The following is a 144,179-nucleotide window of genomic DNA, read 5'->3' as shown; positions in this document are numbered from 1 at the left end:
ACACCTTTTAGCAATTTAGGAGTCCATTTTGACCAATGATAGAGCATTAATTTTGTCGTAGAAAGCATGTTTTTGCCTATTGACCCATTCATTAAGGTCTCCCATAAAAGCTTTTTTATTAAATAGTGTTTAGCGCAAGCTTGTTCCAGTTTTAACCATACTGGTGAATTTAAACGGAAAAGTACTGCCAAAGCATAGGACAACATAGATGCCTGATGATATTTAATAATGTTAGGAATACCCAATCCGCCTTGTAGATATGGAAGCTCTGTAAGCCTAGCTGCCACCCTTGGTGTTTTTTTTTCCATATGTATGAGTTAAACATAAGTTGAAAATTTTTTTATACATTTTTTGGCACAGCCATAGGAATAGTTCGAAAAAGATACAATATATGGGGTAAGGCCATCATTTTAATTGTATGTACATGCCCTAACCAAGATGTCCCCAAAGTCCCCCAATTTTCTAACTGATCTTTTAATTTATGTAATACAGGAATATGATTATGCTTAATTAAAAGAGAGCTCGTTTTAGTAAGTTTTATCCCCAGGTATGTTAGAAAATCTTTGCGCCAATCGAACGAGTAAGTACCTGCTAATTAATTTATCTCCGTTTTAGGTACACCCAACGGTAACGCCTGGGTTTTTTTAACATTATTTTTATAATAGGAGATCATACTAAATCTTTCCAACAGTTTAACTAAATACGGTAATGATTCTTTAGGTTTTGATACAAATAAAAGTGCATCATCAGCAAAAAGAGCTAATTTTTGTTCCCCAACCGGGGTATTTAACCCACATATACCAGCATGTTGTTTTATGTGTCTAATCAAGGGCTCTAAGGTTATTATAAAAATTATTGGGGAAAGTGGGCACCCCTGGCGTGTTCCATTTGAGATCTCAAATTTAGAGGATATAAAGCCAGTATTCATAACCTTCGCTGATGGTTTTGAGTATAATGCCATAATATTGTTCACAAAGGATTGTGGAAAATTGTATTTCTGGAGGACATGCTCCATATAACCCCAATTCAAACGATCAAACGCTTTTTCAGCGTCCAAAGCAAGCAAAATCCCCTGATAATTATTAATACTTGCCCATTCTATAAGATTAATATAATGTCTTGTATTGTCCTCTACTTGTCTACCTGAAACAAAACCAGCTTGCTCCTCTGAAATAAGCCCCAATAGGATCGGTTTTATTCTAGATGCCAATACTTTAGCATATATTTTTATATCTACATTTAAGAGTGAAATGGGCCTGAGGTTAGCGCATTCTGTTGGTGGTTTACCAGGCTTAGGAAGGGTTACTATAAATGCCTCTAACATTTACGGCGGTATCGCATTTGGTGTTTTAAAGCTATTAAAAAGCTTTGTAAGAAATGGTGTCAAGATCGGTTCCATTTTGATATAATAATAGTTAGAAAAACCATCTGGCCCTGGTGCTTTATGTTTGGGAAGAGCCAATATAGCTTTGCTTATTTCATCTTCTATAAATGGCTCCACCAACATCTGTTGTTGACTCACTGAAATTTTAGGAAGATCTATTTCCTCCAAAAATTTCAGAGCCAGAAGGCTGTAATATATTTGAGTCTTCCGTTAAATTATACAGTTTCCTATAATAACCTGCTAATTCAGCTACAATATCTTTTGGGTTAAATAATTTACAATTATTCGTCGAGATCATATAGGGGATTTTTGTTTGAAGATACTTTGTTTTTAGCATATTAGCTAACATTTTTCCTGCTTTATTGCCATGAATATAAAATTTCAATTTTAATGCTCTCATATATTTTTCTGTTTCTGCTAATGCCAATACATCGAGTTCCTTTCTTACTTTAGCTATTTGACTACCATACAATCTATTTGGTTTAATTTTATTTTCCTCTTCCAATTTGGATAGTACCTGAAGTAATCTTAAACGTTCAGCATCCATTTTCTTTTTACTACTAGCCCCTGATTTTATAAAAAAAGCCCCTCATTACAGCCTTTTGTGCCAACCATAACGAGGAGGCTGCTATATCATCCTTGTCATTTTCCTGAAAATATTTAATGAGAGCCTCCTTAGCTTCTAAAAAAATGTTTTCATCGTCCAACACTGCCTCGTTCATTCTCCACTACCCCATTCCCCGTCCCGGGTATTTAGCTTGAAATGTAACTATAACCGGTGAATGGTCTGGCCAAGTTCTAAGGCCGATGTGCACTTCTAATATATTATTCAAAGTAGGTTTATCTACTATGCACATATCTAACCTTGAATATGTCATATGTGCAGAAGAATAAAACGTATAATCTTTACCCGATGGATACAGACATCGCCAGGTGTCATATAGGTCGTAATTATTGATCAATTTCCTTAATTTCTCACTATTACTAACGGCCATGGGATGAGGGCTTTTTTCTTCTGTTCTAGAGATATCCAGTGTTGGATCTAGGGTTGTGTTATAATCGCCACATATTATCAAATGGCCCACACGCAACTCCAAAAAATTTTTTAATGCTGCCTTTATACATTTTATCTGGAAAGTATTTGGGGCATATAAAGAAACCAATGTAATTTCAATCCCGTTCAAGGAGCCTACTAATATTAATAACCGTCCCGCCTCATCTGTATATTGTATATTCACTTGAAAACCCCAATCTGCATGAACTAAAATTGCTACTCCTTTAGTTTTATTGGCTGAATATGCATGAAATTCCTGTGGGTATTGTCTTATTTTTAATCTAAAGGCCTCTTGAGATCTGAAGTGTGTTTCCTGTAAACATATTACAGCTGCCTTAGATTTCCTCAATTCCTGATGCACCAACCGTCTCTTATGTGGACTATTTAATCCATTAACATTCATGGTAAATATTCTAAATCTTGTATCCATAGTTACTTTTTATGTGTTTTTATTTTTCAATTACATCTTTATAACCCTTAAAAATTTCGCCATATTTGGGCCTAAGTCACTATTAATTACCTGTGTATTCCTAATATTTATGCTGTGCTTCCGTTTGAGAGAAAGAAAACTAAAATAACCAGCAATACTCTCTAACTTCAAATAATAAAAAAAATGAAAAATAAAACACAATAAATAAAAAAATAAAAAGAATCACAACCAAGAAAGAAAAACCACCAAAAAAAAACATCAAATACATATACACCCTTATTGAAAAGGATAAATTAATGGCCTGTTCAGGAATACCCATATTTCCTGTAACGGCCAGGGGGCGTGAGTAAAACGACCCACTCAATGCGAGGCCAAGCTAATAGCAAATGGCAAAACCAAAAACAAGCTATCATACTCATTCCCCTCTCCCCCCCCCCCCCTTCCCTCTCTCACTTTTTTAATTATAATTAATCTATTACTAAATATACCTAATTTTTATTTTTTCCATTTTGTTTTACCCAAGCTATTGTTTTAGATTTGTATTTGTAACTGTTACCCAAGGGTTACCCAAGGTTTACTATAAATCTACATTTGTAACTGTTACATTTATTTACATCAATCTTAATAACGGAGAGAAAGAAGAAAAAAAAAAAAGACGGGAAGGAGAGAGAAAAAAACAAAAAACAAAAACATGAATAGTTATTGTGCTATCCCTCTTACCCTGGGCATCCGACTACTACATTTACGCTAAGCACAACCCTAATTCGTGTACTATAATATATTGCAGACTATTATTTCTTATTATTCTTTTCAAGCGCTAGTATTTTGTTGAAACCCTTAAAGACCCACCACCACCACTTAAAGGGAGCAAAAGGCCACTAATTTTATACACATTAAACTGGTGTTGGCATACTACTTAATTTGCTATAGTCAACTTTAATTAAAGCAACATGAGAACATAGATATCTATTAAAAAATAATAATAATAATAATAATAATAATAATTTTTTAAAGCCCTGAACCTCACTTTACAGTTTCTGCAACATCTAAGCTTTTATAACCAGGTGTGCCAGCAACCGTCCATTCTGCTTGTATTTTCTTTTCTGCTTTATTTGAATTTCCATTCTGTGTTGTTAACATTCCCCATTCTTTTAATTTATTCCTCGCTTCTTCTGGTTCTTTTATTGCATGTAATGCACCGTTCCGCCAAATCAACAGTTTAGTCGGGTAGCCCCAACGGTATGATATTTTTTGGTCTCGCAGTACTTTTGTGAACTCCGAAATCAGCAAAAATCAGTACATCTTTGTAAGGAGCAGGGAGGCTAGGCTCCTTTCTTGCTGACTGCAGCAGCAACTCTTTAGATTTTGGATAATGGAATTTCGCCATTACATCCCGTGGTTTATCTACTGAAAGGAACTGAGGTCTTGGTAGGCGATGCACTCGATCCAGCTCCCATGCAGATTCCTCACAGTTTTTTACAATTTTCCCACATAGGCCTTTAATATATTCTGACAGTTCCTCCACACTGACTGACTCCGCTATTCCTCATAAACGTACATTGCTGCGACGTGACTGATCTTCAATCACAGCCATTTTATATTTTAACTGCTTATGTTCATCCTCCATGTTTTGTATTTTGTCAATCAGTGCATTATGAGAGGTACATAAATTTTCTGTTTTAACATGCAATTGCCCTGTGCGCTCACCCAATTCCACCACTTCTTTATGTAAGTCTGAAATAATTTTTTTAAAATCTTCTTGTAATGTAATTCTTAAGTTTTGTAGCATCTTATGTAGCTTCCTTTCAGAGACCGGTTGTTCCAATAGCTCTTCTTCCACTATAATTGCTTCTATAGTTTCCTCCTCATGTGAGCAGGCGGTTGCACCATCTTGGTCCTGCTTATTACGGTCTCTCTTGCTTAGTCTGACAGTATCTGTTAATTTCATTTGTTTAGCTGGTGCCATTTATACCTCCTGGTATGCAGCTTTTAGATTTTAGATTTTTTCCAACTTTACCAGCTTAACTTGCCTTCCAGATCTCACTGGGTTAATTACTTTTAACAGCCTCAGTACAGCCTGAACACTTGTAACAGTTGTAACAGTTACTTTTCAATGACTGCTTTTATGCACTGTTAAATGCTGTTATACACTTTGTGACAACTTGTAACAATTAGTACTTGTAACAACACAGTTTGTAACATTCCTGTTATGCCTTCTGATACACTGCCGTTTTTTGCTGAATACACTGAGTGCACAGGACTTTATCAAAAGCTTAATGAATATCAGAGGTTTATTATGCCTCACCTGCTGCTGACACCATCCAGCACTGCTCGCAATTTCACTGTTCCAATTGAAAGCTGCTGCCTCACTGCTCCTGTTCGTTTTTTTTAAAAGCTTTTCTCAGAGCTTTTCTTAGAGCTTAAAGGGAAACTCCAGTGCCAGGAAAACAATCCGTTTTCCTGGCACTGGAGGGTCCCTCTCCCTCCCACCCCCCAATCCCCAGTTGCTGAAGGGGTGAAAACCCCTTCAGTCACTTACCAGGGGCAGCGACAGGTCCCACGTCGCTGCTTCCTCCTCCCCCCTGCTTCCTCCTCCCCCGCCGCTCCTCCTTCTGGTTACGTCGGCCGGTGGGCGAGACTGATCTCGCCCGCCGGCGAGACCTAATGCGCATGCGCGGCAATGCCGCGCATGCGCATTAGCGCACCCCATAGGAAAGCATTGAAAACAGGGCTCGAGTCCTGCAGGAACGCATGGGAACGGCGTTCCTGCACTTTTTCCAAAGCAGGAACGCCGTTCCCGCTAGTGATCCTGCAGGACTGGCCCAGGGGGTGCAATGTCGCTGTGCTGCCTCATTTCTCCCAGTCCCCAGCATAGTGCCGCCCACAATGCACTGTCTGCTGCTGCTGCTGCTGCTGCTGCTGCTGCTGCTGCTGCTGCTGCTGGTGGTGGTGGTGGTATGATGGCTGTCAAGATGCAGGAGATGTGCCTGCTCACACTACTCTCCCCTGCTGTAGTTTACTGAGGAGTGAAGCCTGCAGTGGGCGGGGCATTTAACTTCACTTCCTGTCAGGCCCTGCTAGAGGATTACCGAGCAGGGAGGAGTAAGAAGATCTCTTTTCAGCTACTTACACCACCAACAGTAAGTAGCCATGTTTTATTTATTTTTTTCATTAAATAATTATATATCCAGCACAGAGCTCCACAGAGCTAAATCTTATAGTTCATGTGGAGCTCTGTGTTTTATTGGTCCAACAGTGCCACCTCACTTGTATTCCTCTTATGCTTCCTCTCCCCTAAACACTAACAGCCATCCCTCTCTCACCCCTATTACTAGCAGCCATCCCCTTCTCCCCATCACTAGCAGCCATCCCTCACTCACCCCTATCACTAGCAGCCATCCCCTTCTCCCCATCACTAGCAGCCATCCCTCACTCACCCCTATCACTAGCATCCATCCTCCTCTGCCCTATCATTAGCAGCCAATCCCTTTCTCCCCTATTACTAGCAGCCATCTCCTTCTCCCCATCACTAGCAGCCATCCCTCACTCACCCCTATCACTAGCAGCCATCCCCTTCTCCCCATCACTAGCAGCCATCCCTCACTCACCCCTATCACTAGCATCCATCCTCCTCTGCCCTATCATTAGCAGCCAATCCCTTTCTCCCCTATTACTAGCAGCCATCCCCTTCTCCCCATCACTAGCAGCCATCCCTCACTCACCCCTATCACTAGCAGCCATCCCCTTCTCCCCATCACTAGCAGCCATCCCTCACTCACCCCTATCACTAGCAGCCATCCTCCTCTGCCCTATCATTAGCAGCCAATCCCTTTCTCCCCTATCACTAGCAGCCATCCCTCACTCACCCCTATCACTAGCAGCCATCCTCCTCTGCCCTATCATTAGCAGCCAATCCCTTTCTCCCCTATCACTAGCAGTCATCCCTCACTCACCCCTATCACCAGCAGCCACCCCCTTCTCCTCCCATCACTAGCAGCCACCCCTCTCTCACCCCTATCACTAGCAGCAATCCTCCTCTCTCTGTTACCAACAGCTAGCATCCTCTCTCCCTCCCATCACTTGCAGCCATTCCTTATCTCCCTGCCATCACTAGCAGCCATCCCTTATCCCCCTATCACTAGCAGCAATCCCTCTCCTCCTCTCATCACAAGCAGTATATGTCTGTTTATGTATGTCTCTGTATGCCTTTCGTCTGTTTGTCTCTGTATGACTGTGTGTTCCTTTTATGACTATGTGTCTGTATGGTTGTGCCTTTGTGCATGTATGTATTTGTACCTGTATATCTATGTCTGTATGGTTTGGGAGGAAAAAGCCAGGCAAAGGGGCTTGTGGTGGGAGAAAGAGACACAGAAAGTGGTGGTGCAAAGAAAGAGACACACAAATGGGCTGGGGGAAGAAAGAGACTCAAAAGGGCTGTGAGGAGAAAAGAGACACACAAAAGGGGCTGATGAGGAAGTAAGAGAAACACAAAGGTTGTGGTAGGAAGAAAGAGATATACAAAGGGCCTGGAGAGGGAACACAGAGTGTGCTGGGCCCCCGTGTGCAGCGGTTGGCCCTCTCCACCATACCACTGGACCACCAGGTGATCTCCCCCCTCCCTGGCAAGGTAAGAAGCAGGGAAGGGGGAATAAAAAAATATGAACACATAAATTAAAAAAAATGCTTCCCCCCTATCATCCAGCACACACGCACACACACACACACACACACACACACATCATCCAGCACGCACACACACACATCATCCAGCACATACACACACACACATCATTCAGCACACACACACACATCATCCCGCACACACGCATCTTCCAGCACACGCACACTGCATTCATTACACACAATCTGCACTTACTACAAACACACTACATTCATTATACACACTCTGCACTCACTTCAAACACACTACATTCATTATACACACTCTGCACTCACTACAAACACACTACATTCACTACACACTCTGCACTCACTACACACACTGCATTAATTATACACACTCTACACTCATTACAAACACACTACATTCACTACACACACTGCATTCATTATACACACTTTGCACTAACTACAAACACACTGCATTCACTATACACACTCTGCACTCACTACAAACACACTACATTTATTATACACACTGCACTCACTACAAACACACTACATTCATTATACACACTCTGCACTCACTACAAACACACTACATTCATTATACACACTCTGCACTCACTACACACACTGCATTCATTCTACAAACTCTGCACTCACTACATTAATTACACACACTCTGCACTCATTACAAACACACTACATTCACTATACACACTCTGCACTCACTACAAACACACTACATTCACTACACACACTGCATTCATTATACACACTTTGCACTAACTACAAACACACTACATTGACTATACACGCTCTGCACTCACTACAAACACACTACATTTATTATACACACTGCACTCACTACAAACACACTACATTCAATATACACACTCTGCACTCACTACAAACACACTACATTCATTATACACACTGCACTCACTACAAACACACTACATTTATTATACACACTGCACTCACTACAAACACACTACATTCATTATACACACTCTGCACTCACTACAAACACACTACATACATTATTCATACTCTGCATTCACTACAAACACACTACATGCATTATACACACCCTGCACTGCACTATATGCATAGGAGTATAAATTATTTAATTTTTTGGGGGGGGATTGGGGGGTGCGGGAATCTTGGGTGAGTTCCCACACTTTTTTCCCCAGGACTTGACCCCTGATTGAAAATGAATTTCAATGCTTCCCTATGGGGAATAGAGCGACGCTGGAGGTCCTCACACAGCGTGAGGACGTCCAGCGACGCTCTAGCACAGAAAACCTGTGCTATGAAGCAGGAAGTGTCCTCTAGTGGCTGTCTAATAGACAGCCACTAGGGGAGGACTTAACCCTGCAAGGTAATTATTGCAGTTTTAAAAAAACTGCAATAATTACACTTGCAGGGTTAAGGGTAGTGGGAGTTGGCACCCAGACCACTCCAATGAGCTGAAGTGGTCTGGGTGCCTGGAGTGTCCCTTTAAAGCATATAGGCATATAACTTCTGACATATAACTTGCAAAAAAAGTTTTTTGATTTTCACAGCTACCGCTCGTCTTCCTCTCAGCCTGTTACACACAGGTGCACAGCACAGCTCAGCTTCACAGCCCGACTGCCGCTCAGCGTGCTTCCTGTCTGCTGCTCACTTTTCTCTGTTCTCAATTATGCAAGTGTTTTTTTACATAGTTTCACAAGCTCCAACTCAAGCCTCTCTTTGATGATTAATACCACTATTATATCTCCATATCTCCACACTGCTCCACGTCTGTACCGTTTTCTGTGCAAAGTTCCTGCTTCTTTTCAACCTCAGCCTCGCTGAGTTGGAGCTGGATTGCAAGCTCCTACTCCATGCGACCGCACCCGACCTCACACAGATGGACGGAAGTCAGACACGCCCCCCCCCACATATGTATTTTTATGTGAATGTGATGTATGGTTTTAAAGTTACAGAGTATGTGTGGAAACTGTATTTTTACTGTATGTAATAAATTATGTTAACTGCTTATCTGAGGGGAGGGGATGTGTGGGTTGTACTGTTACTTGATTGGTTATTTTATGCCTCCCCCTGGGTGTGTCCTGTATGTGCACAACCGTAATAAAAACCAGGCTGGGTGTGCCAGGACCTCAGATTCTGCTTGACCCTCAAACCGATGTGTCATCTTGTTTTTGGGGGAATTGGATTGTATGCTGACTGCCAGGAGTGTAAGCGGATTGTATGCTTTTCCTGTTCGGCTGATTCCAGGGTTCGTGTGTTTCCAGTTCGGGAGTTTCCAGAATTCGTACAGTTTGCAGTTCGGGAGATTGGTGATTGCTGTAGCTGCTGGTCTATGGAAAAGGGGGATATCGCCTAAACTGGGTTTTATCCTCTTGTAAGTGAAACGGTCCGTTACAATTGGTGGCAAGCGGCGGGATCGTTCCTACAGCCAGAAGGACAGCTACAGACAACACCAATTCCTTGGAGTTACAAATTGAGGGCAACGTTAGCACTCGTGCAGCGCCCTTGGCAGCAGAGGTATCCAGCGACTTGGAGCAGACAAGTATGGAAGGCTCTGACGCTGAAGATTATGGGCTGGCCGAGGTGAGGCAGCGAGTGGCCCAGTATGGGGGTTGTGTATCCATGGAGATATTCCAGGGGATCTGGAACCAGGTCATGGCTAAGCGAAACTCAAGGATGGAAGGAGAGTATGCTCAGTGGAAAGAGTGTTACAGCAGCAGAATAGAGGCTGCATCCGAGGAGGTTAGCCGTCTTCCCCTGAGGCGGCAGTGTGTAACCCAGGGAGCTAAAGGTGCCGTCCTTCCTCCCCAGCATCAGAGTAAGTCCCAGGGAGCTAAAGGTGCCGTCCTTCCTCTCCAGCGGCAGATTGTATCACAGGGAGCTAAAGGTTCCGTCCTTCCTCCCCAGCGGCAGATTGTATCACAGGGAGCTGAAGGTGTTGTCCTTCCTCCCCAGCGGCAGATTGTATCTCAGGGAGCTGAAGGTGCCGTCCTTCCTCCCCAGCGGCAGTGTGTATCCCAGGGAGCTAAGGTGCAATCCTTCCTCCCCAGCGGCAGTGTGTATCCCAGGGAGCTGAAGGTGTCGTCCTTCCTCCCCAGCGGCAGTGTGTACCCCAGGGAGCTGAAGGTGCAATCCTTCCTCCCCAGTGGCAGTGTGCATCCCAGGGAGCTGAAGGTGCCGTCCTTCCTCCCCAGCGGCAGTGTGTACCCCAGGGAGCTGAAGGTACAATCCTTCCTCCCCAGCGGCAGTGTGTATCCCAGGGAGCTGAAGGTGCCGTCCTTCCTCCCCAGCAGCAGTGTGTATCCCAGGGAGCTGAAGGTGTCGTCCTTCCTCCCCAGCGGCAGTGTGTACCCCAGGGAGCTGAAGGTGCAATCCTTCCTCCCCAGCGGCAGTGTGTATCCCAGGGAGCTGAAGGTGCCGTCCTTCCTCCCCAGCGGCAGTGTGTACCCCAGGGAGCTGATGGTGTCGTCCGTCCTCCCCAGCGGCAGTGTGTAACCCAGGGAGCCGAAGGTGTCATCCTTCCTCCCCAGCGGCAGTGTGTACTCCAGGGAGCTGAGGGTGCAATCCTTCCTTCCCAGCAGCAGTATGTACCCCAGGGAGCTGAGGGTGCAATCCTTCCTCCCCAGCGACAGTGTGTACCCCAGGGAGCTGAAGGTGTCGTCCTTCCTCCCCAGCGGCAGTGTATCCTGCAGGGAGCAGAGACTGTCAGTCTCACACCCCAGCAGCAGGACAAAATAATGAAAGTGGAGACAGCTGGTCCCCCTCTCCACCAGCAGAGAGAGTGTCAGGGAGAGGAGCCTGTTAACCCCTCTCCCCAGCGGCAGTTGACAGTCCAGAGAGAGGAGCTTGTTACACCCTCTCTCCAGCGGCAGCCTAACCCACCAAGGGGAGATGTTGAGCCCCGCAACTGTGCAGATGGGACCGTAGTCTCTGCACTTACAGCCCAAGGGGTAGGGACGGTCGGTCCTGTCCCCCAGCCTCAGAGCTGTGTACCCAGAGGGGAGACGGTCGGTCTCCCCCTCCCACAACCAGGCTCCAATCAGGCTACTTCAGTGGTAGCGCTGGCACCAGGGCAGAGTACCGCTGGTCTCTGCCCACTCAGCAACCCACCAAGGCAGTCTACCAGCTCCCCGCACAGCCGTGGTGAGGAACCTGAACCTGGACAAGCTGCTACTTTATCCAGGTGGAGTAAACATTTATTGTGGGTGGGAGGTACTGCTGTTTGTGCTTCATGGGTGGGTTGCTGGACTAACCAGGGCACTGACCGGCAGGAGGTCAGATACCCTGTTAGTCTGGAGGGTAAAGGGGAGAAGTGTGGCGAAACCAACCTCGCCACGTGTCCTTGGAGGGGGCTGCTTGCCCGCCTCTTGCCTTTGCACTATGGCCCTGGAAGATTGTGCCCTTTTACAAAGCGTATTCGGCCCTGGCAGAGTGCATGTCACTCATTCTGGCCCTTTGGACACAGTGGGGCCATTCGGTACTTGCCCTGTGTGAGCAGTGATACCCCCGGATAGCTACGCCATGGAGCCTATTCATGTAATGAAAGACTTTGGCTCCATGGCAATTAAACTGTATTTGTGTGGTCTGCGTGCCATTCACCTAATAATGTGCACGCAGACCTGAGCTATCTGGGGATATGTTACATGTCTGTGTTTGATGTATAAAAAGTAACTTTATATATTTTAAAACATAATCCTGTATTTAGGTCCCCACATGTGTAATGGAGTTTTGTCTTTGACCTGGGAGATACCGTATATACTCGAGTATAAGCCGAGTTTTTCAGCACATTTTTTTGTGCTGGAAAAACCCCAACTCAGCTTATACTCGAGTCAATAGTCTGTATTATGGCAATTTACATTGCCATAATACAGACTGGGGCTGCAGAGATCTTACTTACCTCTCCTGCAGCTCCTGTCAGCTCCCTCCTCCTCCGCGCCGTCCGTTCAGCACCTCGGTCAGCTCCCAGTGTAAGTCTTGCGAGAACCGCGGCTCTCGCGAGACTTACACTGGGAGCTGACAGAAGAGCTGAACGGACGGCGCGGAGGAGAAGGGAGCTGACAGGAGCTGCAGGAGAGGTAAGTTACAGCTCCCTGCCAGCCCCTCTCCCCCCACTGAACTACCAATGCCACTGGACCACCAGGGAGTAAGAGCCCCCCTGCCTGGCCAGCTAGCAAGCAGGGAGGGGGGACGAAAAAAATAATAATAATAATACAAATATATATATATATATATATATATATAAAAAAATAAAATTAATAAAATAATTAATAATATAACAATCAAAATGCCCACCCCACCAACACATACACACTGCATCACACACACACTGCATCACACACACACTGCATCACACACACACTGCATCACACACACACACACTTCATTCATATACACACACTTCATTCATATACACACACTGCACTCATATACACACACTGCACTCATACACACTGACTGCACTCATACACACACACTGCACTCATACACACACACTGCACTCATACACACACACACTGCACTCATACACACACACACTGCACTCATACACACTGCACTCATACACACACACACTGCACTCATACACACTGCACTCATACACACTGCACTCATACACACTGCACTCATACACACTGCACTAATTATATACACACACTGTAAATAAATATTCAATTAATATATACACACACACTGCGCTCATACACACACACACTGCGCTCATACACACACACACTGCACTCACACACACACACTGCACACACACACATACACTGCACTCACACTGCACTCATACGCACACTGCACTCATACGCACACTGCATTCATACGCGCACACTGCATTCATTATATACACACACTGTAAATAAATATTCAATTAATATATTTTTTTTAGGATCTGATTTTATTTAGAAATTTACCAGTAGCTGCTGCATTTCCCACCCTAGTCTTATACTCGAGTCAATAAGTTTTCCCAGTTTTTTGGGGTAAAATTAGGGGCCTCGGCTTTTATTCGGGTCGGCTTATACTCGAGTATATACGGTAATTGGATTACTTCTCCAATTATCTCCAGGGCAGAAGGGAGGAAGCCAGGATGCATTGTGGGGATGTTTTACTTTTCCTGTTTGAGCCAGATTAAAATACTGCCAGCCAGGGGGAACAAAAGATACTTTTACTAACTTTTGAACCCCTGGTCTGATTCATGCCATTTTTTAATATGTTGTTCCCCTGAATGGATTGATTGTGGATATGTATTTTTATGTGAATGTGATGTATAGTTTTAAAGTTACAGAGTATGTGTGGAAACTGTATTTTTACTGTATGTAATAAATTATGTTAACTGCTTATCTGAGGGGAGGGGATGTGTGGGTTGTACTGTTACTTGATTGGTTATTTTATGCCTCCCCCTGGGTGTGTCCTGTATGTGCACAACCGTAATAAAAACCAGGCTGGATGTGCCAGGACCTCAGATTCTGCTTGACCCTCAAACCGATGTGTCGTCTCGTTTTTGAGGGAATTGGATTGTATGCTGACTGCCAGGAGTGTAAGCGGATTGTATGCTTTTCCTGTTCGGCTGATTCCAGGGTTCGTGTGTTTCCAGTTCGGGAGTTTCCAGAATTCGTACAGTTTGCAGTTCGGGAGATTGGTGATTGCTGTAGCTGCTGGTCTATGGAAAAGGGGGATATCGCCTAAACTGGGTTTTATCCTCTTGTAAGTGAAACGGTCCGTTACAGAGTCACTTGCACACTCTCCTTAACACACACACAGTCACTTGCACACTCTCCTTAACACAGACACAGAGTCACTTGCACACTCTCCTTAACACACACACAGAGTCACTTGCACACTCTCCTTAACACACACACAGAGTCACTTGCACACTCTCCTTAACACACACACACACAGAGTCACTTGCACACACTAACACACAATGTCACTTACACACTCATTAACACACATACTGTCACTCAAACACAAGTCACACTTTATTTACACACACAAACAAATCAATTTACACACTCCCCTATTTACAAACATGCACACAATAAGAAATCCACCTTAACCATGCCATACCTAAGTACTGTGAAGAGAAGAGGTCCAGGCTGCAGGATCCAGGATGTTGCTCTTTCTCCTGGGGGAGCAGGAGAGCCATGCACTGTGAGCACAGCCTGCTTCCTGCTCCCTTCACCGTTCTTCCGGTGTTCACAGGCTCCCCATGCCTCCAGGAAGCAGAGTGCTCTGCTCGGGGGATGGGGTTACAGCAAACCCCACTGCCCGAGAATGTAATCGGCTGCAGAGGGAGCCCAGCAGGTGAGTGGCTGCACTAGGGGGTGGCTAAGGAGCCGCTCACCCAGCACAGCATTCCCAGACAGCCACAGCAGGGCAGCCCACCGGGAAACCTCTCGGTTTGCGCCCCCTAGAGGCCGGTGCCCCAGGCGAATGCCTTATTCGCCTTAATGGTAGCGCCGTCCCTGACTGCCGTATCTGGGATGTGGAATAGTACCTGGGGAGCTGGGGGGGTGCCGTTGATGTGGAGCAAGACGCAGCAGCAGAAGAGGACTCAGCCGAGGAGGTTATGGAAGAGGATGAAGTAGGAGGAGTAGAGGAGGTGGCAGCAGGCCTGCCTGCAAGTCGTGGCGGTGTCACCAACTCCTCTGCAGAGCCACGCATTCCATGCTTGGCAGCCATCAGCAGGTTTACCCAATGCGCAGTGTAGGTGATATACCTGCCCTGACCATGCTTTGCAGACCAGGTATCAGTGGTCCCTTGCCCCAACACTGTGTGCCAGACATGCCATTACTTCCTTTTGCACAATCGAGTACAGGTTGGGGTTTGCCTTTTGTGAAAAGAAATTTCGGCCGGGTACCTTCCACTGCGGTGTCCCAATAGCTACAAATGTTTTGAACGCCTCAGACTCCACCAGCTTGTATGGTAAAAGCTGGCGGGCTAATAGTACAGACAAGCCAGCTGTCAGACGCCGGGCAAGGGGGTGACTTTCTGACATTGGCTTCTTATGCTCAGACATGTCCTTGACAGACACCTGACTGTGGGCAGATGAGCAGGCCTGACACACAGACGCTTGGAGACAACTAACTGCTATTCAATCTATAACAGTGAAAAAAGTTTTTTGGTTTTTAAATGCAAGCTATTGTGACACCAGATATGAGTGGCAAAGTACACTGGCAGAGGTCTGCACATATGAGTGGCACTGTGAACTGGCAAAGGTTGGCAGAGTACACGTTGTAGGCCTGACACACAGATGCTTGGAGACAACTAACTGCTATTCAATCTATAACAGTGAAAAAGTTTTTTGGTTTTAAATGCACGCTATTGTGACACCAGATATGAGTGGCAAAGTACACTGGCAGAGGTCTGCAGAGCACACGCTGAAGGCCTGACACACCCGCTTTAAGGACACTGACTACTATTAGCTTACACTGAAAAACTTTTTTTCTTTGTAAAAGCACGCTATAGAGACACCAGATATGAGTGGCAACTGGCAAAGTACACTGGCAGAGGTCTGCAGAGTACACACTGTAGGCCTGACACACCCGCTTGAAGAAAACTAACTGCTATTCAATCTATAACAGTGAAAAAAGTTTTTGGGTTTTAAATGCACGCTATTGTGACACCAGATATGAGTGGCAATGTGCAATGGCAGAGGTCTGCAGAGTACACGCTGTAGGCCTGACACACCGCTTGAAGACAACTAACTGCTATTCAATCTAGAACAGTGAAAAAAGTTTTTGGGTTTTAAATGCACGCTATTGTGACACCAGATATGAGTGGCAATGTGCAACATTTTTTTCTTTTTAAATGTCAAGCTTAAGCTATTGTGACACCAGATATGAGTGGTGGCACTGGGCAAATGGGCACAGTATCCCCTGAGCCTGACACAGAAGCTGGCAGGCAGGCAACTGCAATTACATAACACTGAAAAAAAAAAAAGCAGACTGATGTTCTAGCCCTGATGAGTCCTTCAGGACTGTAGTGGACACTGAATACCCTAGCCTAGCTATCAATTTCCCTATCTAATGAACAGCAGCTACACTTTCCCTCCTCTCACTAAGCATGCAGCTTCAGAATGAATCTAAAATGGATGCTGGGAGGGAGTGGGAGGGTGTGGAAGGGAGGGTCTGCTGCTAATTTGCTGGAATGTGTCTGGTGACCGTGAGGCACAGGGTCAAAGTTTGCTCAATGATGACGAATAGGGGCGGATCGAACCGCCCATGTGTTCGCCCGCAGCGGCGAACGCGAACACGCTATGTTCGCCGGGAACTATTCACTGGCGAATAGTTCGATACATCACTATGAACAAACGAACACCGACATTCGGTGTTTGTTCATTTGTTGGAAATTTGTATACATTCATTCATCTTTCTGACGAATGAAAGAATAAACGAAATTCCCGTCCAAATGCCTAATTGTTTAACTGGGCATGCATGGGAATTTCATAGCGATATCTAGTGTGGGCAGATGACGTGTCCCACAGGGCCTTCATCTGCCCACACAAAGATGGCGGCGCCCAGGACCTAGGTCCGGGCGCAAAATAAAGTAAAGAAAAAAGGTAATATGGAGTGATTAGGGGCATTTGGGAGTGATTAGATGTAGTGGAGTCAGGAGGGGGGTTAAGAAAAAAACAGATGTGACCATGACAGTGCCGCTTTAAAGAGACACTATAGTCACCAGAACAACGACAACAGCTTATTTCATTTGTTCAGGTAAGTAGAATGATTTCCTTCAGGCTTTTTGCTGTAAGCCCTGTTTTTTCAGAGAAAATGCAGTGTTTATATCACAGCCTTTTGATAACTGCAGTGGCCACTCCACAATGGCTGCTAAATGTGCTTCCTTGAGTGAGCAGCACTGCCATTCATTTTCTACACCCTCTGCTTGCAGACACTAAACTTTATTCATAGAGATGCATTGATTCAAATCATCTCTATGAGGAGATGATGATTGGCCATGGCTGTGTTTGATTTGTGCTGGTTCTGCCCCTGATCTGCCTTCTTGACAGTCTCAGCCAATCCTATGGGGATGCATTGTGATTGGCTCAGACCACCACTTCTGATGATGTCAGCAGACAGAGGCAGCAGCTACAGACTTGTATTCAAGTAAGATTTTACTATATTTAGGGAGGAAATGGGACTCAGGAAGGGCTAGATGGAAGTTTTGACACTATAGGGTCAGGAATACATGTTTGTCTTTCTGACCCTATAATGTCCCTTTAAAATATAAAAGCCAGCTAAAAAGGTTAGGAACCAGTTTTTTAAAAACTAATTTTAAGTTTAATTTTCAACAAGAAAAATGAGTGCTTCCTCTTTAGCTTCCTGAGTGCTTCCTCTTTAGCTCCCTCGCGCGCCGCGTATGGATGCCGGCGCTGGAAGATTACGTCATTACCTCAGGGGAGAGTGCTCCCTCGCGCGCCTGCAGGACTGGCCGTGGGGTGACACGAGGGCCAGCCTCGGGGGGCCCGGAGGTGGCTGGCTCCTGGGCCCCCCAGGAGAAGAGGCTGGCCCAATGGGTACATACCGGGTCGCAGGGGCGGCCGGGCCCCCTGGTGGGCCGGGCCCGGTCGCACCCGCGACCCTGGTATGTACGCCACTGGTCGGAGAAGTTCCCGATATCGTGGGTAGTTGGGTCTTTATCTGCTCTGGTTTTCTTGTGTTTGCATCCCATGGCTAATCCTGTGTCGGGTGTGGGTTGTTGAGCCCGGGTGGTCGTCAGATTTCGCCTGATATAACGCTTTGTTTGCGGTTCGTATCGGGGAGCTCTTGGTGAGTGCGACCGCTCTGCTCTGCTGCTAGCTCCGCCCCCAATAAGTATTTTTACATGCAAACTTAAATTGGTGTGCTTTGGGTTATTCTGTCAATTCTCTACCTACCTTACTGTTACTTCCCTGCTTAATTTTCTTCTGAAGTATTCTTTTTATACATAAGGTACAATATATTACAGTGCTATTCTCTACGGTGTAGAGTCAATAGTTGCATTATGCGTATTCAGTTTATTTTCTCATACTACCTTTTGGGTTTTTTAAGGAACCGTATGTTAATTTGCCTTTATCTTTGCCAAATGCTTCCTATATCACAAATTATACTGCTGTTATCTATGATGTATAACATCAGGTGTTGCTGCCCTGGCCAACCCTGACAGTCTCACACACACTCAATGGTTTCTCTGGAACCTCCAAGGGTTGCAGGAGTCCACATGGAAGCGTATGGGGTTGTTTGGTTTTAGTACAAACTTCACATGCAGCGATGAACTCCTCAACATCCCTCCGTAAAGTAGACCACCAGAAGTCCTTAGAGATCAAGGCGTAAGTTTTGCGAATACCAGGATGTCCCGCCATCTTGCTATTATGTAAACACTGTAAAAGTTCCAGTTGAAAAGCAGGAGGAACGAAATGACGACCCGCAGGGGTCTGTTTAGGTGTGAGATGTTGCAACTTAATGATCTCGGCCAGTAATGGAGAATGAATCCTGAGATTCGTATTAGCAATGATATTGCACTTCGGAACTATAGAAGAAAGAACTGGTTCAGGTACAGTAGAAGGTTCATATTGGCGAGATAATGCATCGGCTTTAGAGTTTTTAGAACCAGGTCTGTAAGTCAGTACATAATTGAAGTGAGTCAGGAATAAGGACCAACGAACTTGTCTAGAGGATAAGCGCTTAGCCTCCCCAATATATGACAAGTTTTTGTGGTCTGTCAAAATCGTAATAGGGTGTAGGGTCCCCTCCAACAAATGTCTCCACTCCTTTAAGGCTTTAATGACTGCTAACAGTTCCCTGTCTCCGATGTCATATCTGCTCTCAGCCCCAGAAAGTTTCCTGGAAAAAAAACCACACGGGTGTAATGGTTTATCTACCGCTAATCTTTGTGACAGAACCGCACCTACTCCTGTCTCAGAGGCATCGACCTCGAGTAGAAACGGCAAAGTCGTATCAGGATGGACTAATATTGGAGCAGAAGCAAAAAGTTCTTTGAGCCTCTTGAAAGCAGCGAGAGCTTCAGGAGACCACGTCTTAGTTTCTGCCCCCTGTTTGGTCATATTGGTAATGGGCGCAATAATAGACGAGTAACCCTTAATGAAGCGCCTATAATAATTGGAGAAACCAATAAACCTCTGAATAGCCTTGAGTCCCTTAGGTAATGGCCAATCTAAAATAGACTGGAGTTTGTCAGGGTCCATCTTAAAACCTTCCCCAGAAATCACGTAACCAAGAAAATCTATCTGAGACTGATCAAAGCTGCATTTTTCCAATTTACAGTATAGACCATGTTGCAGAAGTTTCTGTAATACCGCTCTGACCTGTCTATGGCGAGTTTCAATCTCCCTAGAGTGTATCAGTATGTCGTCTAGGTAGACAATGACACAATCATGTTGAAACTCCCTAAGTACCTCATTAATCAGATCCTGAAATACTGCAGGAGCATTGCAAAGTCCAAACGGCATAACTGTGTATTCATAGTGACCGTACCGAGTATTGAACGCCGTCATCCACTCGTGTCCCTGCTGGACTCTCACCAAATTATATGCCCCTCTGAGATCTAACTTGGTGAAGATTTTGGAGCCCTTAAGACGATCAAATAACTCGGTAATAAGTGGAATAGGATAGGCATTTCTGACAGTTATTTTATTCAAGCCTCTGTAATCGATACAAGGTCTCAGCGTGCCATCCTTTTTCTTAACGAAAAAGAACCCAGCTCCGGCCGGGGAAGAAGACCTCCTAATGAATCCCTTTTCTAAATTCTCCCGAATATACTCCTCTAGAACCAAGTTTTCCTGAACAGACAAAGGATATACATGGCCCCTCGGAGGCATAGTCCCAGGTAGAAGCTTAATTTTACAATCAAATGGCCTGTGTGGCGGCAAAGAATCGGCATTCTTCTTGTCAAATACTGCCTTTAAGTCTAGGTAAAGGTCTGGTATCTGTCTTTCTGTGGACTGAATAGGAGTCTCAGGTATGTTAACATTAGCTAATGGAGAAACCTTGCATAAACACCTATCCTGGCAACCCTGGCCCCACGAGAGTATCTCCCCTAACTCCCAATCGATAATAGGGTTATGTTTCTTCAACCATGGGTACCCCAGAACTATGGGAACGGAAGGGGATGAAATGAGCAAAAGAGATAAATTCTCCACGTGTAGGATACCAACATTTAAACTAATGGGTATGGTTTCACGAAAGATAACAGGGTCTAGTAGTGGTCTACCATCTATGGCCTCAACGGCCAAGGGTGTCTCCCTTAGCTGGGATGGGAAATTGTTCTTAATAGCAAAGGCTTGGTCGATAAAATTCTCAGCAGCACCGGAATCTATCAATGCCATAGCCCTTACTACTTCCTTCTCCCAAGTTAAGGAAACTGGTAGCAGAAGCCTGTGATCTTTATAATTAGGAGTAGAGGACAAAATAGAAACACCCAAGGCTTGTCCTCTAGAGAGACTTAGGTGCGAGCGTTTCCCGGACGGTTAGGACAGTTCGAGAGTAAATGACCCTTGGCTCCACAATACATACACAAACCCTCTCTTCTCCTGTACTGTCTTTCCTCCTCAGAGAGGCGGGTATACCCTATCTGCATAGGTTCAGGAAGCAAAGATACCGTGGAGTCAGGACTTGGAAAAGCGGGGGCTAACCTAAAAGAAGGTCTCCGGTTCCTCTCTCGAGTGTTCTGTCTCTCTCTTAAACGTTCATCTATACGAGAGATGAACGAAATTAAATCTTCTAAATTCTCAGGGAGTTCTCTGGTAGCAACCTCATCAAGGATTACTTCAGATAGGCCATTCAAAAATACATCCATATACGCCTGCTCATTCCACTTGACTTCTGACGCCAGAGACCTGAACTCTAGTGCATAATCCACCAGTGTTCGGTTCTCCTGTCTCAGGCGCAACAGTAATCTGGCTGCATTAACCTTTCTACCTGGAGGATCAAATGTTCTTCTAAAAGCAGCTACAAATGCGTTATAGTTATACACTAATGGGTTATTGGCATGAGATAATAGAGCCTGTAGCGCAAGCGCCATCTGATCCATTCTGTGATCCATGGCTTCAAACCTAGGATCAGGAGAAGCCAGCTGACTGTTTGTACTTGCAGGATCCATTGGCCCTGTCGTAATGTCAGGATCGGGACAGGGATCCAACACGCAGAGTACAAACAGTAGCCAGATACGTATACCGGACCTTAGAATGGCCGGACTAACGTAAGTAGTACTGTATAGAATGGTCAAAGACAAGCCGAGGTCGAGGGTAACAGAAGACAGGTAAGCGAGAGACAAGCCGAATCAAGGGTAACAGAGATAAGCAGAGTAAGGTAAACAAGCCGGGTCAAAACCAAAAGGGATAATAGAATACACAAGCACTGAGTGACTAGAGCAAGCTAGAACCACGACAGGGCAATGAGCTAATGAAGGAAGCTCTGTTAAATACCCTGTTCAGAGCAGTAACCACACCTCCGAGACGTCCTGATTGGTCCTGCAGCAATTGACTGACAGGTCGATCCGGGGGAGTGTCCTGATGATGACTTCCTGCCTAGATGGTGTAAAAGGCAGTCACTCCCTCGCGGCCGGCCTTGCAAGACCGGATAGACCGCGGGGAAGGGAGTCATCAGACCGTCTGGAAGGTGGAACAGCTAAGTCTCTACCTCTTTTGGAGGTAGAGACCACAGGTACCCTGACAGTCTGTCAGTGTGTCTGTGTGTGTATGTATGTGTGTGTGTGTGTGTTTGTTTGTGTATGTCTGTCTGTCAGTGTTTGTGTATGTCTCTCTGTCAGTGTGTGTGTATGTCTCTCTGTCAGTGTGTGTGTATGTCTGTCTGTCAGTGTGTGTGTATGTCTGTCAGTGTGTGTGTGTATATGTATGTCTATCGTGTATGTGTGTATCTGTATGTCTGTCAGTGTGTCTGTATGTCAGTGTGTGTTTATCTGTATGTCTGTCAGTGTGTGTGTGTATCTGTGTGTCTATCTGAATGTGTATCAATTTGTGTATATGTGTACCTGCATGTGTGTCAGTGTGTGTATCTTCGTGTATGTGTATCACAGTGTGTGTGTGTGTGTGTGGCTGTGTATATGTGCATACATCTCAGCATTCAAACACCAACACTACACACAAATAAACACCTGCATGCAAATGTCAACACTACATACAAACACACCCCTGCATTCAAATGTTAACACTACATACAAACACACCCCTACATTTACACAAACATACTCCATACAAACACACGCTTACAGTCAAACACACAAATACTGCTCCGTGCTAAATACAATCCTGCAAGCATGGGGAATTGTTGAAGTTGCACGACAAATGGGGATCTATCTTTAAGCCATCCTGTGTACATACACAGACATACATACACAGACCGTCATACAGAGACATACAGTCTGTATGACTGTCTGTGTATGTATTCAAAAGGAATAAACGCAGGCAACACTCCAATAGTAATAATGGTATATTTATAGATAGGTGAACCACCCAAAGAAAGTGTGGCGTTTCGGCTCAGCAGAGCCTTATTGCATGATTAACGCTCTGCTGAGCTGAAACGTCACACTTTTTATGAGTGGTTCACCTATCCGTAAATATACCATCCCTACTATTGGAGTGTTGCCTGCGTTTATTCCTTTTGAAGACTTTACTGGTGGATCCAGCGATGTCCGCCTGTCACGGAGCATCCACCACTGTGGATGGCCGGGCATTCACACTGTATCAGTGTGCAGGGTTATTTGTTTATCTGTGTATGTATGTCTCTGTATGCCATGCCTGTATGTCTCTTTACGACTGTCTGGGTATGTATGTCTGTACGCCTATCTCTATGTTTCTTTATGTCTGCGTCTGTATTTCTGTGTGTGCCTGTGTCTGTGTCTGTATGAGTGTATGTCTGTGTTTGTACGACAATGTACCTGTATGTGTAGATTGTATGACTGTTTGTTTGATTGTGTGCCTTTTATGACTTTGAGTCTGTATATATTTGTGACTGTGTGCCTGAATAATTATGTCTGTGTGCTTGTATGGTTGTGTGTCTGTATGTTTGTGTATTTGTGCATGTATGTATTTTTGCCTTTATCTATGTCTATGTCTATATGGGAGAAAAAGAGAGACAGATAGGGGCTGGGGGGAAGAAAGAGACAGAAAAGGGCTGGCGGGGAAGTAAGAAATACATAAGAGAGGTTGTAGGAGACACACTAAAGGGGGGTGTAAGGCACAAAGGGGCCAAATGGTTAAGACATTCAAGAGAGTGGATATGCAACACTAATGGGGGCAAGAAATTCAAAAGGGGGGCAACGAGACACAGAGGTGAAGATGCATTGGGTTTTTTTTTTTGGGGGGGGGGGGGGGGATGCATCTTTGCCTGTGTAGTCAAAAATCCTAGCACCGGCCATGTCTGTATGTTTGTGTCTTTGCGCATTCATGTATTTTTGCCTATATATCTGTCTGTTTGGCTTAGGAGAAAAAAGCCACAAACTGTCTGAATCACACTCTATTCATGATTATTAATCAACAAAGCTTTTAAGTTTTCAGCTGCAGAATATGTTGCTGCTACATAAATGCTAACATTAATAATACCAGATGAGACATAAGAGATTTCACGTGAGGCCAGATGTGACATTGACCAAATCAACATAAAACATGGACTAAGTTGTTGCCAATTAGTAAGCAAAAAAGGAAATAACTGATGAGAAGATATGAAAGTGTGAAAAGAGAGATCGAGACGTTGAAGCGGCACTCTCTAATGGAGATGTTAAAGCGGCACCCGCCGTATTTTCACTGAAATTCCAGCCAAGTCAAGATATATACAGAGACAAATTATGGACTACTTTGTCTCTGTATTTCTCCTCCGCGTTACTCTCTTACATGGCTGCGCTTGCGCGGGACTGGTTCAGGTAAATAAATCTCACCTTTACTGCCCCCCGGCCACTGGAACCCCAGTGGCAATGGCACTGTCAAAATACTTTGTGAATGCAGTGACAGTGCTGCTTTAAGGAGCAAAGTGGGGTAATGTTTCATATAAGATGTATAGGAGAAAACAGTCTGGATTGGAGGGAGAGATAATTTACTAGTCACTCCAAGTGATATGCAAGCGATAAGTGGAGAACAAATTGTAATAAAGAGATAAATACTTTCCACTGGATAAGAATTTCAATAATTTAACTTTTTTTAATAGGGGGTACAATCATATATACCTTTATACCTATAACGCAAGTAGCCATATACTAATTATAAAACTCTTTTTGAATTATTTAAAATATTTGTTATTTGTTATTAAATATACGTTTCACAAAAAGTGCACCCAATTATTTAAAATAAGTACACGTTACAAAGACTTGTGAAAGAGCCATTATTCCAGGGATTGTGCAATGAAAGGTCACAATTCCAAAGCACACACTGATATCCACAAAACAGCTGATATCTGTAGTAACCGTTGTAGAAATAATATTGACAATGAACCCAATATTAAAGGTGCAGTGTCCTTGAAACAGTACTGCTATTATACACTACACAGATTTAAAATTTCATTACAGTTGTAATCAGGAGTGCAAATTCGACATAACATTTTCTAGTCTGAACAGCACAATAAACAGTGTTTATAAGTGAAAATGCACAATTATTTATTGGAAATACATTTATCTATATAGCGTCAACATATTCGGCAGGGCTGTACAATAGGTAAACAAGACAAACATGACTGACAAACTGGAACAGTAGGTGCAGTGGGCCCTGCCAAAACAAACTTACAAACGAAAGATGCTGGTTCTGTAATCGGATAACAATATACTGATATTATCTTGGGCATGGTGTCAATTATATTAAAATAAAACAGAATCTTACCACACAAAGAATCTTGTATATATCCACTTTTTTCTTTTTACCCGGTTCGTGGAAATCCAGTGTCATTGAGGATGATGAGTCCATTGTCTCTGTGCACAAAATTCAGTGCTACTTTGAGTTTGTTAGTTCTTAGCATGCAGCAAGGCGAGGAGGTTCAACTCACTTTTGTTTACTCTAGCACTAAAGATCCCTTCCTTTATACCAGGAGAGATTACGTATTGTAGAGAGTGACACCAGGAAGATTCAGATGTCACAAACAACAGGTCAAAGACTAAACTACTATATCTGTTCTATAACTATTCTAACAGCGATTTAACGGATTGGCATTTCTAATGAATCATAGGAAAGTACTTCCATAAGTAATAAAATATTTGCTTAAGTAATAAAGGCAGTGGACAAATAAAAAAGGTTAACCGAAATGTTTCAATTTACTGGACACAGAAAAAGTTTGTATGTGTTCTTTTGAAAACTGATTGGCATGAACAAACTGTTTGCTTTAATAACTCTTAGAATGCCTGCAGGATGAAAACATGAATTGCTCACTTTTCTGACTCTACACTGATGCTATACGCTATTCAGTTGCACATTTAACTATTCTAATATATTAGAAAGGTCAGAATGACAAACTATATATATATATATATATATATATATATATATATATATTTGTGTACGGGATTATGGAAGGGGCGCACATTAAAGTGTGTGTAGTTTTTAATATATAAGAGTCGGTTGAGGTGTGCCGAAACCGACGCGAGGTTAGGCCTGCAAAAAGAGGGCCCACCCAGATATAATGATATATAAAGAGGGTGTGGTGGGAGGGAATTTCCGAAATCGTCGAAGACAGGTGAGTAAGGGGTTTGCTGGGTTTAAATAGGCTTAAATCCCTCCCACAACTTCAGGCATACGCCTTCTATTTGTGTACGGGATTATGGAAGGGGCGCACATTAAAGTGTGTGTAGTTTTTAATATATAAGAGTCGGTTGAGGTGTGCCGAAACCGACGCGAGGTTAGGCCTGCAAAAAGAGGGCCAAAAAGTATGTAACATTTATTAATCATAACAACATCATATAGACATATTATAGAAAGCGAGCCTGATTTCTTCTCTGGATTTGGAATGTACCGGTTGTATGCCGAGGACTTCCAGCGTCCCATCTTCTCTACAAGATGAGTTGGAACTTGACAACTTGAGGCTGCTATGGCGGCCCTAATACGGAATGAATGCCCCGAGGAGGAATTGTGGATTGAGGCCAAGACTAATAAACAAGGAGCGAATGTATAGCATGAACTGTTTGAGAGATGTGGCCAAAATTGTACAAGCAACCATTATAATCGGAACGCACTTATTATCTTGAACCACATACAATACTTACACATATCGCAAGCCGTAGAGTACGTTTGCTCGGTATTAGTAGACAAATCTTACCTGCGTAGACTCTAGCTCTAGGCATGATTGATACCTTTTTTGACCTGCAGAGGAAACTGGACTGCGTGTTCTTTTATCCCAACCATTAAGTATAAGCAAGGTCCGACTTCAGGACTTCGGAAATGGCTAAGGCGGAGGATACTGCAGGGGACTTGAGACGACAGGGTTAGCGTTTATCAAAGATAATACCTGGAGCTAGTTCTTGTAGCATGCTGTGAGGAGGAAGGAAACGTAATATGTTTAAATTATGCAAGACTCAGATGCCCATTGAATTTCTCGTGTAGTAGAGCTGCTAGCTAACGGGTACCAAAAAGCGAAGATAGGACTATCCCGGAAGAGTTGAGGCCGTGCCATGAGCCCTGTGTTTGAGAGAGGCCCTACCTACGATTTGGGCCATGCGGACTTGTACTAACTACGCGCAGCGGGGTGTTAACCTCTCGTGGACAAGCGTTAACCTGACCGTACACGTGTGAATACCTGCATTAAACCACAGCGAAAAAGGACTGTCTGTAACAAGCACCTGATGAAACTAACTGTGGTGATGTGAACCGAAGAATAGAATGCCAAGCCGTGACTCACCGTAGGGAAATGTTTGCACAAGAGAGGAACCTGAAAAGGAGCGTTGATTGTAGTGTAAATTCGAAGACGATATGAGTTTGTATAGCAGTTACTTGGTAGGCATGAGATCGTAAAAGTTTGCATTATAGGATGCTTAAGGTGTTACAACTTAAATCGAAACATCCAGCATGACCGAAAGCAACTCCTGATGGACTTCTTAAACTGAAATAAAGTGAAACGTGAACAACGTTGAATGCGTGATGAATGAATTGAATGCGCATGGAGGACCCTATGAATGTCCAGCGTGCAGACAAGTCCCTAATTAGTAGATTAAGGATTTGAAAGGTAATCGTTTGGTCGAAATGGAGGCAGAGTGATGCATCGATGTTTGATATGAAACAAGTGGGAATTCTGTTTACCCGGTCTAATCAGATTGCTAAAGCTTATCCTGCATTGCTTGTATAAGTGACGTTGACGTGAAAATTAAGTGATGGTATGAGTCGATAAACGATAATTTAGAACTCAATGTACTAAATGCCCCCGATATGTTGCGAAGTAACAAATAGTATAACTGTAATACATGAGTCTGGAAGCAGTCACTGTATGTACGTCAGCGTCTGGAGGACCCGACGATGGTCCAATACAAGGCCAAACCTGTACAACATGTAACGTGAAAGGCAACGTGAGACCCAAAATACGCATTTAACTGAATATGTAAGAAAAGCCTGAAACAAGTTGTTGGAGGAACCGCTGGTCTTGGTGTCAACTAGCTTGGCCTGGGCACGTAGTGTATGTGGTACTTAAGGATCACCAGCGAGTGACAGGTCGGGGTAATATACATATTGGTATCCTCGTACTGCTATAACTAGGTATCTAGCGGACCCTTAGCCCGTAAGAGATAACATATTGAAAGCACAGGATTAGCCTAGTATGAAAGTTCTGACATACTGTTTGTATTACTGTAATAGTAAGTAACTCACAATCGAAACTAAAGCGGGAAATAAAGCGCTAGGATACCAGATTTGGTTATAGGATCTAAACCATAGTGATTATGTATGATGGGTCTGCAGTGTGCCGTCCCCCCCCCAGCTTACTAGGAGTGCGAGCGTGAGTGCGTGTGAGTGTGTGCTGGCTGACTAGCTAGTGCCGCAAAGCGGCGAAACGATTACTCTAGGTTGGTGACAGGTGAGGCCCTTCTATTTGCCAAGCGGCCTGAGAGGCTCTAACTATGCGTTGGCGCGAGGGGGTAGTGTGGCCACTGAACGTTGTGGCGGGGTGTCGGCCTCTCGGTGAAAGTTAAACATAAGATAGAATGGGAGTGACAGATGAGGCCCTCTCTATGCCACAATGCGAGGCGACTAGCTATGATTTGGCCCGAGGGGCGTAGTACCTCCAAGTATGAGGATGGGTGTTGGCCTTGCGGGACCACTAACCTATGGCAAAGAAGCCAGGGGGAATAATAACTAGTGGACACCTAGGAACCTAACAGCCAGCAGTTGCTAACTAAGATGGAAGGTTAGTTAGTGAGAGAGGACATGCCATTGAACGAAACGTGGGTGGTAACGAGTTAGGATCGTACGGCATGACCGAAACTGGGGTCCAGACAGTCGGGACGTAGAACTAGAATGCGTGTACGATCGTATGTATAGCCCTCGAGGCTCGAGGTGCCCAAATCGTGGCCTTGATTTGAAATGTAATACGAATAAACATATTATTTATTTATTTATTTTTTGTTTGTTTTATATATGCTGATCTTGTTCATAGCACTGTTAAAAAAACGTACTTGCCTTTGCCGAGGCTCGCACACCAGAACTGCAGTGGGAACTTAGATGCACTTGTCCAGTAACATATGTGCTCGTCTGCGTAGGAGTACGCCGGGTTTTTCATTTAACGCATATTGCTGCACTGACTGAAGAGGAATTAGGGCAGGTTCAGACAATGCTTTGTTCGTAGTGTAAATACATTGTTTCAAAAGACCCTCACAATGATGAGCAGGTTAAAGAAAGTCAGTGCGGCGTCCTCTCATATCTACGTATGATCAGCACTCCTAATCAGATGCCTGTATGGCTTCCCGTAATGCCACCAGCATGTTAACCAAGCCCTCTGTGGGGATCGTGTTGATGTATGAAGGATCTATCTCTGCCGAGGGAAGCATACGCTCCGTGTACCGAAACCCTCTATAAGTATTTTATTAACATGAAGGTGCAACTGAGTACAGACAATGGGCAGACAATGGGAGAGGGGGTGTGGGGAGAAGAGGGGGATCACCTTCCTACTCAGACAGAAGCTTTACACTAATCCTTAATCTCCTCTGAGAACGGGGGCAGGATGATACATTTGCACGCAGTGATAGCCTTCACCTATGGCAGTCAGGAATATAGATACATTCTTATGCAGAGATAGCTTTCTGCCCTAGGTAAAAGTTATCTTCCAGTAACCAACCCTCCCCCCCCCCTTTATATTTGTTTATTTTACATATGCATAACCTGGCTGTACGTGCTTGGACCAAGCCCCTGGAGTCCAACAAGGGGACTCTGCTATGGACATTCACGGTGGGCCCTATCCCACAGTCCTCCCCTTATTCGCGGGGGCAATCCCCCCCCCCCCTTTCTCTTCTTTGTATCTTATCCCACTAACTGTCCCGACCCGTTGCGGGAGATATACACACCACATTCCCGACATAGTCTAAGCTGTAGAATCACAACACCAGCAGGAGAACAGGGTAGAACACGCAGCCGCGATAATGTTTCCACTTCTATCACACAGTACAATACTTTACTTGGCCAGCTTGCCTCGCTCAGCTCCAGGTTATTACTGTTTAGATCAAATAAGCCCAATTATGCATATAATCAGTGTACAGGTAGTGAAAGACCGCGCGGTCCAAATAACGTGGGAAAAACTGTGCCAAAAGTGGCTACCATAACTTATACAATGCCTAAGTATTACTATTGTGTAGCAAATTAACCATAATTAGACTTTGACCTATAGTAAAAGATTGTGATGGAACTTACAATACCGGAACCGTGTGACACACATGGCTATCAACGTATTTGTGTACGGGAATGGTTATACGCGTGCGAGAAGAGTTTCCCCTCTGTGACACATGACCGATTAACGATATTGGCGAACAGTGAATTGAGACGAACTGAATGCTGTACAGAGTAATCTATACCGTCGAATGAATATGCGTACGGAACGTAAGTATATAACGAAGATACTGGAATGGACTTACAGTTCGTATGGAACCGACGAATGGCTTCCGTGCGTGTGAAATACTCACGAAACTGGTGGGTTGTGTACGAGTGTCGCGGCAGATAGACGTCAGAGGTCAGTGAAGCGGAAATGAAGGCGGGAATTTCCGAAATCGTCGAAGACAGGTGAGTAAGGGGTTTGCTGGGTTTAAATAGGCTTAAATCCCTCCCACAACTTCAGGCATACGCCTTCTATATACCTATACCTCTATATACCCATTTATATATACATACATACAGTACATATGCACATGCATCTCAAACATGGTTCAAGCCACTGTTTCATAATTTAAAGATGTAGTTTATATGTAACAAGTATTATTAAGCTGTCAATATGTATGTCAGCAAAGGACATAAACGAGTACGCATTACGTCACACCTCACAAGGTAAAATAGTAAAGGATAGTTGTGGCAGAGCCTGCATATTTCCTAGACTACTGGTGCAGGACTCTGTTATACTCTTTCAATAAACGACTATAATCACTCCCTTGGCTCTTCTCCACCTGTCTCCCATGTATGCCCTTCAAGCGCATTCCCATCCTGACCAGGAACAGTTCCCTTAGGGACAGGAGTAACCACTATGCCTCCAGCGGGACCTAATCCTGATTTCAAGGTACTTCAGCGTGGCCACACCAGCAGCATCCACCCGGTTAGATTTATACACTGTTTCCGCACTTTAAAGGAACACTATAGTCCCCTAAATGACTTTAACTAAATAAAGCAGTTTTAGTGTATAGATCATTCCCCTGCAATTTCACTGCTCAATTCACTGTCATTTAGGAGTTAAATCACTTTGTTTCTGTTTATGCAGCCCTAGCCACACCTCCCCTGGCTTTGATTGACAGAGCCTGCATGAAAAAAAAAACTGGTTTCACTTTCAAACAGATGTAATTTACCTTAAATAATTGTATCTCAATCTCTAAATTGAACTTTAATCACATACAGGAGGCTCTTGCAGGGTCTAGCAAGCTATTAACATAGCAGGGGATAAGAAAATCTTAATTAAACAGAACTTGAAATAAAGAAAGCCTAAATAGGGCTCTCTTTACAGGAAGTGTTTATGGAAGGCTGTGCAAGTCACATGCAGGGAGGTGTGACTAGGGTTCATAAACAAAGGGATTTAACTCCTAAATGGCAGAGGATTGAGCAGTGAGGCTGCAGGGGCATGTTCTATACACCAAAACTGCTTCATTAAGCTAAAGTTGTTCGGGTGACTATAGTGTCCCTTTAAACAAGCACTTATGAAAATGCTCCTTGGAGGGGAGGTGAAGAGGAAAATTCCCAATAATTGCTACCTAAGAGCCAGGGGGAGTCCCCCTTTCTCTAGCCCACAGGAACCCCCGTTTAAAGACCGGCTTGGAACTCTACACCAGATTGAGAGGTGTTCAACGCCTGGTCAAAACTTCATGCAGGGAGTGTTCGGATTCCCTGTCACACTCGCCCTTGCTCAATCAGCTTTATGCCGTTATGCCGTCTCCTGTTAACTTTGGACAATTTTAACTCTGCCTGTGCTGCGCACAACAATGCATCTTGGAAGAGGTGCAGTGTGGTTTATGTGGAAGGCTGCACCCAGGGGTGTAACTAGGAATTCCCAGGTACAAAATTTAACTAAAGGCTTCCCTAATGCTTTCACTGGTACACATACACTGACATACACTCACTGGCAGTCACGCAGTCATTGGCACACACACTTTCAATTACAGATACATACTCTCACTGATACATATACACTGACAGTGAGTCACACTCTTTAACCAACACCTTTTCACTTTCCCTGGAGTCTAGTGTGGGGCTACTTAAATCTTTTTGTTCTTCCTCACTACTCCCTCGCACACTGTTTAGTGATGCTGGGGTCAGTTTGACGTCATATTCAGGCTCCCTGCTTTACCCCAGAGGGTGAGAGAGGGAGCAGTGAGTAAGGATAGCAGGAGAATCAGTGCTCCCTCGCTGCCCATGCTTAGCCCTCCTTTGGACACACTGTATTTCGGCAGAGTAGGCACTTGATGTTCATGTAAGCAGTTGTCTACTCTGCCTTGTTTTCCTGGCACTATAGGGTTATTAGGTTCCCCCACTCCCTCGGAACCCCCCTTCCGCTGGGCTGTAGGGGTTAAAACCTTACCTTAATCCAACGTCGGGCTCCCTTGGCGCTGGTGACCTCTCCTCCTCCTGCCGACGTCGGTTGAATGCGCATGTGTGGCCAGTTTCCTATGGACGTCCAGTGTGAGTTCAATGCGATTTTCGCATCGCGGATCGGGAAAGCGGCCTCTAGTGGCTGTCAGGGAGACAGCCACTAGAGGCTGGATTAACCCTGAATGTAAACATAGCAGTTTCTTTGAAACTACACACACTGTACCCCTGCACTAACACACTGCACTAACACACACACACACATACTACACGCACTGCACCCCCTGCACTAACACACACACACACACACACACAATGCACCCCCTGCACTACCACACACTACACACACTGCAAGCCTGCACTAACACACTACACACACACTGCACCCCCTGCACTAACACACTACACTGCACCACCTGCACTAACACACACACACTGCACCCCCTGCACTAACACACACACATTGCACCCTTTGCACTAACACACTACACACACACTGCACCCCCTGCACTAACACACTACACTGCACCCCCTGCACTAACACACAAACATACTAAACACTACACACACACTGCACTACATCCCCTAGGCCCATCCCCCTAGTATGCCACAAACAGACCCCTTTACACATACAATACAACACAAATAGTTATTTGGTGGGGGGCGCGTGTTAATGGTGGTGATATTACACGTCCCCTTTCTGGCCCCGCCCCTCCTAGTGGGCTGCTCTGCCTTGAATTGCCCCGGCTGAATTGTTGTCCCAGTCCGGCCCTGCATACTGCTCAGTAATAATGTGAAGTATTACTTTAAGCCATTTACAATATGGCTTGCTACCTCAGATGATTGAACATAGATTTTATATAAATATATATATACACACACACTACGTGGCACAATGACTTATAGGGCAGGCATACATTTTTTTTCAAGGGTTGATTTGTATTCCCAATCTGGCCCTGCTTGGACTTTCGACCTTGCACTTATCGCCTCTTTCAGTTTGGTTCCTCAGAAAACAGCTTTTGGTGCTCTATCACCTGTCGTATGATGATTACGCATTATCTCTAATCATATTACACTGTAAATCTAATCACGCACCTTCTTTTAAGGAATCAATGTCCCCCTTGGGAGAGATCTCTCAAGGAGCATACTGCATCCTCTAAAAAAAAGTGCTTCTAGATACATGAACACATTTATTACATACCGAACAAGGCAACACCATCCAACTGCATAGGGGGCCAAATTTTTCTTCCTTAAAATTTTAATGAAAAAAAAAAACAAGAAATAAAAAAACTAAAAATAAACAAGAAATATGAAAGGTTCTTTTTAAAGTAACAGTCAACTAATGTTTGTTTTTACTGACGTGGTGACAATTTTATTTTCCATATATTTTAGACAGGAATGCCATATATGTGACAGGATTCTCATGCACAACTTTGGTGTTGCTGATTGTAAAGCTTGTGCACTGAGTCAATGATCTATGGAGAGACTGGAGATAGTTTTTTTTTTTTTACTGTAAAATACTTCTTTGGAAAAACTGTCAAAAGACAGTGCTATATGTTTTGTTTTAGAGAAAAAAGGTAAATAACTAACCAACAACTAGAGAGGTCAGTCAGCTTGACTCTCATATCAGAGTACAATAAATCTGGCTTCATTCGTTTTTGTAGCTCATAGGACAAACAATTCCTAGTGGGGAAAAAATATCCATGCTCACCACTGTCCTTTCATCAGTTGCACTCTGGAGATTACAAATTAGTTTCCAGAAAAACTGAGAACAGTCAAAAGCTCAGAGATACCTCAATAGCTTGCCCAGGTCTCAAACTTTTTTTTGCTATTACAGAGAGAACGATTACTATTTGCAGATCAAATTAATTTTCAACCTGGCTGGTGCTACCACACTCCGATGTGGCTATACAAATATTTCTCTTAGGTGGAGTGGTCCTCTACAGGTGTTGGTCCCTGAATGGGGACGAGTTACACATTTGGTGGAAGTGCCCCACGGTCAGATCTTTCTGGTTAATAAGTCAAGCCACAGAAACATGCCCATCCCCTCTCTCCTTGCTCCACTACATTAACCATTCCATTAACCATTCCATAGCCCAAAATAAAGTTTCCAGCTTTGAAGACTCATTGCGTGCACAGCAAAGATTGATGTTTTTTATTGCTTTAGATTTTTTTTTTTTTTTAATTTGCCATGTTTTTTACGATCTTTTTACTGTTGTGAGTTGCTCTATGGTATTATGTTTTCTTGATTTGCCTTTTTGGGGCTGGAGATAAGGTTTACAAGAGAGAAGACTTCTGCAAGTCTTTTTTTTTTTTTTATAATTTGTATTTTATTGAAGTTTCAAGGGTAAGACAGAATTTGCATTATTGCATGGGTAACATAAACATTAGTAAAACACATCTGTGCCATTATATGTAAGATATTAGTGGTTGATTTGAGAGTCTCTGAACATCGCTATCATGGGGTCTTCAGGTAGGTTATACCGTAACGTAGCTGTAGCTGTAACTGCTGCCGCTGCTGTAACTCAGCACCAGGATGCAGCCCCCTCTGATGGTTTTGCCAGTTTCTGAGCCTGTCTCTCTACTGCCTGCTTTCTATTGTGTGGCGGGCGTCTCTGTCCTTGTCCTTGTTGCGGGCTTGCTTCAAGGAGTTTGTACAGCTCTTCGGGGTCATCTGCCGAGGTCATTGTATAGGTCGTGTCGCCGGCTGTCACCTCTAGGGCTCCTTCCATTCCCCATCGGTATTTTATCGAGCGGTCTCTTAGGTTTCTCACCACAGGTGCCAATTTGCGTCGTTCTGCCAGCACTGTGAACGGGATGTCGCTATAGATTGCCACTGGGTTCCCTTCATGGGTTACGTTCCCCTGCGTTCTAGAAGCCGTCATTATCGCGTTCTTGACTGTGATATCACGTGTCACCGCTAGGACGTCCCTGGAGGTTCCCTCTGGTGCCGCCGGGGATTTCCTGACTCTGAATACCGAGGAGATCATTGGTGGATTGGACTCCCCCTTGATTCCCAGTGAGTCTATGAGGGTCTGTGTGTATCGTAATAGGTGCTCTGTGCCTATGTTTTCTGGTATCCCCCTTAGGCGTATATTTCGGCGCCTGTGGCGCGTTTCTAGTGCTGTCACTGTGCGGTGTAACTGCTGCACCTGTGATGCTAAGCCCTCCATCTGTACCTTGGTCTCCTGCATCTGGCTGCTTCTGGCTACCTCTTTTGCCTCTATAGCCCGGATTTTGTTTTGGACCTCTCCCACCTCTTTCTGGACTTTCTGTAAGTCCTCCCTCCATACCTTTCTGAGGTCTAGCAGAAGCCTCTTGATGTCTCCCTTTGTTGCAGGGGCTGAGTCTTCGTCCGACTCTGGTGTGTCGGATTCTCCGCCTGACTGTGGCGTGGAGATTATATCCTCCTCGTTGGAGTCCTCCGACGTCCCCTGTTCTTTGTCTGCTTCCGACGCCATTTTGTATTGCAGCCGCTGCACAGGCCTTTCAAAGGAGATCCTTATATCTTGAGATCGGGGTGCCTCCGGACGCTGAGCTTTCTTATTTTTTCGCCCCATTATGTCTGCTGTTGGGGGGTGAAGTGTGGATGCTGGGAAGTCTTATGTTTCGGCCAAATGGTTTCGTTATTCTTTCTGTAGCACGGAGCCCCGCTAGGAGACGTCCGTTCAGTCTCGTAGTTGGCCACGCCCCCCAAGTCTTTTTTTTTTTAAAGTTAATAGCTTTCATGTCTCCCCCAACTATTATTAGGTTAAGAGGGCGTAGGTAGGGTTTATTTATTTTAAGAGGGTTGGCTAGGAGATTGGGGACCATCTAAGGGCTGGGAACATTATATTATTAGAGACCCCATCCGCTGCTAAAAGGTGATATCTGGGGACATAAAGTCTTCCCAGTTTTATTGTAAGAGGATACTAATTCTCTTTGGCTGACTAAAGGTGGGGGAAGATGGGCACATTAGGATGTGTGTTTGCAATAGGTGAGGGCAGGTGCGGGTGGATCATTTACTTTAAAGACACTAGGGAAACATATATTCAGCCTTAGTAAATATAAAAAAAAATGTAATTCGGTCATTTTCACAGCATTTTGTCCATCTTGGCATTATTTGGCGTTTACCGAAAAACTAAATATGTCCTGGCGTTTGGCATCTCATTTTTAAATAACCCCAATTTGCAGTTTAATAAACAAATCCCCCATGTAAGATTCAGGAGCTATTTCAGAATTATACCACACAGTCATAAAATAACACAGAACAATGTACAATTATTGTTATTACTTGTACACTTATTATTGTAGAATTACTTTAACAACAGCAATAATTTCTACGATGGGAAGACAATAGGTAAAATAGGTTAACAAAAAAAAAAAATGATAGGGGGCGCTCAAGGATTCCACTGAGGTCATTAATATTAAGCTTCTCATTTCACATCATATTCAGCCTGCAGTTGGCTGAGCATTCTAGAATTGGAGTCCAAAACGAATACAGTAAGGAGCTCGGAATGGATTCACACTGCAATGGGTAAACTCATTCAACTCGTAACACTCCTTAGCCTGCGGCCAGTCCCAACTGCGCATGTGCGATGACATTTGTGGATCCCATTATGGCGGAAATCGCTTGTTTCCAAGGGGAGTAAAATAAGTGCTGCACCAGGCCACCCGGAGGCTAAAGACCGAAACCCACACTCATGTTGTCTCTTTCTTGATACAATAAACATTTACTAATGTCAAGATTAATTTATTACATGTACCACGGCGCATAGTGCGAGTCCCTGGCATTGCACCACGCTCGGTGGTGTTACACAGCCAGCAATATGGAGACCCAGCTACAAAATATCTTCGAGGAGGTGGTGGTGAGTCCCATGATTTAATTGTCTGATACACAATAAAACAGATATATTAACCACCCAAATAACACAGTTTATGTGTGTACATTCTATTCATTCCAATGTCTGTGTGCTGAATATTCAAATCAACAGACCAACATGTTTCATTGGGACTAGTTAAATAACAGGGTTTATTCACTAAACAGGGAATTCAACCATTGGTTTCCAAAATGTAGGTCAACATAACTATTTCATACCTCTGGCTAAAAGAGACAGCTATAGTCACATCTCATTTTAGTCTGTATTATACTTTGGTGTTTTGTGTTTTTTATTCACCACAGGTAACGATTTTATTCACCACTGGATCATTTTTTTTTTAATTTATATTATTTACTTATGAAATATTTTTACCAGGAAAGATGCATTGAGATTTCTCTCGTTTTCAAGTATGTCCTTGTGCTAATCTAGTGATAGTTATTCCTCAGAGCGTATATGTAAAGGTTGGTGATTATATGATTTTGTGGCTACAAAAGATAGGAGTGAGTTTCTTTTTCTTTTTTCTTTTTTCTTTTTTTTTTTACTAACTAAGCTTTGTTTTGAACAAAAATGCAATTGTTAAACTGACTGAACCACTACAGCTTAATGTAGTTGTTCTGGTTTTCAGGGAAAATACCGTGTTTAAATTACTGCCTGGTAACACCTCTAGTGGCAATCACTGAAACTGCCATTAGAGGTGCTTCTTATTCCAATGCTGCACACTGTGCAGTACCTATGTTCAGCGTCTCCACACTCTTCGTGGAGGCGCTGAGTGTTCCCCATAGAGATGCATTGATTTAATGTATCTCTAAAGTAGATGCCGATTGGCGCAGAGCAGAGTTTTACCGTGCATGCGCAATAGCCTCCAAATATTTTGCTATGGAAAATCATTGGCTTGGCTGAGATCATCAAGATTGATACTCGCCCATGACGCCAGGGCCAACCACGGTGAGACTTCCACGGTATGGAAAAATTGGCGAGTAAAAACACTTTTCCCATGCGATCAGATTGAGGTCGGTCACCTAAACAAACACACACTCACTCACAGGCTGACAGGCGCACACTCACAAATTGTTTTTCTTTTAAGTCCACCCAGCCTCCCTTCCATTCGGGAGAGCTGGAGTGTATCCTTTCCAAGGGGTCCAGTGTAGCTGCTGACATCTTCAAGCTCCTCTTGCTCTGCTCCCTCACGCGCTGTTTAGATGCTGGGGCCATGGTTTATGTCATATTCTGGCTCCCGGTATCACAGCAGGGCACACAAAGGGCAGAGCAAGAACAGGAAGGTTTCAACTCCCTTGTTGCCCACCTAAATTCTCCCTAGGCTGGCTGTTGCAGGGGGAGTGGGCTGACACATATCCAGGATTTATTGAGCCTGACATAGTATACAATATACAAAAGAGATTACAAAATAATTTTTTTCTCATTTTTAGGTATAAAACACTGTATTTAACCAGAGTATCCAAATATCAAAACTGATTAAATGACTTCTTCTAAAACTTTGAAAGAGCAAAGTGGTGTTGACTACACTCTGAATTGTACTTAATTAAATTTCAAATTGCAAAATTAGTAAAGCTGTGACTATATTAAAATTAGAGAGATTTTTGTCCTGACCCAGCATTGTCAGGCAGTCAGTGTTGTGCTAAATGAATAAAGTTGATGTTGATGGGGAAGTCTTAATTCCTCATTATCTATCTGGAGGAAGATTCCAGTGTATGTCAATCCTGTCCTAAATGTTTTGACATTTAACTAGGGTCAGCACTTCGACAATCCAGAATACAGAACCACTGGACCAAGCACTTTATAGTGGCAGCAGTTTGTTTACCTTTTAGACAATGTAACAATTTAATGCGTCTATATAGTTAGCAAACGTCTGTCAAAGTTATCAGCCTTCTTTTTGTGTCGTTCCTCCCCTCTTCATATTGCATTGTTACTGTGGGTTTCTACACTAAAGCTCCCATTTTATGTTTTGGAATATGGTTTAGCTAAATTCCCAGGAATCAGAAAAGTTCAACCATGTCTATTCTACTGTTGAATTACTCAATGCATATTTTTTGCTACACTGTATCTTAAATAATTTTCACATTTATGTACAGATGCATAGATAGTGCTTCCACCTTGCCTCCTTTGCAGTTACAAACTTAAATCTGTCCAGCAGTTATAGCAAGATATCATCATCATCATTAAGGGAAAGCACATGAGGTGTTTTAGTAAATATAAATAACACACAATTTTAAGAGTGTTTGCATAATTGTTATATTGGTTTACATTTCTTTAGCTCTTATTTATTTGTGCTTTATTTTACAGAAAACAGAAGTGATAGAGGAAGCTTTTGCTGGGTGAGATTCTTCTTTTTTTTTGAATTCTTTATTTTTGATGTGCACGTGTAGATTCAAAAATTGCACAATATACAGAATATAACAGAGAATAAAAAAAGTTTGTCGAGTCTAAACAATTGTACATGAAATACTGCACATTTTTTTTTGTAGACATGCATATTGCATATAGGATGAAACATAGCTATAAAACATGTAATGATATTATGAGCATTTAGATGAGGTTCATGGGTGTTGTCTAAAAGATCACCTGAGTGTGTATAGTCAGTTTTAGCAAACTAAGAGACTCGAGGTTGATTCAAGTCCAGGCAACACCAATTGGTAAAGTAAATTGTAACTAAAGATTATACTCCCTCAGCAGATTGGTGTAGCAATGCTATCGGCACAGAGGCAAAAGGGAAAGCCTTAGCCCATACGGTCTTCATATAGGGAAGGAGGTATATAGGCTATCTACTGTGCGGTCTTATGCTGAGTGGATTATGAGTTTTAGGTTAACAGCGGGTGAATGCTACGAGATGATTAAGGTGGTCCCCTTAGCACACGGGCAATTGTAAAACGGGTGAATCAGGGTAGGTAGGCTTGAGTGCTCTAGGGGGAGGATAATAGCCCCCCACGGGGTTCTAATATTTTTACCTGTTGGGTACAGCAATGGGGGGGGGGGGGGTTAGAGCCTGGGTGGGCCTGGAGGACCTTATGGGAGAAGCCCGGTCGTTGTCTGGGTGGGCTGCTCTGTTCTAAGAGCGCGTCCCTCAGCTAGTTACTCCCTTCGGGTTGTCTAAGGATGTAGCTTTGAAAATGATAGAGAAGGGGAGGGGAAACAAGGCATATAATTTGAGAACAAAAACAAGGCACTCAAATGAAGATGCGTTAGCTTTCCCTTACAGTGAGTCCAGGCGGAGTTTCGTGCTCCACATCAGTGTGGTACAGTGGAGTCCAACAAACAAAAAACAGTTGAATGCAAAAACAGTAAAACTTATAGATCTTAGTCACATATTTCAGTGGCGGGTTTTGTGGCCTCCAATGAGGTGGAGAGTCCTGCAACGAGTCTGGTGTTGTCAGGTCGCGTTGTCTGCTGATGCGGCTTGTCTGGCTGACCTGGGTACGAACTCCTTGGCAGTGGTGGGATTCAGTCCGATGGAGGTTGTCGTGGATTCCGCTTGCGGGGCCTTCAAGCCCAGGTGGCCCAGGTAGACGTCCAGATCTTGTGGGCTTTTCACCCGGTAGGCAGTCCCGTTGGCGGTGAATGGTAGCATCCGTGGTGTGCCCCAGCGGTACAGGATGTTGTTTGATCTCAGTATATGTAGACTAGGTTGGAGCATTTTCCGCCAGCTTAGAGTGGTTCTTGTGAGGTCAGGGAATAGTTGTAGTTGTGAGTCTTCAAATGTTAAGGGGGTTTTTCCCCGAGTCGCTGCCAAGAGGGCTGACTTGTCGTGGTGGGTCTGGAATTTGACGATAACATCGGCCATGGGAGATTCTTATTTTATATTTTCTTGTAAATATGCATGACACATTAGTTTTTCTCAGCTGTGTATGCAACAGTGCATATAATTTATTTTTATTTTTCAGTATGTTTATGGACACACCGGAGGATGAAAGAACAAAGCTAATAAGTTGCCTGGGGGCTTTCAGACAGTATTGGAGTGTCCTTCCTCAGGTAAAAGTCAAGTGCTTGATGTTCACACTATATTCCTCTTCCAACCACTCAAAAATATTGCAATATGTAGGTTAGGTTACAGGTAGTTATGATTAGTGATTATTTATTTATTTATTTATTTATTTTTCTCCTTTTTTTAATTTTTTGTGTACTAATTAGTTCAGGATTCTGGGAGTTATAGTCTATGTAACATAAGCGCAGACCTAATTAAAACAATATATTCAAACTTTATTTGTGATCCAAAAAATATAAAAACACACAGAAAGAATACAAAAAGCTAATTTAGGACCGGATCAAATAGGCCTGTTTTATTTGCATGTATATACATTTCTAAGCATCACAAGTCTAAATAATATTGAATGAAAGAGTGTTGCAAAAAAATAATCTAATCAATCCAGAATAGTAAAGGATTGCATATCAGTCACACATGGTAATAAATGAACCAAGAGGAGAGAGACAATAACAAAGAAAAATACCCCCCCCCCCAAGTTTTGGCCACAATCTTTTATCAAGAGTGATATCTGACCCTGAAAGAACAAGGTTATCATTTATTTAACTTTGTGTGCCCTCCAGAAGGAGTAATTTAGTCATACTTCATCTGCCACTTCTCTTCAGCACATAGCTGACAATTGAAATACAATTCCCAGAAATCCTTTTTGTTCCCGTATATTATTTTTTATTGGCATTTATATAGTGCCAACTTATTCTACAACGCTATTTAACAACAGAGACAAACTATTACACTTTTTGTCTGGAGCGATAGGTTCTCGAGGAGCCTGCTCAAACGAGCTTACAATCTCGATTAGGTCAGGTATAAAAACTCAGTAGGAAAGGTAGCGTTCACGATGCCATCCAGGGGATACGGTTGGAAAACGGCAGAATTGGAGAATGTAGATGTGTGGATCCACTAATTAAGTTGAGAAAGTAAGAGATACTTGAGAACTGAGTTACCCTTATATGCCATAGGCTATTCTGAAGACATGGGTTTTAAAGGACATCTTAAAGAATTAAGGACTGGGAGAGCAGAAAGCAGGCTGATCTATAGGAATGGAGTCACCCAAGGGAAGTCCTGTAATTACTATAGAAAGTATTGTGTAAGCAGCAGTCACAGCCTGGCATTTTGGAAAGCTGTTTTTATTTATTTATTTTTATTTATAAATATTTGTTTTTGCATATATATGTATAATGAATTAAAGGGATTATTGTTTAATCAAACACTGAAAATCACCTATAATTTATTGATGTAATGTGATCATTTTTTTTTTCTTTGTTTATTACTAATGAGTAACGCGAGCACTGATGAGTGGTCCTTATCTAAAACCTTTTTTTTTTTTTGTACTCAGGAGTCCCATGAACAATGTGTCCAGTGGGTTGTAAGGTTTATTCATGGGCAACACAGTCCAAAACGAATTTCATTTCTCTATGACTGTTTAGCAATGGCTGTTGAAACTGGACTTCTTCCACCAAGGTATGTTCCTAGTGCTTTTATATGTTCTAATCTGGATGAATTATGTATATGTTAATTTATAGGGTTTGAAGTAGAAGTAAAGCAAGAAATATATTGATGCTTGAAAGCAAAATTTGTCATCATTTGCTTTGTAATTTTAACTGAGTCTATAGATAGTGACATTGCAGCTTGGGGTGCAGCTATGGTAAATTATATTTGCTTAATGCTGTCCCTTGTGGACACTATCTTCTTACTTCTGATCCTGGAGATATATCCACCTGCTTGAGACTCTGATGTCTGATTTTCTGTTATAAAAGTACATTTGTTTGAGTGATACATGGTGCAACAGTTAAAGTCCTTTAACCTTTCCTGGCAATTTTTACCTTGCAATCCATGAACCAGTTTTGTGGCCCTTCTCTGAACTCTCTCCAAAGTATCAATATCCTTCTTGAGATATGGTCTCCAGTACTGCGTACAATACTGCAGTGTTCTGTACAATGGCATGACCACTTCCCTCTTTCTACTGCTAATACCTCTCCCTATACATCTAAGCATTCTGCTAGCATTTCCTGCTGCTCTATTACATTGTCTGCCTACCTATAAGTCATCTGAAATAATTACTCCTAAATCCCTTTCCTCAGATGTTGAGGTTAGTAGGATATCAAATATCCTATACTCTGCCCTTGGGTTTTTACGTCCAAGGTGCATTATCTTGCACTTATCCACATTAAATGTCAGTTGTCACAGCTCTGACCATTTTTCTAGTTTACGTAAATCATTTGCCATTTGGCTTATCCCTCCTGGAACATCAACTCTGTTGCAAATCATAGTATCATCAGAAAAAAGACACATCTTACTACCAATATCACTTAGAAAAATATTGAGAATTCGTCAGAATCCCTGAGTTACCCCACTGGTAACAAGACCTTCCATTGAATATAATCCATTGAGTACAATCCTCTATTGCCTGTCACTCAACCACTGCCTAACCTAAGAATGGTTTGCAACTTACCTGGGTCACACCAGGTGTCCACCACCACCTCCTATGGTGCTCAAAGCATCTGCAGGGAACTATTATTTGCACCATTGAGCCAAGTCCTGCAGTAGGGTGAGAGAGTTAGCTGAGAACTGTCAGTAAATCTGGCCCTGCATGGCTAGGCTTAGCTCATTGGCAGAGCTAGTGGCTGTAATGAGCACATGGCAGGACCCAGGTAAGTTGTCAAAATTGGTGCTCATAGTGTTTCATTAATAGAGTATGACACTACTATTCCAAAATATTGTTGGTATCCAAATCTTGTTATTCATCAGGAACTATTTTCCTATTTTTCTCTCTTTATTTTGTAGAATGGTCTGTGAGTCTCTAGTTAACTCAGACACCCTGGAATGGGAAAGAACACAGCTATGGGTATTAACATTCAAACTTGTCCGGAAGATTATTGGTGGCGTTGATTACAAGGTAACTATATTTGAAGGTTATGTTTATTATAATACACCAACACGCACACACACATCTATACTTTTTGTAATTAAGTATATTCCTAGAGTTTGATAAAATATGCTGCCTGGGAGTGTGTTCCAAAATGTTTAACAGAGTAAATTTTAAATTTTGTTTTGACTTCACTAACTGAGCTATCTGCAGCTGGTTTATATGTCCAAGTAAGCTGATGTATTAGCTTACATTCATCAAATGTATACAGATTTTATAGATAACATTGCTTGAAATCCATGAAAAAAACCTTGCCAAGTCTGCATACATGGTACATTAAAGTGACTGCTTCACTGATGGATCTTCCTCATTGAGCATTGTGTAGTAAATGTCTGTATCCTGATTATCTGCTTGAAATTATTTTGTCACCTCTGAGGACCAGTAACATTTCATGCTCTTCAGACAATCTAAAAATATGTAGACGTAAGGTCCCTATAGGGTGTCCTCCAAACTGTGAGGGCCTAACCCTAGTAACAGCAGAAAAACGGGAACCAAAATGTTCGGAGTGACACAATAATTAGAGCCAAGTAAATAACTGGAAAGTGTTCAAGACAACGAAAAAGAAAACTGAAATGGTGAAAGAAAAACACAAAAGCAAACGATCCGCAGCCCAAAATCCCTATTTCCCACACCCCCGCTGTCAAATTAAATCACCATCACCATAGTAGCCCAAAAGAATAAATAAATAAAGTGTAAGGACGCGCGTTTCGGCGCTTTGGAATGCGCCTTCGTCTGGGGCTAATCATAGTTAGTTTGACAGTGGGGGTGTGGGAAATAGGGATTTTGGGCTGCGGATCGTTTGTTTAGCTAGGGTTGAGCTCTTAGTTTACAGTTTTCATGCCATTGTACAGAACACTGGTGAGACCTCACTTGGAGTACTGTACGCAGTACTGGAGACCGTATCTCCAGAAGGGTATTGATACTTTAGAGAGAGTTCAAAGAAGGGCTACTAAACTGGTTCATGGATTGCAGGATAAAACTTACCAGAAAAGGTTAAAGGATCTTAACATGTATAGCTTGGAGGAAAGAAGAGACAGGGGGGATATGATAGAAACATTTAAATACATAAAGGGAATCAACACAGTAAAGGAGGAGACTATATTTAGAAGAAGAAAAACTACCACAACAAGAGGACATGGTCTTAAATTAGAGGGACAAAGGTTTAAAAATAATATCAGGAAGTATTACTTTACTGAGAGGGTAGTGGATGCATGGAATAGCCTTCCAGCTGAAGTGGTAGAGGTTAACACAGTAAAGGAGTTTAAGCATGCGTGGGGTAGGCATAAGGCTATCCTAACTATAAGATAAGGCCAGGGACTAATGAAAGTATTTAGAAAATTGGGCAGACTAGATGGGCCGAATGGTTCTTATCTGCCGTCACATTCTATGTTTCTAAGCTAGAAACCAGATGACACCTTTATCTGTTCGTTTAGGAATGTCCTAATATCCCTTCAAACTCACTGGATCACTAGCATTGTAACCTTTGAGGCGATAGGGGTTTTATTTATTGAGCCTTACTTTGAGGACTTCAGGTTGAGCACTTTTTAAGAGTACTTGGGTGGGACGGTCTATGGCGCATAGCGTATGAGTCAGTTTTACTGCTTTAGGACTTCTACAGGTTTAGAATACATCAACCTCTACCACCGTAATTTTAGTACTTCTTGCCGTCTCACCTTGTCCTCATAGGCTCATTATCCCCCTCCACTCAGAACGTGGCACATGTGTCTCCTATTAGACTTTAGAGGCCAGTGTCTCTAGGCAGCCCGTTTACCCAGCAATATCTCCTCTTACAGAGAATCCTTAACAGACTTTTCGGTAGGGGTTTGTACACACCCACTCACCCATACTTGTCTCTTTAAGGATATTCTTGTCCCTACTTTACCATTTTTTTTCTCCTACTTCTTTAACAACTTAGACATAGCATGTATGATTTTTTTTTTTTTTAAAGGTCACTTCAACCATAATCTAGCATTGGCATACGTTCTTCTGAGTATAGTTTAGTAGACATACCACATATGGTTCTCCAAGCTATGCAATATAGGTGATTTCTACCCCATATCTAGCATTGGCATACATGTGTATGTTCTTCTCAGTATTTTTATTAGAATTCCTTTTGTCATTTTCTTTCTTTCACAATTTCAGGAGGGAGCACACATGCAAGGGAGGATAGGAAGATATATACATGCTTCCCTTTGCAAGCATGCTTCCAGATTCCGTTTTCAATGACCACTTCTAAAAGCAGAAGAGGCCAAATGTATCAGCATAAGATAAAGATTTATTTTTAATATAACAGATTGTTTTCATTAACCTATCTGTAGCACAATAACCTATTGTTGTACCATATATCTTTAGCAAACAAGAAAGCATAAAAAAATCTTAACCTTTGTATGAGCGATTACATACTTGACAACAATCCTTGATACTGCTTAAAGTCCATATTCACAGCTAATTAGTTTGTTATAATGTTGTAATAACTATTGCAAATAAAGAATATTTAGGCTGTCCAGTATTAAAGGGCAATTTGTGATTATCATTAATTACAAAGTAAACGGCTTAAAGATCACTCAACTGGTTATAAGTAATGTGCATATTCATTTTGTTATATGTTTGAAGTATGCACCAATATAGGTTATGCTCCGATATAGTATTTCTTATTTTGTTTTCTTTCTTTGTTCCTCAGGGTGTGCGAGATCTATTAAAAGTGATACTGGAAAAAATTCAAACTGTTCCAAACACTGTCAGCTCTGCAGTTGTACAGCAACTACTAGCAGCAAGAGAGGTAACAGTTGTATGACTAGTTAGAAACTGTATAGTGAAATTACTTTTACACAATGAAATATAAAAATAAATCTAATGCACTGGGCTGTAGTCTAAAACAAATCAAACTCACTAAAAATATACTTTTATTTTAGTACAAACAAATGTTATTGTTGATGAAGGACCGATCAAATTACAGTATTGAAAAAAAAAAAAAAAAAACTATTCACCAATACCTATCATATATTCTAGCTACTGGAGTTGCAAGGGTTCCTCACTGCACAAACTTCTGTTGGTACATGCTAATTATTGGTCTGGCAGTGTATTCAGGGTTTTAATGTCTGTAACCTCTGCACATAAGGTCAGATTGTGAGGGGGAAAAAACAAGAGCGTTCCATGTTGTGTAAGAAAAGAGGTTGGTTCCCCTTTAACCTTGACCATCAAGGTTTAGTCCATTTACTGTTTTTGTGCATATGTTTGATTCCACTTCACTGTTCTCAGGTTCTGAATCCACTTCCACTGAACTGTAATCTGTTCACAAGTATAATGTGGCATGTTTCTTTATTTAGGTTGTAGCCTATATCTTGGAAAGGAATGCCTGCCTTCTCCCTGCCTACTTTGCAGTGACTGAAATCCGCAAGCTCTACCCTGAAGGGAAACTCCCACATTGGGTAAGTGTTTGGCTTCATGGAACAGGCATATTTTTAAAATCAAAATAATACATTTTGAAACCTTTTTATAAAGCTCTGCTTCACTAAAAAAAACTAAGCACTCTTGATGCATCCATGTTAAGGATTCGCAGAATGGACTGGTCACCAGAAGATAATTTCACTGGCACACTGGCTTCTAATGTACTGTTAGTGGCAACAGTGACCCAAGCAGAACAGATACTTGTTAGTGTATTGTTAGGGAGAGAACATTCGGAAAGGTATTTCTAATATATTCCACAATCTGCTCAAATTCTAACGTATGGGGAAAGCATATACCAAGCAATAGGAAGGGACTTGGGGGAGAAATTGGAAGGAGGGGCCTGATAGAAAATATGTGAGGCAGCTCGAACAGTTTCCATCTGGTTAGGGCTCCAAGAACAAATGTTTAAAATACTTATAAGGTGGCACACCACTCAACTAAAGATTTTAAGATGGGTAAAACCCAAAATAACTCTTGTTGGAGAAATTGCAGTTCGAAGGGGACATATAAATATATATGGTGGGATTGCCCCTAGCCTAGGTCATTCCCTATTGGGAAAGGGTTAAGGATTTACTGTCTCAAATTTTTCACAGGCCTTTTGTTTTTGATCCATGGGTTTTCCTTCTATCCAAAACTATTTATAACTCTCAAGCTCTCAAAGACTGTGGACTTTGGCGGCTGGCTGGTAACATTCCAATGTTTCTATTATGGCTAGGGTTAGGAGTAAAATGACTGATAATTATTTATTTAATGAACAAGCTTACTGCAATAGTCCATAATTCTATGAAGACCTTCACAAGGGTGTGGGTGCCATGAGAGGAATAGTTATGGTTTTGTGATGGGTACCTTGGTTTGTTTAGATTTTGGGTTTTGTTTGCTTTTTAGTTGTCTTTTACTTGCTTTATTTTGATTTTTTTTTCTATTTTTGTGCTGTGGGTATGCTAGATGGATGATGGCTATGAACTGTACTAGTTCGTTTACCTTGGCATTGCTCTGTAGCAGTTTTTTGGGGCATATGTTGCTAATCCAAAATGTTTTGGATCTCTGGTCACTTGTCTTTTGTAGTGGATCATCTATTTTATGTGGGCATGCATTACAATTCTCTTTGTAGTTGTGTAATAACGATTGATACACATTAGTCATGCCAAATAAAAGGTTCTATACATGGGCATCCGCAGGAATCTTTCCAGGGGGGGCGGCCATAATTATAATGACATCCATGTTTGGCCCCTTTTTGACAGTGTCATGAAGGGGAGGGGCATAGTCATTATCACATAAAGCCAGGGTAAATAGTGTTTTCACAACTATGGTGTCAGGAATACATTCCTGACACTATAGTGTTCCTTTAAGCAAATTAAAGGAACATTCTGGTCACCATAACAACTTCATCTAACTGAAAATATGATGCCAGGAGGCCCCTGGGTGCTCTCTTTCCTTTAAGGGGTTAAACTGCTCTCAAATGGTTTAACCCTCCAGATCTCCAGGTTGCTCAGTGGTATTCGGCTTCTGAAACGGAGTGTCAGGAAGTGCAGATTGACGTCAGGCATGGGTGCCACTGATTGGCTAGAGTCAGCTGACGCTCTAAGCCAATCGCTAGTTCCCAGTTCATAAAAATGTTTTACTTTTTGTGAATGGGAAGCTACTGATTGGCTTAGAGTGCCAGCTGACTGCTCTAGACAATCAGCAACACCCCTACCCAACGACACTCTTTGCTTCCTGACACTCAGTAAATAAGACACATTAACAATGAGATTTATTTTTACCTGGGAAGATGAGAAGGTCCAAAGTTTCCCTGCCAGGGCCAGGTTCCAGTGGAGAGATCACTTTACTTGTCCTTCTTACTCAAATCTCCTTTTCTTCTTCATTTGACACAGTCTTCTTATTCTTCTGACACTGTCTTCTCTACTCCTTGGCTTCTTTTGCTCCTTTACCTTTCTGCTTCTTTTGCTCCTTTACCTTTCTGCTTCTTTTGCGCCCTCCTGCTTCTTTCCCTTCCAGCTCCTTGCTGCCCCTTTCTGCTCCTTGCTGCCCCTTTCTGCTCCTTGCTGACCTTCCTGCTCATTTCTGTTCCTGCTCCTTCTCCTACTTTACGTTCCTTTCTGCTCCTTTTCCTACTTTACCTTTGTGCTCCTTCTGATTCTTTTTGCTCCTTTACCTTTGTGCTCCTTTTGTCCCTTCCTGTCCCTTGCAGACCCTTCCTTCTTCTTGCAGACCCTTGTTGCCCTTTCCTGCTTCCTGCTCCTTGCAGGCCCTTCCTGCTCCTTGCAGGCCCTTCCTGTTCTTTTCTGCTCCTTCTATCCCTTTCTGCTCCTTCTATCCCTTTCTGCTCCTTCTATCCCTTTCTGCGTATTTCTGTTCCTTCTCCTACTTTACCTTCCTGCTTCTTGCCGACCCTTCCTGAATGCTGCCCCCCATCCCTCACTTACCTAATCTGTAGGTTGCCCCCCCATCCCACACTTACCTGATCTGTAGGCTGTCTCCCATCCCACACTTACCTGATCTGTAGGCTGTCTCCCATTCCTCACTTACCTGATCTGTAGGCTGTCTCTGCAGTCTGGGAGTTGCTGGCTGCACTCTGTGCTGCTCCCCTGCGGATTCAGTAAGGAGAGAGAAGCAGGGATAAGATGTAGCTTCCTATTCTTGCCTTTCTCCACACACAGCACCCAGCGCCGGTATTGCAGTGTATTATCAATCTCGAAATACCGGTTCAAACTGAAAAATCCAGGACGGGGCAAGTGTCTCCCCTTGCCCCCCTGCGGACGCCCATGGTTCTATGAGTGAAAATGACTCCAAAAAGTTCTGAACTTAAAATGAAAAATTCTATTATATGTACATGTACTAAAAAGAGATTTAAAAATCCCAGTGGACCACAAGATCTCAAAGATTAAAACATTGGATTTAATTTTCTTTTTTTCACTTTTTTCAGTTGTTGGGAAATCTGGTATCAGACTTTGTGGACAGTTTTCGGCCTACAGCACGAATCAATTCAATTTGCGGTAAGAAGTTGATCTTTGAATTATTAATTAAAAAGTATAAAATCACTAAAGCAGACACAGGAAAAAGAGTTCTCATATGTTTTGCATAGAGTGATACTTTGTGAAGACTTTATGCAGGGAATGAGAGGACAGGGATGTGTTTTTGTTTTTCTTTTCACAAAGCAACTGTGTCCCACCCCAAAATTATCATACGGTATTATGCGATTTCCTTGCATATAGTTCTAGTTAACGAGGTATGAGACTCTGAGATGCCTTCATTGTTCATATTTTCAAACTAGTTATTTTACTACTACCACTCAATACCACATAAAGAGAAACTAAATTAAAAACTGTCCTAATTAGAAAAATGATGTGTAAGGCAAGATGCTTCCAATGCTAATGGAGTAGGAAAGGGACATTGGATTTAAGTGGTCACTGTAGATGCTTTAACATTTTCATCTCATAAGTGCGATTCCTCCTGCCAGTGTTAAAAGAAAAAGGACATTTCTAGTGTCGAGAAGGATTTTTTTGTTGGTTGCAAAATTGGAAAACTGTATTTTTTGCCATCTTTTGGATCGCAGAATCGGATATGAGAGAGGCTGAACTTAATTAACTTTTTTTTTTTTCTTCAGCCTTTGTATCTATGTAACTATGTAAAAAATTTTGATCAGTTTAACCCTGATCCCCCCCTCCCTCTGGGGAGTCTCATTTAGCATCATTAAAAATGGATTTACACTGAACAGATGGTTGGCAACAACACTATCTAATCATTTTAATCAGTGAAGCAGTTACAGTACCTACAGTATCTCTTTATATTACAGGGGGTTGGAAGATGCTTTGGATGTCCTTCACCAATAGACAAACCCCTCATATTAATTATTCAGGCAGGTCAACTGCCAAGATATAAACTAAACATTGACTTCATATTTACAGAACATTTGAAGACCTACATAAAATTAACCAGTTGCAATCCTACAGTTGGACATGTGAAGCTGGGCCTGGCTCCTTTAAGCATATATAGTGGTATTAGATCTGAATTGCACTGTTCTGGCAATGGGTTCAAGAGTTCTTACTGAAATGTTTGACGATACCCCTATTTAATCCGAACTTATGTTTATCCATTGTACTAATGCCCATCCTTATTAATCCCAAAAAAAATCTATTTTGAGATGCATGCTAAATGATGTCAAATCCCTGATGCCTGCCTCTTCACCAGAGCTTTGAAAAAAATAATGGAAATCTACAATACTATGAAGATTGCTGAGCTCATGGTTTGAATATATATCAAGTGTACTTCAGTATAATGAAGAATCTTTTTCTGCTTAACTTAATCAGTTACTTTCTGCAGTACGTCTCAACTTCTCATATTAGGCCTATTCTCCACATCTCTCCCACTGTCCTGATTCCATCTCCTCTCCCCCAGTCATTTGTCAGATAAGATGCTTGTCCTTCACAGTTTTTAGTTTTTTTTTTAATTTTTCATTTATATAACCTTAATCATGTAGAACTGTAACCATTTTTTATTTTTTTTATTTCATTTTGTGCAGGGCGTTGCAGTCTTCTACCTGTGGTGAACAATTCAGGCGCTATCTGTAACTCCTGGAAACTGGATCCACTGACACTGCGTTTCCCTTTAAAAGGACTTTTGCCCTATGATAAGGTATAACTTCTTTAGCCATGATGATTTTATAGCTTTAAACACATCTGCTATTTCTATACCCAGGCATGAGAATGCTACAGAATACAAAAGCAACTTCCCTGTGTTTTGTTAACTTGCGTTATATGAATCTCAAATATGTTCGCATGTTTATGCATATATGTGTATTTTTAATCATGCATACTCTTATCAGCAGTGTTACACCATCCCTACAAATGCAAAGACACTTCCACAGGGAAGACAATTTTGCAGATGTACTGTTTAGTGCAACCGTTGTTTGTCTTACATCAGTCCTATAATTGCTGGTGGTGCTGCTAGTCTGTACTAATTCTTTCCATTTCAGTGCATTAAGTCACAGTCTGGTCAATCTTAGTCCTGTGCATATCCTACCAAGACACTTTCCAGCCCAACTTAGTCTTCATCCTGTTCTGGAGTCAGTCTCTTTATATTCTAGCCTATCAATAAGCAATAAAATCCCAGCAAATTACAACAGAAAGGGGATCAACCGGCCATCAAAAGTGGCTGTCTGTTAGGCATTGCTCAGATTCCCGTAGAATAAAGCATGAACGTGTGGCTGTATGTGTAAATATTTTCATTAATGAATTAATAATTGAATATGTCCAGAGCCACTTATAGTTTTGTCTGACATACAATAGTAGGGTGGATACCGCATAGAAAGGTAAAAAAAATTGTCTAGTATTCTAGTCCTTGATTTGTGGCTGTAAGAAATGTATCTACACTGAACAAAATTATAAACGCAACACTTTTATTTTTGCCCCCATTTTTCATGAGCTGAACTCAAAGATCAAAGACTTTTTCTATGTACACAAAAGGCCTATTTCTCTCAAATGTTGTTCACAAACCTTATAAATCTGTGTTAGTGAGCACTTCTCCTTTGCCGAGATAATCCATCCACCTCACAGGTGTGGCATATCAAGATACTGATTAGATAGCATGATTATTGCAAAGGTGTGCCTTAGGCTGGCCACAATAAAATGTGCAGTTTTATCACACATGATTCAGAGAAATTGGCAGTACATCCAACCGGTCTCACAACCGTAGATCATGTGTAACCACACCAGCTCAGGACCTCCACATCCAGCATCTTCAGCTCCAAGATCGTCTGAGACCAGCCACCCGGACAGCTGCTGCAACAATCGGTTTGCATAACCAAAGAATTTCTGCCCAAACTGTCAGAAACTGTCTCCGGGCAAATTCTCACATTCTCACATTCTATGGCGTCTGGCACTTTGGAGAGGTGTTTTTTCTTTACTATACAGGGCAGATGGCAGTCAGCGTGTATGGCGTCGTGGGTGAGCGGTTTGCTGATGTCAACATTGTGGATCGAGTGGCCCATGGTGGCGGTGAGGTTATGGTATGGGAAGGCGTATGTTGTGGACAACGAATACAGTAAAACTGCACATTTTAACCCCTTAAGACCGGAGGGCGTACTATTACGTCCTTTTAAAAGCGGCTCTAAACGCCGCAGGGCGTAATAGTACGCCCTCCGGTTTTTAGTAACTTACCCGGTCGCCGGCGGTCCCACGCCGGCGATCGCGGTTGGGGGGACTCCCAGGGAGCCCCCCCGCGGCACATCTTCCTCCTCCGGTCCCTCCCGGTCATGTGAGAGTGAGGTCCTTGCGAGGACCTCACAATCACATGGCCGGTATAGCTGGCTTCTGTATTGCCAGCAGGGGGACCAACTGTAATGACAGTTGGTCCCCCTGCTGGCTGAAAATCAAATAAAAATAATGTTAAAAGTGTAAAAAAAATTTTTTATACTTATATATATATATATATATATATATATATATATATATATATATATATGTATATATTATATATATATGATCTAAGTATATATATATATACACATATACATACACACACATACACCGTCTAGGTGTATTTTAATATTAATATATAATTATATATATATTAATATCAAATTACACGTAGACTGATACTGATTAAATATATATATAATTATTGTTATATATATATTTATAAATAATATAAAAAAAAAAAATATGTAAATACGTAAAAAAATAAAATAAAAAAAATAATTAAAAATAAAATATTAAATATATAGATGTTTTATTTTGTTCTAACTGTATTGTGATATTAATATATATATTTATATCAAAATACACGTAGAACGAAATAATATATATATCTATATACATAAATATATACGTATATATCACTATATATATACCTATATATATATATAAATAAAAATATTGAAAAAAATATATATATACGTATATATACACATATGTGTATATATATACATATATTAATTCTACACATATATTTATGTAATAATTTTACATAATTGGGTATCCTAATTAATTACAATTAACGGGACCTGCCTGACCACCCATGCCGAAAGTATAGGGAATTTAATTTGCTAGCACTATATTTAACCCTATAACTTTCCAAGACACCATAAAACCTGTACATGGGGGGTACTGTTTTACTCGGGAGACTTCGCTGAACACAAATATTAGTGTTTCAAAACAGTAAAATGTATTACAACCATGATATCGCCAGTAAAAGTGAAGTTTTTTGCATTTTTCACGCACAAACAGCACTTACACGGACGATATTATTGCTGCAATACTTTTTACTGTTTTGAAACACAAATATTTGTGTTCAGCGAAGTCTCCTGAGTACAACAGTACCCCTCATGTACAGGTTTTATGGTGTTTTCAAAAATTACAGCGTCAAATATAAGGCTTGTGTTTAATTTTTTTCACATAAAAATTCGCCAGATTGCTTACGTTGCCTTATGACCCTATGGTAGCCCAAGAATGAAAATTACCCCTATGATGGCATACCATTTGCAATAGTAGACAACCAAAGGTATTGCAAATGGGGTATGTCCAGTCTTTTTTAGTAGCCACTTAGTCACAAACACTGGCCAAAATTGGCGTTTTTTGCATTTTTCACACACAAACAAATACGAATGCTAACTTTGGCCAGTGTTTGTGACCAAATGGCTACTAAAAAAGACTGGACATCGCTTATTTGCAATACCTTGGGTCGTCTACTATTGCAAATGGCATGCCATTATGGGTGTAAATTTATTTCCTGGGCTACTATACAGTCTCAAAGGCAACGTAACCAATCTGGTGAATTTCAATTTCAAATGTAACACGCTATATTTGACCCTGTAACTTCCCAAAACACCATAAAACCTGTACATAGGGGGTACTGTTTTACACGTGAGACTTTGCTGAATACAAATATGTGTATTTTATTGCAGTAAAAGCAAAAAGTATTATGACATTGACAGTTAAAATGTCATGTAGAACGAAAAAAAAAAAAATCTTATTTTCTCCCATTTTTTTCATATTAAATTATGTTTCATAGCTAAATATTTGATATTAAATGAAAGCCCTGTTTCCCCTGAATAAAATGATATATAATAAGGGGGGGTGCATTTAATATGAAAGAGGTGAATTACGGTTGGACAGACATATAGCGCAAATGCCAGGTTTTGTTTATGTTTTGTTTCGTTCACAACTTGTACATTTGGCTGCGGTGTTAAGGGGTTAAAGTGGCCTTTTATTGTGGCCAGCCTAAGGCACACCTGTACAATAATCATGCTGTCTAGTCAGCATCTTGATATGCCACACCTGTGAGGTGGATGGATTCTCTCGGCAAAGGAGCAGTGCTCACTAACACAGATTTAGACAGATTTGTGAACAATATTTGAGAGAAATAGGCCTTTTGTGTACATAGAAAAAATATTCGATCTTTGAGTTCAGCTCATGAAAAATGGGGGCAAAAATAAGTGTTGCGTTTATAATTTTGTTAAGTGTATATTTAAATTTAACTACATACAAGTTGTAGTGCCACCCTATGTGTTTTTCTTTTTGTGACTATGACAGGCTTGCTATCTGAAGTCTATATCTAAAAGATTAGGGGATAATGTGGCTTCGACACCGACTAAGATGGCTGCTTAGAGTCTGAGCTCCGCTACACCTCACCCCTATGAAGCGATCTCCCATACGCAATAGAACACAAATGGGCCGTAGCCGCCGCACAGATAACCCACAGACCCCCAAGAACCCGCACTCAAACCCACAGCAGGGGCCGATGGATGGTTTTCTGCAGCCGCCTCGTGAACCACCGGGTGAGACTGAGAACCCGGGCCCAAGCCCGACCACGCGGTTACCTACCTCGATGGCAAGTGGCGACTCCCCAGCCTTGGACCGGATCAGCACCGAACTGAGGACCATGGCAGCTGCCATGGCTGCCATGGCTACTAAGGCTGATCTCCTCACCCTCACCACCACGATCCAAGACGCCATGAGAGCTGAGATGGCTGGGCTGCGGTCGGAAGTGGGAGAGCAGGCAGGCCGTATACAGGCCTTGGAACACTCTACTACCTCACAGGCTGCACAGCACGCGGCTACCGACCTTGCTGTCTCCAGACAGGGAGACTTAATCCTCCACATGCGACGGCACTTGGAGGATTTGGATAATAGGGGCCGGAGGCACAATATCAGGATCCGGGGGATCCCGGAGACTGAAGGGAGGGAGAATCCCCAAGACCTACTCACGGAGCTCTTCACGAGCATACTGGGCGCAGAAGCTCCTCAAACGTTTGCTTTTGAACGTGCACATAGAGCATTACGACCACGGGCAGCGGATGATGGCCCAAGAGATATGATCTGTTGCCTCCAATCCTTCCCTGTTAAGGACATGATCATGAAAAAGGCTAGGACACAGCCCACATGGCTCTTCCACGGTACTCCTATATCCCTATATAATGATCTTTCTCCACTCACTCTGGAAGCAAGGAGGGCGCTCCGGCCGGTGACAACAATGCTCCGCGCAAACAACATCACCTACAAGTGGGGATTCCCTTTTGCATTGATGGCACACCACCACAATACCTGGATATCGGCTAGATGGCCTGAGGACGTTCCACGGTTCCTACAAGAGCTTAATCTACCACCTACTCCGGTCATGAATTGGATCCTAGGCCCTCAAGGGCAGGAACCTAGGCAGAGGGGTGCTCCCCGCAGACGCGGAGGCGGATCTCCTATGGGTCGTCCATACCAGCGTCGTCGACAGGGCTCCGGGGACCAAGCTGAGTAAGTACTGTCCTCCCCTACCTGGGTCACCCCTTGCGCCTACTAAGCTGGGTCCGCACCACCCCCCCCCCCCCCCCGTGTGACATTGGAGCCTCCTGGGCCAAAGGTATCATCACAGGGCTGATGTGGTTACACTCTATTTGTTTGGGGGGTGTGGGTACTGGGGGTTCCGGGGCACCGTCCCTATGCAGTAATCCTTATGCCTGTATTGTACCCCTTGCCCCCTGCCAGGACAGTGTCAACGTGGGGGCAACCGGATCCTGGAATCGCAGGACTGCACTTCTGGACGCTGGGGGTTTTGGGAGGGGGTCTTGAGGCGGCATGCATTGGACTATAATTGCAGGCATGGTTGATGTGGGGACTTATGCCTACGATGTGTTTTACTCTGTGACTGGGTCTCACCACTCCCCCATATGCTCTTGTTTGCCCCCCCCCCCCCCCCACCTCTTTTTCCTCTCCCCCGCCTAGACAAAAGGTATCAAACGTCAGGAATAAAAAATACAAGCCACATACAATACGTATAAAAATAAATAAATAAAAAGAGGAATAAAGAGAAAAGAAAGAGAAAGGGAAGGAAAATAATAATAAATAAACGACCCCTCTATAAAAATTCACACTGTAAGCAAGACTTAGGATATATTATTCAGAGCGATATAGGATACGCCAGAATATGCATGTCTCCCCCCCCCCCCCCCCCCCTTCCCCCCCCCTCCTATAAATAAATAAAGCAAAAAAAAAAAAAAAATACTATGCAAAAAAGGAGAAAAAAAAAATCTATATAAAAAATAAAAAATAAAAATCAATAAATATTCCCTGGAATTTCCCCCCCCCTCCTCCCCCAGCTACCGCATTATCAGCTTACCATCTATTGCGCACTGTACTTTCTATTTTTACATTTTGTAACTAGGGCTGGAGTGCCCCCTACACGGGCGTGCTTGCACATGGGTCTCACTACTTTCCACCCACCCTTTTATATCGTTATGGTTTCTTATTATGCTCACAGTACCATGTCTCTAGCGGTACTCACAGCGTTGTATATCCAGCGACACTTTGAATACTGTCACCAATGGTACTCACGGTATTGTATCTTCAATGACACTCACAGTGCTCTGTCTCCAATAGCTTTCACAAGGTTGAGTCTCCAGTAACATACTCAGTACAGTGTCACCAGTAATACTCGCAGTATTGTATCTCCAGCAATGCTCACAGTAACATGTCTCCGGTAATGCCCACAGTACTGTGTCTCCAGTAATACTCACGGTATTGTGTCTTCAGTAATACAGCAGTGTATAGCCAGTAAAGCTCACGGTACTGTATCACTATATCCTTTGTACTGTTCACAGTATTGTGTCTCCAGTAATGCTCACAGTAATGTACCCTCACTAATACTCACAGTATTGAGTCTCCAGTAATGCTCACAGGATTGTATCTCCAATAATGCTCATAGTAATGTGTCTCCAATATTGCTCAAAACATTGTACCTTATGTAACACTCACAGTTTTGTGTCTCCAGTAATGTTCACAGTAATGTATCTCCAGTAATACTCACAGTATTGTGTCTCCAGTAATGCTCACAGTCCTATGTCTCAAGTAACACTCACGGTAATGTGTCTTCAGTAACACAGCAGCGTATAGCCAGTAATGCACACGGTACTGTGTCACTGTATTGTCTGTAGCACTCACGGTATTATGTCTCTAGTAATGCTCACAGTAATGTGTCTCCAGTAATACTCACAGTATTGTGTCTCCTGTAATGCTCACAGTATCATGTCTCCAATAATGCTCACAGTATTGTGTCTCCAGTAATGCTCATAGTAATGTATATCCAGCAATTCTCATAGTATTGTGCCTTCTGTAACACTCACACAACTGTGTCACTGTATTGTCTGTAGCACTCACGGTAATGTGTCTCCGGTAATACTCACAGTAATGTGTCTCCGGTAATACTCACAGTATTGTGTCTCCAGTGATGTTCACAGTAATGTGTCTCCAGTAATAATCACAGTATTGTGCCTCCAGTAATACACACTGTAATGTAATGTGTCTACAGTACTAATCCCAGCATTGTGTCTCCAGTAAAGTTCACAGTACTGTGTCTCTAGTCATACTCACAGTATAGTATCTTTAGTAACACTCATAGTAATGGGGCTCCAGTAATGATCACGGTATTATGTCACAATATTGAATCTCCTCCCCCCCCCCCCCCCCCCCCCCCTTGGACACCAGGTCCCCTGACGACGACTATGCATACGACACGGGGCAGGCTAGACCTCTGTGGCTATTTGGGGCCTCACCTGGTAGGGATGCAGGACAAAAGTTGTGGCGCTTTGTTATTAACACCGCTTAAATTACATAGTTACTGGCTTTTGAATTATTGAATTATTGTATTATTATCATCCATGGGCTACGGTTATGCCCTTATGGCTGTTCTATTATTCACGCATACGAAAATTTTTTTACAGATCGCGCTAATTTGTACTTCACGTAACACATTATCAGGGGTTGGGGTGTGGGGACCATCCCAATCCCATACATACTCTAACACTCTTGTCTGGTGCCGAACCGCACATCCCAACACGCACTCGTGCTTACCCTACACGGCGGAACCTGGGGCCTCCTGATACCTGGCCTAGCTGCCGGTACGGACTCCCTGTGCCTCCGACCGTAGCACGAGTCACCCCCCATAAGGGGGTGGATCTTCTGAGACGCCTTCTGTCTCAGCTGTAACACCCGTTACCACGGGCATTTACTTCTCTTCTCTAATCTTCACTCCTCGTTCTTGAGTCTCTCCCTCCTCTGACCTACCCCCTCCTGCCCTGCACCCGGGGTGGTCTGTCCCTCTGGGCCTCTCCTTGACCCGCGCTAGGGCGGTTGTAACCCCCCCCTGGATTTGCCCACCTAAGGTGACGGGAGGGTATACTTCATTATAATGGATCCCGGAAAGGGGTGTGCGGAGCCTGCTGCTTATCGCCCTGCTCCCTTGTCTGTCCGCACTATTAACTGCAGAGGCCTGAACATACCTGAGCGACGGACCCATCTACTTCGAGAATTAAAAAAGAATCATATCTCGGTGGCGTTGCTACAGGAAACGCACTTCCGAACTGGGGCAGCTCCCAGATTACATAACAAACATTTCCCGATCAATTATTTCTGCGATCATCCAACATCGCGGAAAGCAGGGGTGGCCATCCTAATAGCAGCGCACCTGGATTTCCAGAAGCTGGACAGTCAGCTTGATTCACAGGGACGCTATCTTTTTCTGAAGGGGACGATCTCGGGCATGATGTACACGTTTGCCACGGCCTACGTACCTAATGCCCGACAAGCTCAGTTCCTCAGAGGAATGCTGAATAAACTAAACAACTTCTCGGAAGGTGCACTCATCCTGGGGGGGGATCTCAACGCATCCCTGGACCCCATCATGGACACCTCCACGGGACATAGCAGTATCTCCCATCTACACTTGCGTTCTATGAAACGGTCGCTGGGAGATATGGGTCTGGTGGACTGCTGGAGGGCCCTTCACCCCTCCACCAAAGACTACACCTATTATTCGGCGTTGCATGATCGGTACTCCCGCATCGATTATGTTTTTATTCGCCAACTGGGTCTACAGAGGCTCATCTCCGCTACCATAGATCCAGCCACGTGGTCAGATCACAACGCGGTCACAGTGGACCTTGAATCTCCTCTCTATCGGCCCTCGTCGTGGTCGTGGAGGCTGAATGAAGCCCTTCTACTCGATCCTGGGACACGGACCCAAGTTGCCCAAGCTTTGGAACAGTATTTCCAAGAAAACGACGTGCCGGAAACCTCTCCAGTGTCGATTTGGGAGGCACATAAAAGCGTTATTAGAGGCACACTCATCCGAATAGCGTCCCACAAAAAGAAAGCAGCTGCACTCGAAATGGCGGATCTATACAAATCAATCTCAGCTCTAGAACAGCAACACAAACACTCTCACCTAATGGAGACATATGGGAAACTCATGCAGGCCAGACGACAACTGAAGGATCTTCTCACAAAACGTTATCTCAATTCCCTACAACGCAATCGGGGGTTCTTCTATACTCACGCCAACAAGGGGGGGAAATACCTAGCTCATCTCCTGAAGGGGAATGCCCCCCGCTCACAGGTTCGCAGCCTACGCCTCTCTTCGGGCACCTCCACGATATTCCCGGCTGAGATAGCTGAGGAATTTAAGAAATACTATCACTCACTTTACAATATACACGCGACAGACGACGATGTTGCTGCACTTGACGAAGGCATCCTGACGCGGAACTACTTGCGAGAGTCGGTGGAGAGGACGATCGATCCCGATACAGCAGAGACGCTGGACGGGCTGATCACTGAGGAGGAATTAAAAACGGCCTTGAAATCGACCAAGACGGGCAAGGCACCGGGCCCAGACGGATTTTCCGTGGGGTACTATAAAGCATTCTCGACCATACTGTTACCTTGGTTCACGAAGGCTCTGAATGCGATAGCTACAGGGGAGACCTTCGGAACGGAATCCCAGGCTGCTATTATCACTGTCCTGCCGAAACCGGGAAAAGACCCCACGATGTGTAGCAATTATCGCCCAATCTCCCTTCTAAATGTGGATGCTAAGCTATTTACTAAGGCACTTGCAACAAGACTCAGATCTGTTCTACCGGCACTCATACATATGGATCAGACAGGATTCATCCCCGGCCGAGAGGCAAGAGATAGCACCCTGAGGGCATTCGCAATTCAACATAGAGCACGCACGCAGGGACAACCTCTCCTCCTCCTCTCCACCGACGCTGAGAAGGCGTTTGACAGGGTGAAATGGCCATACATGCTTACCACCCTTGGCGCTATGGGGTTGGGACAGGGGTTCCTCACATGGATACGGGCGCTGTACCACAATCCGCGGGCCGCGGTTCGTGTGAACGGGGCGCTAACGGCGGATTTTGCAATCTCCAACGGCACAAGGCAGGGATGCCCGCTGTCGCCCCTGCTCTTTGCCATGTCCTTAGAACCCCTACTTCAAACTATTCGACAACATCCTGACGTTAGGGGATACTCGTGGCGAGGGGTGGAACATAAAGTGGCCGCATATGCGGATGACCTTTTGTTCTTCATTTCCTCACCTCGCGTCACCATGCCCTGCCTGATGGCCGCGCTTGAGCGATTCGGCACAATATCAGGTTTCAAACTTAACCTGTCCAAATGCGAAGTACTTAATATTACCATTCCGGAAGCTGAATATTGGGCCTTGGATACCCTGTTCCCCTTCCGCTGGTGTCCCAGTAAAATGAAATATCTTGGGATATGGCTTACGTCGGACCCGAGCGACCTATACCCTCTAAACTTCCCTCCACTCTTGAAGACGATCCTGGCGGACCTGGAAAGATGGGCATACCCACACGTCTCATGGTTTGGACGAATCGCTGTCCTTAAAATGAATGTTCTACCCAGGCTCCTGTATGCATTTCAAACTCTACCCTGGGCCATTCCTCCACATTTCTTCTCCACACTGAGATCGGCAACTCTCCGCTATGTCTGGAAAGGCGAGAGACCGCGGCTCCGCCACGATCTACTCTGCTTACCTCGATGCCGTGGGGGACTGGCATTGCCAGATTTTAAAAAGTACCACCAGGCCACGACCCTCCAGCGCATCCTGGAATGGCATGCAACCACGCACCAGAAACAGTGGGTGACACTGACTAAAGATGGGCAGGAGGCACAACTGAAATACGCCATCTGGGCGGGAAGACCTATGGCAGTTGACAAGGGGAACTCGGTAGGCATCGTAACACAAACGCTCATCAGCTGGAAACACGCGAGAGAACAACCGCATGTCTCGCCCACACCTAGTCCCTTAATCCCCATCATCCATAACCCGGCGATAGGCGGGGGCATCCCACCAAGCGCATGGCCCTTTGCAGAGAGCCGCACCCATGTTCCCATATCCACAGTCCTGCGTAATGGCGCCCTGAAATCCCTGGACTCCCTACTAGGACAATCGCCACGGACACCTCTGCTCACACTACGTTATATGCAGGTACAGCACTACTACAATAATGTACGCAACAAGGAGAAACTACACAGAGACCTCACCTGGTTTGAACTGCACTGCGAAAGGGGCTCATCGCTGGGAAAACCTATATCCACCCTCTACCAACACCTGGTGGTGGGACACTTGACAGAGAATAATGTCTTCCGCAGGCAATGGGAGACTTTGTTAAGTACTGCCTTTACGTCCCAGCAATGGGAAACTGCGCTGCTCTGGCAGCACAAAAGCTCCGTCTGCACTCAATACCAGGAAACGAACTATAAACTACTGGCCCTATGGTACCGGACACCCATATTACTCCATAGGATTTTTCCAACGACGCCCCCGACATGCTGGAGGTGTCTTGAGGAAAGGGGCACAATCGTACACATTTGGTGGGACTGTCGCCTTATAGTCCCATTCTGGGACATGGTCAGGGATGCGATCGTCGAAATCTTGGGAGCGACGGCGGAATGGACGGCGGCGCTAGTCCTCCTACATATTTCGACGCTGTCAATTGCTGGATACAAAAAATCGATCCTGCGCCATCTCCTTAATGCGGCCAAAGCATTGATCCCCCTATACTGGAAGAAGACAGAGATTCCCAAGAAGGAAGAATGGATTCGTAGGGTGGAGGAGATTCAAGGAGCGGAAGCCACTCGGGCCTCGTTGCTTGGTAGGGGGGACAGACATGCGGAGCAATGGCAACCATGGTTTGCATTCATATCTAATGGCCATTGAGAGTTGGAAAAAAGGGCACCTGGCCCAGCGGGATATGACCACCCCTACCCTCCATATCCTCCCTGAACCGTCTATAACTGAACTTGGGAGCAACTCTCCTATCCTATCCTATTCTACTCTCTCTCTCAATTCCTTTTCTCTCTCCATCTATATATTCTTGATTCTTCTCTAGGATCCTCAACTGTTACAAACACATGACTATAATACACGCTAGATGTGGTGACACATTTCTATTAATGTAGGGGCCAGGCGATTCGGCCAGGTGGACATTGGGTTTGCCTCACACTGCCTCTCACGGAATTGGTTGAGGGTTTAGGGTCTCATACACAATTGACTTGAGTGGCGATGTGGTGTTTGGTAGAATAGCGGCGGTCCGCATGACCGCTAACGCACGCACATACCCCTACAAGCGGGTGACACAGTGCCTCATAGCCACACGAAGACCCATGATATCTAGATATACCCGACCTGGACTGCACCTCGCTATAGCGACGCTAATCACCATGCCTCACGTACCCCACCACAACTAGTAGGGTACACTTCAGACACGTAGCGCAATACACAAAAGTGACTTCTAGCTGTCCGCTCTGTTATGTGGCGCATTAGGATGGTGTCATTATATGTTGAACGCTGTTTATAACATTACGTCTTCCTTGCCGAATATGTATATGTCATGTATAATTCTGCATGTTAACAATTCACTTATTTTGTATAATACTTTTTCAAGTTTCGAGCAATTAGGACCTGCGAGTCCTCGCTCACGAATATGTCTGTACACTTGAACCTCTGACCTCGTATCATACTAATAAAACAGATTTATAATATATCTAAAAGATTAAACTGACCAGACAGGGACTCTTATGCCACCTAGTGGTTGCTTTAGACTATTATCAGTTGATTTAAAGGACCACTCTAGGCACCCAGACCACTTCAGCTTAATGAAGTGGTCTGGGTGCCAGGTCCAGCTAGGGTTAACCCAATTTTATATAAACATAGCAGTTTCAGAGAAACTGCTATGTTTATAAATTGGTTAAGCCTTCCCCCTAATCCTTTAGTGACTGTCTCACTGACAGCCGCTAGAGGCGCTTGCGTGATTCTCACTGTGAAAATCACAGTGAGAGCACGCAAGCGTCCATAGGAAAGCATTGTAAATGCTTTCCTATGCGACTGGCTGAATGCGCGCGCAGCTCTTGCCGCGCGTGCACATTCAGCCGACGGGGCGGAGAGGAGGAGAGCTCCACGCCCAGCGCTGGAAAAAGGTACGTTTTACCCCTTTTCCCCTTTCCAGAGCCGGGCGGGAGGGGGACCCTGAGGGTGGGGGCACCCTCAGGGCACTCTAGTGCCAGGAAAACGAGTATGTTTTCCTGGCACTAGAGTGGTCCTTTAATAGACGTTAAAAGTACAATCAGTACAATCAACCATTAAAGGAATCAGCACTTAGGTAACCAGCAGTATACACAAGTGACCAACAACCAGTGCATCTGCTTTCAAATATAAATGTGACTGTAATTTCCCCAACATGTACCTATCCCCTTTTCTTTATTCTGTACCCCCTGTTCTCATCAAACCAAACGATGCAAAAGCTACGAATAAAGAATTTATAAAAAAAAAAAATAGATGTTAAAATTAAATTAGGAAAACTAGTACAGTGGAACTTCGGAACTCGAAACTTAATCCGTTCCCAAAAGCTGTTCAAGTCCCGAAGTGTTCGAGGACCAAATCAACATTTCCCATAAGAATTAATGTTAAAATTGATTCATCCATACCAGACCCCCAAATTTACAGCATTTTACATTTATATATATATATATATATATATATATATATATATGAATTAAAAATTCAGAGATCACTCTAATAATAAGCACCTTACCTTTATTTGAGTGGTTCCTTCCTTTCAACTTGCTAAAAAAAATTCTGTTTGGCCATTATTACAATTATTTATAATAAATGTCTGAATTGAAAATGGGACATGGCTCTTTGTTGTGTGTTAGGGTGCCATAGTTCGTTTGCGTATCGAGACATTTGGCTCTTTGTTGTATGTTTGGGTACCGAAGATCGTTTTCCGTACCGAGACATTTTTTACTCATGGCTCTTTGTTGTATCTTCGGGTACAGAAGATCGTTCGCGTACCAACACATTTTTTACTCAAACATTTTTTTCAACTTCCGAGAACGGGACCGTTCGAGTTTCGAGGTTCCACTGTAATTGTCTTATATATTGAGATTATTTTATGATTTGTTTTGTTTTGTAGAAAATATTGTCTGCATTTTGTGCTTTTATGTTTGAGTTAGATGTTACAAATGGATAATTTTTAACTGCATGGTTAAAGTAAAAGTTAAGTTTTATATGTTTATTTTTATGTATTGTTTAAGTGCTTCCAGCTCTTATGTGCAAAGTACTTTAAGAGATTGTAAGCTCATAAGCCATCTTGCAAAGGGACACTATAGTCACCAAAAAACTTTAGCTTAATGAAGCAGTTTTGGTGTATAGATCATGCCCCTTAAGTCTTACTGCTCAATTCTCTGCCATTTAGGAGTTAAATCACTTTGTTTATAAACCCGAGTCACACCTCTCTGCATGGGACTTGCATAACCTTCCTAAACACTTCCTGCAAAGCGTAATCTAATATTTATCCTTCCTTTATTGCAAGTTCTGTTTAACTTAGATTTTCTTATCCCCTGCTATGTTATTAGCTTGCTAGATCCTGCAAAAGCCTCCTGTATGTGATTAAAGTTCAATTTATAGAGGAAGAGATACAATTGTTTAAGATAAATTACATCTGATTGAAAGTGAAACCAGTTTTGTTTTTTTGTGCAGGCTGTGTCAGTCAGAGTCAAGGGAGGTGTGGCAAGGGCTGCATGAACAGAAACAAAATGATTTAACTCCTAAATGGCAGTGAAACATGAGAGGCATGATCTATACACTACACTAAAACTGCTTCATTAAGCTAAAGTTTTTTAGGTGACTATAGTGTTCTTTTAATGGGTGACTGAATAACTCTGCTAGTTTTAACTACTATGTAGGCAATCCTTACCACATTACCAGGGGAGGGCTGGCAGCCTTAGGCCTGGGGGGCAAAACTAGTAAAGTGGCCCATTGCACCACCAAATCAGTTCACCATCCATGCCCACCTTTCTGGTTTTATAACGGATATTGATGTTATGCTAATCAGTAGCTCTTTGCCATACCCGCTCCTTCACGGCTCTGACTTTCAATGTTGTCAGAGCGCAGGCTGAGAATCTCTGAGCCTGTGCTCTGACTCACTAACTTAACGCCGGAACCACAGGGAGAGGATATAATCTGACTGCACCTACTGCTGGTGCGGATCACCAGCGAACCGTTTAAATTGAATATGCTGGTGTCCCCAACTTGTGAGCTGTGTTGGCCGCCGGGCGCCTCTGTTGTCATGGCACCCTGCGTGAATGCACAGGTTGCACACCCCAACGGCTGGCCCTGCTGACGCACACTGATGTTACTACTTAGAAATCCCTCAATATTAATACAGACATCAGAGTAAACACCAATAAACTGTGGAAACAGAGCTGTACCTCCCCCCCCCACCCAAATTTATAAAGATTTGCTTAGTGGATTTGTTGTAAGATTAAATCTTGCCTCCTCCTCTCTCTCTTCCATGCGCTGCTCTGTAGACTGGGTGGAAGTGAAGAGTAATCACATTCTTCCAGCACAGCGCCACCTGTGGCTGCATGGGGAACAGCTGGTTAATGTAATGCTTGCAGGACGGCCAGCTGCCGCAGAACCTCTTTGTTCCCGTCTCTGCAAAGGGCTCCAGGCACTGCTTGCTGTGAGTGTGAGCCACTGTAAATTAGAGGCAGAGGGCACTTGCACTGCGGTAAAGACGGGTCTGGGCAGGAGGAGAGTGCAGTGCAATCAGTGCACTCCCCTCCTGTGGGTCACCAGTAGACTGGTACACCTGCCCAGGATCAGAGCCGGTGCAAGGATTTTTGACGCCCTAGGCAAAAGAAAAATTTGCCGCCCCCCCATGAGACATCACAATGCCCACCCATATGATCTGCCATATGAACTAACGCCAGTGCTGCACACAGTGTGTGTTTACATTAAAAAGCCTGCAGGGACCGGCTATAGACACCAGAACCACTTCATTATGTGAGGTAAATCATAGATTAGTGTCACTAATAATATACTAGATTGCCTACTTACAACCAGATGAGGATGGTGATGGGCTCTGGCTGCAGTTTGGCTCCACTGGTCTGGTGTAGAGCAGGATCTCTGGAGGCTGTTTAAATTTTGTGACCACAGTTGCAATGTTCTGGGAGAATTGGAAGCAGCTCTGTTTTTTTTGGGCCCCTTACACAGCTCAAGGCCTGGGCCCCAGGGCCTGACGGTGAGTATGCCCATAAGGCCCACTCATAAGTCCACTTATATTTTCCACCCACCCATGAGTTCGCTCACAGGGAGTGGAGTGTGTAGGGGATGTGTTATGTATTATTGTAGAGGATCTAATATGTGTGCTTATGGTATGTAGTGTATAGGGATACCAGTTTGTGTAGGTGATGCAGTGTGTTTGTGTGTAGTGGAAGCAGTGTGTATTTGTGTATAAGGGATGTATTGTGTGTTTCTGGTTGTGTGTAAGGGATGCATTGTGTGAATTTGTGTTTGTATGCATAAGGGATGCAAGGTGTGTGTCTGTATGTGTGTGCATTGAGTGTGTGTAAGAGATGCATTGTGTTTCTGTGTGTGTAAGGGTTTGCATTGTGTTTCTGTGTGTGTGCAAAGGATGCATTGCCATTGTGTGTGTGTAATGGATGCATTGTGTGTTTCTCTGTAAGGGAAGCATGTTGTGTTTCTGTGTGTGTAGGGATGCATTGTGTGTTTCTGTGTATGTATAGGGATGCATTGTGTGTTTCTGTGTATGTATAGGGATGCATTGTGAGTGTCTGTGCGTGCAGTGTGAAAGAGCTCCCTGTCTTGCCCCCTGTCCTATATAGCTCTCCCTTCTGTCCCTTAGAGCTATCCTGCCCCTTAGGGGTCTCTCCTCTCCCCCACCCTCCCCTAGCGGTCTCTTCTCACACTCACCCACCCTCCCTGTGCTCTTCTCATCCCCCCCCTCCATGTGTTCTTCTCATCCCCTCCCTGTGTTCTTCTCACCTCCCCCTCCCTGTGTTCTTCTCACCTCCCCCTCCCTGTGTTCTTCTCACCTCCCCCTCCCTGTGTTCTTCTCACCTCCCCCTCCCTGTGTTCTTCTCACCTCCCCCCTCCCTGTGTTCTTCTCACCTCCCCCCTCCCTGTGTTCTTCTCACCTCCCCCCTCCCTGTGTTCTTCTCACCTCCCCCCTCCCTGTGTTCTTCTCACCTCCCCCCTCCCTGTGTTCGTCTCACCTCCCCCCTCCCTGTGTTCTTCTCACCTCCCCCCTCCCTGTGTTCGTCTCACCTCTCCCCTCCCTGTGTTCGTCTCACCTCCCCCCTCCCTGTGTTTCGTCTCACCTCCCCCTCCCTGTGTTCGTCTCACCTCCCCCCTCCCTGTGTTCGTCTCACCTCCCCCCTCCCTGTGTTCGTCTCACCTCCCCCCTCCCTGTGTTCGTCTCACCTCCCCCCTCCCTGTGTTCGTCTCACCTCCCCGCTCCCTGTGTTCGTCTCACCTCCCCGCTCCCTGTGTTCGTCTCACCTCCCCCCTCCCTGTGTTCGTCTCACCTCCCCCTCCCTGTGTTCGTCTCACCTCCCCCCTCCCTGTGTTCGTCTCACCTCCCCCCTCCCTGTGTTCGTCTCACCTCCCCCCTCCCTGTGTTCGTCTCACCTCCCCCCTCCCTGTGTTCGTCTCACCTCCCCCCTCCCTGTGTTCGTCTCACCTCCCCCCTCCCTGTGTTCGTCTCACCTCCCCCCTCCCTGTGTTCGTCTCACCTCCCCCCTCCCTGTGTTCGTCTCACCTCCCCCCTCCCTGTGTTCGTCTCACCTCCCCCCTCCCTGTGTTCGTCTCACCTCCCCCCTCCCTGTGTTCGTCTCACCTCCCCCCTCCCTGTGTTCGTCTCACCTCCCCCCTCCCTGTGTTCGTCTCACCTCCCCCCTCCCTGTGTTCGTCTCACCTCCCCCCTCCCTGTGTTCGTCTCACCTCCCCCCTCCCTGTGTTCGTCTCACCTCCCCCCTCCCTGTGTTCGTCTCACCTCCCCCCTCCCTGTGTTCGTCTCACCTCCCCCCTCCCTGTGTTCGTCTCACCTCCCCCCTCCCTGTGTTCGTCTCACCTCCCCCCTCCCTGTGTTCGTCTCACCTCCCCCCTCCCTGTGTTCGTCTCACCTCCCCCCTCCCTGTGTTCGTCTCACCTCCCCCCTCCCTGTGTTCGTCTCACCTCCCCCCTCCCTGTGTTCGTCTCACCTCCCCCCTCCCTGTGTTCGTCTCACCTCCCCCCTCCCTGTGTTCGTCTCACCTCCCCCCTCCCTGTGTTCGTCTCACCTCCCCCCTCCCTGTGTTCGTCTCACCTCCCCCCTCCCTGTGTTCGTCTCACCTCCCCCCTCCCTGTGTTCGTCTCACCTCCCCCCTCCCTGTGTTCGTCTCACCTCCCCCCTCCCTGTGTTCGTCTCACCTCCCCCCTCCCTGTGTTCGTCTCACCTCCCCCCTCCCTGTGTTCGTCTCACCTCCCCCCTCCCTGTGTTCGTCTCACCTCCCCCCTCCCTGTGTTCGTCTCACCTCCCCCCTCCCTGTGTTCGTCTCACCTCCCCCCTCCCTGTGTTCGTCTCACCTCCCCCCTCCCTGTGTTCGTCTCACCTCCCCCCTCCCTGTGTCCGTCTCACCTCCCCCCTCCCTGTGTCCGTCTCACCTCCCCCCTCCCTGTGTCCGTCTCACCTCCCCCCTCCCTGTGTCCGTCTCACCTCCCCCCTCCCTGTGTCCGTCTCACCTCCCCCCTCCCTGTGTCCGTCTCACCTCCCCCCTCCCTGTGTCCGTCTCACCTCCCCCCTCCCTGTGTCCGTCTCACCTCCCCCCTCCCTGTGTCCGTCTCACCTCCCCCCTCCCTGTGTCCGTCTCACCTCCCCCCTCCCTGTGTCCGTCTCACCTCCCCCCTCCCTGTGTCCGTCTCACCTCCCCCATCCCTGTGTCCGTCTCACCTCCCCCCTCCCTGTGTCCGTCTCACCTCCCCCCTCCCTGTGTCCGTCTCACCTCCCCCCTCCCTGTGTCCGTCTCACCTCCCCCCTCCCTGTGTCCGTCTCACCTCCCCCCTCCCTGTGTCCGTCTCACCTCCCCCCTCCCTGTGTCCGTCTCACCTCCCCCCTCCCTGTGTCCGTCTCACCTCCCCCCTCCCTGTGTCCGTCTCACCTCCCCCCTCCCTGTGTCCGTCTCACCTCCCCCCTCCCTGTGTCCGTCTCACCTCCCCCCTCCCTGTGTCCGTCTCACCTCCCCCTCCCTGTGTCCGTCTCACCTCCCCCCTCCCTGTGTCCGTCTCACCTCCCCCCTCCCTGTGTCCGTCTCACCTCCCCCCTCCCTGTGTCCGTCTCACCTCCCCCCTCCCTGTGTCCGTCTCACCTCCCCCCTCCCTGTGTCCGTCTCACCTCCCCCCTCCCTGTGTCCGTCTCACCTCCCCCCTCCCTGTGTCCGTCTCACCTCCCCCCTCCCTGTGTCCGTCTCACCTCCCCCCTCCCTGTGTCCGTCTCACCTCCCCCCTCCCTGTGTCCGTCTCACCTCCCCCCTCCCTGTGTCCGTCTCACCTCCCCCCTCCCTGTGTCCGTCTCACCTCCCCCCTCCCTGTGTCCGTCTCACCTCCCCCCTCCCTGTGTCCGTCTCACCTCCCCCCTCCCTGTGTCCGTCTCACCTCCCCCCTCCCTGTGTCCGTCTCACCTCCCCCCTCCCTGTGTCCGTCTCACCTCCCCCCTCCCTGTGTCCGTCTCACCTCCCCCCTCCCTGTGTCCGTCTCACCTCCCCCCTCCCTGTGTCCGTCTCACCTCCCCCCTCCCTGTGTCCGTCTCACCTCCCCCCTCCCTGTGTCCGTCTCACCTCCCCCCTCCCTGTGTCCGTCTCACCTCCCCCCTCCCTGTGTTCTTCTGACCCCCCTGTTCTTCTGACCCCCCTGTTCTTCTGACCCCCTGTTCTTCTTCTGACCCCCTGTTCTTCTTCTTACCCCCCTGTTCTTCTTCTTACCCCCCTGTTCTTCTTCTTACCCCCCTGTTCTTCTTCTTACCCCCCCACCTTCTTCTTCTTACCCCCCCACCTTCTTCTTCTTACCCCCCCACCTTCTTCTTCTTACCCCCCCACCTTCTTCTTCTTACCCCCCACCTTCTTCTTCTTACCCCCCACCTTCTTCTTCTTACCCCCCCACCTTCTTCTTCTTACCCCCCCACCTTCTTCTTCTTACTCCCCCCACCTTCTTCTTCTTACTCCCCCCCCACCTTCTTCTTCTTACTCCCCCCACCTTCTTCTTCTTACTCCCCCCCACCTTCTTCTTCTTACTCCCCCCCACCTTCTTCTTCTTACTCCCCCCCACCTTCTTCTTCTTCTTACTCCCCCCCACCTTCTTCTTCTTCTTCTTCTTACTCCCCCCCACCTTCTTCTTCTTCTTACTCCCCCCACCTTCTTCTTCTTCTTACTCCCCCCACCTTCTTCTTCTTACTCCCCCCACCTTCTTCTTCTTCTTCTTCTTCTTCTTCTTCTTCTTACTCCCCCCACCTTCTTCTTCTTCTTCTTCTTCTTCTTCTTCTTCTTACCCCCCCCACACCTTCTTCTTCTTCTTCTTCTTCTTCTTCTTCTTACCCCCCCCACACCTTCTTCTTCTTCTTCTTCTTCTTCTTACCCCCCCCCACACCTTCTTCTTCTTCTTACTCCCCCCCACACCTTCTTCTTCTTCTTACTCCCCCCCACACCTTCTTCTTCTTCTTCTTCTTCTTCTTACTCCCCCCCACCTTCTTCTTCTTCTTCTTCTTCTTCTTCTTACTCCCCCCACCTTCTTCTTCTTACTCCCCCCCCCCCCCACCTTCTTCTTTTTACCCCTCACCTCCCCTTCCCTGTAGCGTGTCCAAGCTCCTCTCCGGTCCGCGCTGCCCGGCCGGAGTGATAGGAAAGTGCACACTCCGTGTGCACTTCCTGTCAGTCCGGCCTGGTACAGAAAACAGAAACTCCGCACGGTACAGGAATTTCGGTTTCCTGTACCCGGCCGGACTGACGGGAAGTGCACACTGAGTGTGCACTTTCCTATCACTCCGGCCGGGCACTGCGGACCAGAGAGAAGCTCGGCCGCTCTAAAGGGAAGGGAAGGGGAGGAGAGAAGCAGCGCTGCAGCCGCCTGAGGCTCTTTACAGAGCGCTCAGGTGGCTGCAGCATTAGGACCGTCCCTGCAGCGGCCGGTTTTAAAATGATTTAGGGAAGCCTGTGGGGCAATTGCCTCCATGCCCCCCGGCCCAGCCCGGCCCTGCATTTTACCACATTGCTCTTGAAAATATTTAGCTTTTTCTTTTCTTTGTCTTGGGTTTTGGATCCACTCTTTTGTCCTGTAACCAGCCAGCTGGAAACTTTGATTGTGGGATGACTTTGTCAGTTTTGTCTTAGTTTTGTGATATTTTTCAACACACATTGCGTACAAGCACTGCTCACATAGCCAACTCTACTTGCAGTCACTATTGTGTGCATATAAATGCAAGTAAATGCTACATTTGTTGTGTGCCCAGACTGCCTAACCCCTCACACAGTCCTTCAATGTTTTTCTTTGGCATGACTCAGAATCTGGTAATTTTGTGTAGTTTACAAATTGCACAAAGATGGGAGAACGTGTTTACATGTGCCTCCATGCATTGGATTACTGTGAAATGTGAATAGCTTTTTTGTTTTTTACACAATAATTCATTATATCAGGTTTGAATTTAGTAGCATATAGATTCCCTTATTGATAGTTTTTGATGTGTTTGAGTCTGGTAACAATTTGTATCTAATTATTTTTAAGTGTTAAGGTAGAGTCTTGGCACTTCATAATTCACTTGAACAACATTTTTTTACAGAAAATAAATGTTTTTAACCTTTCCTTGCAGGACTTATTTGAGCCTCAGACTGGCCTCTTAAGATATGTTCTGGAGCAGCCGTATTCTCGCGATATGGTGTGCAACATGTTGGGTCTTAACAAGCAGGTATTACATTGCAATAGAGAATGTTCCATGCAAATATTGCACTATTCTTCCACCTTTTCTTTGCTATAACAATCTGAACAAAACAGTATTAATAGTGATCACCTAGTAATCTTATTTTAATATCTCATAAAGGTACTTTATATTATTTAACTAAATATAAACCGCAAGTTGTTCTTATTGTTCATTGCTTACTGCCTTGGGGATGTTAAAATTGAGTAGTTATTAAAAAAGATGACTTTTTGTTTTGCATTGCTTTTTTCCCTCCCTCCTCCTATAAGGCCAGTCTCATGAGAGCCCAATGCCAGCTTACTGCACCATGTAATACACTCAACCCTTGGTTTACCAAAATATTCCTAATGCTTTCTTTCCAAAGACAACCTACTTAAATTTAAATACCCTCTGCCTTGTTAGACAGTATTGGTGGGTATACTCTGACATTGGGCATCTTGAGGCAGGCCTCATAGTCACTGTTTTGTCTTTTCTTTTTTTCTTCCTTTTTTTTGTTCTGTCTTGTCCTGCCCATCCTTCAATGCTCTAGACCTTGAACATTGCCCAGGTATGTTCACAACCTTCTTCTTGTATTGTGACTAACAGTGCTGCTGGCTGTTTAGTAGCCACTGATCCAAGTTAGCAAATACATATACATGTTCAGGGCTTGAAATTTGTAGGACTGCCACATGCCTAGAACCATTTTATTAAACTACAACTTTAATTATGTTCCCTTAAAATTAAATGTAAATATTTGTTTTCTCAAGTAAAAACTGATGGCGTCACCTATCCTTTTGCCCTCTTTTTCTCATTTCTTTGCTCTGCTTGCACATTTAAGGGGGTTCATTTAAGCTTTGTTATATTTTCTGTTGTAGCTTTCTTTCCTCAAGTGATTCCGTTAAATCCAAAAAGTACATTGATCAGACAAAAGGAGAAAAAAATGTATTCATTTACTTTCCTCTTGATTAACTTTGTGAGGGAACAGATTAACAATTTAATTAACCTTTTATGGTGAGGTTTAGAGTTTGATTGTTTTAGGCATGGTTATAACGTTTGTATGCAATCTCCTTCTGTAAACCACTTGCTCATTGCATGGGTCCAAATATGGCATATAGTGTAATGTAGTGTAGGACTGTTATAAAACTTGATATTCATACAAAGTGGTGCTCTATATAGGAAACAAATGAAAAGTTCACTTTGTATTTCTCAAGCAAGGGAACATTTTTCTTCTATTTAATTTTTTTTTTTTTAGCAAATATATATATATAAAAAAAAAAAAAAAAGCCACACTTCTGTTTGTGTTTCATTGTAAAGTGTTTGGAGAATAATATGGATTATAGAGGAAGCTGTGGAATGCAAAGTACCAGAAGGAAGCAAGTCAGATTTAAAAAAAAAAAAAACTTTTTAGGTTAAAGCAGACCCGTCAATTCTACGTTTTCAGAAAGATAACATCCGTATGAGAAAATTCTCACTCATGACACATCGCCTGGAAGTCCTAAAGACTGTGTTATGCCTTAAAGGAACCCTCCAAGCACCTTAACCACTACAATGTGTTGTTGTGTGCATAGTGCCAAGAGTGCCCTGGGGTTCACCCTGCACCACACATCTGATTTTGTTTTAGACATTGATGGCTTATAGTAATAATCCAAACCCCATCATGTTTTCCTCTGGAATACTTGAGAGGGCAATTAATTATCTAGCAATTTCAGTGAAATTTGCCAAAGCCTCAAATTTTGTAATTTGTTGGTTGCAATTCTAAACCAGTTTAGTTTATAAATAATCTTTTCTTTTTGATATTACAAATGAAGCCACTGATATTGGTACTATTTTGTTTGGAGGGATATGTTTATGATATGTTGTAGTGAAAGAGCACAAACAAAATTAGTTTCTCTTTATGGCTAATGCTCAGTTCTTATTACTTCTCTCTTTCATATTTATAAGTTTCTCATATTTACAGTGGACCTAAAATCAACTTTATATAAATCAGTGGAAAATACAAAATTGTCTACTAACATTTAAAGGGGCGCTATAGTCACCAAAACAACTTTAACTTAATGATGCAGCTTTGGTGTGTAGATCATGCCTCTGCAATTATCTCTCATTTAGGTGTTCAATCACTTTGTTTATGTAGCCCTAAACACACCACCCTGCATGTGACTTACACAGCCTTCCTAAACACTTCCTGTAAAGAGTCATCTAATGTTGATACTTGCAAAATCTGTTTAATTTAGAATTCTTATCTTCTACTCTGTTAGCTTTCTAGACCCTGCAGGAGCCCACCATAGGTAATTTAAGTTCAATTTACAGAGCAGTACAAACAAACTGATTGAATCAATGCATCTCTATCAGGAAAATTTAGCTTCTCCATGCAGAGCGTGAGGACGCTAAACGGCAGGGCTGCTTACTGTGCAGCCCTGAGCCAGGAAGCCCCTCCAGTGGCCATCTAAGGAGTGGCCACTTGGAGGTGTCCCTTGGGGAAATGTAAACACTGCCTTTTTTTCTGAAAAGGCAGTGTTTACATGAAAATCGCTGTAGTTGTTATGGTGACTATAGTGCCCCTTTAAATTAAGTTGCATATGATTGAAAATGAAACAATTTAGTTTTCAAGCAGGATGTGGTGTCCGTCACAGACAGGGCAGGTGTGGCTAGGATAAACCGAAGCAAAGGTGATTTAACTTCCAATGGCAGTCAATTAAACAGTGAGACTGCATGATCTATACACTGCATGATCTATACATCAAAAATGGCTTCATTTAGCTAAAGTTATTTTGGTGACTAGTGTCCCTTTAATTATATATTTTATTTACCCCAGCCCATGGTTGAATTGCTGAAAGCACCCATTCTAAAAAGGTCATAATTTAACCACTTGATGTTATCTTTTGGAACTTGTTACTTTTTTTTTTTTTCCCTTCCAAATCTTTTTGACTGTGTTTAGAAGTAGAAGATGATTGATAAGAGCATTATTTATTTGCTTGCATATAATATGTATATACACCATTTGGATTCAACAGACAGTACATGAGTAACACAAAGCTTGGCTCTTCTTGCAGTATATGAATGCAATATATTGTAGAAAGTATCTAATTGTGCCCAATCCCATAGCATGAAATATTCGAAATGATCCTACAAAATACAGAAATATGGCAACTGTAGCACCTTTCAATTGAGCTTCAAAGTGTGTAGGGAGTCCACAGCTTGAAGAAAAATATTTCTAAAACGCTGAACCCCAAAAAAGGAATATGGTTAGTTGTGCACATTTAATTTACCGTAAAATAATTATGACCACTTTAATTTCTTTGCTAAACCAAAATGTTTTTTTTTTTTGTTTGTTTTTTCCTCTTCCTAAATGTGCCGGACTAGTAAATCTCAAGCCCTGTACATGCTAGTCTTGCATGCTAGATAACAACCTTGTAGTGTTGTGATGTGAATTTTTACAAGCATTTATTTGTGTCTTGGACTAATTGTTTTTGTGCCAGTTTTACTCAAGCTTTGCCATTCTCAGAGTCACAAGCAGTCTCCAGTGTCTTGCATATAGCCTGAATTGTCTACCTTTTCAATTATAGTTTTTATACTAATCCTGTTGCTTGTCCACTGTGCGATGAAGGATTTGTTTAATAGCTTTCCTGTGGTTCTCCAACTACTTACTTCTTAGATTGCCTCTACCAACACATATTACAGCCAGCTCCTATCTCCAGTTATGTACTGTATGAAAGAAGTTCTATCTGTGATTGATTCCCAGAATGAGGCTATAACAAAAACGCCTTTCTCTTATTTTAATAGCCAGTACTTACTTAGAAGAAGGCAACAACCAGAATGCAGAAACTGACACTCCTAGACTAATATTTCATATATAATGATTTTAGACTAATCTAAAATGCTTCACTTAAGGTATTTTTGCTTACCCACTTTCCCCTACAGGATATCAACTAAGCAGCAAGTGTGAAGAATTGTTTTGGGCTGAAAAATTTTACTATTTTGATCTTTACAAATCAATTGTCAGCAGGCAATTAATAAGACTGATTCAATATTCCATCAGTCTTATTACCAACCATCTGAAGCTAAATGGCTTCTTTTATCAGTATCCCTAATTGGAGTGAATTAAGTGATTGTTAAATTATATGCTGCTGGTGTCTTCAAAGACTAGTTTGGAAGCCCTTGTCTTGGCGTGTACATTCTTTCTTCACAAAGACAAAACATTTCCCCCATTAAGTACTAATACATTATCAGTGATTTGTTTAAACAGTGCATTCTATTAAATTTCAGTATTTTATAGTATAACTTGCAGCTGATCTTGGTGGATGCATTCCAACCTACTTAAGAAACAAGGTTACAGTACGTAGAATAGTTTCTAGAGTCCTGAAAAATATTGTCGAAGATCTGCCAGTGGCTTCAGAGCCACAGGTTGAGTATAATTGCATTATGTGTTGTGTTCATATTGCTATTTTTGGCCTGACCTCTGGTTGATGGGGGGGGTGCAGTTTTGGCAGGTCCTTAGGACTACGCATTACTACTTGTCACAGCATGTCTTCCCAAAATGCTGTCAGCATCTCATCTCAGTATGTTTCTCCGCCAGCAGAGAGCATGTCAGGGGTTGTTGTCACACACATTTCAATTCAATTTTCATTTATTTTTTTTTATCCCTTTTTTTATGGCAAAAGAGGACAAACCTATGCGTGTATAAGATTATAAATATTTTGCAATAGGTTTGTAGATAACCTTTAAAGTGCATTCTAATATTAAATTCAAAATTTTACAGATTGTTTTTTTTTTTTACATTTTTCCTGTTTTTGCTTCCTATATATCTTTGCGGTAAAACATATACTATTAATTTTGCCTTTGGAAAGGGACATTACATTTTCTTTTTTCTTTTTTTAGCCTTAAGCTGCTTATCATCTTTTATGTGTTTAACGTTTCCAATGAAAGCTGCATTATGGTAACAAGTACAGTTCAGTTTTGTATATCTCCATACATACTGACATCACAGACTTCCACACTTGGCTAAGTGTGAAATAAAGTAACTGTTCCTTACTTTTATAATTGCTTATTTATGAAGTCTTACTATATTTTAAAATAATTCCAAACACTTATAATAACCCCCTCCCCCAAAAAACACTCTCATGCAAACCTCAGATATCATTGAAACAAATTTTATTGATGTATACATAGAAGCAAACGTCTTGAAACCCCTTGATAACATACAAGACCCCAATTATTTTATTTTTTATTTTCTATACTTAACCCTCTTATCTAGAGTTAACTTTATTCTTTTTATGTTCCACTTTCTCTTTTAAGAAAACTATTGTCCTATTTTTTTCCTTTCTTGTTCTTTCTAGTCTTTCCCTATCCCCCCCCATTGACCTTCATTTTATTTTTAATTCTCCCTCCACTCTATATTTTATTATCTATGACTTGCCTTTTCCCTTGTTTTTATTTTTTATAGTTACCATTTTTTTTTCCTTATTTGTTTGTATTTTCTTCCTCTGCCGACTGCCAATTGTTTTTTGGCCCTTTTTCCTACTGTACTGAGACCGATGTCATCTCTATATGTTATACAAGACTATATTCTGGAGAATGCATGCTTCTACGTTTTTGGTAAACAAAAAATATAACCACTTTGAGTATATGTTACCTTAAATGCAGCTTTGATAAACATTTGTCATCTGTCCTACCATTTCATGCTTCCTGGCCTCTTCTGGCTACGTGCACAGTTTGCTTTCTTTGTCGCCTGGTGTGCAGCGCTTTTGGAATACTGTGTTGTATGATTTCTTCCTTTCAGCACAAGCAACGCTGTCCTGTGCTAGAGGACCAGTTGGTCGATCTGGTGGTATATGCCATGGAGCGCTCTGAGACAGAGGAGAAGTTTGACGATGGGGGAACCAGCCAGCTGCTATGGCAGCATCTCTCCAGCCAGCTCATTTTCTTTGTGCTATTTCAGTTTGCCAGTTTTCCACACATGGTTTTGTCTCTCCATCAAAAGGTATATACTTTGCAGAATGTTGATATTGGGGTACTTGGCTGCAATAATCAGTTCTGATTGGTTATGAAACACTGATAAGACAGTGACATTTCATCTATGCCTTCAGACAAATTGGTAGGGAATTATGTCAGTAATGTTATATTTAATAGTAAAGATTCACAGTGATATGAATGAAGATATCAAATATACATATTCACACTTTTAGTGCGCTTCTCCTACATTCGAAAAATTTTAATGATTTGATATGTTACTGTGAAATGTTCACTTCTTACAGGGCTTGACTACTCAGTAGTCAAGAACTAGGTCACCATGCCCATATAGAAATGGTAGCTAGCGCTAAACATTTTTTCTCAGTTCTCGGTCAGAGAGATAAAAACACTCTTTGGAATGGCCCACATAGACTTCATGTGACTGGGCTGTCTCTGTATGCTCTTGTAATTTAGCACAGCTGGAAGTGATATGCACATCACATCCTTTCCTTGTTATTTTAGGTTGCACACAGCCTTACTAGGTGGTGTCTGAAGCTTCCTCTGCTGCCAGAGAATACAGAGAAAGCCCACTCATGCACTAGACACACAAGGGTAATTGTGGTAGATCTTCAGATCTCTGCTTCCCATCTCACAACAAACCGAGAAGGAAAGGGAATGTAATGTATCTGGTAGGCATGTGTTTATAGGTTTGAGAGTTTTTCTATTATTGTGTATGTGTGAATGCTTTTGAATCATGTGGCATGATTGATTGTGGGTGTGAGTAAAAGTTTATGTAAGTTATTTATTGATTTGTCAAACTCTTGTCCCATTGATCCACTTTGTTTAGACCAAATGATGTGTATACTTTAAAAAATATTAATTGGTATGTACCTTTTATGAGGAGTGGTGTAAATAGTGTGTTTATGGGTTTTGCCACCTTGGATATTCTTCCATATCAGCAGTAATTTACAAGTGAAAAGCATGCTCAGTGTGTCTGGATGCTTAAATACTTTCTTGCAGTTGGCAGGCCGAGGCCTTATTAAAGGCAGAGATCACCTGATGTGGGTCCTGCTACAATTCATTTCTGGAAGCATACAGAAGAATGCGTTGGCAGACTTTCTCCCAGTCATGAAGCTCTTTGATCTCTTATATCCAGAGAAAGAGGTAAGCTTTGGTTCAGATGTTGTCATTATAAGAGAGTGTTAAACTCTTTTAATTTATAAATATATATATATATATATATATAAAATGGACACCTCTCATTTCACGTCTCAGCAGGATGCTTTCTTTTACCACAGATTTTAAGAAACACTATAAAATAAAAAAATAAAAATAATTTTAACAATTAACTTTGTAAAATTTATTTAAATTAATTGTAATGTCAAAGTGATTGACACGTCTTCATAATAAATGTCTGTTGACTTCACCTCAGACAGAGCCACCTTTCTTCTGCTATAGTGCTCATCTAAAATGGCAACATTATAGCCCATGTGAAACAAAATAGAAATGTTCAGACAAGTAGGGGTTTTAGTTTAGACCACATTTGAAATTATGAGACTTTTTAAAGTACTAGAGGTTGGTTAATCTCTATGGAAACCAGTAGGCCCATTACAAGGTGCCCTTTTTAGGTCTTTGCACCACTTTTTATATATCATACTTTTTATACACAACATCCACTGTTCGGTTTTAATTTGAAATGTAGGTGTTGTTAAGGTTTATCTTAAATATTGGTAAAGCTAGGACAAGTCACTGATATCCTTCGTACATACTGTTATTTGTTGACTCCACAAGCATGCCTTCCGATTATTTTGCAGTGCATTCCTGTTCCTGATATCACCAAACCTCAGTCCACGCACTCCTTTGCCATGACCTGTATATGGATCCACCTGAATCGAAAAGCTCAGAATGACAATTCCAAACTGCAGATTCCGATTCCTCATTCACTAAAACTTCATCATGAGTATGAGACCCTGAACCACTATCTTATTTGATGTCACTTGTGTTACTGAATAACCATTGATGCCACGTTTTGTTATAGTTAATTTTCAACTTCATTTTCAATCTTTTGATAGCAATAATAAAGTGTTGTGGTAAATCACCAGTTTTCATGAGCAGGGCATATATATATATATTCATATATCCATCGGAAAAAAAGTACACCCTCTTTGAATTCCATAGTTTTACATATCAGGACATCATCTTTTCCTTAGCTGGTCTCAAAATTGGGTAAATACAATCTCAGATGAAGCCCAACACATGAAATATTACACAGTGTCATTATTTAGTTAACAAAAATACAGTTACAATGGAGAAGCCATGTGAGGAAAAACAGAGTACACCTTATGATTCAATAGTTTGTAGAACCACCTTTAGCAGCAATGACTTGAAATAATCATTTTCTGTATGACTTTTATCAATCTCTCACATCGTTGCAGAGGAATTTTGGCTCTTTTTTTACAAGTTGCTTCAGTTCATTGAGTACTTGGCATTTGTTTATGCACAGCTCTCTTAAGGTCCCACCACATTTCAATAGGGTTGAGGTCTGGACTTTGACTTCAGGCATTCTGTTGTAGATTTGCTTGTGCACTTGGGATCATTGTCCTGTTGTATGACCCAATTTTTACCAGGCTTGAGCTGTCTGACAGATGGCCTTACATTTGAATCTATAATACTTCAGTATACAGAGGAGTTAATGGTCAACTTAATGTTTGCAAAGTTCCCAGGTCCTGTAGCTAAAAAACAAACCCAAATCATCACCCCTCCACCACCGTGCTTGACAGTTGAAATTAGGTGTTTGTGCTGATATCCTATGTTTAGTTTTCGCCAATTGTGGCGTTGTGTATAATGGCCAAACATTATCACTTTGGCCTCATCTCTCCAAAGGACATTGTTCCAGAAGTCTTGTGGTTTGTTCAGATGCAAATTTGCAAACCTAAGCCATGCTGCCATTTTCTTTTTAGAGAGAAGAAGCTTTCTCCTGGCAACCCTTCCAAACACACCATGCTGGGTCTTTTTCTAATTGTTCTGTCATGAACTTAAACATTTAACATGCCAACTGAGGCCTATTTTGTCTGAGACGCAACTCTTTTTTTTTGTTGCAATTTCTCTGAGCATTGCACAGTTTGACCTTGTGGTGAATTTGCTGGGACTCGTAGGAAGATTGTCAGCTGTCTTTAATGTTTTCAACTTTTGTATAATCTTTTTCGATGTAGAATGATGGACTTTAAATTGTTTCAAAATTGCCTTATAACCCTTCCCAGTTTGATGGGCAGCAACAATTGATTCTCTAAGATCATTGCTGATGTCTTTCCTCCTTAAAACACACCTGAACACTCAAGACCAGCAAACTGCTAAAACTTCAGCTTTTATAGAGCACTTTTTGATGATCAATCTTGCCTCTTAATTACTATGGAAGCAGGGAGGCTGTACTTAGTTTTTCAAACATGGCTTCTCCATTTTTACTTTAACCCCTTAAGGACACATGACATGTCTGACACGTCATGATTCCCTTTTATTCCAGAAGTTTGGTCCTTAAGGGGTTAAAAAAATATATATTTAATGATACAGTGTAATATGAAATGTGTTGTTCATTTGAGGTTGTATTTACCTAATTTTAAAACCTACTAAGGAAGAGATGATTGTTATGTCCTGATATGTAAACCCGTAGAATTCATAGTGTCTGTCTGTCTTCAACTCTGTTGATGTTTTGCCGAGCTTTCTATGTAGTTCTTAAGCTATTGTGAAGCTGCAGCCACCATGGTTTCTTACTGACTAAAGCAGGGATAGGCAACCTTTTGCACCACTACAAATGTTGTGGACTACATATCCTATAATGCAGGCAAAGCATCAGGGAAGATGTAGTCCACAACATCTGGAGTGCAAAAGGTTGCCTAATCCTGGACTAAAGTTTCTAAAAGCAGTTGAAATTTCACGACTGCATGATATACATATTAGCTGACTCTCTTAAGGACCAACCCCTTAAGGACCAAACTTCTGGAATAAAAGGGAATCATGACATGTCACACATGTCATGTGTCCTTAAGGGGTTTTAAAGAGCCACTTTTGTATTGCCTTTTTATGCCAGAGATTAACATCTTAACTCACTTGCACAATTAAGATTATTTTGGACCATCATAGTTGTAAAAAATATTTTATATATATATATATATATATATATTTATATATTATTTTTTTCTCAGTTTATTCATAAAGAATGTTTAGCTCTGTGAGCAAAGGTAAAAGAGGATTAAACTGCCCACTTAAATTATTATTTTTTTTTTAATAATTCACTCTTCTCTCTACTTGTACAGGTTCTTGCAGCAAAGTTTGAGAAATAAGAGCTTGCAGATGAATGACTATAAAATAGCTTTACTGTGTAATGCATATTCCACAAACTCTGAATGTTTTACATTGCCCATGGGAGTTCTTGTGGAAACAATTTATGGCAATGGAAGTATGAGGATACCGCTACCCGGGACAAATTGCATGGCTTCAGGCTCCATAACCCCACTGCCAATGAATCTCTTGGACTCGCTAACTGTTCATGCAAAAATGAGGTACATTATGCCCTGAAACACTCTAATTACTTGCATAGTTATCCTATGTGCATGCTGTCATATAAACTGTAGACAATGTCTGGGAAGATAAAGGTATATTAAAAGATTTTTTTTAAAAGATTTATCGCTGAAAGGATGTGAAATCTGAATTCCAGCTGTCATCAAATTTTCACTTCTTGTTTTTTAATAGTTTATTACATTTAATGAAAAAAAAAAAAAAAAAAAAAATATATATATATATATATATATATATATATATATATATATAATTCATTTATATGTAGCAGCCATGTTCAATTGCTATGTGTTCTTTGTGGGAACATACAGCATCAGGCAAGTTAGGATAAGCAGCAGTTGGTCAGATGAAATACAAACTTCTAAATTAAACACACTATTTTCTTTCATGGAGGCTGTGTGAGTTAAAGCCATGGGAGGTGTGGCATATAATTGAGCAATGAGACTTCAAGGATAATCTATATATCTAAACTCCTTCATTATGCTGAAGCTGTTTTGATGCTAGGAGTGTCCCTTTATATTGACACTAGTAGAAAAAACAGTTTTTTGGCTTGTTTTTGAATTTTATTCTATAGCAATTAGGAAATGTACATACGTTTTTGTTTCATGAAGGAATTGGTGTTTGACAGATTGTGACTATGGATAAAGTTTCCACTTCTACATCCTTCCATTCTAAAATAAACACTCCCACTGCCCAAATACAAAATAAATACAAATCACTGTTTAGTAGATATATAATGAATTATTTTTTTTTCCGTTGAGGTACATCAAAAAGTTGTGATCCTGCCTTGGGAGCCCCCTCTCTCCTCCTCCCCCCCAGCCCCACCCTTCTAACCCCGCTCAGATTTTCTGTGGCTGCAGGGGCGGTGCTACGATTTTTAACTACACAGGCGAAGGTGCATTTTGCCGCCCACCTTAAAAAAAAAAAAGCATCTTAGCCTGTCTGGTTGTAATTTGAATTTCTTAACCCTTTTGTGCTCTAGTGCATTTTATTCCCTTTTAGTGTGTCTTATAACCCCCTTTGTGTGTCTATTACCTCCAGACCTTTTCTGTGTCTCATTCTTACTCTTAATTTGAAGCATATAATATAAAATTGTTATGGTATAGTGCACAATTTTGGTATATCCCTTGCAATAATTAATTAGTACATATGTGATATTGATGTCATACATGTTTTATGTAGATAATGTATTTCCTTAAAATATATGTTCCCTCCCACCAACAGCCTCATCCACAGCATTGCTACCCGAGTGATTAAACTGGCCCATGCCAAAATCCAGCCTTGCTTTGGCTCCAGCACTAGTGGAAACATACAGTCGCTTGTTGGTTTATATGGAAATAGAGTCCCTCGGCATCAAGGGATTCATCAGTAAGTTTTCCTTGGTTTTGACTATTTAATTAAATTGATTTTGTGATTTTCATTTTGCTTGAAATGCATAAACTCTATGTAATAAAGTTCACATTTTTAAAACCGTAATGGTAGCATAGATAACTTTTACAATGATTGATAATGTGAGACATTAGGACTCAAGCAAAGCAAGCAATTCACCAGCTTTCCTGCTCACAAAAGCCACCTAGCACTAATGCCGAATTACTACAATGTCACACCTGTGGTCTGGTGTAAAATAAAATAGATCTAGTAGGCTATGTCAGTGTTTCCAAAACCAGTCTGCAAGATCCATCAACAGTCCAGGTTTTGTCATGATGTCCCTTGGAATGAAACATGGAAATTCATAAATCCTGGATTGGTAGTTGGCAATGAAGTCTGGTTTGGGAACCACTGGTCTATGTGATAAATCTTTTCTTTCAACTTTCTATAAATGATAAACTCTTGTTAAAATTTGGTAATGATGAGAAATCTTTCAGCTTTCTGATTGTAATACATTAGCACTGCAGAATAGTGAGACACAGCACAAGGTTTACATTGTGTGGATATACAGATGACATTACCTTGATAATAAATTTTACACTGTCAAAGGGTATCCACGGGAAAAAATAATTGCGAACACCTGGTTTAACCCCTTAAGGACACATTCCATTTTTGGTCCTTAAGGGGTTAAAGGAACACATTAATGTTAAAATTGAACGTTCATTTGCAACTTTAAAGTTGTATATTTTGTATTTGAGATTACTGTGCCTTCCATATTAGAATAAAAAAAGTTACAACCCCCTTCCCCCTTCTGCTCGTAATCCAGTGAAGTTATCAACTCTGTTTGTCAAATCAGATAAATCAGATGCTTTTCATAGAAAAGCATTGAGAACACCAGGCGTGTGAATTGCAATTGCTGAGCTTGGTCAGTCCACTGCTTCGCATAGAAAAGTGATAAATTCAATACTTTTCATATGCATTCGCCCTATTTAGTGTCCTCATGTGGTAATGAAATGAGTGATTTAGATTGTCAGACCAACTGAGTATTATCCATATCCCAAAACTTAAAGAATCAAATTATCAAGCCCCTTATGACAATTGTGTAATGTTATATTTTGAGTATAATAATGCTTTTCCATAAAAGTCCTATGAAGAGGTGTTGGAAGGTGACTGATCTTTAAACGTTTACAGTCCTTGCATAAAATGATTTTAATTAACATGTTAATTTGTTTAGGCCAGCTCTTGCCTACTGTTTTTAAATCACATGCATGGGGAATCCTTCACACCCTCCTGGAAATGTTCAGCTACCGAATGCACCATATCCAGCCTCACTATCGAGTGCAACTCCTGAGTCACCTCCATTCACTTGCTGGGGTTCCACAAACCAATCAAAACCAGCTCCACCTCTGGTGAGTATGTGGATAGAGGATATCTTTCTCTAAAGAATGCAAATGACTTGGTAAATTGGAACGACAGAAAAAGGATTGAATTATATAAATCGTTGTTTTGAGTGGCATGATTAACGAGATCTTTTCACAAAAAAAAGTAATATTTAGACATTTTGTATCCAATTAAGACCATACACAAGAACATCTCATGTGTTATATGAAAGCCAGCAGGCAGCCCCCTAAAAAAAAAATCATAAAAGCCTGTCATAACCCATGTTTGATTATATTTATCTCTCTCTCTCTCTCTCTCTCTCTTCTCTCTCTCCTCTCTCTCTCTCTCTCTCTCTCTCTCTCTCTCTCTCTCTCTCTCTCTCTCTCTCTCTCTCTCTCTCTCTCTCTCTCTCTCTCTCTCTCTCTCTCTCTCTCTCTCTCTCTCTCTCTCTCTCTCTCTCTATATATATATATATATATATATATATATATATATATTAGCCCTCCAGTGTGAGCATTACAACCACTTTAAGGTCCCCTAACCATGTGAAGAGTTCAAAAAACAAAACTTTAAACACTTACTTGGTCCCAACGGAATGTGTCTCTGCGCTGGGTCGGGCACCTCCTCCAATGTCAGGCGATGGGGGGAGCCAAATGTGCATTCGTGACCAGCATTGCACACACACAATGCCTTTCCTATAGGAATGCATTGACTATGGATGACTATGACTATTGACTATGGACACTGGATGTCCTCATTTAAAGCGTGTGTATGTCTAGCGTTGTTTCACTGAGGTTTTCTCAAATGGAACATAGACGCTGCAATCAGACCACCTAAATGAGGTTAAAGGGACATTATAGTCATCAAAACAACTTAAGCTTAATGAAGCAGTTTTGGTGTATAGGTCATGACCCTCAAGTCTCACCGCTCAATTCTCCACCATTTAGGGGTTAAATCACTTTTGTTTCTGTTTATGCAGGTGTAGCCACACCTCACTGACTGTGACTCACATAGCCTGCATGAAAAGAAATTGTTTCACTTTCAATCAGATGTAACTTATTTTAAAAGTTTTTATTTTATGCTCTGTAAATTGAACTTTAACCACTTCAGGACCGGACTGTTTTGGCCACGTTGTACGTTAAGGACCAGAGCTGTTTTAACACTTTTGTGGTGTTTGTATTTAGCTGTAATTTTCTTCTCTCTCATTTACTGTTCCCATTTAAATTCTATTTTTTTTTTTTTTTTAAAGACAAGAAGGCTTTCTTTACATACCATTATTTGTATCATGATGTATAATTTACTTAAAAAAAAAAATATATAGTGAAAAATTGGGAAAATAAAAAAGTTTTACTTGAAAAATCTTTTACCTATCTACAAAAGCTAATGACAAAAACAACTGCTAAATAGATTCAAAATGTTGTCCTGAGTTTAAAAACACCCAGTGTTTACATGCTTTTTTTGCAAGTTATAGGGCTATAAATGCAAGTAGGATATTGCTGTTTCAAAATATATATTTTTAAAATTTATCAATAGTGACATTGTAACACGCTTCTCTGTCAGAAATATCTGAATCACACCTTACATGTACATATTTTTTTTAAAGTAGACAACCCAGGGTATTCAATATGGGGTATGTCCAAGTCTTTTCAGTAGCCACTTAGTCACAAACACTGGCCAAAGTTAGCATTTATATTTGTTTGTGTGTTAAAAAATGCAAAAAACTATTATGAATGGCAACTTTGGCCAGTGTTTGTGACTAAGTGGCTAATAAAAAAGACTGAACATACCTCATTTGAAATACCTTGAGTTGTCTTCTTTTGCAAATGGTATGCCATCATGGGGGTAATTCTCATTGCTGGGCTACCATATGCTCTCAAAGACAACATAACCAATCTGCTAAATTTCAATGTAAAAAATTAGACCCTTATATTTGACCCTGTAACTTTCAAAAACACTATAAAACATGGGGGGGTACTGTTATACTCGGGAGACTTCGCTGAACACAAATATTAGTGTTTCGAAACAGCAAAACATTTTACAACGATGATATCATCATTGAAAGTGCCGTTTGTGTACAAAAAACTTCACTTTCGCTGACTAGATCATCGCTGTGATATGTTTTACTGTTTTGAAACATTAATTAATTGTGTTCAGCAAAGTCTCCAGAGTAAAATAGTACCCCCCATGTACAGGTGTTAGGGTATCATAGAAAGTTACAGGGTTAAATACAGTGCTAGCAAAATAAATAGTGATGTCCCGAACAGTTCTCCGGGAACCGTTCGCTGGCGAACATAGCGTGTTCGCAGTCGCGAACACGCGTGATGTTCGGTCCGCCCCCTATTCGTCATCATTGAGTAAACTTTGACCCTGTACCTCACAGTCAGCAGACACATTCCAGCCAATCAGCAGCAGACCCTCCCTCCCAGACTCTCCCACCTCCATGACGAATAGGGGGCGGACCGAACATCGCGCGTGTTCACGACTGCGAACACGCTATGTTCGCCGGCGAACGGTTCCTGGCGAACTGTTCGGGACATCATTAAAATAAATTCTCTGGACTTTCGGCCTGGGTTGTCAGGCAGGTCCCTCAAATTGCGATCAATAAAATGACTTAATTATGTAAAAATATTACCTAAATATGAACGTGGAATTTAAATATATATACCTATTTATATATATTTGAACTATATATATATATATATATATATATATATTTATATATTTATGAAATTATTTATGTAATTTTTGTAAATGGATATATATATTTTTTTGTGTGTGTATATATGTGTATATATATATATATATATATATATATATATATATTTATGAAATTATTTATGTAATTTTTGTAAATGGATATATATTTTTTGTGTGTGTATATATGTGTATGTGTTGTATATATATATATATATATATATATATATATATATATATTCTTAATTTACTTTATATATATATATATAATATGAAACCAAGAGGGCTGCACTCATCTGAACATGTTTACATTATAGAGTGCTGCTGGGGCCAAAATATACAAAATACAGAATCCAGCGCACTCGCTTATTCACTAAACAATGATTTAAAATCTTAGAGATTGTAATAGTTTTATTTAAACACCTCACCTAGGCCAAAAATAATGGGGTTTAGTTACATTATTTGATTATATATTGCATAAGCCTGCCACAACGTCAATGTACCCCATTCTTGCAGGTCCTACTCTAGCAGCCTAATGCTTGCTGTTATGAGATTAATCCACTTACTTGGGAAATACTTCCTTACTTGGACTCTCTGCAAGTCGAGGCTAAATAGGGTCCTGGAATGAGGCACCTTATTTTAATTTTTTTTTTTTTTTTTTTTATATATAAATCTTTATTTTCATTTTTTTTTTTAAAGTTCATTCAAGTACAGATACAGCTATCAACTATATAATTTTAAACACGGTACAAAAGTAACTTTACAATAGCGATACAATAGATAATAATTATAAATGCCAATCGGGCCGTGCTTTAATGAACATCTACCAGTATTCTGCTGTATCTTCAGCCATACAAACATACAAACATACCGTACATTACATCTTGACCATACCTACTTCCCATTCTCTCAACTGCCTGCGGGTAGCTATCTCTATGAGGGGGGGGGGGGGGGGGGGGGTTTACATATTGTAATTAATAAATCTAATCCAAGGGACCCATACTTTATTATATTTTTCTTTAGATATCTTGGCTATCCCAGCTTCCATGTTGCGTTGGTATTCCATTTGTATACATATATCCTGCCAGTTTAACGCACCCATATTTCTCCAGTTTCTGGCCATAACTATTTTTATTGCCATACAGATATGAATCCAAAGAATTTTTAATTTTATATTGCTTTTTGGTAAATCTAAATGAAACAAAAACATTTGAGGCGTGATCTCAGTCCGAACTTCAAACATAAAGTCTACCAGTTCCGCTAAGGTTGATTTCACAGGTTTCAACTCCTCACAGTCCCACCAGATGTGGGAGAATGAACCCAACTCCCTACCGCATCTCCAACAATCTGGTAGGAGTGTGGGTTGAAATCTGTGAAGGCGAGTAGGGACCAGATACCAACGGTATACTAGTTTGAAGTACACTTCCTGTATATTCACCCCGTGTATATATCTTTTTACGGCTTGTAAACCCAACAGCCAGTCCTCCACCGAGGATGAAAAATTAAGTTCTTGCTCCCATTTATACATTGCTGGCGCTTTATCTATTTGCCTTTGGCTTCTTGCGAATTGATTATATCTGGAGGCGATTTTTTTTTTATAATGGAATGCTACAAACTGGTCCATTAGGGAACTTTCCGAAAAGTCTTTCCCCATAGTAAAGGATTTTATTCTTAAATAATTAAAAAATTTCCTTCGCAGGGAGATTATATTTAGATTGTAGTGTTGGAAATAGCAACATTTTGTTATTATTTAAAAGTTCCGCTATTCTTTCTACTCCACCATTTTCCCATTCTTGTATATTAAATCCTTTATATAAAGTTTTAGGGTTGTTAATGGGGCATTTAATGATATATGTTTTGTTCCATATTTCTTTTTCAAGTGCTTAACGATATAGATCATTGTGTTATTCATCGGGTTGCTAGATCTTATATTTTTTAGAAGTTCGCTATCGCACCACCAGAGCGATAGAGGTTCCATGTCACCAAGATCTGATTTTTCAATGTCTAACCAGTTTGGTCTGGCCATTGTAAAATTGTCACACTTAATTAGGTGTGCTACCATGTTGTTCATATATAATTTCTGTATGTCTGGGAAACGGATCCCCCCTTCTTTCCAATCTCTCTGTAATATTTCCAATGAGACTCTAGGTCTCCTATCTTGCCAAATGTAATTTGATAATTGCCTTTGGAGACCGCGTATCGTCTGGTATGTCACCCTCAACGGGAGGTTACTAAATAAAAATGTCAACTTAGGAAGGCGATAGAAATTTACTGCTTCAATCCTACCCAACCAAGAAAGTTCCAATCCCTGCCAGTTTTTTAAGGTATTCCTGAAGTGGATGGCAATATCAGTATAATTAAGTTCTCCAATTTCTCTATAATCTAGAGAAAGTTTTACCCCTAAATATTTTATATTTTTTGCTTCCCAATCGCATTTAAAATCTTTTTTGAGTTTATCTACGCCTGGTCCACTCAGGCCTTTTAACAAGATTTGTGTTTTATTTATATTTATTTTATAACCTGAGTGTATACCGAATACGTTGATAAGCCGAAATACGGCTGGGATAGATCTAATAGGATCAGCTAGGGTCAGTAGGACATCATCTGCATATAGTGCAATTTTATTCTCGATCTTATTCACTTTTAGCCCACTGATGTCTTCATTCTGTCTAATCGCGGCTGCCAATGGTTCTATGGACAGGATATATAACAGGGGTGCCAGAGGGCATCCCTGTCGCGTCCCATTTCTAATAGGGAACCAATTTGATTGAAACATATATCCTGATACTTTAGCTTGAGGATCCTTATATAGCGCCATTGTGCACTGCTTAAAGAAACCCTTGATGCCGAAGGCCCTCAGTACTTCTTCCATGTACTTCCAGTTAACCCGATCGAAGGCCTTCTCGGCATCGAGGGTAACCACCGCAAAGGGAGACAAACTTTGGTCTGCATGATATAGGACATTCTGTAGTTTCCTAATATTATCAGATGTGCCCCTACCCTCTACAAATCCGCTCTGATCTATATGTACAATATTGGGTATGATTTGTTTTAATCTATCGGCCAGAATTCTAGAATATACTTTGATATCCAGATTAATAAGAGAAATTGGTCTGTAATTTGAAGTATACGTAGGGTCCTTGTCTGTCTTAGGGATTGGTATTATAGAGGCCTGGAGTAATTCCGTTGGGATGGCTTTATGATTAGCAAAATCTTCAAATGTTCTTAATATATATGGAGAGATTATATCACTTAATTTTTTTATAAAATATTAAAGAAAAGCCATCTGGGCCTGGTGCTTTACCTGCTGTTAGTGCTTTAATGGTATTGCTAATCTCCTGAATAGAAAAGGGGGCATTTAGTTGGCTCAATTTCTCCATTGATATTGTTGGTAAGCTCAATTTATCCAGAAACTGTTTTGTTTCACCCTCGGATGGCTCATTAAATTTTATATTGTATAAGCTTTTATAATAGTCTTCAAATGCTTTAGCTATTTGGGTTGGAGAGATCATTTTTTTGCTTCCAACGGTTATATACCGTATATACTCGAGTATAAGCCGAGTTTTTCAGCCCATTTTTTGGGCTGAAAAACCCCAACTCGGCTTATACTCGAGTCAAGGTCTGTATTATGGCAATTTGCATTGCCATAATACAGACTGGGGGGAGAGGGGGGCTGGCAGAGCTGTACTTACCTGTTCTGCAGCTCCTGTCAGCTCTCTCCTCCTCTGCGCCGTCCGGTCAGCACCTCGGTCAGCTCCCAGTGTAAATCTCGCGAGAGCCGCGGCTCTCGCGAGATTTACACTGTGAGCTGACAGAAGAGAAGAACGGACGGCGCAGAGGAGGAAAGAGCTGACAGGAGCTGCAGAACAGGTAAGTACAGCTCTGCCAGCCCCCCTCTCCCCCCCCACTGAACTGCCACTGAACCACCAGGGAAGGAGAGCCCCCCTCCCTGCCATATATCAAGCAGGGAGGGGGGACGAAAAAAAAAATATAAATTAAATAAGAAATAATAAAAAAATAATAATAATAAAATAAAAATTAATAATAACAAAAAAAAAGGGGTATAAGGACCACTATGGGAGGGGGGGGGTATAAGGACCACTATGGGAGGGGGGGGGGTATAAGGACCACTATGGGAGGGGGGGGGGGATAAGGACCGCTATGGGAGGGAGGGGGGGTATAAGACCACTATGGGAGGGAGGGGGGGGATAAGGACCACTATGGGAGGGAGGGGGGGGGGGATAAGGACCACTATGGGAGGGAGGGGGGGGATAAGGACCACTATGGGAGGGAGGGGGGGGATAAGGACCACTATGGGAGGGAGGGGGGGATAAGGACCACTATGGGAGGGAGGGGGGGGATAAGGACCACTATGGGAGGGAGGGGGGGGGATAAGGACCACTATGGGAGGGAGGGGGGTATAAGGACCACTATGGGAGGGAGGGGGGTATAAGGACCACTATGGGAGGGAGGGGGGGGATAAGGACCACTATGGGAGGGAGGGGGGGGATAAGGACCACTATTGGAGGGAGGGGGGTATAAGGACCACTATGGGAGGGAGGGGGGGTATAAGGACCACTATGGGAGGGGGTGGGATAAGGACCACTATGGGAGGGAGGGGGGTATAAGGACCACTATGGGAGGGAGGGGGGGTATATGGACCACTATGGGAGGGAGAAGGGGGATAAGGACCACTATGAGAGGGAGGGGGTGGGATAAGGACCACTAGGGGAGGGGAGGGTAAGGACCACTAGGGGAGGGGTGAGTCAGGACCACTGGGGGGGGGGGGTGAAGGAACACGGGGGTGGGGAGGTAAGGACCACTGAGGGAGGAGGAGGGGAAGTCAGGACATATGGGGAGGGAGGGGGCGGCAAAATGTTTTTTGCCTACGGCGGCAAATATCCTTGCACCGGCCCTGCACACACTGCATTCATACACACACACACTGCATTCATGCACACACACACTGCACTCATACACACACTGCACTCATACACACATGCTGCACTCATACACACACACATACGCACACACTGCATTCATTATACACACACTGTAAATAAATATTCAATTAATATATTTTTTTTAGGATCTAATTTTATTTAGAAATTTACCAGTAGCTGCTGCATTTCCCACCCTAGTCTTATACTCGAGTCAATAAGTTTTCCCAGTTTTTTGGGATAAAATTAGGGGCCTCGGCTTATATTCGGGTCGGCTTATACTCGAGTATATACGGTAGTTTATAGATTGAAGTTTATTTTTATTTTTTAATTTATTTGAAAGACTTTTCCCTGTTTTATTATTTCCATAGTACCATCTCTGTTTTAGAGTTAACATAGCTTTATCAATCCTTTCTTGAGTTCTTACTAATATTTTTCCCCTAATCTCTTTAATAACCTCCAAGATTTTATAATCTATGGTGAGTTTATGTAGGCGTTCTTGTTTTGCCAAATCAATATAAAGCTCATTAAGCTCTTTTCCTTTCTTTTTTTTTATAGTAGCGCCCATTTTTATGAGGCATCCTCTCATATATGATTTAAAAGTACACCATAGCATGGCATTGGAGACATCCCCTGTGTCGTTACTTTCAAAAAATTCTCTAGATTGAGTGCGTAGTTCGTCTACACTAGTTTCTGATTTTAGTAGATTTTCATTAAGTCTCCATTTATCTCTACATTTATATTCAGGATTGTTTTTTATAACTAAACTTACAGGTGCGTGGTCGGACCATGTTATAGGTCCAATTGACACTTTCTTAACTCGCTCCAAAATTTCAGGTTTTACCAAAAAATAATCAATTCTAGTGTATGTCTGATGAACATTTGAGAAAAACGTGTAATCTCTCGCTTCTGGATTAGACGTTCTCCAGGCATCATATAAACAGTTTTTTGCCATAATAGTCTGCATCCTTGATAGGCCTGTTCTTTGCTTGCCGTCTGTATAAACGGACTTGATTCTATTCCTATCTATTTTATCATCTATGATGCAGTTGAAGTCCCCCCCTATGATTAGGCTACCAGACGATACGCGGTCAATCTTTTGCATCAAATTTCCCAAAAATCTGTATGGGGATTGATTAGGAGCATAAACATTTACTAAAGTATACAAAATATCATTAATTCGAACTATCACTATAAGAAACCTGCCACCAGGATCAGTCTCCTCATGGATCAGCTCGTATTTTAAGCTACCTGAAAAAAGGATTGCCACCCCTCTTTTCTTACTCTTTCCCACCAAATTAGATCTATGGACCACTGGAAATTTTTTATAGTTCCATAGTTTAGGCATTGAGTTAGACCAGTGAGTTTCTTGAACGAAACCAATATCTGTTTTACTGTCAATCAATAATTTATACAAATATCCTCTTTTCTGACCTGAATTTAAGCCCCTTGCGTTAATAGATAGTATGTTTAATGACATACTACCGCAGCTCGCCCCACACCCTCCTCCCCTCTATCCTCCCCTCAGGTAGCATCCGACACTCCGACCCATTCATACTTCCGCCGGTCGGTCCTATATATTTGGACCTCCTGGTGGAACTCCAACTTTCTAATACCTCATTCAAACCGTAATATGAAGTTCTGTATACAGTCTTCATATTTAACCCTGCTGCCGTCGCAGGACCCTGGACCAGGGTAGTAGGCATTTTGTTCTTTATTATAATCCCTCTATCCTTCATATTATTCTGCCCTTCTTTGCCCTTCTTTTCCCTTTTTTTTCCTCCGTTTCTTTTCCTTTTCTTTTTCTTTTTGCCAGACCTATTCCTAGAGGCGTAACGATGTTCTTTCCCTTTGTCCTGCCACGAGATCTATCTGCTAAGTCCCCCTTCTACTGACTTTTATTTTATCTGGGGCGATTCTATCCTCCTATTTTTATCTTCTGATACTCCCTTTCCCTGGCTCTTGTCATAATCTATAGTCTCCCTTCTCCTCCTTTTATGTGATTATAAGCTTGTGTTAATTGTGAAACTCACTTCATTCGTTTCATTTTCATTCATATACAATAAATAGTGTATCAATAAGTGTAACTTATACTTTATGCTCATTTTCCCTTACGTTGCTCTATATATAAATCTATAATTATTACTCTATATATGAATCTATAGTTATATTCATTATATACGTGAGTGGGTAACACCTGTGCCGTTCCTAAAACCTTTTAACACCTTTTCTTCTAGTGCCAAAAAAAACTTATAAATTATTTTCTAGAATTATAAGTGTTATAAACTCCTTGTACATTCACTTCTAAGTTAATTTATATGCATTAGTTGTAACTTTAAATCTGTGATGAAGCTCTATACATTTTACCATTTCTATACACACAAAAAAAAAAAAGGGAGGAGTTCGGTTTGACTAAGGGATAAGTTTCAAACTTGTCATCTTCTGTTTTAGTGCCAAGTTATCTCTGAAGATATATGATTTATCTTTAAAAAAGACCATAATTGCCGTCGGGAACAGCCACTTGTATCTTATATCCTTATTCCTGAGGATAACCGTTTCTTCGGAAAAAGTTCTTCTTGCTTGTCTTGTCTTTTGGGATAAGTCCTGATAAACTTTTAAATGTCTCCATTCTTCCGTGTCTAGTATCCCATTCCTTATCTTCTGCATTATTTGGTTTTTCATCCAAAAACTCGAGAAGCAAATCATAACATCTCTTGGATAGGATTTGTCGGTTCCATTTGGTCTAGCCAGTCTATGGAATCTTTCGAAGGTCTCCGGGCCCAGCGTCTGTCTGGATAGTATTTTGGAAAAGAGACTGTTCAAATACACATGTAAGTCTTCTTGTAAGATTGATTCCGGTATACCTCTGACTCTTACGTTGTTTCTCCTGGAGCGATTCTCTAAGTCAGTCAGCTTCTTCTCAGTGTCCTGCAGTCTCTTCTCTAACTGTATATTAGATGTTTTAATTTGTTCGTATTCCTCTTGGACTTTTTGTAGTATAATTGCCTGGTTTGTAAATTTCTCTGAGAGAGTAGCAATTTCTGCTCTGACATCTTTAGAGTTGTTTTCAATATCCGTTTGGATCTTTTTATGTAAATTGTCCAACATTTGAGTTAGCAATTGTTGTGTCAAACCCTGTGAGTTTTTTGACAGATGTGGTGGGTCGTCCTCTGATATATTTGATATTTGAAGAACAGAGAGCTGAGCATTTTCTAATGGCAGAGACTTTCGTTGCCTCTCTAGTTCTGTACTAGGCACTTTGGGTGAATAAAATGTGCCTATTGTTGCCTTCTTTTTCTCCATATTTTGGGCTTTATCTTTTTTAGGAGCCATATAAGGTGCTGAAGCTTCCAATTTAAACTTTATACTCCGCTAGGGTTAACTATTGAATATTTCTTTTGTCAGTTTTAGCAAATGTCTCCTTTCCTTATTGCTGTTACACCGGATGATGTCCCTTTAAATTAGCTCTTATTTGTCAAATGTCTCTTTTCCTCATTGCTGCTACACCGGATGATGTCCCTTTAAATTAGCTCTTATTTGTCAAATGTGGAGTAGGGATCCGTGAAAAATGAATAGTTAAATCTATTTTTCCTTTTTTTTTTTTTCCTTTCTTTTTACCCACAAAAATTTGTTTTATACTTTTAACGCCAAAAAAATTCCTTTCCTCTCCACTGCAACACCAGATGACTGCCCCTTTAAATTAGCTCTTATTTATCAGATGTAGAGTAGAGATTTAGTGGCAAATAGGTAGACAAGTATATTTTTATTCACAGAATTTAATTCATATACTCTGGGACCATTTTCCTTTCCTCTTATACTCTGCCAAAATCACTCTTCTATTTACAAACACAAATACCTTCAGACTGTAGATGTATACTTATCGCACTCAGCGTCGTGTGTCAGCAGCGCCCGGTAACTGTCCCGTTAGGTTAACTTTTAAACATCAGATGGGAGTAGAAATCAGTGGCAGATGAATGCCCCAGTGTGTCAGCTTTGCTTTGTAATTTTGTGTCTTTATAACAACTTGGTAAATTTGTAGCGGTTTACTCATGAAAAGTTAGTGACAGGTGGACGCCTCAGTTATAGCGTTGTAACTTTGTAGCTTTATAACTTTGTAGCAGCTTCATGGAGATCCATGGCAATCCATAGCAAGTAGGCTCACAGTGTACCGGCTTTGTATCTCGGCAGGTTAGTGCTCACTTATCCCGTACCTGAAGCAGCTTGTAGCTTGTAGCTTGTAGAAGCTGCTCCGCTGCTCAGCCTCTTACTTGTGCCTCGCTGCTTTTCGAAGTCTCGGCGTCCCGGCGTTCTCACTGCCTCGATAGCTTCGCCTGCTGCATTGCCCCACTTCCTGGTCCGTGGAGATGCGGCTTACGTGCGCTCCGACGTCACGTGCCGCCCACCCATGTCTTTCCTCTTCCTCTCACGCGTGATGTTCGGTCCGCCCCCTATTCGTCATCATTGAGTAAACTTTGACCCTGTACCTCACAGTCAGCAGACACATTCCAGCCAATCAGCAGCAGACCCTCCCTCCCAGACTCTCCCACCTCCATGACGAATAGGGGGCGGACCGAACATCGCGCGTGCATAAGCCTGCCACAACGTCAATGTACCCCATTCTTGGCAGGTCCTACTCTAGCAGCCTAATGCTTGCTGTTATGAGATTAATCCACTTACTTGGGAAATACTTCCTTACTTGGACTCTCTGCAAGTCGAGGCTAAATAGGGTCCTGGAATGAGGCACCTTATTTTAATTTTAAATAACGTATTGTCCTATCTCTCTAGGTCCCTGCTAGAACTCTTTATTTGTTAAGTTTTCATGTTTTGAACTAATCCTTTCAGTTTTATGTATGGATACATTGGCTAAGTTTAAGATCTAACGGCAAAGAACTGTTATTTTCAAATTTATTTTTAGTTAACATTTGTCAAAAATTCTTTAAACCTAGACAGTAACTGGGTATGTGTAGAGAATAAAAAGGGAAAATGGGGAAACATTCCCCACCCACTATGAAACTTTCACCTGTAAATGTCAGTTATACCATCAAATCTACATATTCTTATTAATTTATTATATAAAGAATTTTTAGCATGTTTAAATTCAAATTCTCTTCAGACATGTGATAGTTGTTGCATGTATTTATACACTTTGTTGTATACATTTTTTTTTTCTATTTTTTTTTTTTTTTTTTTTAGTAGCTTGAAATATGGAACAGAAACAGTTTTGAAAATATGGAGCTTGTTAGGTTAAAAACCCCAACATTTTTGTGATCTTCCCTTCTTAATCAAGACCCATATTTCTTGCAATGACTAAGCCCTAATTTTTCAAGTTCTGTAATAAAATAAGCAGATTTTGTCTGAAATAAATTTTGAACCAAACACATACCATAATTGTCCACTAATTATTGTTTTGGTTTTTTTTTTCTTGTAGTGTTGAGAGCACTGCTCTGAGATTGATCACAGCTCTTGGCAGTTCAGAGGTGCAACCACAGTTTACCCGTTTCTTGAGCGATCCCAAGACGGTTTTATCAGCAGAGTCAGAGGAACTCAACAGGGCTCTTATTTTGACTCTAGCAAGAGCTACACATGTTACAGGTACTTTTAACTATTAGATGTACTATTGCAAAACGTTTCTATTATTTTGCTTTTCAGCTTCAGTTATTCATATGTTAGATTGCATTTAAAGGCATTCTTTTCAATTATATGTACAGATGTATTTATTTGTGCATTAAAAACAAAGTTCCAAAGTGTCTGTGAGCATTAAATTAAAACAATTACTGGCAATGTAACACTTTTTTGAGCATGTTTTGCAGAAGAAAACTCATTACTGCAACAGTCTGAAAATATCACTACCATTAGAAAAGTTTATATATAATCTTTTTTTTTGTGTGTGTAACAGTCATGCACAGTTCCTTGACTCAAATCAATGCATCTCTATGGGAGGCATTCAGCGTCTCCATGCAGAGCTTGGAGACCCTGCACACTTTGCAGCACTGACTTAGGAAGCACCTCTAGTAGTTGTCTGAGGAGTGGACACTAAAGGTTTTCCTAGGCAGTAATGTAAACTCTGCCTTTACTCTGAAATTACAAAGCCTGCAGCGCTGTAGACACCAGAATAATTAGACAAAAGGAAGGAGAGGGGAGGCAGTCGAATAATATAAAGATTTTAGTGGGCTGAAAGAGCAAGGACATGACCCAAATACTAAGTTAATAAAAAATGGAAGGAGAGAACAAGCTCTTAACCCTGGAGTACAAGTGGTATTATGTTTAAAATGTAACTTTTAAAGGGACACTATAGTCACCTGAACAACTTCAGCTTAATGAGATTGTTCAGGTGAGAACTATAGCTCCTTGCAGCCTTTCTCATGTAAACACTGTATTTTCTGGGAAAATACAGTGTTTACATTGAAAGCTAGGAACACCTCCAGTTGTAATCACTCAGAGTGAACCAAAGGGACTTCGGAGTTGATAATAGCCTAATATGCCCCCATCCACGCAGAGCACAGGGCAGCACTGTGCACAGCATCCTGTGATTCAGTTTCTCCTCCCTCTGCATGCAGACATTAAACTTTCCTCATAGAGATTCATTGATTCAATTCATCTCTATGAGGAGATGCTGATTGGCCAGGGCTGTGTTTGAATCATGCTGGCTCTGCCCCTGATCTGCCTCTTCAGTCTCAGTGTCAGTCTCAGCCAATCCTATGGGGAAGAACTGTGATTGGATCAGGCTACCACATGTCAGCAGACTGCTTGTTTTTCTGAGTCTAACAGCATGCAGATTTACAGCTTCAGGATTGAATACAGTAAGATTTTTACTATATTTATGGAGACATGAGGGGCCCATGGGGGCTAGATTGTGGTGTTAACACTATAGGGTCAGGAATACATGTTTGTGTTCCTGACCCTATAGTGATTCTTTAATGTTGTAATAAATAAAGAGTATGTAGAGACAATATATTGTTTTAACACTAGATGGAGACAAAGCTTAACCACACTGTGCAATATATACAATGTAACAAAAAAGGGGTAAAGTGCAAAATCAAACATAATATACAAATATTGGGTTAACTGTGATGTGTATGGGGAGATAATAGCTGACTGAGCTGAATAGCGCTTTTAAAAGAGGACAGTGTCCTGTTAGAAAATCAAAAATTACAAAACAGGAAGTAATTGTAACGAGTGTTAAAAAATTATAAGCTTAGAGTCATGTCTACAAATGCTCGCAGTTTAGGGAATAAGATCCATGAACTTGTGGCAACAATGGCAACTGAGAATGTAGATTTAGTGGCTGTTACTGAGACATGGTATAATGAGAAAAATGACTGGGATATAGCAATACCAGGGTACTCTTTATATAGAAAAGACAGGGAAGGCAAGAAAGTGGGAGGGGTGGTCCTGTATGTGAAGGATAGCATAAAATCTAGCCTAATAAAAGTTAGTGAGGCGAAAGAGTCCGTTTGGGTTACGTTAGAATGTGGTAATCACACAGTAACGCGTGTAGGTGTGATTTGCAGGCCCCCTGGACAAATAGAGTCAAATAGCTATAATGACAATGAAGGGGGAAGTTATCATCATGGGTGACTTTAATCTTCCTGATGTTAACTGGAAATCCAAAATAGCTGCTTGTGCCAGGAGCGCACATATTCTTAACTCCCTACTGGGATTGTCTCTAAAACAACTCATTGAGGAACCAACTCGTAAGGAGGCCATACTAGATTTAGTGTTTGCAAATGGAGATTTGGTATCAGATATTACTGTAGGCGAAAGTTTAGGATCTAGTGATCATCAGTCAGTGTGGTTTAATATAAGAACAGTGACTGGGTCACACCACACAAAAACAAAAGTTTTAGACTTTAGAAAAACAGACTTTTCTAAAATTAGAAAATGTGTAAAGGAGTCCTTGTCAGACTGGAGCAGTTTAAATGGAGTCCAGGAGAAATGGGATTATTTAAAAGGTCCACTGCTGAAGGCAACAGAAAATTGCATTAGGCTTGTCAGTAAAAGCAAAAAAAATTAAGAAACCACTGTGGTACTCCGCAGATATGGCCAAAATATTAAAAAACAAAAAGTTAGCATTTGGTAATTATAAAAAAACCCAGAGTAAGGAAGACAGAATGATCTATAAGATTAGGCAGAAAGAGGCTAAGCAAGTTATAAGAGCCTCCAAAGCGCACACAGAAGAGAAAATAGCACAGTCAATAAAAAAGGGCGATAAAACATGTTTTAGATAAATAAATGAGAAAAGGAAAGTAAAACAATGATTAGTTAGATTAAAAACAAAAGAAGGAATGTATGTAGAAGAGGATAAAGGTCTAGCTGATTGCCTCAATTAATATTTTTGTTCAGTATTTACAGATGAAAATGAAAGAAAGGGACCTCGGTTAGGAAAAAGGACAAATGAGTCATTTGTTACATGTGAGTTTACAGAGGAAGAGGTTCTATTTCAACTGTCAAAAGTAAAGACAAATAAGTCTATGGGGCCTGATGGAATACACCCAAAGTTATTAAAAGAACTTAGTGGTGTAGTAGCAAAACCATTAACGGATTTATTTAACCAATCATTGTTAACAGGAGTAGTCCCAGAAGATTGGAAATTAGCAAATGTTGTACCCATTCACAAGAAAGGTAGTAGGGAGGAGGCTCATCAATAAACTGCAATCTTTTATTTTGGATTCCAATATTGTTGAATGGGTTAGGCAGTGGCTGAATGACAGGCTAAAGAGGGTTGTAGTCAACGGAGTATATTCAAAGCATGGGCTTGTCACCAGTGGGGTACCTCAGGGAACTGTACTTGGACCCATTCTCCTTAATATATTTTATTAGTGATATTGCAGAACGTCTTGATGGTAAGGTATGTCTTTTTCTGATGATACTAAAATTTGCAACAGGGTTGATATTCCAGGAGGGATTAGCCAAATGGCAAATGATTTAGAAAAATTTGAAAAATGGTCAGAGATGTGGCAACTGACATTTAATGTGGATAAGTGCAAGATAATGCACATTGGATGTAAAAACCCACGGGCAGAGTATAGGATATTTGATAACCTACTAATCTCAACATCTGAGGAAAGGGATTTAGGAGTAATTATTTCAGATGACTTAAAGGTAGGAAGACAATGTAATAGAGCAGCTGGACATGCTAGCAGAATGCTTGGTTGTATAGGGAGAGGTATTAGCAGTAGAATGAGGGAAGTGCTCATGCCTTTGTACAGAACACTGGTGAGACCTCACTTGGAGTATTGTACGCAGTACTAGAGACCGTATCTTCAGAAGGATATTGATACTTTGGAGAGAGTTCAGAGAAGGGCTACTAGACTGGTTCATGGATTGCAGGATAAAACTTACCAGGAAAGGTTAAAGGATCTTAACATGTATAGCTTGGAGGAAAGACGAGACAGGGGGGATATGGTATATTTAAATACATAAAGGGAATCAACACAGTAAAGAAGGAGACTATATTTAAAAGAAGAAAAACTACCACAACAAGAGGACATAGTCTTAAATTAGAGGGGCAAAGGTTTAAAAATATCAGGATATTATGTTACTGAGAGGGTAGTGGATGCATGGAATAGCCTTCCAGCTGAAGTGGTAGAGGTTAACACAGTAAAGGAGTTTAAGCATGCGTGGGATAGGCATAAGGCTATCCTAACTATAAGATAAGGCCAGGGACTAATTAAAAGTATTTTGAAATATTGGGCAGACTTAATGGGCCTAATCTGCCGTCACATTCTATGTTTCTATGTTACTATAGTGTGCCAGGCGCAACCCTCGGCAGAATAGGAATACAGTCACTGGACAGCAGCTACAACAATAGTGAAGGAGTGAAGTCCTAAAAAGAACTGTTTGTAAAGAGTAAACCTGAAATAGTTATGATGATGGTGATAATGTCGGCATGGAATGTCTGATTGCTAATCTGTGCCTTCTTGGGCACCTATGCTGGAATCTGCGAGCTGAATTTAGCTGTCATTTTAAGCTGTAGTTGTTCTGGTGTCTATAGTGTCCCTTTAAAACATTAGAACATAAGGTAGATGCTATTGTGACAATCATGGATTCAAGTTCAATCATTTTTTCATTTGGCAGCACTTTCATAATAATTTCACAACAATTTCATAATATCTAGGCAAAAACATTAGAATAGGGCTAAGCTGGGCAGCATTACTACATATGATAAAAACATATGAATCATTTTACCACAGCACTGATAAATTACTGACCACCAAGGGTTTTAAAATTATTAGCTGTAGTGGATGTGGTGTAAGCAGGATAGTGCACTAGTAGATAATCAATTAACGCAGCCCCGGAGGGTTAAATGGCCTTCTGCATCATAGTACTGAGATCAGCTTAGAGGTACATTGCAACTACTCCTGCTACTCTCTATCCTCCTTACAATTCTAGTTACACATGTTTGTGAATTTTGCCCAAATCTCAGGCAACACATTGAAGTAATAAGAAAGAAAGTATACACACTAAAAAAAACAAATAAATAAACGTCTTATTGAAGTGTTCCCAGGTGTACCTCACTGACACCAAATATAGTAAATAACAAGAAAAAAGTTGGAAAAAACACCCAAAAAGCGTACAAATATAATATAGTACAACCTGGAAAGGTAAATCCGGGTTGAATTTATCCTACTGAGGATGTATAGTGAATCTACAGTGATAATACAAACATATCATAGCGTAACACAGTATAAGAGTAATTAAAAATTGTGATGTGGTAGCAAACTCACAAACATATGTGGAAAATTGGCTTCTCTCCCCACTCAGGGTAAATTAGTGTCTGGAATTGATAGTAGATCCTGATATCATAGAATCTTCAATGGAATAGAGGAAGAAAACCATACATGGTGAAGTATGTATAAAATAGAAAAACTTTTTATTAGACTGCACTTACAAACTGGTAGAAGGTGCAGGCATATCTCCACTGCAAGTGGAATTCAAGCACAGCGTTATGGATCTGGATATCACCCAATCTCAGCCGCAGAAAATAAAAACAATAAAAATACAGAGAGAAAAGGATAAAATAAATCAGGTCCGACCAATCCGACACGTTTCGTCCAGAGGGTAGAAGGACTTCTTCAGGGATCTGAATAATTATTTGTGTGGGGTGCTTCTTATAGTGCTCCTAATTCTTCTTAATTGTTTTTTCTGTCTTTGGAAAACCTCCAGTAGAACATCCTTTTATTTTTTGTTTTCAGCATATTTTCATATCCATACGTTTATATTACAACATGACATACTAAGACATACTGGACAAATTGCGGTATTGAGAATTTCAGAAGAAGATGCAATAAAATACAAAAAATAATTAATTCCTATGTTGTAAATACTCTGTGCAATTAGAGAAGATATAGTGGTGAGACACTAGTTAAATGGTAACTTTTATTGATGTTTAAAAATAGTCCACTGATATAAGGATACAAAGACAAGGGGGGGGCGGGACCGCCGAGCCAGGCGGTCCCAGGGAAGAGCAGCTCCTGCATAACATGGCCTTTACACGTTCTAAATCGTGAATTCCACGGACCCAAGCGACCAGCCACCGTGACCGGCAACACAGGCGGGCTACCAGAGCCGGGGAGAGGCTTGCTCCCGGAGTTCTAGTCCCCCGGGGGAGGTTTCCCTGCAACGTCCAAAGGGAGCCTGGCGGTGAGTGGAGTGGACGGCCGCCGCTCCACTATCCTGCCCCTACGGACCGGGGGGGTGATCCCGGTCCATGCCCCAAACTACATTCGGAGGCATTACCGGACCACCATGCAGGCCCAGGGCCAAGATGGCGGAGGCCACGTGTGCGATGGCCGACCTGCAGAACCCGAGCCGGAGAGCAGCTACCCCCTGGCGTGGCACACAAGGCTGCAACTCACACCATAACGAGGTGCCCAAGCCCAGAGACTCACCGGGCGCAAAGCCCTGAAGACCCTTCTCGATATCCTGCTCACGTGGATGGGGCTGCTCATGAGACCGCTCGCCCTTCTTCTGGGCTGGGCGCTCACCAAGAGGAACCCCTCTGCAGCCTGCCATACACCCTGGGAGAAGATTGGGATCGGAACCCAGGGCCCACGATCCTGCTGAAGGGATCAAGGGCACGAGCGCCTACAAAGGCCTCAGGCCAGTGTCATCCGGACTCAGTACCACCACAACACCGGGGAAACCTGGAGAAGAGCGACATCCAACTTGAGCCGCAACAACGTACCCGGTGGAGTATGAAGACGAGCAGGGGGAAACTATCACATAACCTGGACTTGGGCCAGAAACCTGGGAAACAACCGGACGCAACATCTCCGTATACTGCCTTGACCTGACTGCTACACTAGCCGCACACACCTTGAAAACTTAACCGCAACCAGCACTCAGAAGGGCTTTGGCGGAGCAATATAGCAAGGCACCACGTGGAACCCAAGTGAGAGCATACTTGGCCTCCACAACTGTACGCGGGGGGAGCTGAATCCCGGTCCGGAGGTGCCCCTGAGACAAACACCGCAAGCAAGAAACAAGCCACTGCAAAGGGCATAGGTTAGAGAGACTGCCTCTGTACCCCATGAGCGAGCATGTCCCAATGGGGACAGCCAGCAGCCACCTGTCTATCCTGACAACCCCCATCCTGATGGACTTATACTTGCTTTTCTGTTTTATCAAACGATCTTACTCACAGGCATAATAATTTAACCGTATCCGTTCTCAAGCATAGTTGAGACCAAGCCTACTCGTTACCAAGCCTGTTTAGTAATATAATTGCATACTGTAAACCACCTGTCAACTTTAGTAACCCAATACTAGCATGTTCAACAATGCAGTGCTCTCCCTCTGTGTCTCTCCTCTAATTTTTCTTGCCTGTCAGGCTCATCTTGATTCCAAACTAAAATGAGAATTTACACAGTAGTAAACATGGCATAAGTGTTAACGTTAGCCACCCTTAGAACTGCAATGCCATAGATATGACGTAACACTTAATATGCTCTTAAACGTGCCTAAACTAGACAAATCTTAGGCTTGTATAGCTTAGCGTGTCTAAATCTATCTGCTATTGTCATAAAGCCAGATATTTGCATGTTTGTTTAAAAAAAAAAAAAAAAAAAGTGGTGCTGTTTAATCTGCCGCAATTTAATCTGTGAAAATGCTATGAAGAGCCTGCAGCTGCTATCGTGGGTCTGCACACCTGTTGTTATTTCAAGCACATTGAAAATAAAGATAAAAAAAAAAAAAAAGGATACAAAGACAAAAATGCACAATGTACTCCCTAATAAAGAGATAAATATATATATATATATATATATATATATATATATATATATATATATATATATATATTAATACTAGGTGATAGAAATAAATTAATAATGAATAATAATAATAATAATAATACTAGTGGTATAACAAACAGTAGTACATGTAGTACAAGATGTAAAATAAACTGGTTTCTCCTAGAGGGAACACTACATATATAAGAGAAAAAAATCGTACGGATAAAGAAGCTATCCAAAAGTCTTATTTTCACTATGTGGATATCATATTACCGGTATGCCACTAGATATTACTTAGTAGTTTTGTAAAGTTCTATAAGGAATTGCTGCCTAGTAGCTGAAATTCTGCAAGAAAAATAAAGTTTCCAGTTTCAATGCATCCAGAAATCCAATAAGGATATAAATCTGGGGGAAGCTGGGAAGCTGCATGTGCCGGTTGGTCCCTGTTATAGTCTGAAATTTAGCCAAATAACTAGTCCTATGTATTTGTCAGCCAGCACGTTCCCTTCATGCTGTAAGCCCAATAATCCAGTAGTGTAAAGTTTGTTTTAAATAAGTAAATAAATTACCATATGCCCCACCATGTAAAGGGGCAATAAGAATGCCCTATAGGATATAACCAGAAAAAAGTAGTACAAGTATCCCCTAAATCGGAGGTTAAAAATGTTGGAGGTTGTCAAAAGTTCGAATGAAGTCTAAGAACCTCCTGATACAGGAGATACACCAGTATGCACCCGACGCGCGTTTTACCCGGCGGCCGTTGCTGGGATAATGAAGAGTGCTCCTTTATACCCTTGTTGTTATCCACATATTGAAAATAAGATACTTTTTGGATAGCTTGTTTATCCTTAAGATTTTTTTTCTCCTATAAATGTAGTGTTCTCTCTATGAGAAACCAGGTTATGTTATATCTTTTCAAATGTTACAATAAAATGAACAAACAATATGAGATAAGTAAAATATTGAAGTTTATTTTATATCTTATACTACATTTACTACTATTTGTTACACCACTGGTATTACTATTATCATTCATTATTATTATTTTTCCATCACCTAGTATTAATAATTTATTTCTTTTTTCTAATTTCCAATTATTTATCTCTTTATTAGTAACAACATTGTGTATTTTTGTCTATATCAGGGGACTATTTTTAAATATTATCAATAAACGTTACCATACATTTTAACTAGCCTTACCACTATCTCTTCTCTATTTGTACTTAACCAAGGGCTTAAACCCCTTTATTTGTAGTGGTGGAACATCCTCTCTAATCACTATCATTAGTCAAAACAATGATAGACAATGAATATTGCTATTTATACTCTTTGTGCAAGAATTTGTAGAATGACCCACCACTGTTTATACCTAAATAAAAGGGTAAAGAGTATGTTAGAGATGGCATTGTATGGTCTATATGCCTGATTGAAACCCCATGTTCAGTTTTATTCTGCTCAATATATATATTATACTAACCGAGAAATTTTGTTTAGATTTTTTCACAGGTTCTGAATCAATCCAAGGTACATGGTGCAAAGATATTCTGCAGACCATTATTAGTTTCACACCGCATAACTGGGCATTGCATACATTGAGCTGTTTTCCAGCACCACTGCAGGTAACTTTGGATGTGTACAACTGTGTTTGATATCAGTTACAGGAAAATTATAGTTTTAGGAACACAAATCTGTACTCCTAACTTTAGAATATTCAAATCCCTACTTGTATGCAGGTTCAAAGTAATATTTTATAAAATATTAATTTACGTAACATTTTACAGCACCATGGCTCAATAGGTGCTTTTTAGCCCTCTGCATTCTGACAGCCACAAGAGGAGGATTTAACTGTGCAATGGAAACTTTGCAGTTTCTAATAAGGGAGTTAAGAGGACAGTGACACTGCACCCAGACCACTTCACCACACACCTCAGTGTGTGCTAAACTTAAGTTTCACAGTATATGCATATATTAATTGTGTAACTCAAAAACAAAATACAATGTTAAACAAAAATCTACACACCAGTCAAGTCATACGACTTGCTTTTCCCACAGCAATCACAAATCGGCAGTGATGTTACTACCGCAAAGGATTCTGGGTGGGCATATGCAAATTAGTGCAACAAAGAATTACATTTTTGCCTCATTCCATTTTAAACATGGATTCCTTTGAGTCTGTCTTTGCTGTATACAACCGCTTTGAAACACAACTTAGGAAAAGATGCAAAGCTAGTGAACCACTCATGGACAGCTGTTTCTTTGTTAATGCAAATCATCAGCATGAGGATGGCTACACGCTTGCTGATTGAGGCTTTTGAAGCAAAAAAAAAAACTATCTTACACATTGGAAAATATTATGTTTAATCGTCTTTTATATAGTTAAAGGAAAACTTCAAGCCCCATAACCACTACAGCGCACGGTAGTAGTTATGGTGCCATGAGTGGCTCCCATGCCTTCCCCATTGTAAGAAATCAAACCAGTATTGCAAACGTTTAACATCTCACCTGCGGTCTGCCTGACACTTCTCCATGCCTTTACTACCCACACCAGAGAGCCAGAAATGTGTTACCTGGGATTATCAGCTGATAAAAATCATGTAAAAAATAATTTTAGTGGAGCGCTGATTCAATGTAGATAAAAGAGATTGGGGTAAATAGATAGGAGACCTAACAACCTATATAATAAACGGCAGATGCATAAAAATAAAATAAACCCCTCTCTTAAAATGACTTGGAACTGACCTTTTATACACTCAAATAGAGTAAAAAATACATTTATTGAAAAATACAGACAAATATATCACAGAAAAGAAAATAACTTTTGCGGATGAAAAATATGTCTATGAAAAAAAATATAGCTAAAAAAACAGCCACATAAAAAATTATAAAATTAAAGTCCAGACCTTATTTGAATGCTCGGCGTCCCGAGTTAGCAAAGATGAATACTGCTGCAAAAAAATATCAAATAACGGTCCTCTTTATAATCCAGATGCTGGCTGATATCCGACCTCTCCAAACGCGTTTCTCCGCTTCGGCGGCTTTTTCAATGGATGAGGTCTGTGTCTCTGTGTTCTCTTTATATAGCAGTTTTTGCCGACAATCATTTGCACACGGCAAATCCAAAACTCCGATGTGTAATGCAAAGTTGACTTCTATGTAACTAGTTAGTTACTAAGTGTTCATGCCTAATTGCTCAAAAAATAGATACTTATTATAGGCAGCATATAACCATTTCTATTTTCTATTTACTTCTGTTGCTATAGTAACCCCGCCTGATCGGGTTTAAATGCAACTGCCGTTTCTAATATTAACAAGCATGAAAGAGAAAGTAGAATAACGTAAGATTTTCTGAATTAAACAGAAAGTCAATGATTATAAATATAACTCCTCCATAATCTGGTGGTTACAGTGTATCCCAATTTCATAACTGGAGATTTCGGCACATAAGATTACTTAACTTTATTTACTCATGTTACCAAGGTAACACTTGACTCGGTAAGCGAAGAGAACCTTTCCATTAACACCTTAAGGTTTTTTTATTGTTATGTATCAGAAAAGTGAGTATCATTGGTCCCCCATAATCTATTCTCTAAATATACAGAGACATGATGTCTTGGAACTTATACTATTAATTTTAAACGGTATAATGGATGCTTTTGTGAATAAAAGCATAACTCCCCTTATCAACTTATAAAAATATATAAAAGAAAAATTAAAAAAGGTGCCCTATAAAAGTAGAAATCTCTATTTATATGTATAAAAATAAGGATGATTCTATATAGCAGACTAATGTAGAAAATAAAACTAAAGATAAATAAAAACAAAAATAAAAATAAAATAAAAATTATCTAAATAGACGCAAAAAATCCTATATTTGCGCTTCTGCTACCACTTCTAGATATAAATGCATGTGGGATTAAAGATGTTATATGCCATTAATTTTAATAAAAAATGGAGATTTAAAGGACGATTCATCCCAAAAAATGACACAGCTCAAATTCGGCATTCAGACCCTTAGGCTGCAGCGTATCAAGTTGATATATCCATTTCATCTCAGTGATGCCCAGTTGTTTGGTATGGTCTCCTCCTCTCCAGTTTTTAATTACTCTACATATCCCCTTAAAATTCAAAAGGCTCATATCCGAATTGTGTGTTTGTTTAAAGTGGGCCGATACTGAATGTTGCATATATCCCTTCTTTATATTCAGCATATGTTCCCTAATTCTAATGTACAGTTGCCTCTTTGTTCTTCCTACGTACTGGAGCCCACATGGGCACTCCAGTACATATATCACGTTGGTGCTTTGACAGGTAATATGTTCTTTTATTTTAAAGGATTCCGTTTTGCTAGTGACTTCAAATACTCCTTTTGTGTGTTTGTGCTTTCTTTCTTTACACGCTATACAGTCCAAACAATAGAAGAATCCATTTTTCTTTGTTGTAGTTATGGTATTCTTTCTTTTTACATGTATATTAGTCATTTTCCTTCGTAAGTTCGGTGCACCCCTAAAGATGATCCTTGGTCTTTCCGGTAACATACTAGCCAGAATTTTATCTTTTTTCAATAGATGCCAGTGTCTTGTGAGTATCTTTTTTAGTTGTAAATTTTCTTTGTTGTAGTTCAGAATTATTGCTGGAAATACTTCTCCTGATTCTGTTGCATTTGATTTATCCTTAATTTTCAATAGGTTAGTTCGGTCTAAATGATCCACTCTACTTAATGCCTCATCTATTTCAATCTCTTGGTACTTTTTCGACATAAACTTTTTCTTTACTGCTTCCGCTTGTTCCATGTAGACTTCAGAGTCTGTACAGTTCCGTCTTAAGCGTCTAAATTCATTGTAAGGTACATTCTTAAGCCATAACGGTAGATGACAACTCTCTTTCAGAATGAAGCTGTTCACGTCAACTTCTTTGAAGTGCGTTTTCGTTTTAAGTGTACCAGAATCAACATAGATAACAAGATCAAGGAATACTACCTCTGTCTTACTGTAAGTGGTGTTTAGTTTAACTCCCCATGTGTTCTTATTAATTCTTATTAATATATTCTAAAAACTTTTGCAGGTCTTCCATTTCTCCTTCCCATATAAAGAAAACATCATCGATGTATCTTTTATACTTGTGTACATTGTTATATTGATCACAAACAAGGCTGCGATTCCGTGAGTAATTCACTAAGAAAATATGGAGAACTGGAGGATAATCAAATCTCATTTATAATAGAGGGCATCACTTTTATTTTGAAGAACAATTATTTTCTGTTTGAAGATCAGTTTTACCTCCAAAAGAAGGGCACAGCCATGGGGACGAAATTTGCCCCCAGTTTCGCTAACTTATTTATGGGAAACTGGGAAGACAATTACATCTGGAATGAACATCCCTGGAATAACAATGTACACAAGTATAAAAGATACATCGATGATGTTTTCTTTATATGGGAAGGAGAAATGGAAGACCTGCAAAAGTTTTTAGAATATATTAATAAGAACACATGGGGAGTTAAACTAAACACCACTTACAGTAAGACAGAGGTAGTATTCCTTGATCTTGTTATCTATGTTGATTCTGGTACACTTAAAACGAAAACGCACTTCAAAGAAGTTGACGTGAACAGCTTCATTCTGAAAGAGAGTTGTCATCTACCGTTATGGCTTAAGAATGTACCTTACAATGAATTTAGACGCTTAAGACGGAACTGTACAGACTCTGAAGTCTACATGGAACAAGCGGAAGCAGTAAAGAAAAAGTTTATGTCGAAAAAGTACCAAGAGATTGAAATAGATGAGGCATTAAGTAGAGTGGATCATTTAGACCGAACTAACCTATTGAAAATTAAGGATAAATCAAATGCAACAGAATCAGGAGAAGTATTTCCAGCAATAATTCTGAACTACAACAAAGAAAATTTACAACTAAAAAAGATACTCACAAGACACTGGCATCTATTGAAAAAAGATAAAATTCTGGCTAGTATGTTACCGGAAAGACCAAGGATCATCTTTAGGGGTGCACCGAACTTACGAAGGAAAATGACTAATATACATGTAAAAAGAAAGAATACCATAACTACAACAAAGAAAAATGGATTCTTCTATTGTTTGGACTGTATAGCGTGTAAAGAAAGAAAGCACAAACACACAAAAGGAGTATTTGAAGTCACTAGCAAAACGGAATCCTTTAAAATAAAAGAACATATTACCTGTCAAAGCACCAACGTGATATATGTACTGGAGTGCCCATGTGGGCTCCAGTACGTAGGAAGAACAAAGAGGCAACTGTACATTAGAATTAGGGAACATATGCTGAATATAAAGAAGGGATATATGCAACATTCAGTATCGGCCCACTTTAAACAAACACACAATTCGGATATGAGCCTTTTGAATTTTAAGGGGATATGTAGAGTAATTAAAAACTGGAGAGGAGGAGACCATACCAAACAACTGGGCATCACTGAGATGAAATGGATATATCAACTTGATACGCTGCAGCCTAAGGGTCTGAATGCCGAATTTGAGCTGTGTCATTTTTTGGGATGAATCGTCCTTTAAATCTCCATTTTTTATTAAAATTAATGGCATATAACATCTTTAATCCCACATGCATTTATATCTAGAAGTGGTAGCAGAAGCGCAAATATAGGATTTTTTGCGTCTATTTAGATAATTTTTATTTTATTTTTATTTTTGTTTTTATTTATCTTTAGTTTTATTTTCTACATTAGTCTGCTATATAGAATCATCCTTATTTTTATACATATAAATAGAGATTTCTACTTTTATAGGGCACCTTTTTTAATTTTTCTTTTATATATTTTTATAAGTTGATAAGGGGAGTTATGCTTTTATTCACAAAAGCATCCATTATACCGTTTAAAATTAATAGTATAAGTTCCAAGACATCATGTCTCTGTATATTTAGAGAATAGATTATGGGGGACCAATGATACTCACTTTTCTGATACATAACAATAAAAAAACCTTAAGGTGTTAATGGAAAGGTTCTCTTCGCTTACCGAGTCAAGTGTTACCTTGGTAACATGAGTAAATAAAGTTAAGTAATCTTATGTGCCGAAATCTCCAGTTATGAAATTGGGATACACTGTAACCACCAGATTATGGAGGAGTTATATTTATAATCATTGACTTTCTGTTTAATTCAGAAAATCTTACGTTATTCTACTTTCTCTTTCATGCTTGTTAATATTAGAAACGGCAGTTGCATTTAAACCCGATCAGGCGGGGTTACTATAGCAACAGAAGTAAATAGAAAATAGAAATGGTTATATGCTGCCTATAATAAGTATCTATTTTTTGAGCAATTAGGCATGAACACTTAGTAACTAACTAGTTACATAGAAGTCAACTTTGCATTACACATCGGAGTTTTGGATTTGCCGTGTGCAAATGATTGTCGGCAAAAACTGCTATATAAAGAGAACACAGAGACACAGACCTCATCCATTGAAAAAGCCGCCGAAGCGGAGAAACGCGTTTGGAGAGGTCGGATATCAGCCAGCATCTGGATTATAAAGAGGACCGTTATTTGATATTTTTTTGCAGCAGTATTCATCTTTGCTAACTCGGGACGCCGAGCATTCAAATAAGGTCTGGACTTTAATTTTATAATTTTTTATGTGGCTGTTTTTTTAGCTATATTTTTTTTCATAGACATATTTTTCATCCGCAAAAGTTATTTTCTTTTCTGTGATATATTTGTCTGTATTTTTCAATAAATGTATTTTTTACTCTATTTGAGTGTATAAAAGGTCAGTTCCAAGTCATTTTAAGAGAGGGGTTTATTTTATTTTTATGATAAAAATCATGGTCTGGTAATGAAGTGTATCAAGAGGTTTTACTCATTGTAATAGGAGGTACCACAGCATGAACTGTAATAGTTATGATGCTCTGAGTGTCTCGTTTCTAAATTCTATTTAAATACAGCTTGTTGTGATACCAATTGTTTTAGGGCCATCATGCTAACTTGCAATATGGTATACAATGTATTTTGTCTGTTATATATGCAACACATCGTTGACTGCACTTTTTTACAAGACCATTACTTTTATTGTTAAGTAAATGGCTAGCTTTCTGTAACTACCTGACATAGAAACTAGAGTACCAGAATGTATACACTCTATACACAGTTTCCCATTAAATTATTTACCTTATTAAGAATTTTGTGGATTGTTTTTCTCATGTCCAACATTGTAAATTTTTACCTCTATATCTTGTTGGTATTGTTGGCATTGTTAACGGACACAAATTTTAGAATTTTATTTAATTTTTTTGGTTTTTTTTATGAACAGGCATTCTTCAAGCAGAACAATGTACCACAAGAAAGTCGCTTTAACCTAAAAAAGAATGTGGAGGAAGAATATCGGAAGTGGAAGTCTATGACTAATGAAAATGACATCATCACACACTTCTCCTTGCAGGGATCACCCCCTCTTTTCCTCTGTCTTCTCTGGAAAATGCTGTTAGAAACTGATCAAATCAACCAAATTGGTTATCGGTAAATATATTTATTTAGTCTCTAATTGGTCTTATTATAGTACATCTTCCTTTTGTTTGTTTTACAGCATCTAAGTAAGTGCATAAGAATTGATTTTAAATCATTGATTTGAATTCCTAGTTCCTATTCTGTTTCTTTCAGAAGCTATGTGTGAAATAATTGTCAAATGATTTTTGCTCTGGAGGAGCATTGGATTATAAGTGTTGGCATGTGTATGGCTTTTGTTCTCTCAGATGAAACGGCATAACATCTATGCTACATAAATTAGAAGCATTTTTTTTCTTTTATTGTGTAGAATCTTAAATATATAGATATTTAAGTGTTTAACAAACATAAACCCACACCTTTTTGTTATAATAACAACAACAAATCAGAATAGACACATAACAGTATAGTTTTCTCTGTGGGTAAATCTATTTGATAGAAAAGCCTATTAGGCCTAGTGTTCCCAATTATGATAGGCCGACAGGCTCCAATTGAAAGTACTTACTCCCGAGTGTTCTGAATATCTGGTGGAGATGGTGCTGGAAGGACACTAGCAGAATACATTTTACACACACTTCCACCTCTCAACCCAATATACTTGTCCATCCTACAAGCTCCATATCTATTGACTCCTCTCTCCTCAAGACTTGCTTGCCCACTCCTCTATTTCCTTTTTGATTAGCAGGCAGAAGCTTGCTCCTGGTATGCAGCATGGGACAGATAAAGAGGTGGATGCAGTTACTGTAGAAGGAAGAGACATGCCACAGTGGCACAGTGCACAAAGTCATAGCACAAGTTTTGTTCTTCTACATATAGGCTGCAGCTCCACTAGCCCATGTGTTAAGCCAGCCCTGTGTAAATAGAGTTTACGTCATAGCATATTTAGCACAGCTAGATCAATTAATTTTTTGTGTTGTAACTCATGGAAGGCTATCCCACATTAGACAAAATTACTTGTATAAAATGAGATACTTAATTACTAGGTAAACTTGATAACTATGCTATTTGAAGAACTACAATTTACCTTGATTATCTGTCACAATATGAAAAAGCAATTTCAAGTTTGGAAGCTTCAACAGTCTGTAAAGAGTCAAGAACCAAAAGTTAGATACTAGATGTCCTGCAAGTGAAGAGCTAGCTTTTCATCCAATATCTGGCAAGTGCATAAAATAAGACCTCTTCATCCACAGTCACACAAGTCTCTGGTTCTAGCTCATCCATACATAAAATACAATAAAGCCGTCTCATAAACTGCGTATCACTGCAAGTAATTTTAAAGCATACAGCTTACAAATTACCGTTAATTCAGAAAATGTATCAATCTCCTTTAAAAAGGTTGTTTAGAGGGCTGTATCGTTAGGTGATTAACTCTGACCAATGCTGACCAACTGATGATAACAACAAATAAATGTATCTTAAACTTGGAGTCATTTAATACCGATATTAGTTAGAGGTCCCAAGAGACCCCTGTTTAAAGGAGGGCGAGCCCATCTATAAAATAAAGGTGATTTTAAGGGTATTGTACCCTGGTGATCACCATGGTAATTATAACTAATTGACTCTAAAAGATAAAATACATTTTTAGAGCCAAATCTTTGTGTCATGTTAATCTAAAGAGTCTCTATTTGAAAATTGGGCTATGGGACCCTGAAATATGCCTGTGTTTGAAATAAGGTATTGTCTACTTTCAAATAAGGACTTTTTAATTTGTTTAGTTGCTGAGCTACTCACTATTAGTTTGTCCTTAGCAGTGGTGGCAAATAAATGTTTCTTAAAATGACTACTTGCACGTTTTGTTTTTAATTACCAAGCAAGCCCTCACCATTCATGATGTTCGTTGGGAAATAAATACTCCCAGTAGTTTTCCACTGTTCATTGCAGTTGCTTACGTCGTGGTTTATGCATGAGTATCAATACTGTGTGAGTCAATGCATGAATGTAATGTCTTCTCTCTTTGTTTTTAGAGTTCTGGAAAGAATTGGAGCCAGAGCTCTGGTAGCTCACGTCCGAACATTTGCTGATTTCCTTGTGTATGAGTTTTCAACTTCTGCAGGAGGCCAACAGCTCAATAAGTGCATTGAGATGCTTAATGACATGGTGTGGAAATACAACATTGTGACTCTTGACAGGCTGATCTTGTGCCTGGTAATTATTCTACTTTTGTCTTCTTACTCCATGCAAATTTTTCCAGTTTTTGTAAAGAGTTTGCTTTCAACTTAACCTTGTCCAAGTGCGAGTACAACAGAGATTTATTTATAGTGTTGTGGGAGGTCTACGTGATGAAATATTTTTATGATTGAATAGTTGTTTGCTTGCTTTCTTTCTATTAGATTACTTTTTTGTCATTCAAATTATGTTTTGTTTGGTTTTCTGGGAAAATGCTAATGGTAGTGTTTTACCCTTTTCTCCTGGTAGGGGGAGTGGTGTGCAAGTCTGCCCATTCTACTGTGGCAAAACAAAACTCCACAATTATTATAGAGACAAAGCTATCCATTGTCTAGTGCATCAATGGCTTGTTTTTGGTTTGTGTGTGTACACAATCTTCCTTTCATCCAAGATTCTCTTTACCATTAAGGGTTTTTTGGGAAAAGGCATCCGAAACATTACCAACTTTCCTGATTTTCAGTATCTTTAAAGGACAATTCTCACCTCAAAAACATTTTATATCAGTAATAATTAATCAATTATTGAAAGGAAATATTTATTGGTTTTAATGAGGGGTGTGTGTGTCCGTCCATCCGTCCATGTGTCCGTCCCTTCAGCCATACACATGCACCTGGGAAGACTATAGGGACTGTCAGTGTATGTATATAGATTTATGTATTGAGATACTTTTTAGAAATTATTTATTATCTTTTATTAAAATATTAAATCTGCAAAAATGTATTTTTATTCTCCTTTTTCACCGCAGACGACTCCACATTGAATAAATGTTTAGGCTATTTATTTAAATATCCATAAGGAAAGTGTTCTAATCTACGCATGCATTTAAATGAAATGTAGTGTATTATAGACCAATTAAAGGGACACTATAGTCACCAGAACAACTACAGTTTATTGAATTTGTTCTGGTGAGTAGAATCATTACCTTCAGGCTTTTTGCTGTAAACACTGTCTTGTCAGAAAAAATGCAGTGTTTACATTACAGCCTAGTGATTACTTCACAGGCCACTCCTCAGATAGCTGTTAGAGATCCTTCCTGGGTCATGGCTGCTAAAAGGCATCCAAACATTCAGTGTCTCCTCCCTCTGCATGCAGACATTGAACTTTCCTCATAGAGATTCATTGATTCAATTCATCTCTATGAGGAGATGCTGATTGGCCAGGGCTGTGTTTGAATTGTGCTGGATCTGCCCCTGATCTGCCTCTTTGTCAGTCTCAGCCAATCCTATGGGGAAGCATTGTGATTGGATCAGGTTACCACTTCTGCTGATGTCAGCAGGCAGTGGGCAAGTCTAAAGGAAACAGGGACTAAGTTAGCAGCTGCAGACTTGAATACAAGTAAGATTTTACTATATTTAGGGAGGCATGAGGGGACCAGGGTGGCTAAATTGTGGTTTTAACCCTATAGGGTCTGGAATACATGTTTGTGTTCCTGACCCTATAGTGCTCCTTTAACTTTCCACTATATAAATATCTACCTCCTTTACAATGTGATGTTAACATGTACTTTGGTGTTCTTCCTGTAGGCTATGCGCAGTCATGAAGGAAATGAAGCCCAGGTGTGCTACTTCATTATTCAGCTGCTTCTTTTGAAACCCAATGACTTCAGAAACCGAGTGAGTGACTTTGTGAAGGAAAATTCTCCAGAACATTGGCTGCAGAACGACTGGCATACCAAGCACATGAATTACCACAAGGTACCCTGTAGCAACAGTAAGCTTGTCTATGGACATGAACTGTACTTTAAACTTCAACAGGAATTCGGTACGCTTACTTTACTTTTGCATTGATCTCAAAAAGGGAAATGTAGCTTTAAAGGAACACTATAAATGTGTATTCCTGACACTAGAGGTGTGATAATGCTGTTTAGTACTAATGCCTTTTTATATTGCAACTGTATGCTTCCATCTTAGCTCCCTGTCAATCATTGTCCTTTGCCACTATCAGTGGCATAGAGAAGGTATACAGAGAAGAAGAGAAATGCAACAATGTTTCTCTTTACCTATTCAATTGCATTGCTTACTTCTGCCTTGAACGCTGCAGCCTAGCTCCAAACATGCACCTCGAAGAGGACACCCCTCCAACCGTGGCATGCTAAATAAACACGCTACCTGCAAAGATCCTCCCTGTTGTGCTGAACGCTGCTGGAGGAAGTCTTGCACCCAGGCAGACTATCTCCATTATAAATTCATATTGTGTTCATACAGCGCAGCCCTTGCCCTCGCCAAAAAGTCATACTTTTCTTCTCTCATTAGTTCATGCTCCCGCAATCCCAGGCGTTTCATTGACACCTTTTAACTCTCTTCTTCGCCCTTCTATGGCCACCCCCTAAACTAACCTTACAGCCGATAGCTTTGCATGCTACTTTACCGACAAGATTGAACAGCTAAGGAAAGAATTCTCACTACCTTGCCGTTCTCTTTCTCAACCACATGTTGATCATGCCTTTCCTACCCTTCAGACTTTCTCCGCGGGTACTGAACAAGAGGTAGCTGAGCTTCTCCTTACCTCTCTCCCCGTGAATTAAAGACTAAGTTTTAGCAATTATACCACAACATTTTTTCTGTCTACTCACTTGTTAGGGTGCACTGCACCAATCAAATAGTCTCCATGAGATTAACTAATTGAATAACCGAGTTTAACTTGGATATTGTGGAGGAAGCCCTCTTGTGGCTGTCAATGTGTCAACATGTGAGATATGTTAACCCTAAAATTAAAACATTGTCGTTCCTGCAAAACAAATAAAAAGGAGTGTTTTCAGTTGCTGGGTTAAAACAGTAGGGGCAAGGCACCCATAGTTCATTGAGAAATTAATTTAAAATTGTTCAGTGTTTTTATTCAACGGTATAAATTCCATGGATGTGACCGTTTTCCTTTTAGTAAATAATTTTGAAAAGTACTTGATACATGAAACTGTGAATGATTTATTTATTTTTCTCCATTTTTAATTTTGATTTCTTTAAAGATACATATTACCATTTTTGTCTTCTACACTGCAGACCTATTTTTTCCAGTGTTGATTCATAATAATGTAGTTGTGATTTTGTATGCATGAATTATTAATCTTTGTGATGTTCTCTTTTGATTGAACTGAGGTTAAAAGTGATTTGTTTAGATAAGGGGCAAATCAACTACAAAAAAATACTAATCAACTTGCTAATTTGATATATCTTAACATATCTTGTGTAGAAATATCATACAATAAAAATGTTTTATGAATCTTTACATTATTAATATTTTTGATCTAACTACACATTTTGTTACTGTTTCCAGAAATATCCAGAGAAGCTGTATTTTGAAGGCCTGGCTGAGCAAGTAAACCCACCTGTGCAAATCCAGCCTCAGTATCTGCCAATTTATTTTGGAAATGTTTGCCTTCGTTTCTTGCCTGTGTTTGATATAGTCATCCACAGGTTTCTTGAGTTACTTCCAGTCTCCAAGTCCTTGGAAACACTGCTTGATCATCTTGGAGGCTTATACAAGTTTCATGGTGTGTACCTTCTAATGGATGCCATCCCAGCACGTCTTGTAGAGGTCACAGATATAATGTCTTGCCAAAAAATAACTATGCATAAACATTTTCTAAATTGTTTGTGACCATTTAGAAACCAACGGTCAGAACATGCAGACGTCAAGCACCATGACCACTTTATTTTACTGAAGTGGTCCTGCTGCTTGGAGTAACCCTTTAAATACACTCCACTAATTTAATGCTAAAGTTTCTTTATTTGTTGTTTAATGGAATGCAAATTAATATTGTGACTAGGCAAACCATTTGACCCACTAATATCTTGGATATCATCACATGGAAGAAGTGGTGGAGTCCAGTGTATGCTGTGTTATACAAAACCACATATTCACTACAGAGTAGTGGTCTACCAAATATATTGGACACTTAATAACAATTGTTACTATACGTTTATAGATCGACCAGTCACCTACTTGTACAACACACTCCATTACTATGAGATGCATCTTCGGGAGAGGACAAACTTGAAACGCAAACTTGTCCATGCTATCATTGGGTCTCTGAAAGATAATCGACCTCAAGGATGGTGCTTGAGTGAGACTTACCTCAAGTGTGGTATGAATGCCAGAGAGGACAACCCTTGGATCCCGGACGATACATATTATTGCAAGCTCATTGGCCGATTGGTTGACAATATCCTTTTTCTTTGCTGTGTATATGATGAATATATTTGCATGAAGGACAATTAATATAAATAATTGAGTGTCTGAACTACTGTTGGGACATGGAAGTATTACTTCAGATGTACTCTAAATTAAAAAGAAAAGTAAAGTCCTGAAGGGCACAGGTGAGAAATATGTTTCTATGAGACTATTTCTGTCCAACAAAGTCAACAGTTATCCACCCAACTGATATTTTTGTTTAGTAAATTAAGCGTGTGTGTGTGTGTGTGTGTGTGTGTGTGTGTGTGTGTGTGTGTATATATATATATATATATATATATATTTTTTTGTTTTTGTTTTTTTTGTTTTGTTTTTTAATTTCCTTAATTCTCTTTCACCCATGGCTGGTAAATCTCCCGGGCCTTTTCCAAACTGTGATTGGAGGTTCAACGAGTTTCCTAATCCAGCAGCCCATGCACTTCATGTTACCTGTGTAGAGCTCATGGCTTTGGCTGTTCCAGGCAAAGATGTTGGAAATGCACTTCTGAATGTTGTATTAAAAAGGTAAATATGGAGGTTGTCCATTATTGTGCTTAGATTTTTTATTTACCAAACATAGCATTCCAGAATTTTTTTCTTTGACACTTTTTATATATGTCAAGAGATATGTCATTACGCTTTTCAAGATATTTGCAAGATCTAATTGCAGAGAGAAAAAAATACAATACCAGAGGGAAGAAGAGGGGGGGTGAAGAATAAGGAATAATTTTGTTTATTAATCTTCTGCCACATGTAATTTCACTAATTATAAATAATACTTATAATAATATCAGGTAATAAATTCAATTCATGCAAAGTCATTTTTATTATCCTCTCTCTCAGGCACTACAGCAGTAGCTTAAATATAATTTTATTAAAAGGGAACCATAACTCCTTTTTTTAGTTCTTTTCCTTAAATTTTGCATTTACCAAATGTGTATAGTGTAAAAAACAAATGTATGATTTAGCTACTGGGCCTTATGCTTCTTATTTACCCACCTACCATTTTATTCCTTATACAAAAAATACATTCCTGATCTTTGTTTCGCAGCTTACAATGTCAAGTGCTAATTTCCTGTGTATGTATACCTGTAGGGACCAGACAAGTTTTAATATGCTTGTATTATTTTGGTTTTCCTATAGCCAGCCTCTTGTTCCACGAGAGAACATCACTGCTTGGATGAATGCAATTGGACTCATCATTACAGCCTTACCAGTAAGTTGAATTATTTAACATTATTATTGTTCTTCAAATTATAAATTATAGGGTAGTAAATTAGGAAAGTATAAATATGTTTTATGTTAAGTTTGCACTCACAATGTTAAATGATTCAAAGGCCCATCATCCTTAATCAGATATGAAATCAAACGCTCTTCTTAGCATTCATCCAAGAACCACATAATTACATTTTTTTTAAATGGACATATGGCTCAGATAATTTTTGGTTAAAATGTCCTTTGATGTTGGTTCTAGAGAGCGCTCTTTAGTTTTGGTTGAATAATTGTTAGCAAAAAAGGTAGAAGACACCTGCATTGAGATTACTGTTGGTACAAGAGTTAAATGTCAGAGTAAAAAAAATAAGATTTTTTTTTTTTTTTGTCCATGCTTCCAGTTGGACGTTAAATAATAATACCAAAACTGATCAAGCAATTTAAAATTCAAGTTTATGAAGTATTAATATTTTTTATGTGTGAAAACTATTTAGTGATGTATTAAATGACTAGAAATGTAAACTTTTCAGGAACCCTACTGGATAGTTCTGCATGATCGGATTGTAAGTGTTCTCAACAGTCCAAGCTTGACATCCGAGTCTGAATGGGTTGGTTACCCCTTCCAGCTCTTTGACTTTACAGCTTGCCACAAGGCGTATTCTGAAATGAGTTGTAGTTACACATTGGCTTTGGCACATGCTGTGTGGCACCATTCAAGCATTGGACAGCTCTCACTCATCCCCAAGTATGTATATTTCTTGCAGAGTTGTTTTTTTTTTTTTTCATTTTAGTATGTCAGACCAACTAATAATATGGTACGTGGAACCGTTTTATAGTTCTGTAGCTGCTTTGTATTAATTTACTTCAACAGAAGTAGGCAAAGTAAACATTTTTTTTTTTTTAACCTGCAGGTTCCTTCCTGAAGTTCTTATACCCATCGTGAAAACAGAATACCAGTTACTTTATGTGTACCATCTAGTAGGCCCATTCCTACAGCGCTTCCAGCAGGAACGAACCAGGTGCATGATCGAGGTAAATAGATCAAAGAGCATTCATTAATTCCATAAATGCAAGTCAATCCTTCTGATTTATTAATGAAATTTCACATCACACAGTACTATCCAGTGACAACCTATATGCTATTCCTCATATGCCTATATGTAAGAAGAATACTTGCATGTTAATTCACCAAAACAACGTTTATCCATTTTAATGTACCCCATCCCCTAATCGTAGTCAGCAGGTGGTGCTGCTTTTTAACTTTTTAAGATCTTTCTCTCTCCCCCCTCCCCCCCCCCCCCCCCCAGCTCCAACCTATTGCCTCTAGATGGGGGCTCTAATTATAATGGGGGTGGAGGGGGGGGGGAGGTTAATTATCTATAATTCTCTAGTAAATTCAAAATGATTTACACATTCGTAAAAAAACGGAAAATATTTTGTGATTATGCACTTGTTTTTTGTTTTTAAATAGATTGGTGTGGCCTTTTATGAAATGCTTCTAAATGTAGATCAATGCAGTGTTCACTTAAACTTCATGGATCCCATCTGTGACTTCCTGTATCACATGAAGTATATGTTTACTGGAGACAGTGTGAAAGATCAAGTAAGTGCACAATAATTTATGCTATGTTATTTAATCACTTTTCTACTTTTAAGCTAAAACGAGGAAAGCATGAACCAGTTAGTAAGTTCAGTATTGTCCTCCGACACTGACCACTTGGGCAAAAGCCAGCATTTTAATTGTAGTGTCTGCAGAGGTTATGTAGTATGCAGACACTCTTAATGAGTATTATGGCAAAGTGATCATCTTAATTGTATCGACATGCCCCTGCCATGACACCTCTAACTGTGTCAGTTAAATTAGTTGCAGGCTTATTTAATGCAACAGTTTGAGAGGATTCGTTTTGATGAGAAGCCCTGTAAATTTAGTTAGGATATCTGAATAGGAAAGAGATGTAGCCATTAACCTTGTGTATATATATTTTTTAGGTTTGTAAGGTATGGACGAACGATACAGTTTGCAGAGCCTGTGGCTTGCTTTCATTATTTTCATAAAATGACACACTGCTTTAATTGTCGTGCAGAGACAAAAGTGTAGATACTGGTCTTTTACAATGGGTTATAAACAATAGTATGTCGCTTGCAAAGAGAGCCAGCTTTTGATCTCCACTGGATGTTTGAAGACCGCTGATGATATGGTCTCTTTTAATATATTGTACTAGGGTTTCCACTGAAAATAGGACTATCAGTGGGTTGGGGGACTGCCTTGCAGGATACCATTGGAGATATTGAGTGGTAGATGAAACCTGTGTTCATAATTTTAGCTGAGGGATAGTAATACAATGCTATAATACTCTACAAAAAAGGAGAAACTAAATCTTTTTGAAATGGCTCTCATATATTTACAGTTTACGTGATAAAATTCCTTTCAGCCAGTAAAAGGCCTATGGTATGAGAGGAATTGGCAACCTGCAATACATCTTGGAAACACTAATTGCTGTAAAAGGGGACTAAGGCAGTAGCTTAGCTTATAAAGCTTTGTGTCCACTTTAAGCATAGATGTAGAACGAATATTAGCACCCAACGTGGGTGGTTTCCCTGGTTTTGGTAAGAAAATTTTGCATTTCCTTGGGGATTCTGCTCAATCTGTTGCAATTTAGTAGTTAAAATAACTTTTGTTTCTATTTATGCAGACCTAGTTATAATTAGCCTGGCTGTGACTACTACATGCAACATGAAAAAAATAGTTTTGTTTTCAATATTATCTTACACCACAGTGTGTTTACTTTAAAAGTTATCACCTGCTCTTTTAAACCTTTAACACACAAGGCCTCTGCAGATGTTAACAGTTTATTAATTGAGCAGGGGGTATAAATTAAACACACTGTGCAATATAGGAAGTTTAAAAATTAGATCTCTCTTTACAGGAAGTGTTTATGGAGGCTGTGTGCATCACGTGGCGTGGCTAGGGCTACATAAATACATTTATTTGACTCCTAAACAGCAGAAGTTTGAACACTGAGACTGTAGGTGCATGTTCTGTTCTCTACAATAACTTATTTAATTTTAACTTGTTTTGTGCTTATAGTGTCCCTTTAAGCCACAAACATTGCTGATGGATGCATAAAATCAAGCACAAAGTCATGTAATCTTTTTAAACTAGCATTGGCTATAGAATGTCCCATAATGCAAAGCAAATTCAAAATTGATTTTGATATGATGCAAAGTTTATCAATTAAGGGTGCATAAAGATATTTATAGTGTTCAGTATACACCTCTTATTGCATTACATGTGTCTAAAGTTATCCAAACCATGTATCAACATACAAAGCAGGTAGTTTAAACAGTTACTTAATAATCACTTATCCCACAGTGTTAAAGGGAATAAAACATATGCAGCCTCAACATGTTCTGCTTTCCATTTCAGGTAGAGAAGATCATCTGTAACCTCAGGCCAGCATTACAGCTTCGTCTTCGTTTTATAACCCACATCAGCAAGCAGGAGCCAGTTGCTGCACCACCACCTCCCATGAACAGTGGATCTCCAGCACCCCAAACAAGTCAGGTTCCAGTCAATGTGACCTTACCTGTAACCCAATAACAGTATTGCGACTGGCATGGTTTTTCTTTTTCTTTTTTTCCAATGACTAAAAAGAACGACATCAGTGAAGAAGGAACATGATTATTTTTGTATTTGTCTACAAAATACTTCTTTTTTTTTTCTTCACCATTTTACTTTGGATTCCTAGAACATACGTGATCATTGTTGGGAACTTTTTTTTTTTAATCATTTTATTATACCTATTGACTCATAGAAGAGAACAGACATTCAAGGTGTAAATTATTGTACTTAGCAGTCCTTTATTCTTGTGAATACACACTTTTGGAGAAATATATTTTCCAACTGAATTGTCCATTTTACACATTGTATCCTTTAACTGTTGTATTGTGATGCCTATTGCTATAGGTGTACTGTACCTTTTAGGAAATGGCTTGGTCTTGAGCATTTTTGCAACTTCTTTGTATAGTTTTTCAGCTACATTAAAAATATATATATAGTAACTGGAAAAAAAATATTGTATTCACCATTAAATCCTCCAATATTGATGCACAATATAAGATATGTATGTTTTTCGGTATGTCTTCTAAATCACTTTGCTCCAAGAATGATTTGCCATACCTTTAACTTTACTGTTTACTTTACAAAGTCAAAGAAAGGAACACTCCAAACACCATGAACTGACATAACACCATGTAAGTATTCATACCATTTTACCATAAATTATCCACTAACGCGAGACAAAATCCCCAATTAAAGAGCTTGCATTTCCTCAGAGTAAGCTAAAGCTTACAATGACTGTGGTTGACTCGGACAACAATTTTTAGTGTCTGGGAGTCAATCAAGGTCTACTGCTGGACTTGTATTATTTATGAGTCGACCAACATGGTGTGGACCAGTACAGACTACAGAGATTGGCTTCACACCTGGGCTGAGGTATCCAATCACTAGGACAGCCTGTTACAGGAATCAGAAGATGGAGCAGTGTCAGACAGAGGTTTCCAACAACTCCCCAGTACATGTTGTGAATTCCATTACAGCACAGTATCTTAAAGTTATCATTGTAGCTGGTCCTGTATCTTACATGTATCTTACTGACCATAGGATTACAGCATTTTTGTACATTTGTATTTTACATATCTTCTCTACAATTTTAACCTACCTATTTATTTTTTATTTTTCTTTACTAAATAGCATCTTAACTAATATAACAGCCTGTCACAAGAATCAGATGATTGTGTTTGGTTTCCAACAACTCCCCAATACATGTTTTGAATTGCATTGCTGTACAGTTTTTATTGCAAGGCTACAAAACATCTGTTAAACATGCATAGGGATTTGGTATAGTGCACACTATGTAGCAATTCTTTTTGGTTTTGTTTGTCAGGAATATGTGAAAGATACTGTGCTCCAATATGGTGCACAGCCAGTCCTGTGTTTACCTCGGTAGTTACAAACTATGAACCATCTACACATAAGTATAATGGTCTTCACAATCACATCCACAACAATAGTTGGTGTAAAACGCTGTCATATCAAGTCTAGCTCTCAAGTCACTTTTTGCAGTGCGCAGGCTGCCTTTATAATCTCTGTTACCTCAGTGTTCACATTAATGTAAGCACCTACAAGTACCCTGTCTGTGGAGACTGATGGATATTATATTATTTAGTTAGATAGTTAAATAAGCTGGGTAATGCATACTCATACTGTCTACATTACCCCTGTGAATAGGGCAGACACAGTTCCGAATTCCAACAGCTGAAGATCTTCAAAATGAAAACATATTCTAATGTAACACTGTATAGATATTTGCATGCACTATATGTTTTCATTTTGTAGATCTTTAGCTGTATCCTCTATACTGTGTTGGAGCTATATTGTGTTTAAAGGGATACAATCTGGGATATCACTAAAGGAAGCTGTTATCACTATCTATTAAAATAAGTGTTTTTCACCACATTACTCACTTCTGGTGTAGCTGATACTATTGCAGTGGTTTTGGTGTACAGTTCCTAATTATATGCTTGTTTTAAAATCATCATAACCTCAATTTGTGTTATTCAGCAATCAAGTTAGTTAAAATGAAAAGGACTGGAGTAAATTAAAACTATAGTTCAGTTCTTTATAATTAAGCATCCATGTACAAAGAACCGTATATATTTGCATTGTTTGTGTATAATGTTATTATTTCCTTTGATTTTCTGCAAAAGAAAAGAACAGTCTGATCGCTGCTACACTTCAGCTTTGTCAGGGTCCATCATATTAGTGAGCAGTCAGGGATGGGTTAGATAAGATTGCACACATATCATTTATTAAAGGAACACTCCAAGAATGTATTTGCTTAAAGCAACAGAAGCCAAAACACGGTGTCCAAACAGGATAATGTAGAAATTAAATCAAGTTTGTAATACTTTATGAAAGTCAAATGAAAAGACCAGGAAGCTACCTTACATATGTTCTCCTTTGATACCTCGTCCATGGAAACTCAGGAAGTAGCTAAGCTCCTTGTAAAATGGGCCTAAAGCTTAATGGTAGCTCTGCAACCTTCTGCTGAATAAACATTCACAATTGCCACTGCTATCCATCTCCTCAAGGCAGCAATAGAAGCTACTTCACCCTTCCTTACACTTGAAGGAAGAATAGTCTGATTTTATTATTGCTGCTGATCGTTGCAAATTCACACATCTACATCTCATGATAACCACATTGCACCAATTTGATTCTTCTGAAGGATTAGGAAGAAAGGTTGGTAGAATAATTTCTTGCTATAAATGAAAGTGAGAAAACAGAATAGGATGGATATATTGTCTAGAAATCAGTACAGCCTTATCGTGGTAAAAGTAGTGTAAGGTTCTGATATTGCTTGGAGTTCTGAGACTCTCCTAGCAGAAGTAACTGCTACCAAAAACAAAGTCTTAATTGAAACTAAAAAGAAACGGATCTCCTCAAGGGGCACAGAAGGATTTTCTGTCATGACCTTCAGAACCAAAGGTAGATCCCATAATGAAGATAATTGTTTCAGAGGAGGTCTGATACATAGTTTCATAGTTGAAAAGAAACATGCGTCCACCAAGTTCAGCCTTTCTCACACTTGTTTTTGCTGTGATATGAATGAACTCCTCTCCTTTGGAATAACTTGCCTACTGCCATCAGACTCTCCCCTAGTCTTCAATCATTTAAGAAGGGCCTTAAAACCCATCTCTTCAGGAAAGCGTATGGCCTCCCAGAGTAATCTCTCCCTTACATACCGGTCTCTTGCTCTCTCCTATGGGATAGTGCTTTGCTCTCTTCTCCAGCTCTGCTTCACTCCTACCTGATATTTCCTATCCTAATGTTTCTAATACCCCACCTCCTATAGACTGTAAGCTCATTTGAGCAGGGTTCTCTTCAACCTATTGTTCCTGTAAGTTTTCTTGTAATTGTCTTATTTATTGTTACATCCCCCCTCTCAAAATATTGTAAAGCGCTACGGAATCTGTTGGCGCTATATAAATGGCAATAATAATAATAATAACTAAAAAAAAGGTGAATGAATAAAGCCCTCCTAGTGTTCGTTAGAGCAGAGATAGCAACGGATACCTGTACTTTTAGGGTGCGTAGGACCACTATAGGCACCCAGACCACTTCAGCTTAATGAAGTGGTCTGGTTGCCTGGTTCTGCTAGGGTTAACCCTTTTTTTTTTTTTTTTTTTTATAAAAACAGTAGTTTCAGAGAGCCACACTTAGAGCCAGACTCTTAGCTAGAATTTCTGTAATATTCAAAGAAAACTGTGCCGCCAGTCTAAACTGTTTTTTTTTTCTGTTTTTATTGGTTTTAATCAATAAAAAATATGATACATACACTGCGTTATATTGCAAAAGTGAGTGTTACAGGTTCATCAGGGTTGATAAATTACATACATAACCTGTAATATATTCATACATTTAAAGTCGTTTGATCTTCAAGGTATATAGGGCCAGTGGCGTACACACGATCCATGGGGCCCTCTGGTGGTTACACCGCGCGGGCCAGGCCGCAACACATGGCAACCGGTCACAGGGGCCCGCAGGATGGCCAGGCCCCCTGGATTGCCGGTCCTAGTCGCAGCTGCGACCCCTGTATGTACACCACTGTGTGTGTGTGTGTGTGTCACACACACACACACACACACACATATATAATATTTTAGTCACCCTCCTGTTTCCTACCTTTTAGATGCAGGAGGTTGACTTCCCTGGGATGCAGTGGTGGCTCAGCCTGATGGGAGTCAGAGTTCCCACTCTGACTCCCTCCTCTCTTCCTCCTGCGCGACTCTGTCTGATAGCTCGGAGGAATGGCCGGGGCAGTCACTTCCTCCCAGTGTCATCTCAGGGGGCCCGGTCACGCTGTTAAAGTGCTGCAGCGCTGACCGGACCACCTGGAAATCCATAGCCATCGGGTGGCCCTAACAGCACGGCCCACCCGATGGGCCCCTTCACGTGCGGCCCCGGCGGTTTTACCATGCGGGCCGGTGCCGCAATACATGGGGACGGGCCCCCGGTCGCAGGGGTCCACAGGGCGGCCGGGCCCCCTGGAGTGACAGACCCGGTCGCAGCAGCAACCCCTGTATGTACGTCACTGTATAGGGCTAGCATTCCTGTACTGCCTGTCAGGCTTGGTGTTATTACATTGTTGTGATTATACATAGAGAAAAATAAATATAAACAACATAAAAAACTGAACATTAGTAACTTAAAATCAAAATGCTTGGAAATAGTTTGTCGGTGCAGTTGCTATGTTTTGTTATATTTGTGTTAGCGCTATGTTGTTTTGGATCAAAGAAAACTTTGATTATTTGTCTATCTACACCTTCCAAATTGATTGATTGTGCGCATGTCTTCTGGAAGTAAATCACACCGGACACATTGCAGGTTTGAAAGAACTCTAGAGTGGCCTTTATTGCAGGGGGTGCAATTCCCTTTTAAAGCAGAAAAACGTCATGTACAGAGTCACAGTTAACATACAGTATACATTCATCAATTGGTTAGCAGTCTAAGGGGTCTTGTCTAAACCCACCCTACTGGGCGTGACCCCAGCATCATCACATGACATTTCTTTGTATCCCAGCCCCATTTTACTACACGTGGCATGTTTCTATAGAGCTTTTAGTTGCACAAAGGAAGTGGGGGAGGAGTTAGTAAAGGAAGCTGTTACACGAGGCTTGCTCGATGGGAAGGTAGCAGGATGGGAGGAATTTTGCAGAGGAAATAGTTACTGAGCACACATGTGTAAGAAATTATGACCCTCTTACAAGGATATTCTTTTAGGGAATGTGTGACAAAATAAGATTTAAACACAAGTGTATAATAGTAAAAAATACATTTTTGTATTTTGTCCATAACAATGTGAGAGAAACCCTTAAAGTAAAATAAAAGGGGGCGGAGCCTGGCAGCTGAGCTACACAGACGTGTGCTGCATGAGCTCCCGTGGCCAGCGCTTTAAACTCGACGAATACTCAAGCCACTTGTTTACCGGGCCGTAAGGCTACATCAAACCTTGTTCCTGACATGCCGGCGGTTCCGGGGATACCTCGTGCAGGACTCTCCTCCACTGGCAAATACACCTTGAGGCTTTGCGGCCTACCAGCAATCGGACCGAGGGGAGACGGCCGCTCTCCTACGGCCCCAACTGGCGGTGACAAGCGACTACAGCTATCCCCCCCCCCCCATGGACCGGTGGGGGTTATCCCGGTCCTCCTTGGCAAGCGGGACACAACCGGGCAACCGGGGCCTGCCACAAGCAACCAACATCCACAAGATACATGGGCATCTAAAATGGCGGACAAGGGCAACTCACTCACCTCACCATACTCCACGGAGGGGATGCTCCAACGCCTGGACGACTTGTTTGCCCGATTCTGGGCCAAGCTAGAAAAACGGGCGACAGTTACCAGCGCGCAGCGTGAGCTGCAAAGAGGAGTCCAGAGGGGCGCAGATCAAAGCATGAAAGGCCCACAAAGCGGCGCAAAACGCACCCGGCACGCCGTCAAACCCAAGCCCCACTCGTACAGACCAGGGGCCTCAGGAGCACCCAACCCGCAGCGCACACAGCATAGACGGAGAATAGCCCACCGCAGGCGGCATCCAAGCACCAGGATCCTCCACCGCCCACACGGCGGACGGGACTCAGACTCCCCAGGTACTAAGGCTAGAGGCTCAACGAAAATGGTCCCTAAGCAAGCCCGAGACCAAACGGACGAGAGATGCAGCCCCCAAAACTCAGCAACCCGAGAGACGCTGTCAGCCCTCAGTGAGCATATACCCAGGATACACATGCACGCATCCAGCCTGCTTACAACTGGCGTGGGCTGAGAGGACTGCCTCCACCCGGTTCGAGACTTTATACAGGCCACGCACTTATATTTTCTGCCTCACAGTTTACCATTGTTTTACTTTACCCTACACGCTTGTCTCTTACAACCCTGGCTAACCATCGTTCCGACCACAGAACTCTTGCACAGATGACCTGGCGGAGAATAGCCTGACTACACGGAACATAATGTACTCAAATAGCTAAGGTTCACTGTTTAGCATTTCACCCCAATTGGATAAGGGTCTCCCATAAACCTGTATGTGCTTTAGCTCGGGGTCCATTGAAAGCAGATCTTGCTAACTCCTCCCAACTAGTCTGACCTGTATCTAACAACTCACAGGCCATCATCATACTCTTCTTTAAATCTGTGTCCTAGTTCAACCTGACAATCACTCTGCCGGGCTGTAGCGGGGCTCACTCAATTAACAAAATTTTTGGCGCCTGGGTAGGCTCAGTTCCCTTAGTTTGCCAGAGTAACCTAACATGTGGCTGTCTTCAGCATGACATGTATGCCTTACATATAAGCGACCCCGGCACATTAGTTCTGCCTAAAATATGAGTGCTTTTAACATGATTTGCCTGCATAGCATTTGACAGCTTTTAACATGTTATGCCTGCCTAGCATATGACTGTTTTCTCCATGTAACTGTTCTCACCAGGATATATCTGCCTAGCATATAACTGTTTATACCAGGATGTGTCTGCCTAGCATATAACTGTGTACATCAAGACATGTCTGCCTAGCATATAACTGTTTATATCAGGACGTATCAGCCTAGCATATAACTGTGTACATCAGGATCTTTTTGCCTAGCATATAACTGCTCTTAGCGTGATCTATCACTCTAGCATAACTATTTTAAGCTGGAAAAGCCGGCCTAACAATTAACTGCTTGCCACACGACATGTTCCTTAGCATTTAGTTATCTCTTGTAACAATCTACGACCACCAAACTATTAAGGTTTCAACCCATGTTAACTTGTTTTAAACAATATGTACAGTTTTACTGTTACCCTTCTTTACTACAATTGACTATACCTACTCTTGTATTCACTTAAAAAAAAAAAAAAAAAGGTGCAACGAAACTTGAATCTGTCGCCAAAACGCGCACGATTACCAAATAATGTAACACCCATTGACAGCAATGTAACTTGTTATCTTCACTGCACCTTCAAAAATAAAAAAACTCCTACAAAAAAAAAAAAAAAAAAAAAAAAAGTAAAATAAAAAAGGGTGCTTCCACAAGTATTCTTATGAAGAAAAAATATTAATAACCATTACTATAATTGAGTGTCTGTTGGTTATTATTACACCTTACTTGCAATGTAAAATGGAAATATATAAAGAATATTCTAAGACAAAGTGTATATAGATGTCCAGAGTCCTTTGGTGTTGAAGGGTTTAATATTATTAGGAGAAAGCCCGGGATAGCGGGGCAAAAGATGTCGAAGTGCTAACGGCTCTCTGAGCGAATACAGAGTGAAGGGAAGCACCGTCCTGGCCCCTCTGCGTCTCTCCAGCAACACAAGTGGATATCACGGCAGTTGGCTGTTGTGTGTCTCGTCTGTTCTTGTCGCTTTTTAAATAGCCCGACAAGAACATACGAGACACACAACAGCCAACTGAGGAAGCCTTTTAACAAGGGCCTGTATCTTTATGAAGAGATTTGTTATAGTTTTGTCTCTCTCCTTTTTTTTGTCTGGCTCCTATAAAGGAATCTCTTATGATGCATTTGTGTGCCTCCCATGTATTCAGGGGGGATGTACCTGAGGGCGGATTGTCGTGGAAGTATGTGAGGATATTTTCCTGTATTTGGGTTTTGAGTTGTTGATAGAGTCATTTAATTTCCAGTTCTATGTATGGGTAGGTATTGTGGGAAAATTTATGTAGACGTGCACTGGTGCATGATTGGTCCACGTGATAGGTCCTATGTGAGATTTTTTGATGAGGTGTAAGAGTCTATGATTAATAAAAAATTAGTCTATTCAGGGAATAGGTGTGTTGAGGGTGTGAGTAAAATGTGTTATTTGAAGAAGGATTTGTAAGTCTCCAGCCATCTATAAGTTGGTTATTATGGAAGAACTGTATGCACAGTTTCTTTTGCAGGTGGTTCACGTTGCCCTTGTGGTGTTTGGGGTCAAGAGAGATGTTAAAGTCACCACCACAGATCAAGGTTCCCCGTGAAAAGGAGTAACGTTTTGACAGTGTTCTTTTCATGAAGAAACCCCGCTTGTTATTAGGGGCATATATGTTGGCAAATGTGTACGCATGTGATCCTATCATAGCTTTGACAAACACGTGTCTGCCTTGTGGATCGTTCATTTGTTCTTCCATCTGGAAGGGTACATGTGATGCAAATAAAATTGCCACTCCTCTAGCTTTATCTCCCTCATAGTCCCAGAAGTATCCAGTGGTGTAGCGCGGGTCCCGAAGAGACGATGCAGAACCCCGCCGAAAGTGAGTCCCTGTAGTAGTAAAAATAAAAATATGGTGTGAGTGATCCTAACAACAAAAGGTGTCCATAAGATAGTAGTAGAAGAAAATATTTAATGACAAAATACAAAACGTGGCTATTCGATAAAATTAATTACAAATAGCAACATAATAATACAACATCAGCTGTTTCTTAAAAACTTTGTTCTAAATTGATAAAGACAAATGAATCACAATTCTAATTAGCAACATTCAGGGTACTAATGCTATACAATCAACTAGAACCTGAATGAAACAAAGTATTGTGTTAGAAAATGTGACATTAAGATCAATAAAATAAAAATTAGAAAATACCACAGAAGTAAAGTAACAGATACACTCAGACATAAATGGCAACATTCCAGGTACTAATGCCGTGAAGAATAGGGTGTAGCAACTAGAAATAGGGTGTAGCAGTTAGAGATGGCAGTGTGATGTGTATTGATATCACAGACTAGATCAATAATGAATCAACATGAGGGAAGGATGAAAATACACCCTACACAGGAAACAGTAGTAAAATTAAATAAAAAAAATAAGGTGTGTGTACTAAATGGTGAAAACCATAGATGATGTGACCCAAAAAGATACAATAAGTATATATGCAAAAGAAAGCACCAGCAACTAAGTAACTGATTTATTTGCTGGAATCATCTAAAGTAAATAAAGGATTATGGAGAGTAGTATCGATAGGGGCCCCCTCCACAGATAATAATGCTGTAGTGTGTATAATAAGTGATAGTAAGTGATAGTAATGCTGCTGAAGCGTATATGAGGAATGATGAAGAGTAGATCAGAGCTGTACTGAGCCCAGCGAGCTCAACCCCTGATACCTGGTGTCATCCAGTGAAGGGTAGGTAAAAGACGGAGTCCTCTGCTGAATGCCGTCAAAAGGGGAGCACAACCGACTGGGAACACATGGTAAGCTGCAGCCGGTAACTTCAAAAAAAGGCAACGGCTATGAACGTAGAACGGCGTGAGGATGCTGATGTTGATAATGACGATAATTTGTGGAAGTCTACGCGTTTCGTCTCTTCAGGGAGACTTTATCAAGACTGAATATTCTCTCCACTATTGTGGTTTAAACAGGGCTCGAGTCTTGCAGGAACACGTGGGAACAGCATTCCTGCACTTTTTTTTACAGCGGAAACGCCGTTCCCGTTGCTCCTGCAGGAACCCCCGTGTTCCCTCTGTGATGGGGTCCAGTGGGGCTAAAGCCCGGCGGGCGGCTGTGGTGCCTGATACACGCGGCAAGGGAGCTGCTGGTCTGTCTCCTCTGCTCCCTCGCGCGCTGTCTACGGGAGCCAGAATATGACGTCATATTCCGGCTCCTGGCATTAATAGACAGCCCCCGAGGGAGCAGAGGAGACAGACCAGCAGCTCCCTCGCCGCGTGTATCAGGCACAAGTCCACGCCCGCTCTCCAGGTAGGGAGGCTGGGTGGACATTTGTTAAGCATTTTGTAAAAATGTATGTTTGTGAGTGTGAGTCTGGGAGTGTATGTGTGTTTGTGTGTTTGTCTGTGAGTGTCTGGAAGTGTGTGTATGTATCTTTCTCTGGGAGTGTGTGTGTCTGTGAGTGTGAGCTTATGTGTGTGTGGCTGTTAGTGTGTTTGTCTGTGAGTGTGTGTGTCTGGAAGTGTGTGTGTGTGTGTTTGTCTGTCTATGAGTGTCTGGAAGTGTGTATGTGTCTTTGTCTGTGAGTGTATGTATCTTTGTCTGTGAGTGTGTGTTTGTCTGTGAGTGTTTGTTTTTCTGTGAGTGTGTTTGTCTGTGTGTCTGTCTGTGAGTGAGTATTTGTCTGTGAGTGTATTTGTGTGTGAGCCTGTCAGAGTGTTTGCGCATGAATGTCATCAGTATGTGTGTGTGCGTGCGCGCGCGCGTGCGTGCGTCTATGCATACAAGTGTATCTTTGGGGGGGGGGGGGATTATAGTTACATGAGATTACATGAGATTCATGCCCAAACACCGATGCCTGCGTTCCCCTGGAACAAGATGGCCGCCACCTCGTGGTCGTTCATATGAAATGCAGCCACCCAGACGAACACTTAGAACACTGCGGTGGAAATTGCTACAAAGTATTAATTGGGCTTAACAAGCAGTCGAGTGGTCTCTGGTTCGTGCAGCTGTTCGGTTCCCGAACAATATAAGCCAAATTGCACAAACTAAGCCCTTTTTTTCAGTGTATTTTGCATGGCCCATAATCTTGGGGCAGGAGGCTGGCTAGCAGGCTCCTTCAGGAGCCTGTGACAAGGTTCGGTACATCACAAAATCTATAAAAACAAGAGGATATTCAGCACTTGTCCAGTACTGGTACAGTTCAAAGGGCAGCTAGGTCACCAAATCCGGGATCTCTCTTGTCCCGTAGAGAAGCAGGTAAAAACAGAGAGGGAGGTGCAGTGCCTGGAATGTCCTTGGAGTGTGTATATATAACCATAAAAAAGAGGAGAAATAGGAAACTGATAGTGAAGTACATAAAAAATACAGTAAGGTGAGGGTAAATAAAATTATATACACTCACACTTTATTTACACTTAAGCTCCTATAAAGTGTGAGTGTATATAATTTTATATACCCTCACCTTACTGTATTTTTTATGTACTTCACTATCAGTTTCCTATTTCTCCTCTCTTTTATAGTTATATAAACACATTCTAAGGACATTCCAGGTGCTGCACCTCCCTCTCTGTTAAAATCTATACAAAAAAAATGAAAGGAAATAAATAAAATACCTTAATCTAATACAAATTATCTTATAGAAAGAAAAATGAAAGCTCAGGTAGCTTGATTTAAAATTCCAGCCAAACGCCCCCCCCAAAACGCACTGTTCCTGTAAATTTCCCTTGATTTTCGGCTTATAATGTCCCCTTTAAGGCTTCTCATGCCACGTGCATGCACAGAAGGCATAGATTGTAATTGCGCAAAACGATAAACCGCGGCAGCTCCAGAGTTTAGAAAACGCCTAACTTGCATAGGCATAAGTTATGAGGCTGAAGAAAAAGTCCAAACAGGTGGGAGGTAGGCTCTCTACACAATTAAAGAGATTAAATAGATATACTCACCTCATGAAAATGTCTCAAGCACGGTCTGGATCTCAGAAGGACATAAATAGGACTAATGCTCCATGCTAAGGTAATTTATGTAAATTCCCATGTAGCATTTTTTTTTTTTTTTTGTCTCTAATAAGAAATTTGAACCAGTTAGTCCTGCCCAGGAAGGCTGTTTACTGGCTTGTTCAGTGGAAAGATACTTAACACCCCTAGTAGGTTATACATGGTAGGTGAGAGCCAAAAGGAAAATATATGTTTTAACAGGGGAATCAATCTGTGCCTGTCAGCAAGGACAGGAAAAAAGACTGGGGAGTTCAGGAAGAGTTTGGGGCTTTTATAGAGTGTGTTAATTAATTGATCAACTAATTATTTCTGTTCTGACAACTGGGAACTAGCTTTTCCAATAAGTTACGCAGCCATGTTTAGCCAGAAAAAGGCGAATAGAAATTTTCCATTTAATACAGAAAACAAAGTGGGAAGTGCTAAAAATGTAATAAATAATGAAATACTTAACTCTGAGCTTCCAATGAGATGCAGAAATTACAACTCTATATAGGAAACAAAAAATAGGATATATATATATTTGTAGCAAGTTCCACTCAGAACTACTCACATTTATCAGAGCCACTTATAGAAGGCTCCGGCTGTGTAGACATATTGGTAAAATGTATCGAGCTCATACAGCTACCACGCAGACCCAAGTAAAGAATCTCCAGGATGCAGTGGATGGAAAGACAGGACACTTTACTTGACAAGGTAATTAAAACACAATGTGTTTCGACGACAAACATCTTTCTCAAGTGTATAGTATGCAATATATAATCTCACATTTATATGCATACGACGGTGTGACAAACTCCCCTCAAGTGAGTTGGCCACCAGTTCTTGGAGGGGACTACTTGCCAGCCTTTTACCCTGTGACTATGGCTACTGCAATAGAATTGGCTAATATACTTCGAACAGGCTCTGTTCGTGCAATTGGGATTATATGGTTAGTTTACCGAAAATACGTACAAACAGAGACCACCCTGGAGCTTTTTAACACCTATTAACAACTTGGAACATTTCTCACCACAGTGTTCTAATTGTTCGTCTGGGTGGCCGCGATTCCACCGCGATGAACAACCAAAAGGTGGAGACCATCTTGTTCACATGAATGCAGGCACCGGTGTTTGGGCATGAATCTCATGGAACTGAAATTGGATACAGAAACTCCCGAACACCACTGAACTTCCATCATCACCTGCGTTAATTTCTATTCAGCTTAGAAGGACACTGTTCGGTGAGATCATTTGTCTAGATGAAGGGAACAAGCTCCAGGGTAAAACTATTGACTCCGTTCAGTAGTCTGTTCGTTTGCAAACTACTGAACTAGACCGTCCGCAAGCCCTGATTCTCTGGAACTGTTTTGGGCATGAAACCATGCGTGCAGTCGGTCAAAAAGAGACTTCCAGGAATTTCCTGAACCCCTGCTCTGATCTGGGTGATTTTTGGATGTGTTGTTCACCCAGATCAGGGGATATGTTGTATATTGGGGTACTTATTGGACTTTATAAAAATTTTGTTCCAACTGGTGATGTGCTCGTCTTAATGTCTTGACATGTGATTCCCTCTGTACAGCGTAGTAAGTTTGGCGTGAGTTCAGGTAGGGAGGCGTTGTCTTTACCAATGTAAGGCTTTTACGGCTCCCCTCCGTGTCTCCCAGAGCAAGAGATAGAGCAGAGAGGTGGGTCACGTCATACGTGGCAAGCACGGACACTGCTTTGGGTGAGTGCGTTACGGGGGATGGGTCTTGCGCTTCGTTGTGTACTTGTCTTGGTGGTATAGGCTTGTCGTGGTATGGGTACTCTGGTGGTAAGAGTACCCTCTGTAAAGAGGGGTGATGAGGCCCTATGATGAGTTTTGACAAGGGGGCCATTTAGCATTGTGGAGCAGGGAGTCGTCAGTTATGGCCCTGGGAAGGGTTGAGTGGGGTGGTCAGGTGGCCTATGTGATCTGGGTTGGGTGGGGGGATCTGTGTTGGGCATATGAGTAACCTCCCGTTGGTGTGGGTTCGGTGGCTGGGGGGTCTTGTTGGGGGGGCGGATGCAGCCCGTTCCCCCTGGCTGTGGTTACCGTTCTCCAGTGGCTTGTGTGTGGCCTTGGTGGGCACAACGAACAATGCAAGCATAACATAGTTGAGAGATAAAAGTTATGGAACTTGGTATAAGCAACAGTAAACATAATTAGAGAGCAGGATTAAGGAAGGTAGTCCTCTATGGGCAAAGTCTCGTTTGCTAACTTTTTGGGCGGTGTGTGGCTAACTGTGGGAGATCAGGTTGTGGCCACCGCGTAGGTATCCGCTGAGAGCCTCCTGGGTATGAAGGGGGCAGTGTTCGCCGGGTCCAAGCTATGCGATGCGGTCGCCGGTGCTTTTGAGGTGCTGGGTAGTGAGTTCGGTGGGAGGCCCAGACTCTCCAGGACCACCGCTGCTCCTTCCAGATCGTGAACCGGGTAGACGGGTAGATCGTGAGAGGTTGCAGGGACTTTCGCCACACCAGTGTGCTCCCTGATAAGTTGGCAAAGAAGGTTAGTGAAGAGTTCTCAAAGTTGTATGGGGATTGCCCCTGGAGGGCACCCATCACCGAGGCCTTATCCTGCCTTGCCTGGAAGCACACAATCAGGTCTCTGAGAGCAGTGACCGGGGCTTTGACAGGTCTAGGGATTCTGAACGTGCTTTCTATCATCATCGGTTTCGCCTGTTTGGGAGGCAAGATCGCGCCCAGGAAGCGTCTGACTAAATGGGGCAACTCAGCGTCTGGGACTGCCTCCGCCACCCCTCTGATCTTAAGGTTGTTCATCTGGAGTCTTCCATTGTTATGAATTTCTGCTCCAGGGTGACCTGTTGTTTTTGGAGGGTCTGCATCTCTTGTTGCAGTTGAGCGATCTCCCGTTTTGTGGGAGTCTGTCTCTAGAGCCCCCATGCGGCCTGTCAGGCCTTTGAGTTCATTGCGGAGAGCTGTAACATCCGCGTGGAAGTCCCGCCGGAGGCCCGCCAGAAGGTCTTGCATGTCGGCCTTGGTTACTGGCGGTGAGTCTCTTTTAGGCGAGGTTGGTGCTGGCGCCTGCCTTGGCCCCTGTGGTGCTGGTATGAGAAGATCTGCCGATCCCGGAGTTTGGTCGTCCGAAAAGTCGGAGCTTTCATCGAGGTAGGACGCCATCTTAGCTTGTGAGGCCTCATGTGTTTGCCGCCACAGGTCCCCTATGGTCATGCTCATTCTTGGCTTGTCCGCTTTCTGTTTTTTTGTCTTGTGTCCCATTACAGTGTGTGCTGCTTTGGAGTCCAGTTGACGCCGATTTGTATGGAGTATCTGCTGGATATATCTCGAAAATCGATTGCAGAGCTCGGCTGAGGTGCGACCGCTCCGTTCTGCTGATTGGCTCCCTTGTTAACTAATTTTTATATATTTTTTTTATATAAATTTAAAAAAAAAATCATCTTTCATTACATTTTATTGACACAAACGGGACTTTTGATTATAAAAATGGACAATCCAATGAACATTCGTTTGATATCCAGCATATAAGATATATGAGACCGGAAGTACACCTAACCGGAAGCGCTATGTGGAACGCAAGATTTCCATACCGGAAGCAAGCCTTGGAATGCAGGAACCGATACTCATAATTCCAGAACTGCGGCATGCTGGTCAGACGCCAGAGATTGGAGCCAAATTTGATTTCCCGTCGAATGCATATAAATGTGAGATTATGTCTTATAGCATGTATAGCTGTACGAGCTCGATACATTTTACCTATATGTCTACACAGCCAGAGCCTGCTATAAGTGGCTCTGGTAAATGTGAGTAGTTATGAGTGGATCTATCTTGCTACAAATATACACCTTATAACTATATTTCACAATGCGAGTATCCTATTTTTTGTTTCCTATATAGAATTGTAATTTCTGCATCTCATTGGAAACTCAGATTTAAGTATTTCATTATTTATTGTGTTTTAGCACTTCCCACTTTGTTTTCTGTATTTTCTGTATTCTATGGTTATGCCACATTATGTGATCAGTGTCATTGTGAATTTGTGCAAATTTCTATTAGCGCCAATTCAC

The 144,179-nt window shown here is 41.5% G+C and overlaps 1 protein-coding gene across 1 annotated transcript; it reads left to right on the top strand.

Moving 5' to 3' along the window:
• The first annotated feature begins 37,136 nt into the window (after positions 1-37,136).
• On the top strand, positions 37,137-129,317 carry LOC134587104 (mediator of RNA polymerase II transcription subunit 23-like). Its single transcript, XM_063443230.1, is given in 31 exon segments — positions 37,137-37,539; positions 39,853-39,884; positions 41,448-41,535; positions 42,879-43,003; positions 44,327-44,438; positions 47,149-47,247; positions 47,795-47,896; positions 50,842-50,911; positions 52,438-52,550; positions 74,404-74,499; positions 75,038-75,055; positions 80,264-80,464; positions 81,454-81,597; positions 82,248-82,393; positions 84,744-84,989; positions 86,230-86,275; positions 86,277-86,373; positions 87,608-87,782; positions 100,816-100,979; positions 110,117-110,241; positions 116,928-117,133; positions 119,083-119,263; positions 120,808-120,978; positions 122,555-122,771; positions 123,207-123,443; positions 123,811-123,976; positions 124,595-124,667; positions 125,194-125,408; positions 125,575-125,695; positions 126,135-126,266; positions 128,091-129,317. Coding segments are annotated over 31 exon segments (4,131 nt in total). The 5' UTR covers positions 37,137-37,500; the 3' UTR covers positions 128,265-129,317.
• The last annotated feature ends 14,862 nt before the right edge of the window (positions 129,318-144,179 follow it).

The sequence above is a fragment of the Pelobates fuscus genome, chromosome 2 (genome assembly GCF_036172605.1).
Source record: "Pelobates fuscus isolate aPelFus1 chromosome 2, aPelFus1.pri, whole genome shotgun sequence".
Classification (NCBI taxonomy): domain Eukaryota; kingdom Metazoa; phylum Chordata; class Amphibia; order Anura; family Pelobatidae; genus Pelobates; species Pelobates fuscus.
This window is presented reverse-complemented; position numbering and strand designations above follow the sequence as displayed.